The sequence below is a fragment of the Falco cherrug genome, chromosome Z (assembly GCF_023634085.1).
Source record: "Falco cherrug isolate bFalChe1 chromosome Z, bFalChe1.pri, whole genome shotgun sequence".
NCBI lineage: Eukaryota > Metazoa > Chordata > Aves > Falconiformes > Falconidae > Falco > Falco cherrug.
The window spans coordinates 40,582,258-40,726,436 of NC_073720.1; the positions used below are offsets into that span (position 1 = coordinate 40,582,258).

General features: G+C 40.9%; 2 protein-coding genes across 3 annotated transcripts; one reads left to right on the plus strand and one right to left on the minus strand.

The window, feature by feature from the left end:
- The first annotated feature begins 9,559 nt into the window (after nucleotides 1-9,559).
- Nucleotides 9,560-99,665, plus strand: APBA1 (amyloid beta precursor protein binding family A member 1). 2 transcript variants are annotated; one of them, XM_055699129.1, is made up of 13 exons: nucleotides 9,560-9,709; nucleotides 61,867-63,071; nucleotides 73,199-73,300; nucleotides 76,373-76,412; nucleotides 80,743-80,888; nucleotides 86,195-86,227; nucleotides 87,311-87,397; nucleotides 87,949-88,134; nucleotides 91,548-91,727; nucleotides 92,741-92,953; nucleotides 96,726-96,845; nucleotides 97,476-97,616; nucleotides 99,377-99,665. In XM_055699129.1, the coding sequence occupies exons 2-13, from the start codon at nucleotides 61,920-61,922 to the stop codon at nucleotides 99,446-99,448; spliced, it is 2,472 nt and encodes an 823-aa protein (XP_055555104.1). In that variant the 5' UTR covers nucleotides 9,560-9,709; nucleotides 61,867-61,919; the 3' UTR covers nucleotides 99,449-99,665. The 2 variants fall into 2 exon arrangements, with proteins under 2 accessions (XP_055555104.1, XP_055555105.1); XM_055699130.1 differs by lacking the exon at nucleotides 86,195-86,227.
- A 6,264-nt stretch (nucleotides 99,666-105,929) lies between these two features.
- On the minus strand, nucleotides 105,930-128,152 carry ENTREP1 (endosomal transmembrane epsin interactor 1). The gene is given in 11 exon segments (XM_055699364.1): nucleotides 105,930-107,226; nucleotides 107,229-107,373; nucleotides 108,419-108,581; nucleotides 108,583-108,706; nucleotides 114,439-114,511; nucleotides 115,130-115,259; nucleotides 117,751-117,845; nucleotides 117,965-118,072; nucleotides 118,829-118,951; nucleotides 120,862-120,972; nucleotides 128,072-128,152. Coding segments are annotated over 11 exon segments (1,248 nt in total). The 3' UTR covers nucleotides 105,930-107,131.
- Between the last annotated feature and the right edge of the window lie 16,027 nt (nucleotides 128,153-144,179).

The following is a 144,179-nucleotide window of genomic DNA, read 5'->3' on the forward strand; positions in this document are numbered from 1 at the left end:
AGAATGGGTGAAATTTCTTCACCAAGGGAATCAAAGATCCCATTTCTTTAGCAAAAGCCATAAGGCTGCCTTTCACCTTAATTTGGTTCATGTGCACATGCCAGAACATTTCTTAACTAGCCATCCACTGAACCCTTTCACTCACTTGCGCCACCCACAATTTTCACCTCTCCAAATAACAGCCCCCTTCAAACCTGATTCAGCAATCTTATTTTGCAAGAGGAAAAAATGTCAGTGGAAAGGAATTGTGCATGAAATACATCATCTTTCAAATGGACTTCACATCTCATTCGTTGCTGCCTTCTGCCATTAGGTGCCTAGAGTTTATGCACAGTCCTCCATTAAGTGAAGCTTTTCCAAATGGAGGGTATGAAAGGATCTTTCTATACTCAACAGGCGTATCTGAACTTGATTTAAATAAGCAGGCCTCCTCCTGTGCTAATTTAGTTTGACAAGGCAGATGCTCCATTTTCAGCTTACAGAGTAACACACTTAACATTTAGAAGTTGATTTATCTCTGTGCTTCACCATCACCTTAAAAAGCGTGTTATAAGAGAGTTCATATACAATCATAGCTCTTGTAATTCGAATGAATGCAAATGTTAGTGTAAACACAAATCTAGACAGGCCATTGTTTTTCATTTAGTCTGTTCCTTCTGTGTTCTCAGAGAACAATTTCAATTTTCCACAAAACTTTATTATCCAACTCCACTCATCATTAAACCCCACAAATATTCTTGACTACTTCTGTGACAGCTTCTCATGTTTGGTCTGCTAACACTTGTATATTTTAATTGCTTTCCAATTCAGTAAAATCTTTTAACTTTTTTATTCTCATATTTGCCCCTGTGGTCTGAATGCAAGACCCTCCCCACCCCAGACAATTTCCTCAGTGATTTGTAGTAAGTTATGCTAGGTTGGGTTTTGGTTTTGTCTTTATTTTTTTACTGAACTTTGGACAAGACGCTGACTCCTTCAAACGTATATTACAATTCTCCGATGGGCAAGGCCCAGGTATCACAAATTATCATGAGACTGACACTTGAAAAGGGATCACATACAATTAGTGGCCACTTTATAATGAAAAAAAAAATGTTTTCACCAGCACTTCTCTTTCAAACAGTGTTTAAAGGAGCACTTCCAGTCCTGACAGGCAGTGTGGTGAGGCCTAAAATGTAAACAGCTGCGAAGTGCTCAAACAGCAGGTGTGATATGATGTGATGTATTTTTTTGCCTGGGACGGCTACCACTGTGACATTTACGTGCTTCAAAGAAAAAATGGTAAAAGACCACACCTGATACCTGTTACCAGCTTCACCTTGAAAAAATAACACTTGTGGCATGTTCTGAAAGCCACCTATGTGCAAGTGATCTGCTGGATCCAGTAGATCGCTAGCAGGATGGAGTCTGTGCCTCCAGGGATCCTTCACTGGGAGTTACCTCTTGGTAACTCTTGGACTCCTAAAAATGAAACTCTTAACATTAAACTCTAAGCTCTCTCTTGGACTCCTCATTAAGGTTACCAGTAGAAGTGCCTCAGCTGAGGTCCTTCCCACTTGCTGAAATCCAAAGACAAAGCTATTGTGGATACTGTGCCAAGTCATTAATTTAAAGACTGAAACTGAGGCTATGGATTACAAAACTGGAGCTGAGCCTAGCTCTCGCCTGGTTTTGCCAAGCAGTTGGGCTGATGCTGTGACTGGTTTCTATGGCATTGCATGCAACGCTAGAAGTACCTGGCTCCAGGAACCAGCCCACCAGTGAGGGTACCATTTGGCATGCTGCTGTAGTGGCGGAAAATCCCCACTGAGAAAAAAATCCAGTCACCTGATTAATGATAGGGTTGTTCAGGACTTTTCACATTCTGTAGAGCAAGCACTCCTACCATCCATGCTCCTTGCAAGTGTCTTTGGTAAGGGGCATTGTCTGCCTCACCAACAGATAGAGTGGCACTGACGCTGCCAAGTCTTATGCTTCTTTCAATATTGCAAACCACACACCACTTCTGTCTTCTCTGAATTACGTTCTAAACTCACTTGCATATCGCTCTCCCTGAGACACCTCAGAAACTGTGCTGTAATGGAAAGACAAAACAGAGGCAAAGCTGTTGGTAAAATCACTCTGCTAGAAGACACATAGCCCATAATATTTCTTAACTTTTTTTTTCCCTGTATAGATGAATCTGATCCACAGGTTCTGTGACTCTGAAGAGTCACTGCTAGAGAAGGTCATTTGGGTGGACTTACGATATCCTATCTCCATCTGCTGCTAGGTCTTAGATGGGGAAGAATGAAGTAGTGTTCGATTGCCCCATCCACTGTGTAGATCTCACAAGCAGGCAGATTGAGGTATAAAACCAGCAGTGGAGCTATTTGCTTCACTTCTAGAGTGCTGGTGGAGATTGCTGAGGGAAATAATTCAGGTCTGAAACGAAAGGCCTGGAAAATAGGAAGTCAAAGATAAGCAAGTGGCATTGAAACGTCCTTGCTAATAAGCTTAACACAAAAGATATTCAGAGGGAAAATGCTCATGTCACAGGAATTTTTGATAAGGGCAAAAAGAAGTAATTTTCAGCAAGACCTTATTTCTTACCTCTTGCCTGAAAATTGCCTTCATACCACACGGCTACAGGGAGGCAATGGCAATGCCTGTGGTTTTCACCAGGAGTCCCAAACCTCCACCCTTGGTTCCAGCAGTCGCAAATAATCAGGATGCTGCCAAGAGGCCAGCCCCTCAAAATCCTACATATGGAGGTAGCTGAGGAGGAGCACAAGGTAAGGTAAATCAAGTCAGTCTTCTCCAGGGTCCCTGTGGCTCCTTTTTCCCACTGTTTGCATGTGCTGGCTTCTATAACCTACTAAAGATCTATCAGGGTAAAACTACAAAAGCAGATGGCATATTTAATTTAACCTTTTTATTCTTTCTGACAGGTTTCTGATGTGTAACTTTTTTTAGAGATTCCTTTGTGCACCTGTACGAAAAATACGAAAAGTCTCAGTTGGTTGTACTAAGTGCAAGATGCTCTTTCTGATTTCATTGGCTTTGGTAAATACCATGTTCTGTTCAAGGCTGCTCTGAAAAAGAAAACAAAAAAGCCAAAGCAGTAAGAAGCCAGGTATTTTACATAGATGAAGTACCAAAAGTAAGGTACTTTATACTCACTACACAAATACTTCTTTTGGCTGTTATCCCTGGAAAATATCCTTTATCTTCCATCACCATGGACATTAAAAATCCTAGGGTGTTCTTGTCATAGTCTGAACATATATTATAATCCATAATACAAAGGGGGTTTTCTCAAATTGTCTTTAAACTGTTAAAGCTTTGTGGAAAAATATATTTTTGATTTATTCGATAGTTCGATATAAAGAACTACTATCAGCTTTATTGCATATCTATCCTTATGTCTCAAAAAAATGTAAAAACAGTATGAAAAAGTGACTTGACTCATTCAGTAGTGAAGGGGAAGTGTGAAGCAAAATTATCTACAGTGTGTAAAAAGGGGGATAGTAAATTGATAGTGCCCTTCAAGTAGATTATAGTCCTTCAGCATATCTTCAAACTTTCAGAATTGCCTGCTTCAATGTGCTGTTGCTTCCTCAAATACTACCACATATCATGATACTCTCTATATAGCTGATTCCTGGCTGATTATTTGTTCCTTTTATTATATCTCAAGCTTTCAGAATTTTTTTGTATCTTCGGGATTTTATTAATTTTGTGATTAAGTCTATTGCTTAGTATTCTGGAGGGCACAGCAGGTTTACTTTATTATATGCTGAAGAGCTTTCTCTTTGCCAGCTGTGTATTTAAGGCCTCTTCATAGATAAGGCTGCATTCTTTATAATTTAAATTGGTGAAATATTTGGTACGTGGCCCCTCAGACAGAGTAAATACTTAAAAGCATAATTAGTGATATACTGTCCCTTCTGACCATTACAACATTAGGAAAGAGACAACCTGTTTTTACAGGTTACGGGTGGGCAGGCTATTATAATTGCAACCCAACAGAACTGAAGTTTTCTATTGTAATATACGGGATGGCTACTCCAAAGCTTGGTCAATGGGATGTTGGGAATCATTGGACAATAGGATTTGTTGAAATCACATCGAACTTTTTGGGAGCAATGACCAATGCTTGAAACAGTAGTAGGAGACTTCAAAGGCTGTTGAATCACAGTTAATTAGAGGCCATCTTGCTAGTGTGTCATAATATATAACCAAAGGAAAGGGCAAAGAAACATTTACAGAACAAAGCCTTTGAGATCTTCCACTACTACCCTAAAGACTACCCCCATTCAAGTGATAAAGAAAAAGCTAGACATCCTTTTTGTGCACCTGTCTAGTGTGCAGGAGTGCTTGAAGATATGTTAAGGTATCATTTCCAGACATGGAAAATCACTTTATAAAGGAAAATTCCCATGGAACCCAAGTGTTCGTTGTGCTGCTAATGAGTTACAGGCTGGTTGCAGACACACACGGTGAAATTTTGCAGCTATGTCATACGGGAAGTCAGAATAGTTGACAATACTGGTCACTTCTAGGCTTGAAAACCATAGATCAGACTCCATACTCCCGACTTAGCCATTTCAGACCAAGCTAATCAAGACGATAAACTGGTTGAGTCTAGGAGATTTTATTCATATAAACGCCTTCCTTCAATTCATTGGTCCAGTATCAGAATCTGAAAACATATACATTTCTGAAAGCTACCTACTTCAGTACCAGCAAGCACTTCTGAAGCAGCCCACAGTCTTCTAGCAGCAGATAATTCACACACCACCGGTCAGAGACTAATGCTTTTTGACATATGAAAGCTGTAATCCCAAGGTTTCAGACAGTTAAAAAGCACTCATTTCTGTCCCTCATGGGAAAAGATCTGACCTTAAAACTATGTCAAGCTTGCAATGGTCTTTTCAGCCTTCAAGAGCTGTTTTGCCTTTGGCCCAAGACTGGAAAAAACAACATTATTGGAAAAAAAAAAACATACAAGCTGACTGGATTAGTAGACTAATGTTCAGCTCTGGGGCTCCCAACATAAGAAGGACATGGACCTGATGGAGTGAGTCCACAGGAGGGTCACAAAGATGATCAGAGGGATGGAGCACCTCTCCTATGAAGACAGGCTGAGAGAGTTGGTGTTGTTCAGCCTGGAGAAGAGAAGGCTCCAGGGAGACCTTACAGCAGCCCTGCAGTACCTAAAGGGGACCTACCAGAAAGCTGGAGAGGGACTTTTTACAAGGGCATGTAGTGATAGGATAAGGGGTAAGGGCCTTAAACTGGAAGAGAGTAGATTTAGGTTAGATATAAGGAAGAAATTCTTCACTGTGAGGGTGGTGAGGCACTGGAACAGGTTGTCCAGAGAAGCTGTGGATGTCCCATCCCTAGAAATGTTCAAGGCCAGGTTGGATGGGCTTTGAGCAACCTGGTCTAGTGGAAGGTGTCCCTGCCCATGACAGGTGGGTTGGAACTTGGTGATTTTAACCCACCTGAACCCAGGTGATCTGAGTCCCTTCCAACCCAAACCATTCTATGATTCTATGAAAGTGTCTGAGCTGCCTTGGCCAAGGCTTTTATCTAGGCTAATGGGTATATAAATAGAGGTGGAAATGTGTCTAATTATTGGGCTTTAGAGAGTGTAGTTTTTTCCTGAAAAGATAAACCTTCAGCATAACTTCTTCCCCTTTGAAATATCCAGGCCCAGCTAACGAGATGTCCATATGAAACCTGGGCCAGGCCCTTCTCTGTGAGATAGATGCTTTGATGATATTCACAGAGCAGCTTGCAGCAAACAACCCTAAAATATTACAAGAACAAAGGCAGACTGTTGTGGAGCAGATTCAGCCACATACAACTCTGTCCATGAAGCCCAGAGGACCTCCCTGTGTACTCAGGAGCCAAGGGGAACAAGGGCTCTCCAAAATCCATTTCCATCTGCCTTTCTACCTTCACAGCAGTGCTGAGCTGCAGGTGTAATCACAAGACTTATGTGAGGCAGGCAGAGAGGCTGGTTTCAGCTGGTGCAGGAGTTTGGGAAGAAAGGCCTGTTTACACCCATGTTCCCCTAAGGTAAGCATGTCTTGGTCATTGGCAGGGGGCAAGCCTTAAAAGCCATTGACACAAGGGACAATGCAAATGCTTGTCTTTAAATTGAAACACAGGGGGTCAAAAAAACTACATATACAATGAAAAATTGGTTCAGTTTAAATAGCACGATTTATGCAGCAAGAGTGCCTGAATGTGCCAGAAGTTGGTTGATTTGCATTTGTTACGGATTGCCAGAATGACTTGGAACACTGTCACTCTCACAAGGTTGTCCAGCAGATTGTATAAATTCATCCACAGCATTTCTTCATTTTATAAGTGTTAACAGATAAGTCTTGTGCTTTTGATACTAGTTTTTCAGTCAGGTTTTATTTACTATATTTAAAGGGGAACTGGTCAGTTTTAAAAGGGTAGTTTACATTTGTTCAGGAGGTTAATTTCATGTAAGTGTGGCTTTACAGAGCACAAAATTGTTTCTGTGTTTCCAGAGAGAGTGATGCCACTGTACAGCTACCACTGTATATACATTTATGTTGAAGTATTCTGTTAAGGGAAGGTTGGTGGCTTAGCAAAAGGTCTTAACCTTTTGATCTGTCATGTAAGGGACAAAATGTCTGAACTCCTGAATTACCAAACTCTGATTTAGTGTTTAGCTATACGTTACACAAATCTGTGCACAAAGTTTAGGTCAAGCTGACTCTCAGGTTGTCAAAACTGATGAGTGAAAGGACTTCTAATCAAGGGAGTCAACCTGGGGAAACAAAGAACAGATAATGGTAAGAACACCGTTCTCCAAATCATGCAGAGAGATGCCTCCATGTGAGGAAGTTCTGCCCGTGAGAGGAGACAAACTGGTAAGGTGTTGCAACCCCCAGAAAATTAGCTGGAAGTAGGACAAAGGTAATTGCGCTAGTGGGAGATGGTGACCTCCATCTCAAATAGCCTCCCCAAAAGAGGGCAAACCCCTGCTTGGGGAGCACGTGCAGCTGGTAAAAACCTTCAGCCGTGCTGTCTGAGGATGTGTGCTAATTGGCGTTAGAAGCAAGAAACTTGTAACCAACCCTGTGTGTGTGAACGGAAATGAGTATGTAATACACCGTGAATGTGCAAGTGCTCTGCTGTGCATGTGTACCCTCGAGCAACTTGGTAAGCACGCTTGGAGGAAACATTCCCCCGTGCTCCCAGCACTGTAATAAAGAATGCCTGCCTTCTAAAACTTCAAGTCTTAGAGGGTTTTTCTTCATTACCAACTTTGTGGTATCAAAAGATAGAACAAAACTATGTTGCATAAATGAAAGTTTAACCTCAAAAACAGATGGCAATTTCCAGCATTTTAATTGCAAAAATTGAAAGAGGAAAACATTTACTAAATAATGATGATCAGATTGAAAATATGTAAGAGCCTGAAGCTCAACACTAATGCAGCATACTAATACTGTTGCTTTAGCAGTAGCATCTCTTCAGGTCCACAGACAACTTGTGTGCTATAAGACCTGTCATGATGAGCTGTGCAACAAATGGGGTAGAGCAGAGCTCTGGAAAAAAAAATGCATTTAGGATATGGAACTTTTCCCTGATATAATTTAGCAGCCATGAAGACTGTTAGCAGTAGTCTTCTAAATTTTAGGAACGTAACAGTGTAAGGTAGGTCAGGAGGGACCTCTACAGGTCATGTCCTTCCTAAAGCAGGGCAAATTTAGATCACATTCAGGCCTAACTGCTCTGTTATTTTGAGAGAAGAAGGATGACAAGTGTTTTACTTAGTGTAACTATCCAAGAATCAATAGCTGTTGAAGTCTCTCAGATGCATTCTGTACACCCTGAAGAGTGGTGAGCTGGGGCTGTAGCAGGGCCATATATGGATGCCATAGAAAAGAAGAAGGGGGACAGACATCACCTCCAGGTTTTGTTGTTTTCACTACAAAAGTTAGAAGGTTGATAGATGTGTCCAGGATTGGAGAGAAAAACACCAGTGAATGAAATCTATTAGCATAGGAGGGAAAAAAAAATAATAAAGTGTTGCAATGTATTAAATATAGAGGAGAGGAATCTGGTAGCAGTTGTCTGAACCACAAAGCTCACTCATATTTTCTTAACTTCTTCCTTCTTTTTCAACAACATTTTTTTCATACTCTCATTTTCAAAGTCTTCATTTGTGGAGTACTGCAGCATTTTAGATAGGATATAAAAGTATGCCTGTGTGTACAGAGTGGCTGAACCATACCGTAACAGGGGAATAACTGCTACCCTATTACCAAGAACCAGAAAGTCTCTTTTGGGTGTCTTTTTGGAAGGGGAAAACCAGAAGTATATTATATTATATATTTTATATATATATATAAAACATTATATTCCAAACTAACACCATGCTATCATAGTGACTAATTACAAGCCTTTATATGTGCAGATTACTTACGATAGTTTGCAGCGGTGCATGCCTAAACACTTGGCAGGCGTTTATCACATTCTCTGAAGAGACAAACTCACAATACTGTTAGAATGTACCAATTTATGTTACCAGTACTACAGTTCAGCATTAGTTGTTAGGCATCTTAAAGACTCCTACCTTTTTTTTAAAAAAAAAGTAAAACTGAAAAGTCTTTAGCAGGGGTCCTCAAACTTTTTAACCGGGGGGCGGGCGCGCGGATGCAGCGGCAGGCAGCCATCTGCGGCTGCTTGGTTTCCCCCCCCAGCCCCCAGCGGGGGCGTGTGTGTGTGTGTGTGTGTCTGTAAATACCGGGGGCCGGATCGAGGACCCTGGGGCGCCGTATCTGGCCCGCGGGCCGTAGTTTGAGGACCCCTGGTCATTAGGTACTAATCTGGGGGTGTGGGGGTGGGGAAGGTGTATTTCTTCTGCTAGTTCCTTTAGGTTATGAGCGTCGAGCCGTATTGATTTAACGACCATACAATGCAAAGCACTGTCTTGAGGATTTGGGATTTTGTTTGTGTGCGTGGTGGCATCGTGAGGCAGGGGCGCACGGAGAGCGGCAGCGTGCAGAAGCAGTTACAGTGGCTGTTGCAGCCTGGGCTACAGGAGCGGCGTGAGAGCTAGCGCTGTGCGTGCGTGTGCACACATGCGGGCAAGCAGCCCTCTGCCAGGGACGAGGCACCGCTGAGAACTGTACAGCGGGCGCAGCTCCCGCGGGCTGCGGCACGCTGCGGGGAGGCTCCTCCGCCTCACAGGCAGCCCCGGCACACCCACCCGGCACCCGGCAGCTCCGCGGGGGCAGCCCGGCCCTCCCCGCCGGGGCAAGCCGCGTCTGCGGGACCGTGCGACAGGGGAGGTCCGTGTCCTGCGGCGCCTCCCCGCTCTGTGCTACCCGGGCAAGAGCTGCCTCCGCGCCGCCCGAAAAGCGGCGCTACTCGGCGCCGGGCGCCTCCGGGAGGGCTGGGGCCGCCGCCCGGCTACCGCCGCTCCCCGCCCCGGCTCCCCGCGGCCTGCGGGGCGGAGGGAGCGGCGCGGCGGGGCGGGCGGTGCTGACGCGGGGGGCGGTGCGGCGCGGCGCGGCGGGAGGGGCCGGGCCGGGCGGTGCTGGCGGCGGCAGGAGGAAGATGGTGGCCGCGGGAGGAGCGGCTGGCTGCCGGGCTGCTGGCCCCGCGCTGCGCTGCCACCCCCCGCCGGAGCCGCCCTGCGTGCTGAGGAGGCGGCGCGGACCCGCACCAGGTGCGGAGGGGCCGCGGCCGGGAGCGGTCGGCGGGGTCCGTCCCCTCCCGCCTCGCCGTTGGGTGGCGGGGAGGCCGGTGGGCCCGCGGGCGAGGGGGGTGGAGGTGACGGGCGGGGGGGGGGGGGCGGCTAGCGCACTCCCGCCCTCGCTGCGCCTGCCGGTAGCGGGGACTGCGGCCGGGGGCTGCGGCGCGCCGCGGGCGGAGGGAGGCGCCGCACCTGCCCCGGGCTGCGGGGAGCGGCGCCAGCGCCTGCATGGATGCCTCGGCTCCAGCCTCCGGCGGGCAGCTACGTGCTATCGCTCTTTTTATCCATTTAATTATGTCATGTAATGTTGGCGGGGCACGCGTGGAATAATAGTGGCTGGAGCTGTGCGTACCCTGGTGCACTGGGTTTGCTGGTTGTGATGTTTTTAATCCGCCCCCCCCGTCCCCCCCCGCGTCTTTTCAGTGCTGGGAAGGGAGAGGCGCGGTGGGCTGTGTGTGCGTGCGTGTGTTTCGCAGTGGTCGATGGAGCGGTGGCGGTGGCAGCGGGACGGAGCACAGCCCTGCCCCGCAGCAGGCGGTGCCGGGCGCTGCGGCCGCGTCCCGCTTTGCAGAAGGGAACCCAGCGGGGCCTGGGTCTTCTCGTCCCCTCTGCGGGGTGCCCGAGCTGTCCGTTCTGCCCTCCCGCCCAGGCCTCGGGGGGAGGTGACATCTGCTGCCATCACCTACTGGTTTCGGGGAACGGAAGGCATCCTCATGTTTTCTTCCCGGAAAAGCAGTTTGATACCGTGATTGCCTAAATCGCAGTCGTGATCAGTGCAGCCATATGTGCTGCTGCGTTCTGGAAGGATCAGTGTTAATAGGAGCAATTTACCAAGACTCGTTTTGTTTGCCATCATCGACAAATCAGCCTTTTAAGAGAGATGGGAACTTGGGCCTAGGCTGGAAAACTGTAACATCTTTTTGCTTTTCCCTGTTGCAGCTTTTTTGGGCTGTGGGATTGCAGTTTGCTTGAGAGAGAGCACGTTGCAGATCCAGCCGTTTTCATAGCTGCTGAGAAGCTAGGAGGCAGAGATGTTTGCCTGACTCTGTGTGTATTAGGAGTGAGCTAATGTGGGTGTAGGGCAGCAGATGGGGCATGGAGCGTTTCTCTTGTCTTTGACATGCATCATGTTGTGCCCACTGAGAAGAGTATGCTCATGTCGCTGCCATTTTGCACCTGCTCTGCGACTGCAGCCCATGAGGTCCCAACCAAGTTCTCCTGGAAAATATTCCAGTCACAGTACTCCGGGTTCTGCTGCATTGCTGTTAAATCCCAGGCTGGCTGCACCTGCCTTTGCAGCCTGTGGTAGGAACAAGCACATGATGCCTGATTTTCCCAAACAACGACAGGGATGTAGAATAATTTTATTCTCTAGGTGCTATGTTCTAGTGATATGCAGATAACCAAAAGTGAGGTGTGTGTTTACCTTTTGCTGTAATGGTGGTGGGGGAAGGGTACACTGCCTGGAAACACTGTTTGGGAGTAAGGGAGAGCAGTTACAGGTGAATTCTGTGCATCTGTGTGTATTTGTATTGAAAAATTTAGTGTCCAGTAAACAATAATAGAAGACTACAGGAAACTCTGCAAAAGCAGAAAATTTAGCATTCTAAAGCACCTTGGGACAGACATTGTGGATGTCTAATGAGTGAAATACAAACCTGAGTGAAAGACAACTTGCCTTGGTTGGAAAATGTGATCTGAGATTGAGAGATCTATGAGCTTTTAGGCCAAACTGTTTCCACAAAGTAATGGCCGTTCAAGGTTGGCAGTGTAGTATGAATCATATTGCTCTAAGTTTTCTTGGATGTTTCTAGTTATAGCTTGGAGCAATACTTTTATCTTACATTAATGCATTGTCCTCACTTAAAATAGCACATTTTCTGGCTACTGTGTTCTCTTCTAACGGATGCAAGGCCATCCTTTTGGAACGCTATTAAAATAAAGGTATTCACTCATTAGCCCTTTGGGTTATAAAATGTAAGAATGCTGAGAAGGTGACTTGGTACGTCTAGGTAGATAGAAAAAGATAGTTTTGGTGTGTTGGAGGGGAGGCAGAGACACCAAAGCTTTTTAGGATACAAAGCTCTTTTGGTTACTGAATTTTCACAATTTCTTGAGTTAATAATTTAATTCTCAGTCATTTGTTTATGGTAAGTTTGCAATCCTACTGTATTGTTGGGAAGAGTGTAAATGCATTCCCGATTTTTGATTTATTAAAACTGTCTTCATGTGTTTAATCCATAGGAAGTAATGCTTGAGAAAAATTTTCTTTATGCTGGATGGGGTGGTGGATGTCAGAGGTGAAAATCTTGGTGTAGTCCATTGTGCCCTTATTTTTGTGGGGCAAGGAAAGTGAGTGTGGATTTTTAGAGGTAAGCCTGAACATCTTGTTTGGTCCGCATGGATGTGAAGACTCCATAATGCTTTGAAATCAGTGGCTACGAATTTTGAGGCTAAAGTTTGTCTCACCTGTCTTACAAGCAGAACTACCCAGAAGCCTGAGTTCTTTGCATATGACATTTGAGTAGATTTTGATTGGACCAGGAACTGGCTGCTGACTTCTTTGATATCATTTTAAGCCACAGTCACATGCACTGCTTATGTTCTTAAACTTTAAAAGCCTGCAATATGAGGATTATATGCATCTTTGAAAGGTGGTTAACATTCTCTTTTTGTAAGTTGTGCCTACCGGTGCTAGAGCTGACATGAAAGCCATGTGGGTGCGAAGAAATGGAATCTCCTTTCCAGCTGCACACAAATTGCCTGCTATTGATCATAGCTGTTCTGGATTTATATGAGATTATGAATTAGATGTCAGACTTTTCTCTTATATCCCCCCCCCCAAAAAAAAAACAATAACCGCCCCACCCCACCCCCCCAAAAAAAATACAGGTGCTTAGGATAGGTTAATGCACGGTGTCCATAGGCAGTGCAGCTTGGTTAATTGAAGCTTAACTTCAAACAAGAGCCTATTATTGTAGATTTAAGTCAAGCTTTGATGTTCTGGTAATGCATTCGTAAATGTGTTTTTCTGGTTTCACAGAAGGTGAAGATTCCTGCATAATCAGACATCTAGCAAACAACCCTCTGCTCATTTATTTCTAATAGTTTTTCTGTAATACATATTGTATAGGGGTTAGAGGTTTCTGAAAAACAGATTGATTGTTTTTGGTTTAAAGTATTGATTAATCTGGTAAGCCAGCTGCTCAGAGCAGTGTCATAGTATTTGTTTCCATTGCATGAGACTGTGTTCTAAAAAAGTTGTTACGTTTGTTGCTTTACTGAAGGAGCCTGGGGAAACATCTTTATTTGCCACTTTCACATATGCAGGCAAATAATGATTACAATACTTGTCCTAATTCTGAATTAATAAGTACAGGAGCAGCATAATGGATACATGACATAATGTAGATGACAGAGAATTTAGCTGAGGATACTCTAGGACCATAGGATGGTGTTTTTATGCTAGCCCCTTTCTGCTGCAAAAGGTCCATCTGGACGTGGGAGGAGGAGTGGGAATGGGAGTACAAACCTGCTTCCCAGGAGCCAATAGGGAGATGCTGCTGGGAAGGTGAAATCTCACCTGGTCTGTCATGTTGTCCTTACAAGATCATGTCCTGTGCTGTGTTCTGTCTAATTACAAGTATTTACGGGGAGAAATTTCCATCATCCAGTAAGTCTGTATAAGCAACTGTTTATGAATAAGCAGTGAGGTTTTTGTGCATCGTCAAGTAAACGTGAAAGAAGTGGATTACAAGTATTCAAACCAATAAATAGTCTAGGTGAGGTAGACCACACTGGGAGCCTCTGCCTAGTGAAAGGAGGAGGAGGTGTTCTGTGACATTTAGCCAATCATTTCAGAACATTAAGTGTTTAATTTATTTTTTTTAGACAGGTACCCTCCCTCCAGGCTGTCCAACATGTTATTGGATTATCTATATGGTCTGTCAAATCTTGCTTATAAGCCAGCAATTAAGCATTACTTGCTTCTTTCTTTTTAATGAGCACTTCAACAAAAATGACTTTCTGTAAGAAGATGACCACGTTGTCACCTCTCTGAGGAAAATGTGAGAGTAGGGAGTGAGAGACTTCATTAAAAGTCTGTGGGTGAATGTGACAGATGAGAAGTACATCCTGGGAATTTGGGCTGAATCCTTTTAGTAGTAATTTCTTTTTTCAACTAATTAAACTCTTCTGAACCTCTGTGGCACCCTTTTTCTCCATCAAGAGTATCTCTGCTGAATTTGATATTCAAACTTCAAACCGTAAAAGGTGAGCATGGATCAGGAAAACACCATGGCAGCGGGGCTATGGACTCTACCAAACTTGGCCACCTGCTACCAAGATCGATTGAGCAACCAGCCTACATAAACTCACTTTATTTTTTCCGTGCTATGAACATGTATCAGGGGAAGAACTGCCTTTATATGGGTGGCTAAGGTACTGGTTCAATACCGAGGAGATACAGGTTTGGTGCCCTATATTGATCTGGATAAATAATTTTGTTTATCTGCAGTTACTTTCATTTTTGTACGTTAAGTGAAACGGTTTCTGATTGTTGCTCTTCTGGTGGTAATTCAGAATTATTTTTTTTTACAAGAAACACACTTTTCACAAAAATTGGTGGGTATTTGGGTGAGCAAGGGCTTAGGGGCTGGGGTAGAAGAAGGTAATTTTAAACAGGAGGAGGAAAAAATCAGAACATAATGAAAGATTTGAAACATACAAGAATGTGACTTTTTTTTCCGAACATATGCTTAGGTTTTATTTCTGGATTTTAGAATTTTATTTATTCTGATATATAAGTTGCAATTCTCATTGACAGTGTTACTGTTACCAGGTATTTCTATAGCGTCTGTACTGACGGGGCTTTGATCATGTTTGAAATCTTGGTGCTTTGGAAACCTTAAATGTAACTCTTCTTCAGACTAAATAAATTTAAATTAGAAAAAAACATTTTTAAAAGAACAACTGAGAGTAGTATCTGAAAAAGCTTCTGCCAGAGCAAGGGGAGGAAGTGGAGAGTAAAAGCCCTTGCTCTAGGTCTTCCCCAGGCTAATGTAAGCAGAATGCTTTAACTAACGGTCTTGAAATACGAACAGGCAAACCCAGTAGTTTTCTGTATGTTGGCTGTGTCAGGTGAATTTTGAGAGGGTGAGTGCTGCTTCCACTGTTGGAAGAGGCAGTTGGTGTGCTTTGTGTGATGTGTGTGGGGAGCTGAGGTTATTTTTCTTCTTTTCTCTTAACAGCTTTCTTACACCAGCTTTTTTATGATCATAGAGTAACTTGAGTTGGAAATGATCCCTAAATGCCATCTGATCTAAGCTCAGCTCAAACTGGGTGACTAATACAAGGGATGCACATGCCGTGTTTGCAGCTCTTGGCTTAATTAAAGCATGAAGCTCTGAAACCAAAGTGCCGTGCCTCTTGTGGGTTTCAGACACAAGAGTGTGGAGAAGTTTTAGCTTACCACCCCTCAGGATGGGCATGGCTGCTGGAGGCAAGCCTTCCTCCAGCCTGCCTTCCTCCTCTGCTGGCTGAACTGCCGTGCAGAGAGCTGCTCCCTGCCGCCACTGCTGGGGCAATAGGATGTTGGAGTGAAGAGCATCTACAGTTCAAGGGAAATGGCAATTACCTCCAGATGTGTGCTGGCTTTTAAGTCCGTCTTACTGTAATCATTCCACCCAGGAACAGGCTGAAATACAGGTGTATTTGCTGTATTAGCTTATCTAGTAATCTGGTATTTTTTTTTTCCTTTTTCTTTTTTTAAATTTGATTTTTAAAGTGATCAAACTGGAGAAAAGTAATATCCGGAATTTAGAGAACATTTTCTTGCGTTAAATTATGTTGCAACAGTTTCAAAATTAGAACACTATTTTTTTTAAATGAAAGATTTATTAAGCAGCGTTCCTAATAATTACGTGCTGTGCAATCACCTTTTACCTAATGAAGAAAATCTCCTCCAGTGACTTTGTGGAGAGCTGACAGAAACTTGTATTAAATAAAAAAGTCAGTGTAAAACCAGTCTGTAGCTTTATAATTACATTGCATTTTCAGTGGACGTTTTACATACCCTTTCCACAAATTTCTTTTGTATTTATGATATCCACAGCTATTTTACCTTTTGTCCCAGAGTGATAAATAAGTATGAACTCAGGGTTCTGCTCTCACTCAAGAATTACCTTCCCTTGCTAATAAATGATTAATGTAATCCACTTACGAGATTGCCGTGACATCATTCAGATTTTGGCATGCTTAATTTTGTTTCATAACAGTGACAAAATCCCAAAGTCCTTGAAAGTTTCTTTATGCAGGACCATGCTAGGGCTGTGAGGAGCGTGGGAGAGACATTTGAGCTTGGTGCCTTCTTGGCAAGAAATTGGGCATCGGTATGAGGGGACAGTGCCGTACTTAATAATTTTGACTCTGCATGAGCTTCAACATCCAGGTTTTAGACTTTTAACTACAGCCTTATGAGAACTAGCCTGACTGCTTAGCTCTAAAGTCTTGTCCAAGTTGGGCAGTTTTACTGGGTTGTAGTTTGAGTGCAGTATCGTATTTGGAATCAGCAGGTTTAGTTCCAGTGAAAGTTGAGTTAGGGACTTCACACACTCTCACATATCTTTTTATTTTGCTACCTAGGAAAACTATGAAGACTGAATGTCTTTATTTCAGCTTAGGTCAAGCTGTGTTTGAATGCAAATTTAAAGGCAGTTAATGCTACAGAAAACATGTATATTTTAGGAGCTGCACACATTTAATGTTTTGATAGACAATACGTTGAAACATTCTGGATTCAAGTTAACTATTTTATTGAAAAGAACTTGTATCTCTAGTTAGTGACTGACGATTATGTCTGAGTTTGGAGCCAAGATATCCCAGCCTCTTGAACAAAATTTTTGTCTTAAGGAAAGCCAAATGCGTAAGCTGGAAGGAGAGGAGAAGAATAAATTGATCGGAGGTCTATAAGCTGCCTTATTTTATCACTATCACTGCTTATTTTAGATAAAAAGTAGTCTCAGTAATTTATCAGGTAACTCGCTGGGTTACATTACTTATTGCAGGTGACACAGAGCTGAGGTCTTCTGCTGCGCTGGGATCCAATTGTTAGCTGTTGTCGACCAGGAATAACAAAACATTTCCTAGAGGAGATCTGATTCTCTGTCAGACCCCCCTCAGGATAATGACCTTCTGATGGCCACTAGAGGCATTTGGAACTGAGTGGCAGTGCAGAAATACAGTTGTGTGAAAAGTAAATACGAAAACCACAATCCTGTTTTTTATGCTGTTAATATTTCTATAGACAGTCAATTTTCAAAAAAACTGATAGTTCTCTGCTCCTGAAATGGTTGTCCTTTGGTGATTCTCTAGGAGTTAAAAAGTGCGACTTAACAGCACTTTTTGTGCATGGCGCAAAGGCAATTTTTATATGTCACGTTTCTGGTATGTGAATTCAGATCTTTTGGGAAATGCTTTTTCTTCAGCACCTTTATCCATGAAGATAATGACTTCTTAGGTAGAGGTCCAAAGATATATTTGATTTTTTTTCCCTTCCAGTATATAACAGTGTTGAAACGTGAGCAGTTCACAACGCGGTTTTGATCTGCAGTGTTAATCTCTGCGTTTCGGTCTTGTAACCTGTGGCATCCACAGATGCTGTGGTGCAGGTTTGTATACATACACTAGGTACACTCTGGGTAACAGAACAGCAGAAACAGCAGTAAGGTAAGAATTTCTTTTTTATTAAGAAACAGCACTTCATTTATTTGGAAAAGGAAGACTTTCTCAACTGCCTGTCCAAGAGCCATGGGTTTTCAAACGACCGAGTGTGTAGAACAGTGACTTTAGGGCCATTGGACATTGTAAACACTGAGGATATGTACTCTGATTTTGTAGGTGTCTTACGCCTGAAGCCAGAGCATTAAATGCCCAGGAAGGAATTCACAGGGTGGGGTTGAATAATTCTGGGCTTCTTGTGATGCATGGAAGAGGAAGATACTTTTTGAGTCAGTTAAAATATGTTTAAAGTCAATCTGAAAGTTTAGTAACCATATGAACTGCAAGGTCTTAATGACAGTACACAAAAAAGCTGGCTGTTAATCTTCCATTTTTATATTATTCTGTCAGATTTGTTAATGCTTAGTGTGTCAAAAAGTCAGATACACCTCGTTGAAGACTAACGTCTTCCGACTAGGTGCATATCTACTGTCATTTTACTTACTCTGCTGTTGCAGACTTTCCCCCTCTCCAGTATATGACAGGAATCTTCCAGCTTCATGGCCTTTTGCCATATCTCACACAGTTATTATGACATATTAGCATACAAACCTTGGTGGCAACCTTTCTATGTTGGTTTTTCACATGTAGTGAGGTGCTGAATAGTGGGCATACCTGATAACAGGGTAAAACTCACTGCTTTAGTGGCTCTAAAGAATCCAATGAAGTCTCTGGGTGGATTTTGTTGGTTTTCACCTGGCACCTGGGGGGGGTTCATGCTAGGGATAGAAGACGTGTTTGCAAACACAAAGTCATTAAAGCTTTCAGCTATGAAGTGGTGTACTGTGAAGGCACCTATAATTGCTTATTTCGTTTGAACAGCATGGGAGACCTGGCTGAAATGCTGGTGGGTTTTAGGAAGGCAGACTCTGCTTGCAGGTGGGAGTCGCTCAATGTGAGGCAGTGGTCTGTTGCTGCAGCTTGCTGGAAACCCACCATTGGTGCCACTTCCCATGAGGAAGAGGCCTTGCACCACTCTTGTGGTCAGTGTATCCAGTGGCAGCAGTCTAAAGGTGACATGTGCACATAAGGGGGAGAATAAGGGAAAGGGAGAAGCGTAGTTAATGTTTCATGGGGTTTTATTCACTAAGAAGACAAATCGGGATGTTGAAAATGCAAGAAAGTATCAGTCACCTGTTAAGGCATTGTGGGGGGGGCCTGCATGAGGTTGGTGGCCGGAGTGGATTATTCAGGAGAAAATCAAACTTCCTGAGGCTTTCAGTTGTGGATAGTTCTGTGTTCACCCTGGTCAATCCAGACTTTTCTGGAGCCTCACAAGCACTGCAGCAGTACAGTTCTGTACATGGTTTCAACTTCAAGACCAAATTTTACCATTAGTTTTGACTAAGGTAGTGGAGCAGTGATTATAATTTGGTAAGTATAAGTAGATATCAACATGAGACTTCCCATGTTGGTGCCTGTCATTGCTCTTTAAAAGTTACATCCTGTTTGGAGGAGAGGAGTGGGGAACGGAAGAGACTGTGTAATTGGAGCATCCATCTGGTGTGTTTTGATGACACAGCATGCTAGTGGGTTATCTCATACTTGCTGTAAGCAAGCCAAGCCAATACCAAATACGTAACAAGGACATAGCATACAATATAAAAAGCACTCGCTATTGTACCTGAATATTTTTTATTTAGACTGTTATAATTTCTGGTCTGTTTATTCTTTTATTTTTATATGCTTGTTTATTAACTGAATGTTTTGAAGACACACTAAGATCCCTGTCTAAAACAGCTATTTAAGAACAACATTCATGAAATATGACCTTTTTTTACCAGGAGGAAGGAATCCCCCTAAAGACCTCCACCTTGCTTTTATTATCCAAAGTGCGAAGCTTCTGGCTGCAGTGCTGTCTAAAGAAAATTTATGGATCAACATCTTAAGCTTCAAGGGTGGAAATCTGGAAGCCATTTTCTGCTGAGGAGAGACTAAAGCCTTAGAAATTTCGTTTGTTCTGTTGCTCATCAGCTGTGATATGCTTTTCCCACAGGCAGTAGTTTCTGAATTCTCTTTTAGTGGCTCCCAGATCTGTTCTTGCTGATGTTTGTAGCTTCCTAAGCACTGACACAGAGGACTGATGAGATTTTTGACACTTTCACTTGTGAGGAGGCATTTGAGTGTCAGAAGCAAAGATGGAATGAAAATACTCCAATTCCAATTTGCATTTTATGAGATGACAGTGGTATTGTTACCAGTTTTTGTCTGGGAACTCGGGATGATAACACTGCTTGTATTTCTATTTCCAGAATTATCATTATGATTGCAGATTCTTCAGACTCAGCCCCAGGTACCTCACAGGAAATCTTTCTGTGTACTAGTTGTAATTTTATTTTCTCTGTCCCTAAGCACAGCAGTGAAAATTGAATTCCTTCATCTAAGGCATAGCATTGTCAACCTTCAGCTCCATTCACGTGTGCGTGGTACTTGTGACAAGGTCTGAATGGTAATGTCATGTACAGGTTTTATTTTGGATCTGGTGTGTATCTGTTCTAGTTTTACATGGGTGCTTCATATTTTAAATGCCTTTCAATTGTGTGTGGCTGTCCTGGTTTTGGTTGGGGCAGAGTTAATTTTCTTCTCAGTAGCTGGTGCAGTGCTGTGTTTTGGATTTGGTGGGAGAACAATGTTGATGGCACAGGGATGGTTTTGGTTGTTGCTGGGAGATGTTTATAGTAGATCAAGGACTTGTCGGTTTCTTGGGCCCTGCCAGCAAGAGGTCTGGCGGGGCACAGGAAATTGGGAGGGGACACAGTCAGGACCCAAACTGGCCAAAGGGTTCCACACCATGGGTTGGCATGCTGAGTGTATAAACTGGGGGAAGGAGATGGGGGGACATTCGGTGTTATGGCATTTGTCTTCCCAAGTGACTGTTGACATGTGATGGAGCCCAGCTTTCGTGGAGATGGCTGAACACCTGCCTGCCCATGGAAGTGGTGAATGAATTCCTTGTTTTGCTTTGCTTGCAGGCATGGGTTTTGCTTTCCCTATTAAACTGTCTTTATCTCAACCTACAAGTTTTCTCACATTTACTCTTCCGATCCTCTCCCCCATCCCACTGTGGGGGGAGTGAGCGAGCGGCTGCATGGGGCTTAGTTGCTGGCCAGGGTTAAACCATGACAGTGGTGAGAATTTAATCCTCTTCGTTCTTCTCTTCCCTCCCATCTGTATCTGGTTTATAAGTTACGTCATCATGTTTTCCATTTGTTCTTTGTCTTGAGAAGGCTAATTCTGATTCTAAATGTAGCCCCATTCACGAGTTCCCAGTATGTATGGCGTGTTCTCCAACAAAAAGCAATGATGTAATATCAGATTTTTATATGCAAGGATTCAAGGTTAGGAAAAAATGCCTTTGTAAAGGATCTGTTGAACCTGTGGAGGACACATGGAGAGAGAGTTCAGTGAGTTTGTGCCTGGTGTGCAATCTAGAAACATGTTTCAGAAAAAAATATCGCTTGGAAATTGTAGGAAAGTCATGGACTGGGTTAATGGGAAAACCTTAGAGCTTAAAAGTTGGCAGATAGTTCACCATTGTGATAGAAGTAACTTCACAGTCCACAGTTTGGAGCCAGTGACCCACTGCATCTAAATACATCTTTGTCTCTTCATACTAAAGACTTGGCAGTGTGTGGTTAAATCTGGCATTGTGGCAAACGCTTGGTAGTAACTGAAGGCTGATTAACATTATTTCTGTAGAATATTGTTGTCTCTGTAATCCTGAATTCCGTTATGTTCTTTATCATATACGCACATTTGCACATTTTACCCCCGCAGTAATAACCTTCAGCATGCAAAGCAGGCAGTGCTGCCTGTTGAGTAATCACAGCCTGTACTTGCCCAGGACCAAACCACAATTAGGCATCATGCCTGACTCCATTGAGTGGTGAGATTTCAACTGCAAATGGTGTGATTGCAGTTGTGTAGAACTGGTGTTGTGGCTTCAGTACTACTCAGAACTGAGAAAATTACTGTACAGCATGTCATTGAATTAGCTGGTTCCTTGGATGTGTTTTGCTTGCAAGTATTTAATGGTCTAGAAGGTTGTACATACTGTTTTTCCTTCCCTTCCTCAATGTTCTTGCTGAAAAAAGAGGCTAAGTTTTGAGTCAGAGCTGAAAAACTGTGTAGTCTCCAACACTTCTGTAAGAGGTATACAGCAGATACTGATATATTTTATCTCTTTAAGATCTTTTTCCTGCTTTTGACAGCTGTGCAAAATCCATTAATTTGCCAGATGTTTCCAGATGTGTAGCACTGGAGGAGAAGATAGTGTGTGGGCCTGGGTTGGTTGCTCTGGTGAGGTGACCCAAAAGACTGCCACAGTGATGGTTTCTGATGTGGAAGCCTGTTCAGTGGAACAGAGAAGTTACCTGCTGTACTGGTGGTCTGCCTGTTGGTTGTGCTTCGTGACTGCTGTGCTTTTCCCGTGCTGTGTTAGTTTGAGGAGATTGAGGACACACTGTAGCTTTGAAGAGTTTGAAGGCACATCAGGGAGAATATGCCAGGGAACCGTCAACATCTGTTTTTGGTTTTTGTTTCCAAGTTTGGTAATAAGTTCCTGATGTTCTTGTTGCTGCATATGTAACCCAGATCAGAAGTCACTGAGATAGTGGTGGAATGGTAGGACAGCTCAGGTGCAGAGTTTGTGACTTCCAGGAACCTACAAAGGTTTGGGATAACATTAGCGTTTCAATAAATAGAAACATGTAATTAAAATGACAACTGCCTGGTGCCTCAGACTTACTATTAAGGCAGTTCACACTCTTCCATGACTTTTGGCTAAATTCACCGAAGCTTGTGCAAAGGTTTAACTGTGTGTGTATTGTGTGAAAAGTGCTACAAATACCTGAAAATAAAAAATATTTCCAAGTGCCTTTCGACTTGTTTCTTTCTAGATAGAGCAACAACAACAAAACTAGGGTGACATTGCTGCTTCAATGTTGGGAGAGTAAGGGCAGAAATAATGCATTGATAATCCTCTTGACAAGTGGGAGATGACCTTTTTTACCACTTAGTTGATTTTGATAGTAGTTATTGTATGCTTCTGTTTACGTTTTCACTAACTGATTGCTCTAGAATAGTTTCTAGAAATGCCCCATAGTGACGAGCACGCTGGCGTTGTCTGAGCAATGAATAAGCTAGCAGAGCATCACTTTGTGGAAGCCCTGGAGAGCAGCTGAGACTATGCTTTTGAGCCGCGACATCCAAAATCTCTGAGCTGAAAATTAGTGAAAGTGAAGGGTATTATCAACAGCATTGAGTTTAGCTATATCTTCCCTAAGTGGGATTTTGTTCCTGGGGATCTCAGGATTACAAATCCTTGGGAATTTGAAAAAGTACATGATTGAGAAATAGAAACTATCTGAGAGTCTCAAAGATCCTTTGACTTAGCAGGTCTCACTGCTCTGCCTCTAACATAACTAGCCAAGTCTCAAACAATGGTTTTCATCATTCATGGAATGTAGAAGCAACAGTATTCATTAATGAGGAAAAAACAGTCTAGAGGAGTCTGATTTAAATCTCTGTAGCTCTGCTATAATCCTGTCAGTGACACAAAACTGTATCCAATTTAGTGGAGTAACATTTTTTTTAGAATAAACTGGAGGTCTATTCTTAGGATTTAATCCATGTGTATGTTACCGTTAAAGGCGTTCTTGGGAACTGAGCTGAGGTGGCACTGGGGCATTGTGGACATCTCTGAAGGTTATGCCCATATTCTATTTGAAAGCAAATTTGCTGTCTAAGTTTCCACGTTTCCTTTTTTTGTACTGTTCTCAGACAAAATCTGTTTAACTTTTTTTTTCTCATTGTAGTCTCTATACCATACTCTTGGCACACTTACACCCTTTTCAATTCAGAACAGCTCAATTGCTTAATGGCTTTTTCAACTTCTTTGTAAGCTCAAAAGCGAAGAAAACTTAAAATTTTGTACACTTTCTTAAAGCTGGGGAAAAAATACACCCAAAGAAATCTGTAAGAGAACAAGCATGCTGAGTAGGTAGACTGTTTTATAAGTAGTGCTCTTCAAATCTTTCTTCAGGCAAAATGACTTTATACTCTTCTGTCTCTTTACCTCATGTTGGTGGTTATGGTTCTGTTCTTGCTAGAAGAAATTGCTTCTTTGGTTTTGGTTTTCCTTTTTTTTTTTTCTTCTTTTTTTTTTCTTCTTTTCTTGTTAGGCAATCTATTTGGCAATATAGTAACGACAAACAAACAAAACCTACCACCAACAAAGAAAACCACATCCCAAACCCAGAAACTAGTAAATTTGGACTCTGGGCAGCCATTTTAAGGCAATTTGGGAGTTAGTAACATATTTTTCATTATGAGTAACTGAAGGTTGTTCTCCTCTAATAACAAGTTTATGAAGCTTAAGAGAATTAAAAAAAAAAACAACATTGTTTCCTAGCTAGATCATATTTATGGGAATGTATAGGGTGGAAAAAATGTTCTAAATCAATAGTTATATAGCTGTTTCCACATAAAAGACTGAGGTGTTTTAATTTGCCTGCCTTTAACAATGTGGATGCATTTCTTCAGATAATGCACAGAACTTTCCAAACACTTTTAATTACTGTTTCATTTATTTCTAAGTTTCCACACAGTTTAGTCAGTATTGTTGTCATTAAGAAGCATTGTAAGAGTTTCTTGTGGAGCATTCTTCAGTTTGTCTGCAGTGACAGAATGTAAAGATCAATACATTAACACATCAATATTAAAAACAGTAATGAAATCCTGCATATACTTTTGGGATAGAAGAGGCACCATGTAGCTTTGTTTTCTGGCTATGTTTTTAACTTCCCCTTGGAGCTATTAGGTAGATGGGAAGATGCCCTTTCAAGGAACTGCCATCACTGGATTTGCATTTCTGTGTTTAAGAAGTGCTCTTGTGCAGTTACTGCTATGCTTAATCTTTTGCTTTCTGTCATAGTTTTTTTCTTATTGCATGGTCTTGTTAGAACCAGCAAAGTTCGATAGACAGGTTGCAGAATTTAGAAGAAATCAGTGCTGGAGTAAAGCCAAGCAGGAGCATCATTTATAAAAGAAATGATAACTAAGTAGATGGATTCTGTACACTGGGAAGGAACTAAACTTTTGAGTCATATGATGCGTGTGATGTTTGGATGTTTTTATAGAATCTCTTGTATTAAATGTGCAGTTTGTAAGGTTACAACAGACAAACAGAGTATCTTCCCTTGTATGATTTGTAACTGCATTGTGTACCTCCTCCCCTGTCCCAGCCTCAGCACCTGGCAGGTGAAGGATGGGATGCCCTGTGGTCCCTGCTACACTGGTGTACAAGGGCATCAGCTCCAGGTGTTTTAAAATTTAAAGCCTTTTCAGTTTCTTGTATGATTCAAAGCGGCAGGGTGTCTGGTCTACTCACTTTCACAATACAGTTAGTATGTGTTTGGAGATGACTGAAAGTGAATTTAGGAAGCCTGGCACCGAAGTGGCTAGTACAACTTTCCTTACAGAATAGGCACATCCCTTGCCAGAGACGAAATGGCCTTTCTAGGTCCTGTGCATGTCCCGTGCACAACCCATGTGTGGCTCTTGAATGTGGCTTCCTCGTGGCTTTTCCCATGGGATTTTGGGGTGTGTTTTGTAATCTGTAGCCAGTTTATTGTGCAGCATCATGGAGAAACTGAGGAAGGGATAGATGGGTCTTCTGACTGGCATCAGGGCCGCCCTAAAAAGTGACTGGTGAGTGCAAGGTTTTAAGTGTGAACGTGAAAGTGCTGCTATGGGGAAGAGCTTCCATGAGAGAGGATCTGGGAGCTGGGTCTGGTCTGAAGCCAGGACTGGTTAAATGAAGAGAGCCTGGCATTGGGAGTCTGTGTGGTGCACTAAAGACAGCCACAGGACTGTGATCCCCCTGTTACATTGGAGAATAGAACCTGTAAGAAATTACACAAGCACAAGCTCACATGGAACCTGATTTTCATGAGATTCACAAGGATCTCGTAAGTCTGCCTTCCTTTTACTGCTCTGTTCCTGCTTTGTCCCACTCCCTATGTTCTTACTACACATCTCCCAAGAAACCCAGGAAATGGGTCAAGAAGCAGAAGAGGATGAGGACAACATCAGGCTGAAGACCTGCTGAACTGATGGTCTGGTCATGCCTGCAGGTCAGTCTGCCAGCCACTGCCAGACTTCTGCTCACCTTTGCCCTACTGGGAGGGTGAACCCGGATTGCCTGTGAGGCTTGAAGGAAGTCTCAAATATAAAATCAATTTCAAGTGTGCCAGCAGCTAAAACGTTAAGGATAAGAAATAAAAAAAAATGTTAAATCACTTTAAAGTATTGTTTGTGGATTATAAACCTAATAAAAGAGCCTACCTTCCAGGCTGTTTAATTATAGGGGGCTTTTTTCCAGCATAATACTATGCATAGGTTGCAAATCTTATAAGGTTGTGCGGTTCTTTGTTTTCTGTTTGGTAAACGTTAATTGAAAATCAGCAATATAATGTATTAAATCTTTTATGAAGCTTTAATTGTGTCCGTGCATTTCTGTTTGAGTAATATCAACTTGTATAGAAACATTATGTATACCTCGCATATATGATAGCCTTTCCCCAAAACTGTTCACATATAGATAAAATAACATTAATTTGGTTTTAATTTTATAAGAAGTTAATTCTTGGCTGTGGCTTTGATGAACACTTGTGTTTGTTTGGGCTCTGTGTGGGCCTTTATAAAGGGTCGCTATTATATGACTTATAGAATTTGGATTAATTTATCTAAAAAATATTATAAATGTTTTGCTTTTATAGAAAAAAAATTCTTTTGTAATTCACTGTAATACACTGTGTATCAGACCATGACTACTTCTTTTTCCTTTTTTGCTTCCCTTTTTCTTTCTCACAGACACTTGAGTTATAATTAACTGAATAAACAATTACTGAAGGGGATCATTAGAAACCTTGTATGGCTTTTCTTAGTTTCAGGACTTGTCATTTTGCATTTGCAGTGTTTTTCATGAAAACATCATGCAGTTAACAGTAATATTTTTATTTGCACAGTTTTTTACAAATGAATGAGCTCTTCAGGAGAGTATTTTCTGTTACTTTAGAAGAAATGTAGAACTTCATGATAATCAGACTTCTGCTTTTTTGAAGTATTTTCTTTTGACATTTTTTAGTAAACATTTGAAATAATTTTGAATCCCTGCCATCACTGCCACTGCTACTGTACAATGAAAAATAGTGGGTTATGGAGAGAAAAACTCATCAGTTAGAAACAGGTTTGCTAGACAGGAGGCTGATTTCATCTATAACCTTTTCACTGCCGTGAAACAGAATTTAAGCCATCAAAATTAATGTATTGGCATAGATCAGTGGAAAGGAATAGTATTTTGTATATTGTATTTTGTTTTCTATCTTGAGTATTATTATCTGAATTGACAGATGAAAATACAGTGGAACATTTTTATTCTCAAGACTATAATGATAACTGGGTGCGTCTCTCACCAGCATTTTTATCCATCTTAAAACAATAAACTAGCACAATTTCTCCATAGATCCTAATTTCATATAATACTGTGGTGGTTTGCGCTGTATGTCTGATTACTCAGGTAGGCTATGAAAGAACTCTGCCATATCAGAAATTATCTAGTTGCAATGGAGGCTGTTTTAATTTTGGGAGTTTGGTTTGGTTTTGGTTTTGGGCTTTTTTTTTTTTGGTAAGAGTTTAATGCTAACCTTTAAATTGAATACTAAATGCGTTTGGATCTCAGAAGATTTGAATTCCTTTAATTTTCTAGGCAGTGCTTTGACCTTCCACTGAATTACCCATTATTCTTTCCCAGTGAATAAATTTTCATTGAGAAGTTAATATTAATTCCACTTAAGCAGGAGACATAAGAATGCCAAACAATAGTCCCATTCCATCTTTGTAGGAACAGATAATGCTCTGCCTTCAAAAGCGTACTGCCTTCTGTTAGTGTTAGTGTTGCAATTCCTGTTTCATTTGAAGAGTGGCTTGCTGTTTTCTTCAGTGCCTCTCTCGGAGAACGCTGTTCAGTGTCATTCATGGAGATGGTGGTACTTAACGTCTTAGAAGTCAGGGATGCGCTTTGGTGGTATCACAGACTAGCTCTCTAAGTACCGGGATTTTTACTGCTGGAGCCAGTATGTATGCTATAGCATATACAGGGTTTACTGGCTGAACCTGAACTGAGGCATCTTGTCCCGGTTTTCTTAAATCTTTCATGAATGAAAACTTGGTTAGTGGCAGAAGAAGGGATTTTTAGCCCACTGCTGGTTATTATAAATTAGTGTTTGTTCTGTGAAGTGCCTGTGTACTAAAGTAGTGGGAATTCTTGTGTTGTTATGGTAAAAGAGCGATTCAGTCTGTGGGAGTTTTAAACCAGGGTGCATCACATTCTGTCATGTTTATTATTATGCAAAACTATTGGTATGGCACAGTGCTTTCAGAGGTTGGGAACTGTGAATGAGATTAAGTAGTTTAAGGAGACGTATGTGTTTGTCAATGCTGAATTAAGAGATTTACTTCAAAAAGCAGGTTAAAGATGTAAGAATCTAATCATAGTAAGTTACTCTTTTTTCCTTGTCTAAGAATTATAAAGATTGATTTTTATTTTATAAATGTATGATTTTACTAATCTGTTGCTTTCTACATTTTTAATTCTGCTTCCTGAGGGAGAATTGTCTGAAGACTGTGACTGCTTTGTATGATTGATTATTTTGGCAATGTTTTAATTTTGTTTTGTTTTGTTTTGGTAAGTGTGAGGTACAAATGTGTCCTTGTCCTACAAGTTGAGTCAACATTTTTGGGGGTATTGTTTTTTTAAATTTATTCTAAATTTAGTATTTTTATTATCTTTGCAGAAGGTTTCCTGATACAATTCTGGTCTAGATTTATGTATTTGTTTCGGTGGCAGTGGGAAGAGGCTGGGTGAATTCCACTTTGTGCTTCCTGTAAGATTCATCTTCATCTCAGCTGTAAGACCTATTACGCAAACCACAGAGAGGAATCTAGTAACCTATTGTTGAAATGGAAACCTGCATCAAAGTGGACTTTGCAGGATTTTGGCAGTAGTACTCAACATTTTGACTAGAGGTGTGAAAACCAGTGCAGGGAGGTGGCAGCCTGGGGGGACCCACAAGGACGTTGGAGGACAGAGAAACAATCTTGATGAGTGTTCAGAGGGGGAAGGGAGAGAGATGTGCTCTGCAGCAGGAGCCAGAGCAAGATGCATGGTACCCTGGTGAGGGAGCAGCTGGCTAAGTAGCATGTACGCAGATATCTGGTGAAGGGTGTGGGTGTGTCTATGCAGCTAATGACCGTGTAAGATGGGTTGTCAGTGACCTATTGTTAATGAAAGGCGATTACTGTCCTGAGAGAACAGGAATATAGCCTTAGGAGAGGCTCGATGGTTGCTTGGTGGGGGCTCAGAAGGTGTATCCTCTTTGGCACGCTGTGTTGGAGAGAGCTGGAGAAAGTCTGGAGAGTACTGGAAATCTATAGGTAGAGAGGCAAGACCATGAAGAGTGAATCCCCACTATCAAGTGGGGATTGTTGAGGCCAAAGAACAGAGGGTCCGTACAGGGCGCTGAAAATAGCTGCAGTAAAGAGGCAGTGGGGGCTGCCTGTGCTTTGTTTGGCAGGACTGGGTATAACTAACCAGTTCCCACCAAAACAGTGAAGAGTCAGATGAGAACTCGGGAAAACTACCAACAGGAGGAATACTGAAACACTCAAATCTGACCGAGTAACCATGGATGCTTGGAGGCCTTTGAGAATGGGTAAATACACATACCAGAAATGTTACCAGTGTCGCTGATGCTGACTTAAGGGACAGTGACACTGATATGATGTGTCAGACAGAGATTTGACTCTGTGATTGCAGAGGTTTTGTTGTACTGTCACGTAACTGTGTGGTTTGATTGTTTTTGTAGACACGGGTAATACCAATCCACTGGAGGGGTTTCAGACATGCCCCCTCTTTATATCCCCACCCTTCCCACCCCCACCCCCACCCCCACCCCCCACCCCCAGCTTGGTATTATAAAGAAGTAGAGAAATCTGCACAAGTCTCCATTTTCCTTTTTTCTCCCAGCAGTACCCTGGCTAGTTAGTTCCAGCCAAATTTGGAAGAAGAGGAGAGATCACAGAAATAAAATTATTCATTTTTAATGAAAATGGTCACATAATGGGGAAGTGCTTTGACTTTCTCCTCTGAGAATAGAAACTGAAATCATTTATATATAAATTTGGCAGTCACCAGTTGAGAAGGCTGTTGTGTGTATTGGACAGCCATTGCTTGTTTAGCTCTGGACTCATTGTAGATTGTTCTGTTTCTTGTCTGATCAGGATTTCTTCAGGTGTTAGACAAAACTTCCCTATAATAATAATAAAAAAGGTGATTTAGAAGACAAAGAATAGAAAGTCATAGGGATTTGAGCTTCTTCTGAGTTGTCTGAGCCTCAGAATAATTTTATTTTATGAAGCAGTAATCCCAAGTGTGCACAGAAAGAGTACCTCCATTGCAATACTCCTGCCATTTAATGGCTACCTTTATAGCTTTTGATTTCATCCATTATTTTTTTCCTTTGTACTGATTAGATTTCATATTTAGCCTGTAGCAGGCAAGATTAGAACCATATATGTGTTTGAGAGAATACCAGTGGCTTTGTCAGAATTGTAACCAGTGATTTCCAATATATAATTTTGAAGCTGAGCTGAAATCTTACGATGTATACCCAGCAGGCATGTGAAAAAGCAGTCTGTTTGCAGTTCATGGTTTTAAGTGAGGCCTATAAACTCAGGAATGGCTGCTTGCTTACTAGTGTTTTAAACCTGTTAATTTGTATTTTATATTGAATGCTAGCTGTCTCCCATGTTGGTTAGAAATTGTAACACATCTGAGCATCCTCTTTTCACAGCTAATCTGTAGGTGGAGTAGGAGGAATCTGGCGTTCTTGCTTTTCAGGTAGATGTGAAATCCCAGAAACCTCAGATCGGCAGAGTGTCTCTGTCAGACTCTGAAGTCTCTATGCTTGTTGATATGTGTGTGAAGTATTTTCACCTGACACAGATCCTGTGTGGTTGGTAGTCTGACAAGAAGTTTTGATTTATGGTGGAACATGGATTGGGTTAGGACACATTTACTCTGTAAGCCATGATTACGACTTGTTTCCTGCCTGTTTCCTTTGAATGCAAGTTCTGTGATGCAATTTAAAAGGAGAGTAGATGTTGGTAAATTAATAATGTCAAAGCCACAGCTGTAGTCTGGAATAATCAGTTCTGCAGGCTGATGTTGCTGTTGCTCAGTTTTCCTGGGTGTTGTCTTTAAAACCATTTCTGCTCTCTCTTCTTGCTTACTGAGTGATTCTACATTAGGGAAAATGTCCAAGATAACTTCCAGAGAAAATGGAAAAAATTGAGGGAGATTGTTTTGGTGCTAAATGCTGTTATATCTCTAAGTAATTGAGAATAGCAATATGATTTGGTTCATGTCAGAAGTAGAACAGTATGCCTGAGAGAACACGAATGAAAAACGCTTATGCAGGAAGGGAGAGTGAACTTCAATATGTTGGGATCTATTTTGCAAATATAATCCACAAATCTGTTCTGCTCAGATTCTTACGCTATGCCTCTTTGTGTAGTATTACAGGGTCCCTGAGTGTAAATGAATGGGTAATATAATTAGTTTATCTCAGCATTTCTGTATGTTGAATTTCAATCCAAACTGTACCTTGGCACATCTTGCTGTCTGGTGTGGTGTAAAGTTTCTAGAGCTTTCAGAGGCACGATACAGTTAAGTTTATGAAAGTGTTTCAAATTGGAATTAAGTTTCTTTTACAGTACAAAAGCAAAACAATAATATGTCAAATCAAAAAACAAAGTAAATAATTTTTGATTGCTAAAATGAGCAATCAGGAATTATTTTCAATAAAAGTACAACTGTTTTCCATCTTTTTAAATTTTGGATTGTTAGTGACTACACAGAAGTCACACTGTCTGTGTTCCAGAAACCAAGTTTTAATCTGGAAGGATTTGCACGGGTGTTCTGTCATCTGTGAAAGGCCATGCAGATTGGGGAAGGTTCCCCTCAACTTGAAAAAGGCAAACATCGCACCCATCTTCAAAAGAAAAATCAGTCATGGAAGCTATAGTCTGATTAGAATCACTTCTGTCCTTGGAAAAATGTTGGAGTGAGTCCTGCTGGAACACATTTCTGGGCATGTGAGGGAGGAGACAGTTATCAAGAGCAGTGAGCATGGATTGACCAAGGGTAGATCATGGCTGACCCATGTGATTTTTTCTGTAATAAAATGACCAGGTTTGCAGGCAGTGGGAGAGCAGTGGGTGCTGCCTTAACACTTAACAATGTCTTGACCCTGTCTCCTACAATATTCTTGTACCCAACTGGAACATTACAGTGTGAGAGGGATGACAAACAGATGGGTAAAAATCTGTTTGAATGGTTGGGCTCAGGGGTCGTGGTTAATGGGTCATGTGCTATCTAGAGTCAAGAGGGGTGCCGGAGAGGTGTGTCCTGGGACCTGTTGTGTTCAACATCTCTTGCAGTGATCCAGAAGAGAGAACGAAAGGCACTGTGATAAATTTCAGCAAATGACACCATACTGGGGGGACCAGTTGATACATTGGAGGGCAGGGCTGCTGTTCAGAGGAGCTGAACAGTAGGGACCCGATGAAATTTTGAAAGGACAAAGGCTGAGCCCTGCTCCAGAGGTGGCAGAGCCCCTGTGGCAGTGATACAGGGTGGGACAAAAAGGAGGCAGAAGGCAGCTCTGCAGAGACCATAACTACCCTGTGCCAGTGTGGTGGGTTTGACCTTGGCTGGCTGCCAGTTGCCCACCCAGCTGGGCTCGCATTCCTCCTTCTCAACAGGATGGGGAGAAAATAAGACGAAAAAGCCCATGGGCTGAGGGAAAGAATAGAAAAATCAACTTACTAGTTACTGTCATGGGCAAAACAGACTTGACTTTGGGAAAATTAATTTAATTTATTACCATTTTAAAATAGAGTGGGATGGTGACACAAAGCCAAAACTAAACCGCTTTTCCCCTACCCCCTTCTTCCTAGGCTCAACTTCACTCCTTCATTCATGACTCCTCTGCCTTGTCCCCACCCTGTGCAGTGCAGAGGGATGGGGAATGGCGTGGATTCTGGTCAGTCCATGACATCTCCTCTCTGCTGCGCCTTCCTCCTCACATTGTTCCCCCGCTCAGCATGGGGACCCTCCCGTGGGATGCAGTCCTTCATGAATTGTTCTGTTACACAGCATGGGGCAACCCCCGGTCTCTTCTCACAGAAGCCAGCCCCGCAGCCACCCTGCTACCAAAACCTTGCCACGTAAACCCAATATAGCCAGCCACAGCCACTTCCAAGCAGGTCTAAAACTCATTAAAACAACATGTTGTGCACCAAAAGCTCAGCCTGTCAGGGAAGCACATTGCTGCACAGGCATTGCTGCTCAGACTTACTTGAGAGCAGCTGCTGGAAGGGAGCAGAAATGGAGATGTGGCTAGAGGTGCACTATTGGAAGGAGATGATCTACACTGGACCAAACATCACTCCCAAGGGACTGCAGCTCCCAAGCAAGCCAGGCTGGTGCGGGTTGCCCCAAGAGATCACAGGTCTTCGAGGACCCGCACCAGGGCAGGGACACTCCTGGCAGACTGCAGCCCATGGAGGAACTCAAGCTGGAGTGGAGGAAATGAGAAGCAAGCGGCAGTGGAAGAGGACAAGTAGGAAGCAAGGAGCAGCAGAAAGAAACCATACAACACTGGCTCCAACCTCCTGCACTGCCTGTTGCTTGACTATAGGAATTGGGAGGGAGTAAGTGTAACCTGTGGTGAAAACAAGAGAAGTTGAGCCTGGGAAGGGGAAGGAAAAGGTGTTGCACTGAAGCTGAGTCTGGAGAAGGGAGAGTGTTTCCCTAAGTATTCAATTGTTTATGGTTTTTTTCTCAGTACACAGACCAGTAATCAGAAGGTTGTATTAATTGGCAATAGGTGAAATGAAGTAAAATTCCCAGAGTCAAGAATGTTTTGCGTATGGGAATGCTGTAACTGTTGTGTGATGGAACTGCTGAAAAGCTAGCTTGTGATACGCTTCTTACTAGTGGAGAACTAAGTTGCATGTTGTGAAAATGTTGATCAGCTAAATGCCAATCAGTTAAGTGTAAGCTATATACACCTACACTGCATTATTGTAGCATTTTTGCAAAAATCTAACGAAACTACACTTATTTAAAAATACCCACAAGAATAGTTTTGTAGTGTTAGTAAAGTCCGTTATCAAAGTGTCCTGTTTCTAGCTATCAATGCTTAGGAAGAAGTATAAAACCAGAGAGAGTGGGTTGTAATGCTTTCTCAATCTCACAGCATTTCAAGAACTTTATTGTTAATTACAGAGTTACCTTTTTAAAACAAGAGGGAAACTTAGATAGAAATACCATGCTACAGCAATTTGGTGTGTTTTCACCGGTTTCTGATGTCTCCGATAATCCTGTACATAAAATTTTGATATTTTAAGAACACCTAGGGTGGGTTTTTGTTGCTTCTGCTAGAGCTCCCATTTGAAAGCTGCTGCAGAACCAACTGGTTGCTTCCTCTAGATTTTGTTCATGCCTGTTTGTCCTATTACCAACAGCATCCTTCAGTTTAAAAAGATTGGGTATCTTTACTTCAGCTTCTCAGGTTTTTATTCTTTAAGATCAAGTTCAGCTCTTCTGAACTCTTCTTGTAAGGAAATAGAAAGCTTGTCCTAATTATATCCTTGTGCATTGCCTTTGCGCTTGTTGTTTGTGACTGTGAAATTCCAGCTGAGGTCTGAATGAAGTCTTGTGGTTTGGTTGTGCATTTGTTTGGTTTGCTGCTTGAATTCTGATCTTGATTGCTGGGCACTCCAAACAGAAGCAATCCTGGGCTATACAGATGAAGAGAGCTTTCTGTATTGAATACATAGAACTGTTTCCCTTTGACTAATAAGTGAGGGCGTGTATTTACTGCCCTCTTGGCTCATGAAGATGTGTTTACGGCATTTACGACTGAACTGTAGTTCTCCAGCAGTAAACCTTAAGATGCACTAGTCTAGAGGGCATTAGAAGTATTTTAAAATACATAAAAAACCAAGCACTCTGAATGCTGAAATCGATGCAATTAGATATTGTATCTTTACCTTGATTATTCTGGCATTGTAGGTCCCTAGAGATTTTCACGTTTCATTCTTTTTTTAATTTTTTTTTTGTGTGTGTGTGTGTGTGTCAGATTCTGTACTCATTTCTTTGTGCCTAGTAACCTTTATCTGAAATTAAAACCTTGATCCTTTGGGGGCTTTTGATAAACCCTGAACTTGTATGTAAAATATAGAACAGAATGGCAAAACAACACTTGCATTCAGAAAACCAGTCCTCAACGTATTTCTGAAGTTAGAGCCACGGAAGAGAAAGCAAGAAACTTTGACAGCATTTTTCACAATGATGTATTTATTCTACTTCCCAATAGAAGTATTTCAGATGAAACCTCTGGTGTTAAGACCTTTTCAGTCTCCCCAGGACAACTCTGAAAAGTATTTTGTGCAAACATACTTAAAATTAGCTGAAAAAAGTTAGAATTTGTTTTTGCCAGTGTGTTTGTATTTGCCTTGTGTAGAGCTAGATGCTGTGCAGCTAAGGTTTGTACCTTGTTGGACTCTTGAATCAAAGGAACAGATCCTTCTGCGCATACGTGGAGATTTGTTTGTTTGTAGTGTGGGCTGTGGGCAATGACTGATGTCACTGCAGCTGGAGTTTGCAGATTGAAGTTATTTGTCACTCAGCTGCATTTGAGAAATGTGAAATGGATAGACTTTGTGCTTGTTAATTTTTTCCATACAGCATGGTTGTCTATACACTGCACACATTCAGCCTGTTAGTGCACCTGCAACTTTTGATCCTAAATAGTTAAAATGTAAGTTATTTTCCATGTCAACATGTGCATTCAGCTCTGGGGCTGTCTGCTGAGAAAGCCAATGTGTGGATGACAAGCTGTTGTTTGTACCTTGCATAGTCAGTCGTATGCCATCACTGGGGACAGTGCACAGGTTTGCCTTGTGAAATAGCAGTCTGTGTTTCAGGAAGCCAACTGGTGTGCTGCCCATTATGGTTCTGCCAAAGTCCAATCCCTTGGGACTGTGTAGTTAGCTTAGAAGCTGGGACTGATATGTTAGATTACTGCTTGGAAGGAAAGATCTGATCCTTTTTTCCAGGGACATTACTCTCCTATGCTTCTCTCCTCCTTCTGTCGATGGAATTAGAAAATAAAATGCTTAAAGCAGGTGATGTTAATTCCTCATAAAATTTAACAAATCTGAATTGGACCATTATTTTGAGGCCAGTGTCTGTGAGATTATAGGTTTGTAAATCCTGTATGTTGAAAACTGTGTAGTCTTTTTCTAATGGGTTGTAAGGTGGCATTGCTGATATAAGACTTATGTTTGGAAGGTTCTTCAGCCTTCTGTCTTTGTCACCCACCCCCACTCCCCCCCTACTGAGTTGAGTGGGCTTTATAAAATGCCATTATTTAATTCTACCAGAAGAATCAAGGAATCATCATAGAATCATAGAATAGTTTGGTTTGGAAGGGACCTTAAATGTCATCTAGTTCCAACCCCCCTGCCATGGGCAAGGACATCTGCTAGACCAGGTTGCTCAAAGCCCCATCCAACCTGGTCTTGAAAGAAAGATTTGCCATTTTCATGTCACTTTTTCAAGTAATATTTAAGGAAAATGAACTGGAATTTCAAGTATTTTGTAGCAGGTGGCAAAGCATGTGGCCACTCCTAGAGCTCTCATTGAAGCCACTGTCAGTTTTCATTGCAAAGTAGTTGCAAGATTAGATAGGCAGCATATGTGGATTAAGGGGATCAGTCTGTGTCTTGGATCTGTGGGCCTTCTGAAGAGAATAGGGTCTGCCCTGTAGTGGGAGTGAACTGCCATGCTGTGAAACTGCTGAATTGCTCTCTGCCATTAGAAGTGTTTCCTGTAATATGTAGAGACGTTACAAGGAATCTGACCTCTTCCTGATGCCCATCCACTTCAGTGAGGTTACAGCAAATAGGACTGCCTAAGCAGTCCTGAACCATATAAACTGAAATTCTGTACTTTTGCTGAAAAACTTAGCATCAATTTCAAACAAAAAGCTGTACCACTCTGTCTTGCCACCAGCTACTTGATACTTGGAGGACCTTACGATTTTGCGTCACAAAGAGTAGCTGAACTCACTCCACTTGTGACACCTCTTCACTATCTTATAAGCATATCTGATTTCAATAATGCTGTCCAGTTTGGTTTAAAGAAAATTAAATAATCCTATTCCTAACCTCCTACATTTCTGTCAGGGTGCGCAACGAATTTGGTGATACATTTTACATTTAAATTCACAGTTCTTATTTATAGATATTTAAATCTCAGTCAGCTGCAGTACACCTGACGTAACTTACAGTGAAGAATTCACATCACATAAAATTAATGTGCTTGAGATATGTTTGATTTAATTACTGCTGTTGCATGCATTTATGTGCCAAGTACACATTTCTCATAAATTCTCCCAGATGATTATCTTCAGGAGACTTTTTTTTTTTAGGATGACATCATTTCTGTATTTATAAACTGAGTGTTTAAGTAGACTGGCCTTGTTTTAAGCTTTATTTTTGTCCGTGCTACAAAAATAAAATAGGTGAAGGAAATAGGATGTAACTTTTCCCTATGCTTACAGAAATTGTGTCTTGAAAAAATGGTTTCTCTTCCTCTCCCTGACTGTTTCATGTTGCCAGTGCTGTGTCATTTTAGGACTCTGTGCTGATGCAAATAGCCCTTTTCACTTTCAGTGTTCATTACAAATAAGCACTAATTAATTTTCATGCAGTCTAGTAACTTGATAATTATTTGTGGCATGCTATTTGTTTGTTATTGATAGGGAAACTAAAGGACGAATTTTTTGTGACTTGCCCACTGTCAGGAAGGGATTAGATAGAAATCAAGAATTTCTGACTGCTAGCTATATTCTTGGAACATCCCTTTCTGTTTCAGTACAAAAGTAATCAAAATATTACACACTTGAAGCAGTGGCACAAGTTTTATTATTGAAATTGCTTAAGCATTGCAGCTACCTATTTCTTTGCTAGTCTTAATGGAGAAAATTGGACTCTTCAATAACACTTTCCTAGTGGTGATTGGTCGAAACACTCCATTTTTGTTAGTACTGTTTCTATTTAATATTTTTTTTACCCATAATAATGTAAGTCAAACTGATTTTGATTTGCCTTGGTAGGAGTACAGTGTATTGTTTGTATATTGGGTTGGTAGAGCAGGTACAGTTTTATCTGTATTTGGTTTAATACTGCACTGTTAGAGGGCAATAGATGGTGCTGGGCCTGGCAATGCGAGGGAGGTGAGGCTGCTGCTGCTCAGTGGCCCCACTTCCATCCAGCAGCAAGGCTGAGCCTGTGTTCCCAGGGGAGACATGCATGCAGCACACCTGAACACCACACGTACACATACACACACAGCTGTATGGGATGGACACACAGAGCACCGACAGAAACACAGGCAGCACCAGGGTCCTCATCCCGCTCCTCGCTCTCGCAGGGAAGGACTGCGCCCCTAGTGAGACCCATATCTATGTATCTGTATGGGAAGTGTGGATCCCATCAGCAGCTGGGGTCACTCAGTCTGCCCTGTAGCTGTCTCTGGGTCCCAGTGGCTGGCATCTGGGTGTACAACAAGCCCCTGCGACTACAGCCGTGTTCCAATTGGTGGTACTGACCATGTCACTTGCATGCACACATACACAAACACACAGAGAGTTGACCAGAGCTCCCCTGCTCCCATAGCTGACCCTGCTGTGCTCTTGCCCTTGGAAACACAAGATCTCTCCCACCCAGGGCTGGCTGTTAAGAGGCCCCTCTGGCTCGGTTCCCAGAGCCCTTCTCTTGCTCACCAGCTAGTCCAGCTTCACCTTTGCTCACGATCACATGCCCTCTTGCATGTGTGCTTCAGTGCTGGTGCCACAGGCACGTGAGCCCTCCAGCCAGTGGTCTGACTCCAGTTGCTACACCCAGGCCCCCGTACACACATGCACATCAGGTAGACAGTCCCTCACACAGGAATGAGTTAGAAAGGCGTTTAACAAGAAAACAGGACAGACTTTGTGGGTCAGGCACAGGGCATGCCCAGGCAAGCGTACCGACCAGCACACTATTCACATGCAACCAGCCTCTTTTATCCCCTTACACCTCTGTCTTCCCAGTCATTCCTCATCAGTAGATCCATCCCTTCTCCTGCCTTTGGTTCCTCCCCTAAACTTCGTGTAAATGAGTTGTGTGTAATCAATCACATGCTCTTCCCCTGCATCCCATAATGCATCCCACACCCCTGGACAACAGCCCTGCTTAGTCCGAAAGGTAATCCAGAGGGCTGTTCGCAGTGACTCATCTTGGTGACTTTCACATCTGGACGCAGGAGCTGAGGCTCTCCTGAATCGGCTCAGAGTGGAGCGGGCATCCCAGACAGGGTGTTCCTTCCTTAGGAGCCTGCAGTTTGAACTGCAATTGCATGCCTCTGTGCTCCTCTGGGCTTGTGGAGATGGGCCTTTGGTGGGCTGATGGCTCCTGGGGGTGGCTGGGGCAGGGTATTATTTGAGCTTTGCCCCTGTCCTTATCTTTCTGTGTTGCTTCGTGGGTGAGATTTTATCACATAACATCACTCGTACATCCTATAAGAATGTCAGAAATAATTGCTACCTAGATACAGTTCTGTTGCTGTCAGGGTTTGACACTCCCCCCTTTAGGGTGGAGACACAGGACTTAGCTGATATGAACTATTGAGATGTTTATTGGTTAATGAACACTGTAAGAGGAAATAGGTAGAGCAGCAAAATAGTCTATGCAAAATAATCTATATGCAATCAAATATATAAATTTACAGTTTTATGATGATACAGAATGCAGATTCTAAGGAATCACATGTGATTATTACTAAATTACAGTTTTCTAAGTACTGAGGTGTAAATCTATTTCCTGGCTCCACCGCCTGACCCCAGATCTAAAGAACGTAGACCTGGTGGAGAGCCCAGCATGTCATCCAAAGACATTTCCTCCAGCCTCCTCGTGGACTTGAATCTGCGTGTCAGCTTTACTGCCATCTGTAGGTGTCCACACAGCTGCCACTGGAAGACCTACCTTCCTTTTTTCCTCCACTTGATTTGGCTTTTTACTCTCTACATGGTATTTTAGTCTCCATTATCTTCTGAGTTTGGGCCTAGCTTTTCATTAGCCTTGCACCTCCATGTCTGTGCCAAAACTTGCCAGTACACAGCCCACTAGTAACGACTTTTCTGACATTTGGTGCCAGTTTCGCTACATCCACTCCTGTGTTTCCTGTTGTCCTACAGTCACTGTAAGCCTTGTGTAGCATTGCCAACAGGATTGCCTCATGCGAGTGGCTTGGCAGCCCAAAATCCACTGATTGTTACCAGCTTAGAGTGTTTGGATTTGGTTTACATTTTTAAATTAGTAGCCATATTTGGTTTACATTTTTAAATTAGTAGCCATAATTATTCTAGTTTAGCCCTAGATCTCTACCTAGATCCAGTTCACAAGAGATCAGGTCCTTGCCGTATGTGCTGAAGGCCATGCCACACTTCTGCTGTGGGTGCCATGGTTCCCTGCCGGGGCCTTAGCTGTTGCGAGGCCTTGTGCTCCCATCTGACTTCTTGCTCACAGTGTCCTTTACATACAGTCCTTTTTTTACTGAAGTCTTTCTGTTTAATTTACTTGGAAATAAATTAGTACCTTAGTGAAAGACGTAGAGCTGAGTGGCTTGATTTTCTTGCCTTAAAGAAACCTATAAATGTTTTAATAAGCAGGAAAAGCTCACTGCTGTGAAACCTGTCTGTCACTAATGTGGAAGTACAGGGCCAGAAGGCTTTTCCAGATGTGAATCTAATTCATTCCTCTGTATATAGGTATGATGAATCACTTAAATCACCCTTGATTAGATATTTTTCCAATCTCTTTTTGGGTCTCCAGGTAAGGAGACAAGAGATTCCACAGTCTGCAAAAGTAATCAGTTTTAAAGCTTAATTATCCTTTAAGTTAAAATTGTTTGGGGTTTTTTGTTGTTATTTTTTTTTGGTTTGGTTTGGTTTTTTAGTTCCCTGAAATCTGATCTCAGTATTTTTTGTTGCCTTTTAGGCTGATTGCTTTTTTCCCCAGGGGACTAAACAAACTCACTTCCTTCAGTCTTTTCTCAGAGGTCTTATATTCTAAGCATCTTGTAATTATTTGTTCTTCTCTGGTGCCTCTCCCAAGTCCATTGTCCTCATCCTGTCACACTCAGAATCCTGCTGTTCTTACAATGCTAAACTTCATTGTTTTGTGATTGTGACACCATTATCTATCAGATTTTGATTTTCAACACTAATTCCTCCGTATCTAGTCAGAACAAAATTTTCTTTCCTAGTAACCTTCTCAATTTTCTTAAGCAACAGAGATCCTTGCATACTTCTAGTAACCATGTTGCATCGCTTTCTCACCCAGTGCCTGAGTTAATGAATTCTTGTATTTTACTATCATAGGCTGTCTTCTGGGTAGCTGAGATAACTGGGTAAGAAAAAATGTCTGTATTTGCTTCAAAACTGAAGAATCTTGTTTCACCTATAATACTGCCCTTGTTTTCTTCCCTGCCTTTCATTCTAACTTCACTGCACTCTTTTATCTTTTCTTGAATTTTAGGATAAATGTTCCTGAAATATAATATAGAACCTTGTTACTCTTTTCTCCTTTCCATGGTTATTCTTCATGAACAAGCTGTCATCATCTGTGTTGCAATTCCAGTTGGTTTTATTTGTCCCACAAAGTTCAATACTGTTACCGAAAATGGTAACCAGGAAAACTCTCCAAACCAAACGATAGTTTATAAAGCCAACATTGGTTTATTGCAGTGCTGGGAGCACGGGGGAATGTTTCCTCCAAGCGTGCTCACCAAGTTACTCGAGGGTACACATGCACAGCAGAGCACTTGCACATTCACGGTGTATTACATATTCATTTCCGTTCACACACACAGGGTTGGTTACAAGTTTCTTGCTTCTAACGCCAATTAGCACACATCCTCAGACAGCACGGCTGAAGGTTTTTACCAGCTGCACGTGCTCCCCAAGCAGGGGTTTGCCCTCTTTTGGGGAGGCTATTTGAGATGGAGGTCACCATCTCCCACTAGCGCAATTACCTTTGTCCTACTTCCAGCTAATTTTCTGGGGGTTGCAACACCTTACCAGTTTGTCTCCTCTCACGGGCAGAACTTCCTCACGTGGAGGCATCTCTCTGCATGATTTGGAGAACGGTGTTCTTACCATTATCTGTTCTTTGTTTCCCCAGGTTGACTCCCTTGATTAGAAGTCCTTTCACTCATTGGTTTTGCTGACTTGAGAGGGTGGGTCATTTGACTACTTGAGAGGGTGGGTCAGCTTGATCTAAACTTTGTGTACGTACTTGTTTAACATACAGTTAAACACTGAATCAGAGGTCAGTAATTCAGGAGTTTAGGCAGCAGTGGTGCTGGGTAGAACATACTGCAGAACTCAGATGGTTTGGTATTTTTGTCATTTGTGTGGGCATGATTCGTGTTTAGAGAGCTGTCTTTTAATGTTCTGTCTTTGTTTCTTCTATTATCCTATTGGAATTTCCAACTGCTTCCTAGAGTCTAGTTTTAAGAGTTACTGTTTTCTTAATCTGTAAGGGCTTTTCCCATTAGTTCCCTCAAAACTTATTTTAATGCTGGTTTTGGTGTTGCTAAGCTAGTGTTCTGAACAGCTCCTTCATCTCTGCATATTTTGGCCATCCTTCATTTGCCAAACAGGTGCTCTCAGTCAAGAAAATTAAAACCCTTCTGCTGTTGCTGTTTCTACAGCCATGTGTTCATCTCAAGTTATACATCTGCCTTTACTTGGGTCTTTACACCTGACTAGGGAATTGGAGAGGGAGACATCTGTGTCTCTGACGACTTCAGCAATCTCCTAGAAACTAAAAATTTCTGATCTGTCACAGCCATATCTGGCAATGTCATTAGTACCAGGTGAATAGGTAGCATAGGGCAGGAGAGCCTCCAAAGGGGACAGTAGAAATGTAATCAAACTCTTTGAAGTAAATAGTCTTTAAATATTACAGAACAGAATGCTATTTCTTTGTTTGGAAGCCTGTATTCTCTTAAAGTCATGCAGTATTTGAGCTTCCTAAATTGCTTCTGAAAATGAGCCAGTAGTATTCACATGGGTGCTTCTGAGTATGTCTGCGGTCTGTAGCCATATTTCAGAGCACAAGCTCAGAGGAGGTTCTGTTACCTTCATGTTCTAAGTCTGTGCTCTGCAAATTAGTTGGGTGATTGCTGCCATTTCATTTTTTGTCCACCTGCTTGGACTGCAGAGACCTGAGATGTGTTTCTGCAATGAGATATTTGCAGACAGAATATGTAGGGAACTGTCAACTGATCTGGTGCAAGTGTTACTAGCGTGTTACTCTGAGGTGTCCTAGAAACTGTATTTACCAACTGAAATTTCTTGGAAGTGCTTTGTTTGTTTGGTTTTGTTGTTTTTCCTCTTGATGAAATAATGTGTAGTCACATATTACCCATTGTTTAAAGAAGTGCAGAACCATAAACCAGTTTAGGAATGGATTTGGAGAAGCTAATTTCTTCTTGCAAGCTGGGTAACATCTGTTTCTGAAAATTTAGTATACTGACTTTACTTCAGTGCACCAGATACTATGTTCCTTGCAGCAGCTGCCTCACAGCCTCCTCTACCAGTGCCCAGGCACTGCACCCGGTACAGAGCAAGTGCAGTTGTTACCTTAGGGGAGGCAAGTGAGCTGGCTTTTTCTTCTTAAGTTATGACTCAGATTTGCAAATGTTTGTACTGGGAAGCTTAGAATGTTGAAGCAGTTATGGCAGTGCATAGCTGGAGAGTTGTGGGTGGCCTTGGATTCACTTAGGGGATGCAGGGTGGGTAGTTCTAGGGTTTGGCAGGAGAGAGTGGTGCAGCTGCTTGGGACTCCGGGCAGGGGTCTTTATGTGCGGTGGCAGGAGAAATGCAAGCCTTGGGACAAAAAGGTTAGACAGTGTGATTTATACACTTATAAATCATACTAAAAATGTGGTTTATATATATTTATATATATATACAAATATATATAAAATAACCATATAAAATTTATATATATATATATATATATAAAACACCAAGACACACACACACACGGTAGAATATTGGGAAAATCTAATGTACTTGCAGATGGGTCCTTGATACCATCATCAGAGTGCTTAGGTTTGTGGTTGGCAATGCCCCTGTGCCAGCCGGTGCTGCTGGTGTTGGTCCAGACATGGACTTCTGTCCAGCAGAGTTGTCACAGAAGGGACCCATCTTTCCCCATACATGTGCATGTGTAGGAAGTATCATCTGACATATGAAATAGTTTGTTTCCACATTTCTTTAATACTGTTATTCTGAGGAGTTCAGAATCCTTTGGGCAAAACAGGCGTCAAAGGGTTAGAGCCACAGCTGCGTTTTCTAAAATGCAGGAATGGATTTGAGGTGAGGAAAACCTGGGTGGTGATGTTCCAGAGCCTGATACGAGCAAAGCCGACCCCTCTGGGACCTACAGGGAACATGTGGGGATGGGATTTGGCTGTGCTTGCCATGGCTGAGAGCCAAGCTGTTGTTCCCTGCGTGGTCCCAAGCAAGGCTCTCTTGCTTGTTTTCCTTTAGTGATTTCTGGTGCTTTAATTCTTCACAATAGGTATGGATTATCGATTTTGAGCTTGTGATTCTGCGGTTGAATCTGCTTTGTTGTGCCTTGAGTTGGACTGGTGGGTTTGCTGATATTTTTTTTTCCTATTTTTTGTAATATTCATGTTTCCTGGGTGAGCCCTTTAAAATGTTTGTCTGCATGCTGTTATTCCTATAAGCTGAAAAATACATCTGTGTTTTGGCTTTTAAGTGTTACCAGAATTGTGATTGTATTCTCAAACCGGTATTATTCTCAAACCATGCAGAATTAAATATCATAGTACAAAGAATTAATTGGGGTTTATTGAATGTTCAGGAACAAAAGGGATTTTCTGTGTTCTTTTTTATAGTGTAGCAGTTTTTCTGTCACTGGGTTGTTTTTTATTGTTTGGTTTCTTTTTTCTGTTATGTTTTTGCTGTTAGGCTAGGTTTATCTATTTTGTATTTTCTCCCAAATTTGCTAGGGCAGATATTTGCATAAAATTTATCTTGCTTTGCATGTGCAATGCAGTGCTCATGTTTGTTCTGATGTGCCTGAATTGTGTGCAGAGAATCTTGCTTTGCTGCTGTTTTTTAGGTCCATTTCTATACTCGATAAAATAATTGAGGTCGTAGTTTATCTGCCCAGTTTTCTATTGCTGACCTTTTTCTAGTTTTCAGTGTTTACATTTACGGTTACACACTGTCCCCTTGAGCAAATAATCAGCCTAATATGTGCTAATTTGCATTCTTTAAGATGACTTTGCACACCAATATAACTGATGCAGAATGTTTGCTGCTTGCTTCCAGACTGTCCAGTTTAAATAAGTTGGTATTTGGCTTATATACTCTGGCATCCTACCTGGGGGTGTAATACCTACTGTCAGACTCTCCAGTCCAGTTTGAGCTTTGTGAGGAAAAGCTATTTTTATCCCTTGAGGTTTTTGTAACCTGCTTTTAAGAGGAACATTTTAAATGCTTGCCTCTACCTTAGAGCTTGGTGAAGGTGTGTTCACTTCTGTAGTATTTCTCATGTTTGTGGCTGTGAATAGCTTACAGTTAAATATGCTGGGTTTGCAAAGACACAGCCACAGAGCAGCATGGCAGGGCACTGTAAGGTTCTTTTCTGTGTGAACATTAAGAGGTGTTGTGATGCTGGAGTCTGTCCCTCTGTCGCATCTTTGCTCCATGAAATCCCTAGTTGGAAAGTTTGCAGGAAAATCTCAACGGTCTGTTCCACGTCAATGGAATTTCTTTTGGACTTGACATCATATGATCTTTTCCCACTCTCTGATCCATAGTGTCCTGCAGCTTTTCCTGTCTGTGTTGGAATGCCTGTCTCATTGGATTAAAATAACTTTCTGATGTCAAGTGGCTTGATCAGTGCCTTCCAAATGCCTGTTGCGCACTTGTCTTTTGGTTTGTACATTTACCTTTCAGCCTGATCTGAGGTTTGCATGTGTAAGTTTTCATTAATGTAGATTGGACCTGCTGCTTATCTGTACTTTGGGGCTGCTAATTTCTTAACAGTATGTGAAGTGGTTGGTATATAGATATTCGAACCAGATTTCATATTGAGCTTTACAATAGCTGAATGTTAGTAAGTCAAAAAGTAAAAAAATTATTTATGTAGAACATCTTATTTTCTTTGTTCTGGAAATAAATCTGACAACACAGCTTAGAAGGGAACAGGTCACGTAAGTTTTGGAATTTGGTTTTTCTTTTGATAAATATACTAATGCAAGCTAATTACATCAGAAATACCTGTATTTGCAAAGGTCATTCCTACATTTTAGCAGAACTTACAGGCAAATCTTGTGTTGGCTGTTCCTAGTCTGAATACAAATTTATACTTTCCTTCATTTTTTTCTGAAGGAGGTGTACGCATTTAAGAATCCCTCTTGTGATGCAGCTAGCTATAAAAAATATGTTTTCAATAGATGGAAAAGCCAGTCCACAGGCTTGAGAAGAGGGCCTTTGTATGGAGTAGAGAAACAGAAGCTACATCTTCAATATTGAGCTTGGGTTTATCTCATTTTTTTATAGAATCTCAGAATGGTTTGGGTTGGAAGGGACCTTTAAAGATCGTCTAGTCCAACCCCTCATGTTGTCATAAGGATGGATAACCTGGGGACTTGACTTGTGGACGATGTTACCTTGTTTATATTGCCAGATGATACTCCAGTGTGATCATGGTTGACAAAAGATGAGATCTGCATAGCTTAAAGCCGCTATCAGTGTGTGTTTCTTGGCTCAAAACCACACACAGGAGAGAAAAAGGATTTGAACACCGCTTTGGAAAAGTAAATGCTGTTAAAAAAGATGGGCATTTTTGTCAAATCTTAACAGCATTAGCCCTGATCTGCTTCATGGATGAGTCTTTCCTACTTAGACCTTTTCTGTTTGTCTGGGTTTTGTTTTTTGGTTTTGTGGGGGTTTTTTTCTGAAATGTTTGGTCTTTTTTGCAAAACTGATTGGGATAACTTCTGTGGCAAAGTATTTTGCTTTTAAGCATTTACCTAGTGGTGGATGCTTTTCTTTTGGAAAGGTGCAGCCTGGTTTTTGATATCCTGTTAGATTATTTTGGTAGGACCTGCAGTGGAATTTCAGTTTCTGTATTCACACAAGAAGTACCACGGTAAGAATAAAAGATGCAAAAGTTGAAAATGACAGGGAAACATTTTTGAACATGAAATGTTTTTTGAAATCCCTTAAGCCTTATTAAGACTTGTAGATTTTTTTTGAGAATTGCCCCAAGGCTGCTCTGAAGGCCATGTTTTTGTGCTTGTACCAGTGGAAGAGTCATTAGACTGAGCTGCAGCCTTACATTGCCAGTATTGTCATTTTAGTCATTTTAGTGAGAAGTGTGAGTATGCTTAGGATCCTGTAAACAAAACAATATGTGGGCAGAATTGCTCTAGAATTACAGAATAAAAATTTTTTTGGCCTGTAGGATGTAGGGGGTCAGGCAAAATGGGTTACTGGTCCACTTGGTCCTAAGAAAAAATCTCTGTATGTGCATGTAGACTATTGGTTACCTTTCAGGAATGACAGCATAAGACAATTAACTCAGAAAGCTGTTTGTTCTTCAAGTAGTGAAAAGTGCCTTCTTGACCAGTGTTACATTGGTACAACTGGTACACTGTACTCTTGTGCCCTGTGTGTTCACATGGCAAAGATTTGGTAGTGAGGGGCTGCAGGGGTGCCTTCTGTGAGAAGATACCAGAAGCTTCATGTCCAATAGGGCCGGTGCTAGCCAGCCTCAGGATGAACCCACCACTGGCCAAGGCTGAGCCCATCAGTGATGGTGGTAGCACCTCGGTGATAAAATGTTTAAAAAGGGGAAAAAAAATCTGTGCAACAGCAGCCAGAAGAGAGGAGTGAGAATCTCTGAGAGAAGCAACTGTGCAGACACTGAGGTCAGTGCAGATGGAGGGGGAGGGGGGGCTCCAGGTGCCAGAGCAGATCCCCCTGCAGCCCGTGGTGCAGCCCACGGCGAGGCAGGCTGTGCCCCTGCAGCACGTGGAGGTCCATGGTGGAGCAGATCCCCACCTGCAGCCCATGCAGGTCCCCACGCCAGAGCAGGTGGGTGCCCAAAGGAGGCTGTGACCCTGGGGACGGCCCAGGCTGGAGCAGCTCCTGGCAGGGCCTGTGGCCCCATGTGGAGAGGAGCCCGCGCTGGAGCAGGTTTGCTGGCCGGGCTTGTGACCCCACGGGGGACCCACGCTGGAGCAGGCTGGGCCTGATGGACGGCACCCGTGGGAGGGACCCGCGCTGGGGCGGTTCGTGAAGAACTGTAGCCCATGGGAAGGGCTCATGTTGGAGAAGTTCCTGGAGGACTGTGTCCCATGGGAGGGACCCCACGCTGGAGCAGGGGAGGAGTGTGAGGAGCCCTCCCTGTGAGGAGGAAAAAGCAGCAGAGGCAATGTGTGATGAACTGATCACAGTGCCCGTTCCCCGTCCCCCTGTGCCACTGGGTGGGGAGGAGGTAGAGAGATGGGGAGTAAAGTTGAGCGTGGGAAGAAGGGAGCGGTGGTGGGAAGGTGTTTTAAGATTTGCTTTTATTTCTTATCAGCCTACTCTCTTTTGATTGACAGTAAATTAATTCATTTCCCCAAGCTGAGTCTGTTTTGCCCATGGCAGTAATTACTGAGTGATCTCCCTGTCCTCATCTCAACCCATGAGCCTTTCGTTATATTTTCTCTTCCCTGTCCAGCTGAGGAGGGGAGTGATGGAGTGGTTTTGGTGGGCACGTGGTGTCCAGGCAGGGTCAACCCACCACATCCTGCTACGTAGAAGAATCTGTTAATAGCACCTTCATATGTGGTTACCTGAAAGTTACACTCTTTTGGTTAGGAAACAATGCATGCCTGCAAAGATACTGGAGCTTAGTTTCACTTAACAATTCCAGTCAAAAGTAGCAGTCATTCAGAAGTCTTTTTTAAACTGAATTATATTAATCTGATTCTTCAAAAATTTTCAGTGCCACTAGATAGATCTTAGCCGATGTCTAATGATCTGATACAATGAAATTCATAATATAATCAGGAGTAAAAAACAGAATTTCTAAATACCTTTTAAAGACGTTAGATGCAAGTTTTCCCCCTTTTTACCCCCAAGACTTCTCTTCTTTATAGCTTATGTATTTTTATTATGATTCTTAATGCATTTAAAAAATAGTTTTGAAGGTTAATATATACCTTGTGTGTTATATTCCCCTTCTTTTCTGCTGCCCCTCCACCCACCCTTTTTGCCTTATGTTCTTTGCTCCTCTGAATGTGTTTTCCCAAGTGCATATTTACTCTTATAAATGGGCACATTACATAAACAAATGAGGAATTTGTTGGAAGGTCAGTTCTGATGTTTCAGCTGCACCAAGTTATCACAGTAATGCATACTGAGATTGAATATAATGGAAAAATTCTTAAGGCTAGTAAGGTAAGGTAAGTGCAAAACCAGACTGGGTGCCCAGAGGGATGGTGGAATAACCTATCTGCAGGGGGGGTTGAGGTGTGGCCACTCAAAGCTGTGACCAGCGCCATCTGGTATTTGCATTAGTTCTACTTTAGGGAGCTGGTTGGTCTGGATGATCTCCAGTGGTCACTTCCAATTAGCATTTTTCTGACTCTATGACTTTGTAAGAACCGTCTGAGTATGCAAGGAGGTACCAGAATACACTGGTTTGTCAAATATTTCACCTGTGTCTATAATGTTATTGTCTTTCCCATCCCACTAGTGAAAATACATCTGAGAGAAAATATTCCCATATGATTAAAAGAATTAGCTTAAGTTAGAAATTATGATAATATTACCAAACAAATATTTCTGTTGAACTGCCCTGAGCTTTCCCTGACTTGGCTGCAGTCTGGCTGGATCTGTAGGACAAAATCTTTGGTACCAAAGACCTAACATACAACCTTACTCACATTTGAGGAGTCTTGTATCACATGAGCTCTGGTTGGTGTCATGGATGGATTGATGCACTTCACTCCTAGGAATGAAGTAGCAATATGTTTGTTGATATAAAACATCAGTTTAACAAAGTTTGATAGTAAATGCAGCAGTGGTTTAACAAGGTTTGGTGGCAAGGTACACTTGATCATTTACTGCATAGAGGACAGGATCTGACAAAACTGTCAGGGAGACCATCCCATTGAGTCATGAGGTTCAGAAGGGACCCCTTTAGTTTCTAAACTCTTTCTCAGGAGTCTAGGTGTGGCTGGATCCATACTTAGTCTCAGACTCGGTCAGTGGTTTATATCAAAAGGATATGTGCACAATCAATCCTTTATACCACTTAGCTAAGATTTCGAAGTTTAGCGTGCTATTAATCACTTACCATGAATCTGTTGCAGCAAGGAATCTCTCAACCTAGAGGAGTAACCTTGAGAGGTGCCCCTGCTCAAGAGGAGGTCCTGGCATGCAGCCCGCTGCCATGCAGAAGACCTCAGCAGGCCCTGTGCTGTACACTGTTTATGGAGTAATGTGATTGCCATAGTCGTTTGCGTACCAGCTGTATTTTGGTTGGTGCATGCTCAACTAGCCCTCAGCTGTTGAGCTAGATTTATGGCCCTTAGCTATTGTGCTGTTACCTGGCTCCCCAAAGTTCAGCTTAAGGCAGATGCAGCCATCACAGCACCACTGGTGGCTATTGTTTAAGCAGAAAAGGGCCAGGTCAGGAGAGTGTTGTCAAAGCACACCGCCACAACTGGTCCTGTGCCTGAATGCTTACCAGCAGATTGAGCAAATTAGGGGCACTCCTGAATCTTCTGCCAATTGATTGTTGTTTGGAAGAAATCAGGTACGTGATCTCCGAGTGTGTTCTGCAGCGTGCACTGAAGTGCAGTGTGTGTGGGCCATCAGAAGCTGCCCTTTGAAAGTGTACTTCGGCTGCAAACTAAAACACAAATGTAGATCCATCTGAGAAACTGCCTCTGACAAGTGTATACAACCTGTTCACTCTGCTAAGTTCCAGAATTTTTTGTGCTACTTCCTTCCTGCCCTTCCCCTCTCCTTCCTCTCCCTTTTTTTTGAGACTTTTTTCAATTAGAATTGATGAGAGTCAGAATTTCAGAGACTTTCAGAAAAGCCAAAACCCCAGCCACAGGTCTGAAAGAGCAAACAATGTTTTCCCAGGATTGACTGTGATTTTTTCAGTTGTGTGCCTGCTTTAATCAAATAATTAATTTAATCAAAATTAGTTAATTAATGTAATCAAAACATCACTTCAGCTTGTGACTCACTTTTTGTTCCAGAGCCTGGATGTTGTGTATTTGAGCTCGGGATCTGCATGAGTAACTGTTTGCAGAAACTGGCCTGTTTGGAAGTCTTGAAACTTGGCCATGCTAAATTCCTACTGTTGATTGTCTGCTTTTGTACATAAAAATTGTTCTGGTCAGGTCACTGATGTTTAGAAGGGTGTAGCAGAGAAGCCCTTTGGACCCTTAGTTTTCAATAGCTATTACAACAATGCCAGAGTCCCAGAAGACTGTAAGGAAGTTTATGTTGTGCTAATGTTTTAAAAGGTAAGTGAATGCCTTGATAATTGTAGTGTGGCAGCGTAACATCTGTCCAGTGTAGGATAATGGAATGAATGTTGTGGGTTGACAAACTTTGAAAATTACAGGTCTTTCTAAATGGTTTATGCTGCAGTTCAAGCAAGCAAGAGCTTAGGGGAGTGGGTGGGTCATAATGCTTTGTGGTTTTTAAGAAGTTGGATTTACTACTGATCCATGGGTTTTTACAACTTTTATACAGCTAAAAGCTTTACTTGTCCAGAGAAGTCCATGTAACATGTTCCCCAGACATAACTAAACCCTAACGAAGGCTGACATTTCTCCACATGCGCAGCTTGGAACAGAACTTGAAGAGTATTAGTAATCACACTGTACACAGCTCAGGGTCTTCAGATGTGTCTCTCAAACAGCAGCTTGCTCAAAGATTACAGTCTGAGCAAGGGAGGTGGGAGTGATGCCTAGCTGCAGCCATGGGGGTCCTATCAGGTGAAAAAAAAAAATAAATCTGTTGATGCTAATTTGGTTAACCACTTCACACTACCACCAGATCATGAAAATCAAAACTAGATGCACTTTATCAAAACCACAAAGCTTTCCATACACTTGCCAGTCTCTACCCACAAAGAAAACTTACCAGAACACAATTACACAGGAGAGAATTCAGAAGAAAAACAAAGAAAACTGAGGCAAGTCACCCAAACACACTTTTCCCTCCCTATGCAATATTTACAGCTAGAGGCTCTGCACAAATCTGTCCAAGTCAAGTAACACATACAGACAATGGGAAAAAAGGATATAGTGTAACGGCATTTGAAGATGCATTCATAAGCAAAACAGAACATAAATAAAAGATTTTGTAAACACATGCAGGGTGGCAGTTGCCTTTTTTAAAATTGTTCATTCCTTCCATCCCTGCAGTGCTTTTGTCTCTCTTCCAAACAGAACTGACTTAAAAAAACCCCTTCAGCTGGCTCACATTTCTGTAAAAGTAGGTTACTTTGTCTTTTTTTATATAGCAGTACTTAGAATTTAGTAGAAGAGTATATTTCATGTAAAATATTTTTAATATGCTTACTTAACCATATCAAATCTTTTTATATTATAAACACATCCAAGTAGTGGAATTACAGCAGAGAAAAACAGCAAGTGAAAAGGGCAGTTTTAACAAAATTTCATGTGTAGTGGCCTTGGAACAGCTAGTTCCGCTAACAGAAATGTGGTGGTTCTGAAAAGTACGTTTCAGTCAAGACCTTCCTCAGTGCAGAGGAAAGAGTGATGCTGATATCCTCTCTGTGTGAATAACTAACTCTCTCTCATCAGCTTTGGGGAGGCTCACAGGGTGTATCTTGCTTCCTAAGTCACTGAGGGTGCAGAAATTGTTAGGTTTTCAGGCTAGAAAAATTTTGCTGTTTGGGACCCTGGAACAGAACTGGCAGAGGCAGGTATGGTAAGGCCAGTCAAATGCGCATGGGTGCTGGTTGATCCTGTACTTTTGGGTTTGAGTTTGGGATGAAAGGAAACAGATTTTTAAATCAAGATATGTTGCTCAGTTGTCTTGCTAACTGTTAGATTTATTAGAGATGCATTTAAGAAGTAAAGAAGTTATTGCTTATATGTCCTAGAGGCTTTTTCCTTTTCTCTCCACATGTGTACTATTCTGCTACTTCAGCCTTTTTTTCTTTGAAACTCTCTTCTGCAAACAGTATTGTGCAATTTGCTTCTCTCAGCTGAATGAAACTAATCAGGCAAACTAGCTGGACTTCACTGTCTGTTGTTCAGCTTGGTTTTACTGAAAGCTACATATTTGCTCAAGAGCCTTCTCTCACATTCTACAAGACCCTTCTTTTCTTGAAGTGGTCTCAATACCATACAAATGTATGTGTGTCTGTCATAACCTGTGGCTTGATTGCATTAAAGAATTAAAAAAATCTAGAGGTTTTTTTTGAAAACTTTGCTTTTTATAACAAAATTGATAAACTTTATTTCCCCCTCACAGTATCACTTCAGGTTACTAAATCAGGAGGACTAAGTGACAAAAATTTCAACAGATGAAGAGTGTTCTCAATCTTGATTCTTGACTGATCCATCTCCTGTCTTGCTTATACCAAAGATACGTTGCTTCAGACTGTGCAACACTGACCAAGAATAGAACTGAGTAAGATTCATCCAGAAAGGTTGGATGAAGTCTGTATGTGCAGGCAGAGGAGGAATATCCAAGGGCTTTTTGGACATACTAGTTTTTACTCTCTATGTGAGTGAAGCTTGAGGCATCCTTACGCACCCTAAAGACAGCCATGCCCTGCAGCTTCCTGGATCATATTTTTTAGCTCTGTCTGCCTCTGTTCTGTATTATGCTATTAATGGCATCTCAAAGGAGATAGAGAGGGTATTGGGCTTGCTGGGTCGATTTGGGGTTTTTTTGTAGCATTGGTCAAATCCCTCTTTGTTTAAATAGAGGGAAATATATAGTTTTCATCACTATAAAAATGTCACCAGTTTAAAGATAACATCATTTGCATTCAGAATTCATCACTGAAGAGTCAGCGTTTTCCACTGTGCACTCTGAGACAGTTCTGCCCTTTTACACAGAGGAGGTAAAAATAGTAAATTACAAACAACCATATGTTCTGATTTAGTAAAATTCATTTTTAGTAATTGTAGTTATAGCAGAGATTGAAGCTAGTGTTGCATTGTAATACTGATCTTAAATGTTGTTGTACTTTGACATTGCTTATATACTATTTCAGTTTCTCTTTCTTCTTTGGAAATGGGTTTTATTAGTAACCATGATGTAAATACCAGAGTAACAATTCCAGTGGTCAAAAATTTAGATTATTCAGCTGCTAATTAAAGGTGCAATCCATAATATACCCAGGAATAAAACCATCAGTAACCTGTCAAAGAATCACAGCAGAAAGAGAACCCCCAATTTCCTTTAGCTTAGATGTTACAGGACTTATGATGCTTAATCATTCTGGTTGGGGAGAGCAGTCAGATTTGTTCCCTTAACCAATTACAATCTGGATTTGTGATTAATTGGTTTTTTGAAGTGTCTTTGATCTGGTGTGTCTAATTGTACTTTACAACAGAGGTTGCTTGTGGATCCTTGTCAAGATTTGTCTCTACTGCTTTTGGTTCATCTCGTCTGTTTGGGCCATAATACCAGCTAACCTTCCTCGGTCAGCAGATGGATGACTTCACATACTCTTAGAGTCCATTGCCTTTGTTTCTTGTGTAGGCAGGACTTCAGTGTTAAAAGGTGGTGGGAAGGTCTGTTGCTCTTCTGATCAGAGTACTCTTTCTCTTCAGTGCTCTAGAAGATTACGAGATCTGGCCTGTCTGCATTTAAGATTACTGAATGGTGTTTCTTGCACAAGTTTAAATTTTAATTTTGAATAAGGTGGGAATTGGAAGGAGAGAAAAAGTGAGTTTTGAGAGCTCATTAATTGTGGTAATTCTAGATCTGTTTACTATGAACAAAACTTCGGGGTTCTTTTCTATCATGTGCAGGTTTCTCTCAGCTCCCCTTTCTTTTCTTGGGGGCAGGCATGGGCCTGGAGGAAGAAGACCCGTGGGTAGGAGATGAAGGAGCTGGTGGTTTGGGTTTTTTTCATCCTGTGCCTATTATATTGGCTTTGTCATTGACTGCGTACTCGTCATCAGCTTTTCAGTGTGCTCAGGTTCAATGGAACAGGAAACTGTTTTTTTCTTTCTTCATAGATATTCAGTTTAATAATTGGATGCCTAAAGCTCATTATTACTTTTCAAAAAAAAATTTTCTTACTGATTGAAGACTTGGAAAATGATGCTTCTTATTTGTTTTAATTCCGTATTAAAAACAGGTACAGGTGATTCGTATAGGCAGTAAGTAATTTCTGTTTTCAATAAGCAGTTGTTGTAAATATCATAATTCATCTAAAGTACTTTTGAAAGCTTATATAAACTTGTAAAGACATTTTTCAGATAAACGGTCAGTTTTTTCAACTGGTCTTCTGTAGTTTCACCAGATTGTGTGCTGCAGTAGGTGAAATAGGAGCATGCTTTTTGAAGACTTGCAGCAAGGGTGAAGTTGTGTTATCAGAACAAAAAGTTCAAAAATAGGTACACAGAATTAAAAAATGGAGGGTTAACAATGAAGTTGAGCGAAATATGGCATGGTCTTAGTACTCTGTTGTCTGGGGAGTGATGACATTTCCAGACTCCAGAGGGGCGTTGTGTGACCTGATCAGGTTTCTTGAGTTATGATGTCAATTTAATTTGAAGAGCTATTTAAGAGCTGATGTAAGCAGAAATTCAGATTAGTTCCCTGTAATCACAGAGTTAGTCTGAGATTATGTGGTTTAGGATGTCTGCTGCTGACACATCTTTACCCTTTCCACCACAGAATTTTATACCCTGGTGAGAGCCAAAATATTTTTAGAAACAGTGGGAAACTGAAATCTCTTGCCTGCTTGATCTGCTTTTGAGTTACTCTGGTGCACAATGCAGCTCAATCCAATTCACTTCCATTCCATCGTGGCTTGTGTACTCCTTTCGTTATTGTTCCATATACATCTCTGGTGTTAATAACATCATGTTTGTGTTGTTTATGGGGAAGCTTATAACTACTCATCTAAACAATAGATGTAATTATTGATGTATAACAGATAAAAATAGATGTATAAAAAAATTCCCAAGAACTTGTAGGTTTTGTTTATTTTTCTGCTGCAGGCTTAAATCCTGTGATGGTCCTGTTCTAGTAGTGCGGTGGTTCTTCAGTCATAAATTCATGGGTTTGCATTTTTTTCCTCTGTTATGCCCAAAATTGGACTTCTTGTGTGCTTTCAGTTGTGGGACACCTGAATAGTAAGCCACTGAGTCTTGTGCCAGGGTGCTTGATCTTTGGCTAGTTGCAATTCTCTTGTTAGGCACAGGACTTTGAGGTGCCATGGCCAAGGTGACATTGTAAGCATAGGCCAATGTACAGCTCTCTTTTATTTTAACAGCAGTATTTTCTTACTTTTTATTAGGAATCTGTGTACTCTTTTAGGCTAGTTGTGGTCAAAAAAGAATGATGCAGGTGGAAGCTACCCCCTTTTGAAATTTACATACCTTAGTAGAAAGTAAAAGGCCTTTTATTGAACAGCAAGTAGAGTGTGTTTTGAACTTTGCTCCTGCCGAGTTCAGAAGCAGCCCTAGGACTCAGAAATGGAAGCTTGCAGGATTATTATGAAGAAAACTGAAGTAAAAGACTTTTCAGAAAATATTAAAGGCAAATTATAGTGTTGAAACTAATGTGTTTAACTTGTTTAAAATATTACAGTGATACAAGGATTCCACAAACATTTGTATAAAATTTTTGTGTGCGGAGTAACACTGCATGCAGCTTTTTGGCTTTACACTTACAACATTTTGAGTGTTAGTTGTTCAGCCTCATCAGTGTGAACGAATGCATGAGTGTGTGTGCATGTGGTATTAATGTCACTTTCCAAGTGCTGCTTTTGCTGACTGGCAAGAAGCATACTTTCACAGCTTTTTTTGTTTTTTAAAGCTCTTTTGGATGAGCTTACTTAGCACATGGCAGCAGAAGCGATTGGGTTTACGGTTCAGGAAAGAGAATCATCTAACACAGGAGAGGTGGGGAATTCTCTCTGAGAGGGCATCACATATGTTGTTAAATTCTCAGCCATTTTATACCATAGGGGCTCTTTATAAAAAAAAAAAAATATTTTGAAGGTGTGTCTCAAAAACATAGATTTGCTAACATTGACTATGTTGTTTTTTTGAAAGTTAGCTTTTGTTTGTATGTTTTGTCAACAACTGTATCTCTACAAGCGATACAGCGGTGTATTGCTGGAGTCTGGAAAAACACAGGTGCTTTGTGAAATTCCACAGAGAATGTGCCTTCTCAGATTCAGAGGTCTCTTTGCTTCTCGTGTGAGTTAGAGTTATGGTTAAATGTGTTCAAAGAATAACTATTTTTTGTGAAAGACATGGGTAAATACATCCAAAGGTTTTAGGGAAGACAAAACTATTTTTGCTTACATGCTCAACTGGCGTAATAACTTCTTCTCTTGCAAAAGTTCTGCAAAATAAGAGGAAACAGTTATGCTTCTTATAAATGAAAAGACTATTTAAAAGATGTATACGTGTAATACCCCTCACAGCAATACAGTCTGGGGTTGGTGGGGCCAAGGGGCAGCTCTGGGTCATGGCCTGAGCAGCAAAAAAACGGACAACAGTGCCTGGGTCAGTGTGAGCAGGACATGGCCTTAAAAGCCAGGGGAGGGCAGGGACTGTCCCCTCTGCTCAGCACCTTTCAGACCTCACCTGGGCACTGCCTTCACTTTGGGTCCCCAGTATGGGAACGACACTGAAAAACTGGTGAGAGATGTGGAGAGGCCACAGAGATGGTGGGGCTGGAGCCCTTGTCCTGCAAGGGGAGGCTGTGGGACCAGGGCTGGCCCAGCTGGGAGGAGGGACAGTTTTGGGGGCACCCAAAGAGGCCAGGGGATGGAGGAGATGCAGCTGGGCTCTTCACGGTAGTGTGGGGCAGGAGGGTGGGTCAGAGACAGGCAAATTCTGAAATAGGGAAATTCAAACTGGCTGAAAGGAAGAAAAGTTCTCCCAGCAAGGACAGCCCAGAAGTGGAGCGGGGGCCCAGACAGGCTGTGCCATCCCCAGCCTTGGAGGTTATCAGGCCCCAGGTGGGTAAGGCCCTGGTCAGCCTGGCCTGAGCTCAGGGCAGGCTGTGCTTTGGGCAGGGCTTGGGCTGGAGACCTCCTGTGGTCCCCTCCTAACTGTTACCCTGTTATCCTCTGTGTGACAAAAGCCACTGGCTACGTGTATGTCTAGGGGTTCTCTTGCTTCCACCTGGCACACAGCTTTGTTTTGAGACAGTAATAATAGTACAAGACCTACTGCACCTGCGATCTTTTATTCCAAAAAGTGGGGACTGGACTGTGGAAATAGGATGCATAGTGCTCTTACAAAGTCAACTCTAAAAGGTGTATTTGGAATAATTTAAGAAAAAAAAAAAAAGCTTCATTTCTGCCTGCATGCACAAGAAACAATCATAAACAAACATATAAAACATATTTAAAAACATATAAAAAATAAAGCAATCAATTATACATCTGGACTTGAGAAGCAAATAACAAACTAAGTTAGAATCTGAACACTCACATTTTCACCTTTTCTTATTGCGTGACTTTTCCTGAGTAGCACTGGGAATGGATGTTGTGGTCTTGCTCCAAGATGATCGTATGCCCTTTGGTGGTGTTTTAAACACTTCTTTTTTGTAATATAAAGTAGCAGAGAAAAATCCTTAAACTTCCAGGTTTTCCTTATATTGCTTGAGAAATATGTGGAGATTTTTTTCTTCTTTACAGGCAGGAAGGTAGTTTAACCTTCAGCAAAGAGCTAGTTGCAGTAGTAATCAGCCTTTGATTTCTCTATTTTGGAGAGATTTATCCATCAAGTCCTGAGTGCAAAGCTAAGAGTGCTTACAGAGCACTTTCCTGTGTATGTTTGATTACTGGAGCATAGCTGTTGTGCAGGGTAATTAATGTGAGAGGATAATATCTTTCAGATGGGTGTTGTGTCTTTATTTCCAAGGTCAGATGACCTCTCTTGCTTATATTCTCTTCCATCTATGGCATTTTATATAGTTATTGATTTTTGTTTGCTTGCTGGAAATAAAATGCTTTTTTGAAGGCCTGGTGAGAAAAATCAGGTAGACCTTGTATTTGCTTTAGGGAAATGCTACTAAGAATGAAAAAAATTGGGTTTTAGCAGTTTTCCACCTACCATGTATGAAAATGGATTTAGTGCTTCTAACCCCCAACCTTAATAGGTAGTTCTTTAAATTATTGTCCTAAAGACTGATTGTTAAACAGTTAAATAAATGTACGTGACTTAGAAGCTTACTTTTCATTGAAGGTTATTGGGGCTTAGGTGACCTAAGGGCATTTATTCAGATCTACAGTTTTTGAAGTAAACTTATCTTCTGTTCTAACAATTAAAATTTCTTTTTTGAAAGTTTCAAAATACATCTGAAAACAATGTGTTATTACTTCTAGAATTAAAGAGTAACATTAAATTGAAATTACTGGAGGAAGGGCAACACAAGAGAATCTTTTCCAGTAAAAAGCTTTAAGTAAAGCTTAACAGTTTCATCCTCATCCCCTCAAAAGACACAACCTTGAAAATTTCAGGATATCAATATTTGATGCTAACCTGAGATCATTCTTCAAATGAGAGCAATTTTACAAGTGGAAATTTGGAGACTTCCAGTTTACAAAAGGAGAATATTGGGGCTCTCAGGTAGTTTTCAGCAGTATTTTCTATTTGCAGTTTCTGCAGTTTGTTTCTCACAGCTAGACATGTTAGTAATGCTGCTGTCTGTAGTATGCATTATGTTGCATATGTAGACTTCTAAACCAGAATCATGTATTTTCAGATATTATCAGAACTTTCATTGTTATAAATATTGTGGCATTTGATACCTTGTTTGACTTGAGGTATGGGTAGTCTTCATGTAGTTGAATTTTGCCTTTCTAACTGAAAAATGTTAAAAATGTGGCAGGATAACATGTGGTAAAGATTTCAGAAAGTTGGTCATCATCCTGTGTTTATGTGTAACTTCATTTCTTTCAATTAGTACTGCCCCTTTCCTGTGGCTGACCAGTGACACTTAGGTGCAAGTCAGGGGCTGCTTGAGTGCAACCCATTTAAGGTAGAATTTTTAAACAGTCCTTTATTTAAGCCTAGTGCTGTCTATGTCCAAAGCAATGGAAGTTTTATAACTGACTTCAGTGGAAGCAGGCAGTCCTGCTTGGTATGGACTTTTCAAAGGGCTATTACTTTAGAACTGCATTTTGAATAGGGTTATTATTTTAGAACTGCATTTTTTATATACTATATGATATACTATACATTTTTCTGCCTTGTGATGAGGGTGAGAAATGCATGTATTAGAGATTAAACACAGCATGCTAGATTTGCAAATACTATGTATATGCTGTTTCTGAAAATGTAAAGATCTGTCTGGAACAAGGGCCAAGATGTATTTTGTTTCCTTTATTTTAAAAGGACTATTAAGTTTTAAAGGCTAAAACATTAGGTGTGACAAAGACAAGGAGTGTTTGCTGAGCTGGAAGCTGCTCCCACTAGATTTCCCATGGAAATATAGCACAAGTAACTCCCACTGAGGCTTGCGTACCTGTCAACTTAACTAATAGAGGGCAACTGAAATTACTGTTGCTTTCTCGTCACAGGAAGTTATTCTCACTGCTTTTGTTGCACAGAGCTCATTTAGTCAGCAAAGTGTCACCTGAGACTCCTTGCCTCAGTTCAGTAGATTTAAGTACTATTTTACATTCATGTTAATTTTTTTTAATTGGTAGTTGGCGCATGCTTTTATAGATCCTCCAAGTTAGAAGTTTTCCAACAGGTACCTTTTCTTTTAGGACTTGTAAGTCATGGTCTAGAGCTGCATTTTACTTAAGGATATGTGGTTTGACCTAGGGACCTAAAAAGACATAAAATGTCCTTTTTATGACACATTTTAAAAACATAGGGCAAGGTTCAAAACAGCTGAAGCCCTTACCTAAAAATGAAGCCTTCTGAGATAGATAGACCTGTTTGCTCTATGAAACTTGCAGAAGCTAATCTGTATTCTTATGGCGCTTTCCTGTTTCTGTGGCTTATATATTTACTATTATTGACAGACCTCTTCAGTAATTCTGTCATCTTTTGAGATTTTTGCTCAAAGTCATCAAGGGTAAGATCACTCATTAGTCTCAATGTGGTCATGGTTATGACTTCTCCATGGTTTAGGAAAGATACTTGGTGCAGAAGCCATCTTAAAGTGATTACAGAGACATTCTACAAAGGTAACGATGTTGTATCTAGGTGTCATGGGCTTCTCTAGGGATAAGATGTTTCAGATACCCTGAGAGTGCGTTTTTATTTCTGATTGTTTTTTCAAAAGTGCATAGGGTGAGTAGCTTAGCTGAAGATACCATACTGAAGAAGTGTAGTATGCATAGCTGTCATGTACCTGAGCAACTGCAGACTCCCATGATGTTACTGAATCTGTGGTTCTACATTACAGAATCCTTCCTTCACACTGTGTTATTGAGCTGTAGGGAGAGCAGTAGAGCAAAGGTGGAATATTCTTGTCATAGCTCTACCATGGTTGAGTCCCTGGCAAAAGTTAGCTTTTCTAACATTTGCTTGCCAACTTCATTGAATTGCCACAGCACTCCATAGAAGCATCTCCAAGGAATTGCTTGGAAATGATCCTTCCGCAAAGCATGTCTGTAGAAATAAGAAGTTCAGTCCCCAAGGGGATTTTTGTTGGTTGCTGCTGTTGGAGATCGTTTGCATGGGAGGTCATACTGTTTTGCTGGCTGTCGTCTGACTTCAGAGCTGATGAAGTCAAATGTTCGTCTGCTGGGGAAGGAAGGGTAGGGTGCCTTTTGTTGCTTCCGTTTATTGACTCTACTTTTTTTTAAGAGTAATGTCAAGAGTGTTTTTTTTTATTTCTTTCCAGCTGTGATAGACAAAATGTCAATACATTAAGGGACCTACCCACCAGAACTTGCCATGAACCATTTGGTTGGACCACCTGAGGGGGAAGTACATGAAAAGCCAGCAAGCGGAGCAGTGAACGAGTCAGTGGAGGCCGACCTGGAGCACTCAGAGGTGGAAGAGGAGCAGCGGTATGCAACTCACTACCCAAGGCATACAGACAGCAGCCAAAGGGGCCTGTCCGGCCAGGAGGAGGAAGGGATGTTAGCTCGGTCAGCCAGCACTGAGAGTGGTTTCCACAATCACACAGATACTGCAGAAGGGGATGTGATAGCCACAGTGGAGGACAGTTATGACACAGAGAGAGTTCAGGAAAATGAGGATGAGAGCATGTATGCAGTGCAGTACAGGCCTGAGTCTGAGGAGTACACGGAGAATGCCGAGGCTGAGCATGGCGAGGCCATTCATAATCGAACATTGCCCAATCACTTACATTTCCATTCCATTGAACACGAGGAAGCCATGAATGCAGCCTACTCAGGTTATGTCTATACGCATCGGCTCTTCCACCGAGGAGAAGATGAACAGTATGCTGAGCCTTACGCCGACTATGGACTGCAGGAGCATGTGTATGAGGAGATAGGAGATACACCAGACCTCGATGTCAGGGACGGGATCCAACAGTATGAGCGGGAGAGGGAGGAAGCCGACAACTACCGCAAGGAGGCACTTGGTGCTCGCCTTCACCATTATGATGAACGGTCTGATGGAGAGTCTGACAGCCCTGAGAAGGAGGCAGAGTTTGCACCCTACCCGAGAATGGATAGTTACGAACAAGAGGAGGACATTGATCAGATTGTAGCAGAGGTGAAGCAGAGCATGAGCTCTCAGAGCTTAGACAAGGCAGCTGAAGACATGCCAGAGGCGGAGCAGAGTTTGGAGCATGGTCATGCTGTTGCTGGTGGTGGGCATGAAAGTAACGGCCAGCTCCCAGCTGTGTCTCGAGTTGCACCCAGCTCGGGAGAATCTGTACAGAGGTACAGCAAGGAAAAGAAAGATGCAATTTCACTGGCCATCAAGGATATTAAAGAGGCTATTGAGGAGGTGAAGACAAGGACCATCCGTTCTCCTTATACCCCTGATGAACCTAAGGAGCCTATCTGGGTGATGAGGCAGGACGTCAGTCCAACCAGGGACTCTGACGACCAGAGGCCACTAGATGGAGATGTGAGTATACAAAGCTTTCAGCTCTCAGGTTATGTATGTCTCGTTCCTTTAAATGTGGCAAACATGGCAGTGAAGGAAGATGCATTTTGTTCTTGTTCTGTGACTTATCCTTCAGTAGAGTATGTACTGCTTTTTTGAGTTTGTACTTTAAAGAGCATGTGCATTATCAGTGGGCCAAATTTTTCTTTATGCATCACTGCTGACCCCCAGCCATACTGTACAAGAATTTGTCACATGAAGCTCTTTACTTGTTTTTTCTGAAACAAATGCTGTTACATTTTTTACTGCCATTGGATATTTTAGACTAGCTACCAAACACTTTGTCCTCTATTACCTGTCCTTGTGTGTTTCTGTTAATTGCAGGTTTCTAAGTTTCATTTTCTGTCACATAACAATACTAACAATTCCACTAGAAATCTGTTAATATTCTTCATGATGTTACCATGGCTCAGAGTCATATTCCAGAAAAGTTGCAGGTTTTTGTCTACTAGCAGGCTCTAGAAATGTGTTACAAACCTCAGTATATTACATTTTCGCTGTAAAGCATATTTACTGTACAGCAACCTAAGTGTCAAAGGCCATTGTTCAGATTTACAGCATCAACATTTCTGAAATTCTGTACTTTTGGCATGAAGTTGAATTTGGATCAGAATCAGTTCTCAGTTTGTGGTTGCAGCTGCCTGTATGACAGTCTTTACTTGAAGTTTTATGGTTTTCTGCATTTCTAGTAAAATAAACTCATAAACAACTGTTAACTACATTACGTTTTTGCCTGATATGAAAAGAGCTGGTAAGCTAAATTTGCTGGCCAAAAATAGTATATCATATGGACCCATGCTATTACTTCAAGGATAAGGGCACTGCAAACATCTGCTCCATCCTCTAAACTGCTGTGGAATTTTTTTTGTGACCTTTGGTTTTTTGGAAGAACACTGAAAATAGAACATTTTATGTGTTGTTTGGTGTTTGAAACTGAATTATTGTTACATTCTATAAATTCATCAGAACTATCCAAAACACCTCAGCCTCTGCAAAGGGAATTCAGATGGTGAAAAAAGATCATATGCCGTGTAGATCTATGACAGGCTTCTGATTTCTTTGTCTGCCTTCAAGGCAATGAAGGCTAGTATTCTACAGATAGGAAGAGATTTTTGGAACATGGTATTTGAGTTTCTCAAAAACCATGCAAGCTGACTGATACATGCAGCTTCCAGATTTTATTTTTCCTGGAAAACTGTTGGAAACACACAGTGATGAGTGTGTTTGGGTTGGGATTTTTTACTTCATAGTTTAATTGATTTTTTTCTTTTTTAATTATTTCTGTTACAGAGTTGATTAGCAGTCACATAAAGGGCTAAAGCAATCTTCCAGATTGTTCTATATGGGAGAACAATTATTTTTAACTTAACTTCTTTACAAATTTCCAGAAGCTGTAATTATTTCTCTCCCATTTTTCAGGTAGATTTTGCTGTACATTTTGTTTACCATATTGTCTGTGTTTGTAAGTGCTGTCTTTGTCTGGGAAGATCAAAGAACTTCCTGTTGCTTCCTGATTGTCTGATTGTAAATGGTCTCAGTGACATTAGGTTGGGGATCCTGAGAGTACTGAGTCCTTCCTGAAGGTGCTCCAGCTGCTCTCCAAACTCTTGCTGCACCTTCCTGAATTCAATTGCCTAAGGTATGCTGGTAGGATTCAGCCTGGTATGTTCATATAGTAAAAAGAACAGGTGTTTCTGTTGGTTGGTATCTACATTAAGTGTTGAAATACACAGAGGTTTCTGTTTTGCACCAAAAGTTGATTTCTCATTCCATATTTCTCATAGCCTGTCAGATAAGAACCTGACTGAGATTTTCAGCCCTGGCTGTAATCAAAACAGTGACGTATAATGACAGTTAATATAGCTCACTGCAAAGATAAACAATGGTTGCAGATGGGCAGACAGTCTGTGTTCGTGGAAGGAAGGAAGTCAAGTGTATAGTTTAGAAGATCTCTAGCAGACTGAGGGGAATACATGCTGTAGAAGAAGGGACCTGGGACTGGGTAGGAATTCTGTTTTTCACTAAAGGTGAGGTATGTATTTGCTTTACTGGATTCTTTAATTCAGATACCAACTCATGAACAGTCTAAGCAGTCTGCTTTCTTTAACAAAGCATTTGTAGAACCGCTTAGCAGTAAACTGGGTAAATTAGGTTGTGTTGACCGAGTGACCATAAGTGATAAATTGTAATAAATATATAGTTGAAGTTCATTCATCTAAATGTAGATATTTCTTCTATGCATCCCTTGAGAAAGGAACAGGATCTCCCTTGAGAAAGGAACAGGATCTCAGACAGGAGCTTCTCAGAGTAAATGCCAGAGATGTTATTAAGTCTGATGTGTAACATTGGACTTGAAATAAAAAAGAATTACATAAGGCAGACACCCTTTTCTTCCCCCAAAAGTATCAAGAGGCTACAGATAAGTGATGCAAATGGGGTGCTTTTATTACCTTCAGTTATTCTGCAGGTCTACGTTGAAAATGGTCCCCACATTGTTTTTTAACAAAACAATTTTGCTTTTAGAGATAGGACTTAACTTGAAAATATTTGTAATCATTTTGTGTTGTTAACCATATAATACTGAAAGTGCTAAGACATTTTTAGATACAAATAGCAGTCACTTTTTATTTAGCTAGGAGTTCTCCACAAGAGAACAATGAAGCCAGGGAATCAGAAGAATGATTTGCAGTTCACACATTAATACAACAACCTCTTTTGCCTATTTTCACAAGAAAGCAGCTGTTACTTCTCAGTGCTGGGCATTTGGATGATACATTCCCAGCAGAATGTTTGGTAGAGTACCAGTTGGAAGTGTCCAGAGACTATTTTGTGTAGCTAACAATCCAAAAGTGTTCAGCTGGCCTGCAGCTGGGTATGGTTTGGGACTGTTAGAAAAGACATGCAACGACTGTGATGGTAAGAAAGCTACAGGTCACTGTATCTGTTTGTTTTCAGGTTTATTCACACTTTATCTACAAGGAATTTCAGTCATTCCTATGTATTTCTTCTCAAAAGAAATATTTGATAGGTATATGAAAAAAAAAATTGGTCATAGCCCATGAACAATTTTACTCTAACAAACTCTAGTAGTCTTGTGATGTGGGAGGCAGGTCGCAGAGTTCTGTGAATAAATAAATAGTGTACCAAAGTACCTGCTTAATATTTAACAATGGAGAGTATTTGCTGTCATGTGCCTTGTGCACCCTGATTTAGTGATGCATGCTTTCACGTGAATAAGAGAAGGTCTGGACATTTAGTTTGTGGAGAAGGTGTTGTATTTATGTTTTTGGTAAAAGCTGAAAAATTCTCCCAGTGTCCTTTGAATAAATGCAGTAAGATTTTATGAGGTTTGCCACACATACAAGAGAAGAACAATTGACATAAATTTCTGAAATATGCTGGTGTGTTAGCTGTATGGAAGGTCTAAAAAAACATTTTTAAAATGTCATAAAACTTTGAGAGTAGTGGCTTGCTTAGTTGTGGAAGTACAGAGACCTGTTGAGAAGAGTCCTGAAAGTCACAAAAGCTAAAGTAGTTTTTTTTTTTTTGGTTGAGCTTTAAAGAACAATTCTGTCCTTTTGTTTCCAGAAAAGAGAAGCTGGCTGCCTGCTTCACTTCTGCCATAATCAGGAGAAAATTTGGAAGGAGAAATTCTCCATTTCAGAACTAAGCACCATGATCTTTTTCTGAGGTCCGTTCAATTATCCATGGGGTTATAGATCTGAAGCCATGTTTTGGGGGCCTGCAAGGCACGGTGTGTTGCTGCGTGCCCAGACTTTGGTTTTGCAAACCCCCCTCATCAGTGTTTACAGTCTCAGTTCCTCTGCGGACACTTGAGATGGTGTGGTTAGAATAAACTCAATATATAAAGTAAAAACCATATGCATGGGTGGTTTAGATTTGTGAAGGAGAAATTCAGAGCTGAAGACAACCCTCTCGGGCAGAACAGAGCTGAGCTGCATTGTTTTGCTTCTCTGTTCTTTCTGGTTACGTAAGTTTTATTTCAACCTTTGAGTTCTCAGTTGCAAGATTTTCTCAATTCTGGTAACTCTAGAAGTGAAGTGTTTTCATGGACATGAATTTGCTTCACTTTTTCCACAGCAGAAGTAATGTATTATTAACAAGGCAGTAGAGAAGTCTGTTTTAAATAATTGAGCAGGTTTCAGTAATAGGTGAACTAAGGGGGAAGAAAGACAAAGAAAATACATGAAATAAAGATGAGTTTATATTGATGAGATATTGTTTTCTTTTTCTGGGCAGACCTTTTAAAACTGTTGGCAGAGCACACAGAATACAGGTCAACTTTCCATCATTGATGCAAGATCACAGTGTTAAAATTATACAGAAAAAAATTCCCCCCAAAAAACAAACCAAAAATCATATTTAAAAAAACCAACCAAACAAAAACCCCAACCAACCAGAAAAAAACCCCACTCATTTTAATATCCAGGGCAGAAAGCTTGATGCTGATACATCAATCACACAGAAGAAAGCTTAAATTTATCAATTTGTCTTGCTTGAAAACAAACACTTCCCAGATGAGTTATGGGTTTCTAAATTGCAGTGAGCACTGTATACATAACCCCTTGAATATTTTTTTGATTTATTATCATTTTTAATTATTGAAAGATGAAAGCAATTCCAAGTGGTTTTTGTGATGTTGAAGTCTAGTTTTTTACAGTTAAAGTCTTTTGAAGACACAGGAAGCATCCACACTGACTTTTTTAGACTGACACCTGAAGTTGCATTCAAACTACAAGTTCAAGTGAAAGTGCAGTTTTCCAGGAAGGAGAGAGAGAAACAGCCAGCACTGAATGGGCTTCCCAGAGCCCTGCTGTGCTGACAGCCCTCTATCCAGTGCATGTGCTGCTGGACAGACCCTACCCCCATAGCATCTGTGTGTGATCTAATGGGCAGTCAGAGCCCATACAGCCTAAGATTTTATTCAAAGAGAAGTTACCAGCTAAACCAAGTGTGACTGTGGTACCACATGGTTACTGCTACTGACTCATGTGGCCAAGAGACTCTGAAATGGGCAAAAAGAAAGGGTCATCTTGCCCTAAGAGGCTCAGTTATGTTTATTGTTTGCTCACTTGGACTTGTTGGTGTCAGGTCTAAATCTCTGTGTATTGTTAGGTATGTTTTTATTTTGTATTTCAGACTTAGTAATATAAGAGTAACAGACGGGGCTCTTGCTTCAAAGACTTTGGCAGAGGTGCACAGTTATTGCTTAGGTCAAAATTCGTATTTTTGTGACTTCAGCGAATTTTACTGAAGAATTAGCAACTTTGTGGTATGCAGACACTCAGGGACAGTGTGCTTGTTTTAAAAAAAGCTAGTTTATTCAGAGCTTTTGAGTTGTGTAGCATGTGTGGACAGTCAGGTCTCTCAAGGGGGATTGCCAGTCATTGCCCAGATGATGGCAAGTGGCAGGAGGCTCCGTCCATGCTTGCAGGGCATCGTCAGCTGGATCAGGGGAGATTCCCCAAACTATGACTGCCCAAACTGCATTTGTTCTCAAGTCTTACAGTTGGTCTGTGATCCTACATGTCCACTCTAGCATGTGTGATCCATTGCTATAGTGTACCTTAAGCTACATATAAAAAACTTTCTAAGTTAACTGTGTACACAAGACTGTCACACATGACCTTATTTACCTGCATCTGTAGGAATAGTTTCTGTCTGGTCATTTTTGCAGCAGAAACTGCATGGGGGAGCTGTTGAGTCAGGCATAGTCCTTACTCAGGATGGTAGTTTGTGCCCTGAAGCAATGAATTGTGCCTCTCACTTGGCATGTGCACAGGAGGAGCCTGCAGGGGAGTCTCTGAGGCTGCCTGAAATTCCTGTACGGAGAGGTCTTATAGCAATTAGTGAAATAACGTTTTTCTGAAGTGAGCAGTTTAGTCATTTACCTTGTTTCAGGTCAACTCATATCATCTGTGCACAAACTGGCAGGGAGCAGGTGCTGGACCACTCAGCAAACTGAAGGGTAAGTGCACTGGTTGTGTGCAGTGACAGTTACACCACAATTACAATAACACCACAGCTACATTACAAACTTAAGTTTTCATCTTGATGTCACAGTTATAAATCAAATTGCATAGACTGTGCCACAGTATGCATGTACATGTACAATAGTTGTAAGTCAGTTTTATTCTTTCAAACCCTCAGTTTTTAACATTATAGATAAAACAAATTTAAATGAAGATGGCCAATAATGATGATTAGTTACACTGTAAGGAAATTTAGCTTTCAGTTCCATTCTTTATGGGTACTTTATGCTGTCTGAAAGCTGTGAACATATGTTGATGGTCTCAGTCTAGATTTTAGCGAATAGAATTTGAACTGTTCAAATAACAGTAGATATTCTGCCACAACATAGCTGTGCTAAAACCTGAGATTTATTGCCGTATTTGTGCTGTATTGCATGGTGTTTGTGAAATTAGGCATCTGACTATATTTGCATGTTGGGCAAAAGTTCATAGTGCTTTGACCTTTACCTAATGTGTATGGGTACCACTCAGAAGACTGTTTATCACTAAAACCAAATAAACCTAAAAGCCTTGCTTTATCCAGTTGTCTCCTCTGAACTAATGTACAAGACCATACTTGCCATTCCTCTGCCAAGAGTCTGTAGATGGACATTAATATCGTATCAGTAATGGCCTTTTTTTTTAAGTGAACCTTGCATTGCTGAAGTATTTATTGATTTCATCCCAGCTTTGTCCCAGCTTTGTATGTGATAATGTGACCCACTAGGTTACTCTTTTCAGGTAAGTTGCTGCTGAAAGCAGATAACAAAAGCTTTTATGAAGCAAGACCAGGTGGTTGCATTTGAAGGTGTTTCAGTGTAGGTTGTGTTTGTCCTCATGAGCTATTCAGTAGCCAGGTAGACTCACCTGGACAGGTTAGATGCAAAACTATCCTCTCCTGTTACAAGTTCTGTTACTAAATCCCTCTGCAGAATAGCAAGGAAGGTTTCTTAGGTGGCGTGGGTTGCATGTTAGTTAGAGTCAAACAACGCCAAAATTGAGATGGAGAATTTTTGGATGTACCAGGTTGAGTATCGTAAAAAAAATGTAAGTAGACATTCAAGAGGAGAAATGAGGTAACTAGTACTTTTTTATTGCTGCACTTCCGCTGATGGACCTCTCTACATAATAACAGTATGCTTCACACAAACCTACTATGTTTGCTCTGACAGCATTTTTCTTAGGCTTGTAAAACTTGTTTTATTAGCAGATAACGAAACAGTCACTAAGCATTTATTTCAGACTTCAGTTGTAGTGTTTTGAGCAGCTATGCAAATTGTCTATCCACTATGATGTACCAAAATATTTCTTGTTATCGCTGTGACTGCATTCTTTCCTTGTGCATTGTATATGGTACCTCTAAAAATGCATTTTGATGCAGAAGAGAACTGAGTGTTTTTTCTTCAAAGGCTGAACTTTTTTATACAAATGTTTTTGGGGACAGCTGTCATGTCCTGTCATGTAGCAAACTTTGTAGGATGTTTGATGCTTGGGTTTGGTAGTTTTGGTTTTGGGTTTTTTTCCCCAGAAAAATCTGAGCAGACATTCAAACAGAGCACATGGAAAGCTGTGTGATCATTTTGATGGTTGCTTAATTCTGATACTTCATAGATGAAAACAGCTGAGTACAGGTATTCGCAGTGCTGCTGGAGTAACTGTTAATAAATTTAAATGGTGCAAAATTTCTTAATGCCAGCAACCAACTGGTTTAAGTGAAATCATTTATTGTTATCACTTTAGTGTGTGAATGTCAGAGCTTTCAGGCATTTTAAAGAACTTTTTTTTGTGTGGAAATGTTGGTGCTAAAATATGATATGTTTTACTTTGTTTCTTTGTCTATTATTTAAAGCTTAATCCTACAATATCCTGATGTCTTTATTAGGTTGATAGTATTGTGTACCTTTTATATTTAATCCTAACACAAAAATACTATGTAACTATTGGAAATGCGAGTACTATGAGGACACTTCCTAAGTAACTAGGAGTTATCATTTGTGCGTTTGAGTCACTGTGGTGCTGTAATTTTGGTAATTACACAGCAGGTCAGGGGGAGCGTGTATCTCTCCTACAGCTCCTGTGTGAATGACTGTGCAAGCACATGCCAGCATTCTAGGGACCGTTTCACAGCTGCATCTCCTTTTTGCCCTGCAGTTGTAATTCAAAACATAGGGAGATACAAGGGCTGCTCTTCTACCCAGGAGACACCTGTATAAGGAATTACCTCTTAACTCTTTGGAAGTAATTATAATATTTAGTAATTATCCAATACAGACCTTTTAAAGGAATGAAGGTAAAGAGAAATAGGAGAAGGAATTTTATTTTCTTGTTTTGTTCTATATCTGTGAAGCTAAGCTTGTAAAATTTAGATTTTATTTTCCACACTATTTCATAGAACTCAAATGTTTCAGCTGGAGCAGAGGGAACTCCTAGACTGGAGCTGCTGCCAGCTGAGAGCACTGGAAGTGTAGCCATTTTCTGGTATGGCTCACTGGTTTAGAGAAAAGCCATGCCATGTGATTGTTTATGAAACCAGAAGAATAGTATTAGATTTTTCTGCCATCAGTGATGAACCGCTGAGCTGGCAAAGCTAGGACCAAACTCCTTATGTCAAAGGAGAGTGCAGAATGCCAGGGCTGCTGGGCGAAACGCCCAGCTTGCATAGCTAAATGCTAAACCTTTCTTTGAGGATTCACATTTTGGCATATGCACTGACATGTTTTGCAGGTACCTCCTTAAGATCTGCCTTTAAAAATACCTGCTGGGTTGAAGTTTGTACTTTCTTTCATTTTGGTCGCCTTCATTAATTTCACACTCTGTGTTCTGTCATACCCCTGTACCACTCCTCCCTGCTCTGGACTTCAGATACCTTGCTACAGCTTTTTGGTGTTGCCAGCATTCATTAGGAATTGTCTATGATTAGAATATCCTTTCCCAAAGCATTCTTTTTCTTTATCGAGATACTTGCTGACTTACCACGTAGATCTAGTGCATGATACTGTTTTTCTATGCTGTTCCCTTTGTTCCTCTGCTATGACATTCTTGATGATCATGAATGACTAGTACATGATTGGAAAGACAGTTTCTCCACTGAATTATTTATGGTGAAAGGAGAAGAATGAGGAAATCTGATCTAGAGAGCACAAGTATAGTGCTGAGATCATAGCATGGACTGTGAAATACTTTCCAAGTTTGCGCTGTATCTAGGTCGAGGAGCCATAGTCCTTGATTACACTGGTATTGAATATCCCTTGGATACATCACTATTACTCTGTATGATTTGTAAGTGTTGTTTTTTAGGATGATGGAATAACATTTATGGACAACCACTGCAGCTTACCTCTGCTGAGGTTAGATTAGTTTAGCACTTCAGGTTAATTATATCCAAGAGCATATGTGTTTATGGGGAAATTGCAGTCTTTTCTTCACTCTCCTCGACGACTAAATAATTTTTAGCTGAATTGGTTGTGTTCTGGTCATGGTCAATTCACCTGTCTCCCCTCACAGCTTACTTACTAGTGACTTTATATTTTCTTTCCTAGAACGAGTTTAGGATGAAGTCAGCCTTCAGTAAGCATGCAGTCATTTCCCTGCATGCAATAGGCAAGCAGTTGTGCCACTTAAAGTCCTGTAACTGCAGCTTAGTTGAATGGTGACAGTAAGTGTAAGTAGTTGGCCCAGTACCAATATCAGACAATCCTCAGTTCACCTTGCAAAAATACAGTTTTATGACACACTTTTGGCTGAGTGTTTCTTGTCGCTGAGTACAGCTTTTTATTTTTCCAACTCCTTAACTTTATGTATTATTGACAAATACAGGTGTTTTTTAGAAGATTCAGCGGTTCTGAGAAAGTCCAATGGGAAACTGAAGTGTGATCATTATGATAAAAAGCAAGGGTTACAACATTAAAAGTGTTTGTTGTGTTGGTTTTATTTGTTTGTTTGGTTTTTTCTTCCCCTCTCATCTCTTATTTCCACTGCCAAGTTAGAGGAAAATATGAAAGAAGAATTTCTACATTGGTCACTCAGATTATTATTTAATTTTCTTGCCATGTCTAGTCTCCATCTCCAGATTCCTCTTCACCTCGGGGTGCTGAGTCGGCAAGTAGGCAACATCACCAGGATGTCTGCAGTACAGCAGAGGCCTCCACTAATAAAGAGGTAGAGTGAAATTTTTAAAAAGCCCACAGTTTTGTTCATGTAAATTTTGCCTTTTTATTTTCCTTTCCCCCTTGTACCTGTGCAATCCCTTCTCTTTTTGCAAAGTTGCAACAAACTTGGAAAGCTGATTTGTAGCTCCTTTCCCTTATGCTTGCCTGGCTGGCTGACTGAATTTCTAACATTTAAGACTGTTTATCATGGCCCTTCTGACTCTGTGTTCAGATGCCACTATATTTAACAGGCTGGGAAGCATAGATTTAGCAAACAGCCAATATCACCTCTGTATTAGAGGCAAAAGAAAGAAGCCCTTTGCTTTTTTCCATGCAGAATGTCTTCCTGCAAAGAAAAGGATGTTTCTCAGCCAGATGAAAAATCTTGCTTAAATGAACTCAGGTGGTATTATATGCTGCTTAATATTTTGTCATTGTAGAAACTGACCTGCCAGTGATTCACAGTCAGAATTCAGGTCCTGACTCCAGGCTCCTCAAAATACAGTTAAATACTTGTCCCCTACCCCTCATCTGGCAGGTTTTTACACTGCAGTATTTCCACCAACAGGAAATGAGAAGTGTGAGTAGAACTTCTTGCAGTGTGAAAAGAAAATAATTTGTCATAAAAAGTATTTGGATTAGTATAGAATGACTGGCTCTGTAAACAGAAAAATCAGCAAATATTTAGTTTATTTTCTTTTTTAAACTTCAAAAAAATCTAGAAACTCTAGTCTGACAAGATACCATATTGTTACTGATAGCAATGCATGAGTTACTGTCCACAATGAAAAAAACTGATCTGCTCTAACTGGCAATAGTGATTAAGTAGAAATACTAATTATTAATCCATTCTTCCCCCCCCCCCCCATGTTATTGTTAAAGAATAAAAAAGCTTGTAACATGCATGTATTTGTGCTGGTCCGTATTTGCATTTAGAAAATAATGAAAGGTTTCAAAAGACTTAAAACACTCATAATTTCTCATGTACTTAAAGCCTTCAACAAGAGATTGTGCCATTAAATATTCATCTGCTATATTTGTTAGCTTGTAAAAGCCTTTAGCTTTCTTCAGTACAGATTTGTCACTTCATATATATCCTAACTTTTAGCAGTTTTTAGATATCAATAAACTTACCCAAAGGAAGAAAAGAAACAAGATGCTACTCATTTCAGTTTTTAGAATGTGCTCACACATGGTGTCAGAGGTGGTAAATCAGGTTTCACTGTGGGATGTGTCAGGCAGGCTGTTTGTTTCCCTCAGGTGAGCAGTAATTCCTGCTCTAGCACTTCTAATGGAAGAACAACAGTGATAAAGTGGCCTCATAATTTTTAGGAATGACTTCTAGGTCTTTGTAAAACCTTTTTTAAAAATACAGATTTTACAATACTAGGTGGCAATGGGATTAACAAGAGTAATGAAACATTAATGAACTTAATATTTCATTATTCATGATATGTAAATTAAAAGGTGTAAGTTTCCTCCTGTTGGTAACTTTACCTGTTACTTTACTATTTCTCTGGTCTTCAGACCAGTGGCAATTACAAACAATTGTTGAAGACTGTGTGGGCGGTGGTCCAGTAAAAACATTTCACCCGAAGAGATCAAAAAGCCACAGTTCTGAAAAGGCATGTCAGTGTCCTCACACCAGCTTAAATGCCTTAATATCAGGAGATTTTGGTTTATTAACATCTTTATTTATGCTAGTACAATCTCTAATGGAGAGCTTTTTCAATTTTGCAGTACACTATAGTCATTTACACAAGGAACAGCAGGCGGTCACAGGCTGTGCAGGATCTGTGTGTCATGCATCTTTTGTTTTTGTTTCACAAGTTTTGTTTTATAGCAAGATGAGCATCATTGGTTGAAAAATACTACTTTTAAAATCCATTTTCTATTTGTTACAATGGAAAAGACTCCTTGGCGTTAGTCAACTGAACTGTCACATAACTGTGAACTGCCTAGTTCACAATGGAAAACAATGCAGCATATATTTCAGTGTATGTTGTCTGGAAATATGCTGGAAATTGTCTTAAGATATTATGCATTATTCTGATCATACAGAGATTTTTCTTTTAATAAAACTGTATTAAACAGTCATTGGAGGAGTTACTGCTAATACAATCAGTTGTAGATTCATTAAAGTTTTGTAATCCTTGGGATACCCAGAATTCTTATCTGCAGCACATGTGATATCAGCAAGTATTTCAATATACCTATTGCCATCTGTATATTGCCACACAGAATTTTCTTTGATAAATTTTCCTATGTTGTTTGCATTATTGATTATAACAAAATGATGAGTCTTACTCACTGGAAGTCGTAGCTTTCACATGTTTGAAGTGTTAGTCTTTCACATAAAATTGAAGTCAGAAGTAAGGTCTTACTTTAGACTGTGTATTTACATAGGCAAGTCAGGATTTTTTTTGTTTGTTCACTTTTTACATAAGTGAAGCTACCAGATGTGGTTTTGTGCTTGATATTGTGTAACCATACTTGGTGGTGAGATGTTAAGTGAATTCAGTTACTCCACAGAACACAGGTTGCTACCTAACCTGTTAAAATTTAGAAAGCTTTTTGTAAGGCTGTATTAATGTGAGGGATACCTCTAAAACCTGTCCTAATGAATAACAGAATTTGGTTAATGAATAACAATTTTGTTAGTGAATAACTGACCAGGCTGATGCTTTCAGTCATGAATAATAACACTATAGCCTTATTTTATATATTCCTGCAGGTATTTATTTGAGATATGATGTATTCTCTGGCATACCTCTTGATTAGTAAAATTAGAGCACCTATTGGTAGACAGTTAATATACTATTGAACACCAACAAGTAACTGAACACTGGGCCTAGCATGTTGCCTGGTAGGTAAAGACACAAATGGAATACATTGAATTTAAATCTAGTAGGTGCTTAGATTTTGAAAATACTAAATGTAATAATAAATCTTAATAAGTGGTGATCTTCCTTTGATAATAAATATGACTGATTTACTTTTTCTTTTTTTGTCATGGAGAAATTTTGAATGCATATTTGTACATGCTCTGTTCTGTTTGAAATCCTTTTTGTCTTAATTACAGTCCAGAAAAAGCTTGGCTTCATTTCCAACCTATGTTGAAGGTAAGATAATTCTACAGTTTCTAAATGTTTTTTCATATCCTCAAACCTCCAATATTTAAAACATCTAAAATTTTATTTTTATTTGCTGAATAGAAAAACTGCAAGGGTTGGGTGTACTCATTTAGAGTAAATTGTATCCAGTCTGGAACCTGAGCTAATTGTACTGTGCTCTTTTTGTAGTTCAGGAACTTGGAACTTTTATTTTTTTAGTGTTTCATTCGTAGTTTCTATGTCAGTTCTGCTGATTTTTTTATCAGTATCACTTAAAACACTACTAAATTTTTGTGGTATTTACACAACACATATGAATGTGTGTGGACAAGGAAAACAGTCTAAGCGAGAAGATTCTAGTGCTCTGTTCTGCACTGATTTCAATTGGCAGATTCAGTCCAATCTCAGTTGGATTAATTAGCAAAATTGAATTAATTTGATTAATTGGGAGCCCTGCCAAAGGAAGTCTGCATTGCTTTACAGCTGCTTGTCTTCTAATTAAGTAGTGCTTCCTGTCTTAGAGTGAAGGTTGTGTTTGTACTAGTGCTGAATTTATTCAAAACAATGTGAAAAAGCAAGTTACCTGCTACATGAACTTCTGTTACCTTTCGTATGAGTCTGCATCCTGTGTATACAGGAAGACTGCATGCTGTAAACCACAGTTATTTCATTATGTGAGCAGCAGCATATTTCATTGTGACAGAAGCAGAAAATTTGAAGTTTCATTTAGTTTTTTGTCCCCTAACAGTGCTTGTTGCATATGCTTGATGGAATGCCAGAAATACAGTTGAGATGATACATCATTTGGACTGTCTTGGAACTCCTTGGATTACTTTACAGTGTGCTGTGTTTAAGCTATTATGTGATAATTCTCTTTAGACTGCAATTGGATCATTTTTTAGTCTTCAGTGTATGAGCTGCATATTTTGGAATCTGTCACTAGAATGTCAATAGCGTAAACTTCATACATTGTTTTGAAACTAGATGAGCTCTGGAATTTTGCAGCAATGAAGGATCACTCTAGAACTGAAATTCATCTCCTAGTGGTAGCCCTGTCTACCAAGGACTATCTTAAATAGTCCTTCTCTCCTCAAAAGATAATAATTATAAATTAAAATTTTCTTAGATCTCAATCCAGTGCAAAATTCCTTAAAACCCCAAGTTTTTCCATTTTTATGCACTAGCAGTCCAAGAAAATCTTGCTAGTACTTTCATTCAGGTAATAATTTAATTGTCAGAAGTAGTAAATGGAGGGGATCTTAAAAAAGCAGCGCTGTCTGTGTGTTCACCACTGAAGAAAGTAAAGCACATGCCTTTTTTGGTTTTAATATGCTTCCTTCTGGGAGTCTTATCTACACTTTTGTCAATTTATATTTATGATTTTTGTGTTTTGATCAGAAATTGTACTATAAAGGGGTTTGTGCCCTTTATAGTGAAGTGATGAAAGTGGTGAAAAGGCCTTGGTATGTAGAATAACGAATAGCAACACTTGAAATGCCGTATGGTTTCAGGACTGGAAGAGTGTGCAAATATACAGTACTTCCAGATGCATACATTTCCTTCAGGAAAAAATTCCCGTTTTGGGGGGCTTGAAAGTGACTCATTCATTTTGAGAGTTTTCCAGATACATAGTATCTGAACAAATTCTGCACTTTGGAGATGAGCATCTTAAAATTACTAGTCATAAATTTTCATATTTAAAGAAACCATAAAGGAGACGAGCTTGCTGATAAGATTTATGTATCTACTTCTGTCTGTGTGTATAGTTTCAGTGTCTCCAGCTCTTTCTTTTACCATTTTAATCTAAATAGTGACTTGCATTTCTTTGGGGCCAAAGTTACCCATGCTCATTCTCAGGGGCTGTTAATCTCTTCAGTTAGAACAGAATTGGCATTCTGAGTAATGTTAAACTTTAAGCCCCATCACCTTATAGCTCAAGATACCCCTTGAGCTAATAAAAGCTCCCTTCCGATATTGTAGGGTTTTTGCTTTGCTCTTACAGGAAAAAAAGGCAAACTGAAAAAGTTTATTTTTTTGGTGATAGAATATAGACACTTTTACTCTTAGCATTCTCTAATACGATTTGCATTTTTATTTGTCTTGAACATAATTAGGTTAACCAGCCTCCCTTTTGGATCATGACAATTTTAACATGTAGCAAGGTGTTACAATAGAACATGTTTGCATATACAATTTTTAGATACAAATGCCAAATACCAAAAACTTAGGAGATCATAAATGCTGCTGTGTAAGGATTTGCATATTCAGGTACTGAACACTTCAATACCATCTAACTTCTCACAGAAGTTGTTGGGAATCAGGTCATTCAGAATCTGCAGGGCAAAGAGTTGTTCTGCCGTTAGGAGAGCCCAAGTTCTGTGTATTTAACAACATTTTTATTTAACTTTGTCCTTTACCTCAATATCGTTGTTGAGACTAACAGTGATGGCATAAAAGTACTTTTCTTAATTGGGCAATCAGTCCTCTTGGTAAGGGGAGACATTTTGTACCTGTAAAGCATTCCTGTGGAGGCTCTACTGCAGGGGTCCTCAAACTACGGCCCGCGGGCCAGATACGGCCCCCCAGGGTCCTCAGTCCGGCCCCCGGTATTTACAGACCCCCCCGCGCCCCCCCCCGCTGGGCGCTGGGGGGGGAAACCAAGCAGCCGCAGATGGCTGCCTGCCGCTGCATCCGCGCGCCCACCCCCCGGTTAAAAAGTTTGAGGACCCCTGTTCTAATGCCTGTTGCACTAACTGCAGCTAAGGCACAGGTGAGCAAGTGGCTGATGGCTGTTACTAAATTGCACCCTTCCTCTTTCTGTTGTGACTGTCAGTCTTACCATTGCAAGGCTGGTTTTGGTGGGTGAGGAAAAGCTCAGTGACTGTGTCTGTCCCTTTATAACAGTGAAAAGTTACAGAAATTATTTTGCTCAGGGATGATCCCTGCTCACAAAAGAACAAGCTATTATGAGAGATGGGCTAGATTAACAGTTAAGGCTTTTACTGGAGAGACATTGTATTGAGTTTGTGTGGCAAAGATTTGGTAGTGGGTGGGCTACAAGGGTCCCTTCTGTGAGAAGCTGCTAGAACACTCCCCCATGTCTGATGGAGCCAGTGCCAGCCAGCTGCAAGACTGGACCCACTGTTTGCCAAAGCTGAGCCCATCAGCAACACTGGTAGCAACTCTGTGATAACGTGTTCAAGAAGGGGGAAAAGTTGCTGTGCAACAGTAATTGCAGCTGGAGTGAGGAGCCAGGCTATGGGAGAGAAGCAACTGCAGACACCGAGGTCAGTGCAGACGGAGGGGCAGGAGGGGCTCCAGGTGCCAGAGCAGATCCCCCTGCAGCCCGTGGTGCAGCCCACGGCGAGGCAGGCTGTGCCCCTGCAGCACGTGGAGGTCCATGGTGGAGCAGATCCCCACCTGCAGCCCATGCAGGTCCCCACGCCAGAGCAGGTGGGTGCCCAAAGGAGGCTGTGACCCTGGGGACGGCCCAGGCTGGAGCAGCTCCTGGCAGGGCCTGTGGCCCCATGTGGAGAGGAGCCCGCGCTGGAGCAGGTTTGCTGGCCGGGCTTGTGACCCCACGGGGGACCCACGCTGGAGCAGGCTGGGCCTGATGGACGGCACCTGTGGGAGGGACCCGCGCTGGGGCGGTTCGTGAAGAACTGTAGCCCATGGGAAGGGCTCATGTTGGAGAAGTTCCTGGAGGACTGTGTCCCATGGGAGGGACCCCACGCTGGAGCAGGGGAGGAGTGTGAGGAGCCCTCCCTGTGAGGAGGAAAAAGCAGCAGAGGCAATGTGTGATGAACTGATCACAGTGCCCGTTCCCCGTCCCCCTGTGCCACTGGGTGGGGAGGAGGTAGAGAGATGGGGAGTAAAGTTGAGCGTGGGAAGAAGGGAGCGGTGGTGGCAAGGTGTTTTAAGATTTGCTTTTATTTCTTATCAGCCTGCTCTCTTTTGATTGACAGTAAATTAATTCATTTCCCCAAGCTGAGTCTGTTTTGCCCATGGCGGTAATTACTGAGTGATCTCCCTGTCCTCATCTCAACCCATGAGCCTTTCGTTATATTTTCTCTTCCCTGTCCAGCTGAGGAGAGGAGTGATGGAGCGGTTTTGGTGGGCACCTGGTGTCCAGGCAGGGTCAACCCACTGCAGATGTTGAGTGCATTTACTTGGCATTTTGTACCTTTGAAAGTACTGGTTGCCATATGATCATGCTAAACTATGAAGTATTTCAGAGGAGTATTTGCAGCCATCAGGTTCAGGCTCAACTTGTCAGATTGCTGCTGTTTTGCTGTGGTTCAGCATCATTTTCCGCAGCGACTGCTTTCCTGTGTTACAGTTCCTGGCCCTTGTGATCCTGAAGACTTAATCGATGGCATCATTTTTGCTGCCAATTACCTTGGCTCCACTCAACTCCTTTCTGATAAAACCCCCTCCAAGAATGTGAGAATGATGCAGGCTCAGGAAGCTGTCAGCAGAATCAAGGTGAGGAATGGTTCCTGCTCCTTATTATATGCGTGCCTTAAGGTATGAACTTGTTTTTCCATGTGGGGTTATCTGTGGTTTCAGAAAGCTTAAGTTCCTCATCTTTCTTTCTGCAAAATAAATCACGTATTTAGTGATGCTTTTGGAACAACACTGATCAGGAAAATTTACCAGATAATTTTAATTCCCGTTTAGTAATACTTCTGCCATGTACTCTAAGCCAGATCTGAAGCCAGATTCAGTGGTCTAAGTTATATATTACCTGGGTATTGGGGGGAAAACAGGTTTAGGGTGTAACCAGTAAGTACTGCAGGTGTTTCTTTCCTTACACTTGATGGAATGGGTACTGTGGTAATGTTTGCAGTTATTTTTGACCCTGTTGTGGGTACTAGTTTCTCCACCACATAATAGCTATGAACTGATTTAAAAAGAAAAAGAAAAGCCTGTGATTGTACCGAGATGTATGGAAAAAAATAATTTGTCCTGGAATCTGGTATGTTTGCTTTGTTTGTTTGGAAAACAGAAGTGCCTACCAATTCTGTACAGGCCGCAACAAGCAATGGGCATGCTGCTGTATTGTAAGTAACAATAATGACATTGTCAACTGAAGTTAAGTACTGCATGGTTGTAGAGTATGCTGCAATATTCCCACTACCCATATGTGACTGGGTGGTATGCACACCGCTTCATCTTCTGCTAATTCAGCTAACCAACACAATCTTATCTGAAAGTCTTCTTCAGTTTAATACTTGTGTGTTCCTCTTTTGTGTAGTTTATTTTGGATTCCAGCTCAAACTTTGTGTGCAATCGTATAAAAGGGAGAGGAGGAGAGACAGTATGTTATCAGCAAAGCCGATAGCACTGTCTATTAAAGGTTGGCTGATTCTTCCTACTGTTACTATTCCTTCCAATGTTTTCCATGCCAGGTGTTCAGTTCGGTCTGTGAATGAGACTTTCACAGTGAAGCTCTTAGTAGAACCATTGAGATACTTCCAGAAAGTGTAATTTTGCTGATGTTCAAATACATAATTTCTTGTAACCTTGTCTCTGAAAATCACTAACACTCTAGCATTTTCGAGGCAGGGGTGTAGCCTTCCTGTTACAGATAAGTCGTCTTCTGCCACCTCTGTAGAAGTTTCCACAAACTTAAACAACTGCTGAACCTTTTGAAAAAGAATGATTTATCTGTGTTTATTGGAAACTTTGGATTCAGTGACATTTTTTAAAAGGATTTTTTCACTCAGCTTTCTCAACTCTGGCAGGTCTTGGTGGGTTCTTCCCAAAGCTACAGTGGAGATTTTCCCCTAGAGTCTGCTTCTTTCCTGCTCTGGGTGTGAGTAAGGCTGTGCCTCGCTGTTTAATAGTCCCCATGTGTTCTTTCCTGATGCTGGGCCACATGGTAGAAAAGTTGTCTGATTTGAATGCACAGGAGACTAAAGGTAAGATAGAGAAGGGAGTGAAATACGGGCTTCAGTGAGGCTGGATCTAGGAGGGCCACATCACTGGAGATTGAAAGGAAAGATTAGCAACAGCTGCTGCAGGAAACTGTACCAGGAACTGAACGTGAACCTGGGGGTGGGCTGGAAGTTTGCACCTGGAAGGTAAAACTTGCATGGGAGTACACTATTAGACAGAGATTGAAAGAATGTGTTACAGAAAACAGAACAGAATTGGTTCAAAGTGGGCCTGTGAGATGGTGTAGAATCTTTCCCTGATACTAAATGTATTTTTTAGAAATTGTTTAACAAAATAAAGTTCTTTCTGAGGATTCTGTTATGCCTCATCAGTGCTGTGCCGCAAAACGTAAGAAATCTGTTCAGCTCATTTCACTCACAAACCCCATAGTTTATACATCCATACAAATTGTCAGACACATATATTCTTGGTTGTAGTAAATTCACCTCAGGATGGAGGCCCAAGTAATTACATTGTTGACCTGGTAAAACCGTAGCTGGTGTGCAGAATTTTCTGAAACTGTATTTCAGAAAATTATTGGCTTACTGCATGGCACACAATACCATTGTACACTTCCTTGACAGTTACTGCTTTTCTGCTTCTAGGTGAAGCTCAGGCAACGTAAATGTACCTCCCTGCACCTTGGGGTTTTTGGTTTATTTGGGTTGGTTTTGACTGGTTTTCTGATTGCCATTAAAGCTAAACCTTTTAAGTGAGACATCCATTATGATAGAGTTCCTGCTGCTAAATTCATCACTGCGTAATATAGGTGTTAGCCCAAATGTATAAAATATTGTTCACACAATGACTAAGATACTTGGGTGCTAGTCGTGTTTGTTTACAGTGTGTTAGGTGTTGCATGTGAAACATTTCTCTGTAGTTAAAGAAAACAAAGGTTATGATTTAAGAATGAGTTTTAAAAATTTTTCAGACTTGAAGTTAAGAACATTAAAAAGGGGGAAGAGCTTTGTTTAAAGCCCACTGTGTACACATAGCTTCTCTATGAGTGTGTTCCTTTTGAATTTATTAATCCCTATAATGTTTCCTTTTAGCAGAGCCTTCAGACCACATAGTCATTTAGAATATGAACAGATTTTGAAAACAATTCTCTTCGCTGCTGCTTTAAAGTATCTCTTCAGTTTAGAAGTATGAGGGTTGGGTTGGTTGTTTTTTTCCTTGGACTTCATCTCTGTGAAATCAAACTAATTTAAAACAGATGCACTGCTTTGAAGATGTTTGTAAAACAGTTATTTCACATTTCCACTAGCAGGTACTTTCAGTAATAGAAAGGGTATATCACCATCTTCAGACTGTAGTGTCGTTTCTTTAGATACCACAGAAAAAAATGCCTTTTCACATTTTGCTTGGAGTGGAGCTATAGTACTTGTAACAATAAAAAAGTTGATGTTCATGGTTACAATTCACAGCTGATCTGTGTTGGTTACATTTCACATCTGAACTAACAATTAACTTTCATTTTTATTTTTCATCAGCAGATTTGAGCTGTGTGGCAGGTTTGAACATCTTTAGATAACAACTGATGTAATTACTGAATGTAATTTAAGGTAGAACCCGTGTGTGGGAATAATACGCACATTTTGTTCACTCAATATCATCTCGGTGTTCACTGGGTTGCAGTACATTTTTTGTAGAGGTTAAATGGGTTGAGTATCTTTAAGACATCCTGTAGGAAAAGTGGAAGCTTGCTGTTTTTTAACAATTTGTAATTTTGGAAGTTGCTACTAGATACATAGTTAAATTTAATTTACCTGAAATGAAAAGTCTGGACTCTATATTTTTAGAAAAACTGTATTTTATTTAGATTAAGTAGTTTCTGTTTTTTTCTAAAAATTAGAATCTTTTGCTCTGAATTAGCAAAATAACATGGTGATAAAGAGGATTGGATTGATAAAGTGTCTTGCATAGAATTATCCTTTTTTTTTTTTTCCCATGGACCATGACTACTTTTCATGGCATTTCAGTGTAGTGTTAAATCACTTACTAGAATTGGTTATTCCATATCATCACCTTAGTTTTATGAAATATTTGAAAGTAATTCTTCAAAAAACTAAAATACTACTAAGACCAGATGCTTCCAGTGCAAGAGCAGAATTTTCATTAAATTGAATGATAGTGTGTTTTGATGAATCTGTGATTCTGCATTGTAAACCTCTAGCTCAAGGATTTTTCCCCCCCCCCTTTTTATTCTTTTTGGCTGGTGCTTTTCTTCTTTTGTGAGGTCCATCACTCTGTAAAGTTTGGGGAGTGGGGCAAGCTGTCAGAAGAGAAGCTTGGTTTTGGAAACAATTTAAATGCTCTGTCTCCTGAGTTTATCCCCCCCGCCCCCTTGTCCAGTGTATAGCAAGCAGCTGTTATCAAGATGATTATGTCATTTCTGACTACCAATTTAAATTAATATTAATCTAATGAAGCGCCTGCAGCATGAGGCAGTTATTTTTTTTTATTTTTTTATTATTGCTTTTTATTAATTGCTTTTGCAGTAGTTTGCAGTCACCGGGCTATCAAATATTTCTTAAGTTTCCAAAAGGTGACTAAAAGCTAGTGAGAGAATGTTATTTGTAAATAAGCAGCAAGGTCTGAAGTTTCAGTAGCCACTTTCAGATTTGTTTAGACAAAACCTGAGAGGTGGAAGTTGTGAGCATCAGTATAAAACATTTGATGTGTCTTGTGATTCAGGCTTTCTGTTTGTTCTTCATGGAAGTAGTTAGCCATGCATCTTTATGAAGCCTGTGATACTAAGCTTCCTTCCCACTACAAGTACACCTGTTAATTTAATTAGCTAAGAGGCAACAGTCTAAGCTAAGCAGCTTAGACTGTTGGAAGTAAAAGGATATCTGCCAGCCTGGTGAGTATTGTGTTTCTGCAGTAAGCAGGTCTGTAAGTTCAGTTCACCTGGGTTTGAATTAATGATTGCAAGCCTGTAAGAATAATGCTTATTTGTGTTGTTATTGTTGTTATAGTAGTAGCACATGAGGAATCAATTTGTTGCAATGGGTTGATACGTGTCTGGATGTAAATCAGTTAAACTACTTGGTGACAAGAAACCTGGATTCAGGTGTTTGTGGAACTGAAGTACATGCTCCACTGCCTTCTTGAAAAAATGTGGTAGTGTTAACGTATCTTTGTGCAGGTGTCACAGTAAAACCTGTTGTCCAGATATGCAATGTTAACATTGGTGTGGATGTATTTGCACAGAAGGAGGAGAACTTTGCACAGAATGGAGGTGAAAGTTAACTTGTGTCATTTTGTTTTTCCAGGAAAACAGCGTAGTTTTAGAGAGGTTATTTTCTGAAGACTGTTTAATTATGAGAGCATTAAGAAACGTCAGTCTAAATTCTTTAGATCTGAAAATGTTGGGGTAATAATGGCTAAGATTCTTCTTTCACCTTTTACATTGGTGTTGATTCAAAAGAAGTGGTATCATGGTTAACACTGCTGTAAATGACGGGAAGTGCCATTTTTTGTCCTTAAAAAGAATCCCAAGAAAAAAACTCACAAAACCACCCCCTTGTTTGTTTTGAGTAACATTTTAAATGGACGAAAAAACCCAAACACTAAAAAGCGACAACAAGAAAAAACCCAAACCTTTCATGTTCTTCCTGACTTTTTTGGTACAGTTTATTTTTTAAAGTCATTGTGCTAAACATGAAAATTTTAGGCTTTTTTTAAGCCAAAAAGAAAAGGAGGAAATTAATCTAAGCAGGGACTAATTTAGAACAGCTAGTAGTCTGTGAGCCCTGGCATTAGCATGCAGATTCCTGCTTGACTTGGAGTCTCTGTAAGTCCTTCTCTAACTATTGTCCTGTCTCTGTTTGTTCCATGCTAAGCAGATGGCCCAGAAATTAGCCAAAAGCAGGAAGAAGGTGCAGTACAAACTCCCATCAGCTTGATGTTATGCGTGTTGTTTTCTGGGAGGGATTTTTGCCTTTCTTTTTATTTTATGTTTTTATTTTCTGCATCCAGCAAGGTTTTCTTTAGATTTGTTTCTGAGCCACCATACGAGTTGACATTTCTCAGAAATCAGTTGCCTGATCAGCCATTTTTTGTTGCTTATCATTAGCCATTTCACATTAGAAATAAGAGTAAAGATTGGATGGTTACAGGCAGTACCCAAAATGCATACTAAAGAAACAGGACTGACATGGCAAAGGTTTTAATTCTGTAGAACGATAGATTAAAATTAAGTCTTTTATTTATTTATTTATTTTGTTATCTTTCTATAAGAGTGCTTTGTTTGATTTACGGATGTGTCAAATTGCTGGATGCAAAAAAAAACATTTATGTATATACACATAGTAATATGCTGAGATTGACTCATTTTAGTAGTAAGTTTCATTTATGGAGTTTCTAAGTATCTTTGAGCAAATATTATTTTTAAAAAAATTAAATTTTTTTGCTTTCTGTTAACAAAATACGACTTCTAAAGTGTGTTAGTGCTTGAATAATATATTGTCTGACTGTGAAGGTCTTACCAGAACTGCATTATGAATTGCCTAAACTGTACCTACCTGTGGTGCAGGTTTTTCCATTGGTCTTGGCAGTCACTGTTAGCCCATACACAAATTTCTCAGGCAAGAGATGCAGTTACGCCTTTCTATGGCTTGTGTGAAAAACCTTCTTTAAAGTGGGATTCATAGTGTGGGAAAAATGGGAGAATAATTTTGATTGTCATGAAATCTTTATATAGTTCATGTTGCAGTCAGGTATATTTTTACTGAATTGGTGAAGCTTTTATGGTGTTAACATTTTTTTCAAATAATATCCAGTTCACTTTCACATATATGTATATAGTTTCCATATCTTTGTGTTTGGCTTCTGCAGTCTAATACTCTATCTTGCATTGCTGTTCTGTTGACTGTGTCTTGGTGCGCCCCTGTTCATAAGCTAACATAATTAGTAACTATGTACCTAATGTGTTAGTTTGACACTAATCCATTTATTTTCAGGCTCCAGAAGGTGAATCTCAACCCATGACTGAAGTAGACCTCTTCATTTCTACACAGAGAATAAAAGTACTGAATGCAGACACACAGGTATACACAAAGACACCTTTGTCAGTATTGTGGTAGTAGGCTTCTGAAACAGACTTCCACCTACCTGCCAAAATTTGTCCTTTAAAAAGTCCAGGCACCATGCTCAAGAATTGTGTCATACATGAAATTACTGTGGTGTGTCTGACTGTAGAAATTATTAGAATTTGCAGGTAAGCTAATTGCAGTCAGCTCACTTCTTATGAGCTATAATGTGTCAAGTATTGATTGTGTCCAGAGTAACCCAAAATGTTTGCTTGTGGCAATTTGAAGTCTATAGTCCCTTGCACATACATGCCCAGCATACTCACATGCCGATATTGAGGCCTGTATGTGCTTTTCCACAGAAAACACAGCTTTAATTTGTAAAACTTGCTCTTTGCTTTACTTTTGGAAAGTGAAGCTCTTGTTTTCTTTTGGCATCTGCCTTCATGCATGACAGGTATTACAGATTTCACTTGGCAAAGGTCTTATATTGTTTGTTTTCATAATGCTAGGTGTGCAATAAGAACTTCATTGAAACAGGTACTTATGTTATTTTTTGTATTCCCCAGGAAACCATGATGGATCATCCCCTGCGGACCATTTCTTATATTGCAGATATAGGAAATATAGTTGTTTTGATGGCTCGTAGGCGAATGCCACGGTCTAACTCCCAGGATAATGTGGAAGCATCTCATCCTTCTCAAGACGGAAAGAGGCAGTACAAAATGATTTGCCATGTCTTTGAGTCTGAGGATGTAAGGAATTACTCTGTCTTGTAGTTTTCTAGGGGTGGAAGTGTAAGCATATTTTAGTAGGCTTGAAGTCCATTGCAAACAGTCCCATTTGTTCTTTAACTGCAACAAAATACTTCATCTAAGTAGAGGAACATGCCTTCTGTTTGCATGTTTGCACCTGACATTTTATTCACAAAATTGGTGTTTATAGTAATGCTTCCCATCTGCCAGCTTCTTCAGTGCCTTTCAGTAACAATGAGAGGAGGGTCCAGTTGCCACAAATACTAGCTCAGATTCCGTGTGTGAGAGTGAAAGCCTATCAGATATGCCTATTTTCCTAGAGAAATTCTAATCCTAAATCTTGCATCAAGTATCAGTCACTGATACGTACTAGAAGGTGAGGGATTTTTTTTGTTTGTTTGTTTGAGACTTGTACTGGGGAGCAGTTGCTGACATCATATCAAAAAGCCAGCAAAGGAAGTTGGTAATTTCAGCAGTCCCAAAGTATGCTGAATAGAGACACAGCTGTGTAAATTTTAGTCTATGGTGCAGGTTACTAAGTTACATGATATGGGACTTGATAGTGTGTTTTCACAATCAATGTGCATAACTTGCTGATTTTATACACTTTTTAAAGCTCAGTAACTGAAAGGTAAAATCCATCATATCAGATTGAAGTGGATTGATATGTAGTTGTCAGGATCATAATCAGGTTAGCCCTAATAATTTGGGAAAATAAAAGATCTCAGTTCTCAGCCCTCCAAATAGCAGAGTATTACTTAAGAGAACTAAGGTGAAAATCAGTTTCTTATCAAATACTCCTGTGTCTTCCACTCTGTAATGTATCAGCAAGGACTTGGGAAGGTTTTCTTGAATAAGCAACTGATTTTATGTAATGATGAATCTTTACTAAACCCATGTCTGTATAAAGTATATGGGTGCAGATTAATGTACCTATATGACTTACTGCTGAAGTTAAAAAGTAAGGACAAGAGCACTGACAGAATTGATCCTCAAACAAATTTTTGACAGAGAGCATAGGAAGTTGTGATTTTTTTTTTCCCCAAAAAATAAGATGTAGGCCACTTTTGCAAAGCCTTTCAAGAAACTGGTGTGAAAATAAAACAGCTTTGATGCTGCTTTTCCTGTCTTTCTAGTCACAAGTTTGGACACCGCTTGCTGTCTTACTGGCCAGTTGAAAAGGCAAAAAACAGTCAGATACCAGAGGCTGGAGCTTATTTTCCTTCAGCTTTTGGTGGTCTGACTATGATCCAGACTTCCTGTATCCGTTTCCCAGGCTGCTATTAATACTCTGGCTAGCTGGATTCTGTTTCCTTCTGGGGATAACTGACATTACTTTCTGTGGTTTGTTTGGGTCAGCCCATATTTGTGTCGGATGTGATCCCCTCTCTGCCACGGGATGTTGGCCTGGAAAGTATATGCCTGTAGATGAAAGAAAAACATTGCTCAGTGATGTGAAAACACGCTGAGATGTTACAGGAGATTATACCTCTCCTTAGTCACGGTATAGTTCACAAATAGATTGCAAATTCATCTCAGATACCCAAATGACTGAGAAAGAGTTAGAATGGAAACCTTGCAGCACCTGTTAACAGCAAGGAGATGGCAGCTTCAAAGATACTGTAGAGCCAGTGGAGTTGTACAGCCTGTTCATACTATAAAACTCATATATGTATCATTGTCACCTTTTCTTCTTCTGGGGCAGCTGGGTATTTTAGAAGAATTTACCCAGTAACTGACACAGAAGCTGTAAGTACTCAAGTGGCTGTTGGCCAGAATATGTCTCTACTTGGAAGAGTTCTTATCTAAGGAGGACAGCACTGGATTTTCAACTGTATTTAGAGCTGTATCTTTAAATGAGCTGAATCCTAGTGATGTGTCCACATGCTGGGTGTCCAACTGGGACTTGGTCTCTTCCTGGAGAGAAGATACATGTGTATGAATGTAAAGTCTGCGTTTATCTCCGCACATTACGGAGCTATGGAGGTGTAGTTTTCCCATTTTCTTGCTGTCTTGTTCTTGCTGTCAAAACTGTGTTGATCTGAGCATTGGTGAATACTGCCAGGCTAAATATTGGCCTTCTCAGCAATCATCCTGTTGTCATGAGCAGGTTTGAGTTGCTTTAAGATACAATCATGTTTTTATTTCAGGGTTGGGAACTCTTCCTTTATTAGGGACCAAAATGGACTTTAAGTAGAGCTGGTAGGCTGTATGAAAATACACCTCAGCAGTATCCATTCATCGCTAGCACTCCCCCAGCCTGTCAGCTGTGGAGCTGTCCTCTTCCCTCCCTTCATCACAGCCAGCAGCACTGTGCTCCAGGGGTCTGTTTTGGTACACACAGTGTCCAACTCCTGTTCGCTACACAGTACTTACTGCATATATTGTGCCAGTTATACACAGCAGTACTCTGCACCATGCTGTGCTGCTTTCCTCTTCTTCCCATTACCTGTCTCATACTAAACATGATCACTAACTCCAAGGGAGGCATCCCTCTGGTCTGCTGTTTCCAGCTGCATCTCCTACCTTGCACGACACAGAGCTTTCCACGTGTCTGCCTTGTGCCCAGTTTCTCTCCCACTGCTGCAGATAGGGAACAATTTGTGGTGGCAGCAGTGCAGTGTAGCGAGTGGCACATTTGGTGGCTTTAGGTGCAGAGAAGGCGATGGGAAGCTGCAGGTGCAAGAGGGTGCACACAAAGGGCAGGCAGAGAAGGACAGGGACAGGTAACTGGCAGACTCATGGGAGTTGGAGAGAGGGAAACAAGAAATGTGGGGAGAAAGGCTGAAGGAGGTAGCAGGGTGGGGAAGGAGATGTGTGTGACCGTTTCCAGTTACTTCAAGGCCTGGATCCAGTCACTGATTGCTGCCCTTTTCCTTTTATTCATCTGTGACTGAGGTAGGAGCAGTCAATATATATGTGATGGTTTTAAAGCAGGGTAAGAAAAGGAGGAAATGCCCTCTTAAATGTGGGTTTGTGTTTTCCACTAGACATTTTCATTTTCACTGCTGGCTTGTCAGAGAATGGCATTGCCTCTGCTAGGATGGAGAACCATCTGGGAGCTGCATGTGTGGGAAGAATTGTAGGTGTGGGCTACAGCCACTATAGTGGGTATTTCCTTACATTTATATTAGCAGTTCTTAACTGTGAAAGGATGGCTTTATTTATATTTCATATTTATAATCGCTTACCCAGCTGGATTCATGGCACAGGTGAATGTGTTGACATTTTGTGGGTCTTTAAAATTAATCTTTAATGCATAAGTATTTTTTAAACTGTATTGCCGTAACTTGTAGGTTCATCAGCTTGATGGTTGACATTTTACAGTGTGATTTTAACAGTGAAAGTATCAGTGGACAAGACCATCAGAATGTTTCACTTTTTTCTTTTCTCTTCTCTGGGAACTGCTACAGGCACAGTTGATTGCACAGTCCATAGGTCAAGCATTTAGTGTGGCCTACCAGGAGTTTCTGAGGGCAAATGGAATCAACCCAGAAGACCTTAGCCAGAAGGAATATAGTGACTTGCTCAATACCCAGGACATGTACAACGATGACCTGATTCACTTCTCCAAATCTGAAAACTGCAAAGATGTATGTCTCATTTTTTCTTGCATAACAGCATTAAGATGCTCTGTATCAGTTGCAGGCCCACGCTGGCAGAAATCAGAAAACCATTAATACTTCCTATAAATGACCTCAGTGACTCTAGAACAGGAGTCCTCAAACTACAGCCCACGGGCCAGATACGGCCCCCCAGGGTCCTCAATCCGGCCCCCGGTATTTACAGACCCCCCCACCCCCCCTCCCCCGCTGGGCGTTGGGGGGGAAACCAAGCAGCCACAGATGGCTGCCTGCCACTGCATCCGCGCGCCGGCCCCCTGGTTAAAAAGTTTGAGGACCCCTGATCTAGAATATCCCCCCAAGTAGAACACCCTGTCATCAGTTCTGCGTCAGAGGCAAACAACGAACACAAAAGCTGTCAGCAGTGAAAAGATATACCATCTGTTTGTGTTCTTTTTACCAAACAATTATCAGATGTGTTTGAAAATTAATTTAAAACAAATTAACAGATTAATACAATATAACAGATTACAGTAAACAATATAAAATTAGAGAGTCATGGGTGTTGGTGAAAGTGGCTGATTCCAGATTTTAAAGAATTGTATTTGCTGAAAGGATTTGCAGCTTGGTTAATAAAGATGAGCCAGTGCACCACTGGAGCACACAGGCAATGGTTTTCCAATCCACAGTCATAAACTGTTTCAAGTCTCTTCCTCTTTAGCTTTGTCTGCCAAAGGCCATGGCACCAGGGCTTCTTCCACTCCAATCTCCTCTGCTCATATGGAGAAATAAGTTGTGAGGGGTGTGTTCTGCATTAAGCAAAATCTATATTATGTAGTGCTGATACTTGATTTCATGTTTGAATACAAATGAAATGTAGTAAGATGTGTACACTACTTTGTTTTGCCATTGAATTATGAATGTTGCAAATAGGGAGAGTGTATGTTTGTTGGTTATACAAATGTTTGGAGAGGGATGGTGCTAGTCAGTTCCATAGGTGTGAAGAAGCTTTTTTTTTGAAACACTTTTTTCTTATGATACAGGTTTACATTGAAAAGCAAAAGGGAGAGATCCTAGGTGTAGTGATTGTGGAGTCTGGCTGGGGATCCATTTTGCCTACAGTTATCATAGCCAACATGATGCATGGAGGACCAGCAGAGAAGTCTGGGAAGCTGAACATAGGGGACCAGATCATGTCAATCAATGGGACCAGTTTGGTTGGCTTACCACTCTCAACGTGTCAGAGTATTATAAAGGTATGGAGAGTGTTTCTGGAAGTTGCACATTTTAAAAGGATTACATAATAATCTCCTTTTTAAAAAGGAGAGCAGGAAGTATAGAACTCTTAAGTAATTTCTTACCAAATGTTTGTATAGCTCTTTCCATTTTATGATCTTTACAGTGAGAATTATGCTACCCCAATTTTCTGACTCCCAGAAAGTGAGCTGTGCCATTTACTTGTACAGGCAAGGACTCTGTGCAGAACTTCACTTTGCAAAAGAATATTTTGTTCAGAAGGAAGATATTACCAGATACACACTTTAAATTTTGTGTGACAAATGGTGGCACAGGTGCCTAATACTGTCCTAGGCCATATTAGCTGTTTAAATGTCTCCTAGAATCTGGCTGAAATAAAGCTGATGCTTTTGTTTGTTTGTTTGTTTGTTTATAACTATTTTTAAAACTTTTGAAGTAAAGACATACTTATCCTCTGTAGAAACTTTGCCCTACTTATTTGAAAGTATGATGCTTCTTTTCACTTAGCTAAATGGGATATTTTAATTATAAGAGCTTTCTTGTAATTGTCAGAAAAATATGTGACTGCAAAAAGCATACAGGTCAACTGGAACTGGAGAGTGTCTGGGGTAGCTGTAGCATACAAGGAAATAAGTGTTTAAACATGAGGTTTTCAAGAGCTGGAAAGTTGCATCACTAGAGAATGTTTGAGATGTAGGTATATGGACTTTGTTATTTACCAAAATAGCCCCACAGAGCTCCTGCAGATCATAACATGTAGACACGTAATGTAATGCTGGTGGTGTGCTATACAGATGTCCTTCTCTAATTTCTAGGAATATGCGTGTTATATTACTAATTTAGGCAACTTCCTGTAACAAGTTGTGTTATTTAATACTTTTTTTTGCATTTTATACTTTTTTAAATTGCAAAGGAAATTTTGCATTTACAAAGTACATTTTTTTTTTTTGTCCATGAATTAGTTTCCTAATACTTGAACCAAGATATTTGCTATAAAGACTTCCCATTTTGGTTTCCAAAAATGTTGATGCTGAGTTCTGATGAGTAATAGTTCTGTAAGTCACTGAACCAGCCATTTTAGATTCAGTGAATAGAAATGATAGCCTGGAAGTTTAACATACTAAAAGCATGGCAAAAACTGTCTTATATTTGTGAAGGAAAAAAGAATTCATATTAAGTATCTTTGTGCCAGCTTCACTGGAACAAAAGTCCCTGCAAATTTAGACTTTTCATGTTAGCCGTACTTGTTTCCTATCCCACATCACTCTTATTTCTACACCTGTGATGAGTTACACTTCTCTGATTCAGAGCTTTTCCAGGTGGAGCTTTGTTGGGCTCATCAGTACTTTCTCAAAACAGCCAGCTTTGGTGTTCCCAGTTTCTGCAGACCTTTCTGTTCCTCGCTGATACTTACTGCTGTTGCCATAGGAACTGCTAGCCATTAATTTGTCTTTCTAAAGAGAAGATTGTGTGTTTGCAGGTCTTCGTAACCATACATCTGGAGCTGTTCATATGGCACTTCTGGTAACAAGTATATATACCACTGAATGTTCTAAGCACACATATGAATGTGGCAGAAATGTTTCTGGATTTCAGATTTCTTTAGCATGCTGTAAGGACTTCTATGAAAATACGAGAATATTATGTAGCTAAGAATATCTCACAAGCACTTCAGATGAAATAATTTCAGTGTTATGGCTGTAATCTCTGTAACAGATTGACTGTAAAACAACTGCAAACTGACAGCTTGGAAGAAGCTTTCCATATGTGGTGGTTGTTTCCTAATTGTATTACATTACTTGTATCTTTTTCAGAAGCATCTGGTGCTGCCTACAAACAGAAGCAGACTCAGGGACTAGATAATCAAATAAGTTGGTCAAATGATGCAATTGTTTTGTTTCTGAGCAGTATATGTTACCAGTCTGCATAATACTGGAAATCAGCCACTTTTGAAATATATGTGCTTTCTGTAAAATTAGAAAATTATTTGTGGGGACCACATTTCTTTTTTTCCAAGGAATACATGTAAGTAAGTTGCACATTCTTCAGGGAAGTGAGAGCACAATGATATCAACTCTGTTGAGGGCATGTAACCTGAGTGAATTCACATGACTGAGGTTAGACACCTAAATTCCTAATAGAAATGGGTATCTCCAGTATTCTGCATGACTCCTGCTCTCCTGGATTAAGAAGGATGAAGCAAAAATGCCTCAGAGTTTTGCGTAAACGTCAAACTCACAGCTTAGTGCAGGTTGAGTAGTCCCTATCTTCTATAATGTGCGCTGTTGTGAAGACCTGCATATAGAAGATGAATGGCCCTTGAGCATGTGTGGTGTGCTGCTAAGTCCTCACCAGAATGGAGGAGTCCGTAGTCATGGAAGAGACAGCATTCAAACCCTTCTGCTGGGAGTGGAGTAGAAGCAGTTCCCACTGCCATGTGTTTTGTCATGCGGTGTTCACATGCCCCTTCTCTTGGAGCCACTTTCAATAAGAGCCGAGCTGAGCTCAGCACGGTGTGGAAGTGACTGCAACTGTTTCCCATGTGATGATTACATCCAGTTTAAGGACTGACAGGAAAACAGACTCTAAGGCAGTTCACCCTGGCAGGATGCCAGTCTAGTTACACAAGTCACTGCTGAATCTGGAGTGTAGCTCAACAGAATCAGCAGCAGTAAACTGGTTGTACATACTTCAGTGTATTACCTTAGCTATAGTAGGAATTATTCTTCAGAATTAACCTTTTCAAGTCCGTGCCAGACACCTCTTAGTTGCGGTGGGACCCAGATTTCAATTGTACATATAAAACGAATTCAGAAGCAGGTACTGAAATTGGTAGGTGTTGTATTAAGTAGGGTGAATGTTGCTGTATTCTTTATAAAGCATTTTTTCTCCATGTGGATTTTATTAATGCATTTATTTATGGCTAATCCTTTGTGTGAATGAAGCATTTCAGAAAAATGTCTTGACAATCTCCAAGAGCTCTGACTACTTAAAGTTGTAGAAGGGCTTAGATCAGTTATCTGCATTTTTACATTTGAGTTTTTATGGAGCCATACAATCACAGAGTCTCTCAGGCTGGCAGTCACCACTGAAGCTGGTCTAGATCAATACTTTGGTTCAAAGTAGACCAGGTTGCTCAGGACTGTGCCCACTAGGGTTTAAATAACCCCAAGGCTGGATACTCCACAGCCTCACTGGGTAATCTGTTCCAGTGTTTTACCGCCCAGTAAAAATAAATTTTCCTTCTTCAATTTTCTTTTTGTAGCAAGGAGTTCATGATGAATGTGATGTTTAGAAGGGGAAGAGAAACAGAAATTATGAGCACTGCTTATATAAGCATGATACGAGCAGGACCTGCCATTTGCTTGACAAAATTCAGTATATCCTATTAGGGAAGCCACTTATTTGTAACTATCTTCGCTACTTATTTAACTTTTTATTCCCATCCATGGTCATTGCTTTTTTGGTGAGCTGCATAGGCCCATTTGATATTCTTTTTATATGTGATTGTGTTATCAAATGGAGAAATTGCTGACAGGAAACTAGTTTTCTTAAAAAAAACTGTCAGCTTCTCAGCAAGAAAAATTTGGTATCTTTTCACTCATTTCACTGAACATTCTGATGCTGCTGTCTGGCATTCAGTGATGAGATTCTGCTACAATGCATACAAAGAGGTATTTATTCAGGACTGTCAATATTTTAACACTTTTTATATCACCTACTACCTCCACTGAGTTTGCTAGCATTTTTCATGGTGATTTCTTTTTTCAGGGTTTGAAAAACCAGGCCCGGGTTAAACTGAACATAGTTAGGTGTCCTCCAGTAACCACAGTCTTGATCAGGAGACCGGACCTCAGATATCAGCTGGGCTTCAGTGTGCAGAATGGGATTGTAAGTAGCTTCCACACTCTCTGGTTAAGTTTTAATATGTAAGAAACTTCTTATCTATTTGTGGGTAAGTTTCAGTGTGGGAAGGCAGAGGCAGCTGTTTTCTCCCTTACAGTAAGCAGGACTTTGCACATGTGTTAAGTCTCCTATATAGAAGCTCAGTTAATCACAGTTATTTTTTGTCTTTGACTCTGTTTACTTCACAACTTTAGAGTCAGCCAGAGGAACCGAAAAGCTGTTTTAGGTAGAGAAACAAAAATGTGTGGTAGAGGTTGCTTTCAATCTGCATCATTTGTGTCTAACCAAGCAAAAGACAGTCCTCGATCCCCTTTTGTTGTAAGGCATCTGCCTTCTGAACATTGCTAAACTGTGGTCCTTCATATACTCTTAAATTTCCAAATCACAACATATGTGCCGTACAACACAAACAGCCTTTTCTGACAGTTTGTTCTGCTCTTGGAAGAGAATATCCAGTAGTTACTTGTCACTAACAAATTTTAATTTGAATCAGTGATCGATTACATTTTAGAATTTGTTGAAAACATCTGTGTTTAAATGCTGATTTACAGTTTACAAGCAAAAATGAGTAATCTAAAGCCTCTGACCGTGAAAAATTTGTCCTTTCCCTTACAGATCTGTAGCCTTATGAGAGGAGGTATAGCAGAGCGAGGAGGTGTACGTGTCGGCCATCGGATCATTGAAATCAATGGGCAGAGTGTTGTAGCAACACCCCATGAGAAAATTGTTCACATTCTCTCAAATGCTGTTGGTGAGGTAAGAGCAGGCAGTGTGTCTAGGCAATATAACAGCCAATCACTGTTACCAGTGGAAACCAGTAACAAATGGTGTCCCTCAAGGGACCATACTGGGACCAATACTTTTTAATGTCTTCGTCGATAATGTAGACAGTAGGATTGAGTGCACCTTCAGCAAGTTTGCAGGTGACACCAAGCTCTGTGGTGCAGATGAGGAAAGGAATGCTATCAGAGGGACCGTGACAGGCTTGAAGAGTGGGCCCATGCAAACCCCATGAAGTTCAACAAGGCCAAGTGCAAGATCCAGTACCCGGGTCGGGGCAGTCCCTGACACCAGTGCAGACTGGGAGATGAAGGGATTGACAGCAGTCCTGCAGAGAAGGGCTTGGGGGTAATGGTGGATGAAAAATTAGTCAAGACCCAGCAATGTCCACTTGCAGCCCAGAAAGTCAACTGTACCCTGAGCTGCATAAAAGGAAGCGTGGCAGCAGGTTGAAGGAGGGGATTCTGCCCCTTTGCTCTCATCAAGACCCCACCTGGAGTACTGCTGCCAGCTCTGGGCTCCCCAGTACAAGGCAGGCATGGACCTGTTGGAGCAGGTCCTGAGGAGGGCCACAAAAGTGGTCAGTGGGCTGGAACACCTCTCCTATTAAGAAAAGCTGAGAGAGTTGGAGATGCTCAGCCTGGAGGAGAGAAGGCTCTGGAGCGACCTGTTGTGGCCTGTCAATAATTACAACTGGCTTATCAGAAAGACAGAGAAAGACTTTTTAGCTGGGCTGGTAGTGAAAGGACAAGCTGCAGTGATTTTAAACTGAAAGTGGGTAGATTTAGCTTGGACATAAGAGAGTAATTTTTTGTGGTGAGTGTGGTGAGACACTGGAACAGTGTGCCCAGAGAAGCTGTGGATGCCACATCCCTGGAAGGTTTGAATGTCAGGTTCAATGGCACTTTGAGCAACCTGACTCAATGAAAATGTCCCTGCCCATGGCAGGAAGGTTTGGACTAGATGATCTTTAAAGGTCCCTTCCAACCCATACCGCTCTATGGTTCTATGATACTGTGATTTTTGGCTCTGAGGCAAAAGCTAACAAACACCTATAAATTCTGTATTACAGAAGTATTATAGCAGCCTTCCAGTACCTAAAGGGGGCCTACCAGAAAGCTGGAGAGGGAGTTTTTACAAGGGCGCGTAGTGATAGGACAAGGATTAATGGTTTTAAACTGAAAGAGGGTAGATTTGGATTGGACATAAGGAAGAAATTTTTTATGATGAGGGTGATGGAACACTGGAACAGGTTGCCTAGAGAAGATGTGGATGTCCCCTCCCTGGACGTGTTCAAAGGTTGGATGGGGCTTTAAGGAACCTGATCTAGTGAAAGATGTCTGTGCAGCAGGGCAGTTTGGACTGGGTGATCTTCAGAGGTCCCTTCCAACTCAAACTGTTCCATAATTCTGTGATTCTACCTCTGTTAGCCTGTTGCTACTCAACTTTAAAAAGTGGAACCGAGAGCAAGCCAGCACACCATTTGTTTTATTACTTAGCCATAGTTCTTTAGAAGTATCCTAATCTGAAAATGTGAAGTGTCCACAACTTCAAATGGTTCATTGATATTAAACATACGATTTTGTAAAATCACTAGCTGCAATACTTTAATAAGGGTATGAGAACTCAGTTTTACCTTCCCCTTCTGTTCTGTATGACTTTAGCTAGTTCCTTCACCAACCTCTGTTGTAGTATGCATGTTAGGAACATAGATTAACTTGCCATATTTCCTCTAGATTCATATGAAGACTATGCCAGCTGCCATGTACAGACTGTTGACTGCACAAGAGCAACCAGTTTACATCTAAAGCTGACACCTCACCGTCACAACGTGCATGGAGGATGTTTTTCCTCATTAGTGCTTGTCTCTCTAGCACTGCATTTCTGTGTCTGCAAAGACATTCTCACCCCCCCACACCCGATACAAACACAACACTGTCTCTCTGTCCTCCCTCCCTTTTTTCATCTTCTTCCCACCATTTTCCTGTATTTTGGGAGGGAGCAAAATATATCTATGGGACTATTTCGGTTGCGTCTTTTTACAAGTGAAACTTCATGCAGTTCCACATGCAAAACAGGAAGATAACTGCAGCATTGTTCACAGCACGATTCACAAAGAAGATTGACTCCGCTTCATGCTACATAATAACTTTTATTATTGAAGCTATAATTGGACAAACTAAGTAAACTAAATGTTGCTGAACAAAATATGTCTTTACCAAACAGATAAAAGTATAGGGCACAAAGACTTCTCTTGGATATCCTGCATGTGACACTGCTTTTCTGGCACTATTTTCCCACAGGCACTGAGCTCAGTGTTAAAGGTTTATGTCTGTAGGGAAAGTAGAATACCAAAAGGATAGTTTTGCCTTCAGGAAGAATTACCTGCTTGTGAAAACTCAGTAAACCCTACTGTTGTAAAATGGACCGTCAAAATACACACCTTTTAATTCCCCTCTGTCATCAGTTCTTCATGACAGTAGGACCCCAAAAGGTACTCTATGAGTTGCTGAAACATGTTACACTTGCATTACTTACACTAAGTAATTTGGGAGGCATTTTTTACAGCTGCCTCCCCCTCTCTGCCCCCAGGTTTCTAACTCTTTCGTTTTCTTCTACTTTGTTTTTAAATGCAACATGTCTTTTATAGTCCCTTGCCTATTTTAGAAGTTAAAGGAGAGGGGGAGAATCTTTAAATATCTACAGGAGAAATAATGAGGGGATTTCCTGAATAGCTGCTCTTTTTCTAGGCAGTTAATTCAGAATTTGGTGCACACAGCCATGTGCGCCAGTGTATATAGACATTTTTTTAAATTGTGCTTGCTATTTATGGAAGTTTGAATATAAGAGATCTGCAGACTATTCTAAGTGATTTTGTTCTCTGAACCAGTTTTAACATATATTTTTGTCCAAAGACCTGTCTAATTTTATTGACTTTTCCTTTAGTTCATGATATAGATAAGAGTGGAAGGGATGAGGTGGGAATAAACCTATTTATTTTGTTATATAATTTAACTTGTGATTTTTTTTCCATCCATGGCACTTAAAGGAAATATGTGTGTACTATATGCACTTGTATGAAGATGATAAACTCTAGGAATGTATGAAATCTAGGATTTGATTGGCCTCTAACTTGCATGCTAGAGACAAAAGGGGAAAAGGGGGATTGGGTTGGGTTTTTTTTGGGGGGGTGGGTGGGTGTGGGGAAAAGCAATGACTTCTCTTGCTAGTGAGAGAAAAATTCTCAATTCTTTGTAGTTACTTTTTACCAGGACAGTGTACTGGTGCATGTGCTGAAATTGAACCATGCATTTAGTCCAGGCTAGTATGTTGATTTCTTTCAAATAAGCAGTTTGTGCTTAATTTTACTGTGATAGAAAGGCTCAGTGAGATGAAAACCAGAGCAGGTCACACAGCCACAAACCACTTCTGCTTTGCAAATGTGCTGTTGGTCTTAAGTCATTTATTTCTCAGTTGTGGGGTCGACTGTGCAATGTAAATGTTGTTTGCAGTCCAGTAATGATACCTAGACATTACTACAGAGATTCATGGAAGTGGATGTGTGTGTGTGTGTGTGTGTGTATATGCATATGCATACTTAGTGCAAATGCTGCTAAGAGCCATTGAGCACTCTTGCTGGAGGTTCATTTTTGGTTTTCAGAAACCATGGATATTTGTGGGCTGATCAGAGGTGGAGAATAAACTTTGTATTTCAATCAGAGGTAGAAAATAAACTTTGTATTTCAGTGAGCAGTAAATATTTAAAGGGGATAATAAAGTGGTGCATAAACTATTGTAGTAAGTGAATACATTTTAGTGTTGAAATTAGTGTATGATGACTTGATTTAACTGCAGTTCTTGTTGTTATATAATTTAATCCAAATCTCCAGAATAGCAGATTGCACAAGAGAGCAGTGTTAGTATTCCAGGTTAGTACTTACCTCTACTACCTGACTGATGCAACTAGATAGTGAATGACTTGTGAGTATATTGTTTAACTGTAGGCATCTGGTTTATGATCATACAAACTTTTTTCCAGAGTTTCCATATATATAGTAATATATGTAAATATGATATATAACCATGTACAATTTAGATTATATACAGTGCAGCCTTTCCATAAGTTGCCTGAGAAAATCAGTTATCATGCTTCTGGTTCATGCTATGTTTACACCCTCTGCTTCACTTGTTTGTGTGGTTCTGTCCAGCTCATGTGGTAGGGTCTTTAACTCACTTCATGGGGAAATGATGAAGACCTGAAGATGCAGATGTATTTAGAGATGTATCAACTGTTTCTTTGAAAATCTTGCAGCCAAGATTCTGTGAAGTTGCTGGCAGCTGGGTGCTTGAACAGTTCATGGTAAACAGGTGCTTAACATTAAGCAAGTGAGTGCTTGCATGATCAGAGTCTAGCAAAAAGTCACAGTTTTCCCAATTACATTGTGTGCAGACTGAGAGGTCCATAGTGTGTGCACACTTCTGATAACAGTAAGCAATCCCTTTTTACTTTGTAAAGGAAAGGTTTCAAGAAAAAGGAGCTTGAAAGGGAAAGCTGGCAGTTCTCTGTAGACTGTTGCAGCAGTTTGTTGGATTACATACACGAATTTTTAACAGACTCAAAGGAACAAACTGCTGGTTTACATTCCTTCTTTAGCGACAGACCTGAATTATTTCTCATCCTTGCTGCTTCATACAGTCTGATTAATTCTTCCATGTTTACATTAAGGATGAAACATCCCTTATATTTTTTTATTGGCAAGTTTCACACATATGTTTTGAGTCTTGTTTGAATTTGACTCAGTTGGGATTTCCAGGTTTGCTTGCTTTCCTTTTTTTCTAAACAAAATGTATTTCTGAAGACAGCAATGTGGTTGAGATCTCTTGTACATATTTAGCACAGTACCTAGACTATGAAGTTGTACTATTGTTCTGTAAAAAGGGTGAATAGAAATTATTGTAAAGCGTTGGGAAAAGTATAGTTATTGTATTTGTAACAATATTGTTCTTTGTAAACATATAATGATCTCTCTATATAAATACAAATATATATAAAAATATGTGAGCCTGGAATGTTGATATTGCACATCTACTGAATGTAATTCCTCTGATGTTTTTGCCACAGGTCTCTGACCTCTGTAATGAAGCTGCAGTGTTTTGATTTGGGGGGAGGGTAAGGTGGAGAGGAGTGGGGTTTTTGTTTCAGATGGGGCAGAGTGGGGGGTTTCTGGCCAGCTATTTTGTTGTGGTGTATTTACTGTGCTACATTCCTTTATTTAACAGAGTGCTAATGTCTGTAAGATTTGCAACAATAAAATACAAAATTACCTCAGACTAGGCTGAGAGTTTGCTCATACTGGCCTAGGGGGTTGGCTTGCCAATACCAAGTGGGTGAATGCTTGGAAGGTGTCTGAACTTTGCTTTTGCCACTTAGTCTGGAGTAATATGATATGTGTTTCTGCAGGTGCAAATGAATGCTGTTGACTTTATTTTTAAAACAGCATTATTTTCAGGTAAGAAATTACACTAGTGCTCCTAAAGGAAGCTGATTCCTGTCTAAGGTTGCATCCCTGCTTTTACTATGTGAAATGTCACCATGTTTGCCAAAAATATGTTATTTCAAGATACCTTTTATATGACAGAAATATTATTTCATTGTCTGAATTACTTTAAATATGCCTTTTTCATAAATGAGGCCTTGCTAAAATTCTGTACACTTACTATCATTTCTGATTTCCTCACTGGATGATTTTACCAATGACCAAATTAAGATTTGATTAATTTGATTCAATTAATAGGATTAAGATTCACAAAAATCTCTTTCTGAATCCTAAGCAACTGGCTAAAAGGCTTGTGCTCTCTCCCTCCACCACTGTTATTTCTGCTAGTCCATGTGCACCTGTGTATAGGGGTAGGGGGAACAGGGAAGACATAAGAATGACTTTCAGAGAAGTAAACTAAAAGCAGGTACAATTATTTTTTTTCACTTTAAGCCCATGTTTCATGCTTATCCTTATCATAAGCATCCACTTACCCATTGATGCTTCTTCCTGCTGTCTTTACCCTGTTGCAGCCTGCATGTACTCTGCCTTTCCTCCCTGTTTCATCCCATAAAGTATCTTCCATGGCTTCTGTGAGTTTCACCACTGGTGAGGAGGTGTGTATGCTGCTCCTTCTCCAGAAGGGCATCTTCAGGCAAGGCCACAGAAGTTCAGGAGATGTACCCTGGCAGCAGTGGAAGAGAGACGGTGTGGCAGGTTGCCCTGAGTTGTGTGCCCCCTGTTTTAGAATGAGAAGGTCTGGGACTGAGGGCAGTATCTCACCCACTGATAAATTCCCTTTGCTCTAACTGGTGGCTTTTCCATTGGGTGGGAGTTGCTGGAGCAGTGGTGATGGCAGCTGTGTTTGAGAGGGTTGATGAAAGGAGATTTTTCATTAATTCTGCAGTCTGCCCAAATGGGAAATGAGACTGCATTTGCAAATGGGAAAGGGCATGAGAAGTTTATCTTTTTAATGACAATGGCTCATAAAGCTGGTAGTTTTAAAGAGAAAGGGGGGGGGGGGGGGAGCAGCCGCTGGTCGGAGACTGGTTCTGATGAAAGATATTTGTGTAAACTTTTTCTTGATGGATTAAAAAACACTTTAGGAAATGAGAATGATTCTTCTCTTGCTAAGGGATGCACTGTCACTGGAGCTGTGGTGATTTAAGTTAGCCACAGGATACCTTGTAGCTCTTGGAATCTTTGCATGTTTAATACTTGATGAAATAGTATTAAGTGTGGTAAGTATCCTTTACATGACCTCTTGCTGAGATTCTAATTATGGCTAAGAAAAAGCAACTGGGTTTAGTACTGTGTCTCTCAGTGCCTGAAGATAATTAAATTAAAACTTGCCATGTTGTTTGGGTATAGGGGTAACTTTTTAAAAAAACTTGCAATGTTATTGTTCTCATACTGGTAGAGAAACTTCTATTTTGGATAACTACTCAGTTTGCAAGAGCACTGTTTTGAGGTAGATTTGCTGCCTCTGTAGAAAGTACTGAATCTTTTCTGGATCAGTGTGCCATAGTCAGAGAGATATGTGAGGCTGGCTGTAAATTCGTGGCAGTCAAGATGCAGTATTAAGTGTAGTGGCTGAAGAGGGTAGGTGTCTAGTGGACAAAACAGAGTCCTGAATGATATATAATCCTTGCAGTTAGCAAGGACCTGCCTGTCCAGTCCGTAGCCATTAAGGTTGTCAGGTGCAGAATAGAGCACAGTCTGGCAACAGAAACTAGCCTGCTTGGTGTTCAGGACAGTCTCCAAGAAATACAGGTATTCTAGTATTTTTTACACACTGATTCAGCTACAGAATTTGCAAGTATAACTTAAGATGAGGTACATGGAGAACAGGTAGGCTCCTACCCTCACATAAAGTCCCTCAGCTTGTGCATTGAGACTGGTTACCCGTAGTGCACAGACCTGGCTATCAGCTCTCGGAAGCACGCCAACGGGACAGGGAAGAGGTCTTCCAAGAAGCCTGTGACAACAGGCCAGTATTACCCTGGGAAGTTGATGACTCTGAATATATATGTTTTTTGTATTTTTCCTCAGGTGGAACAGCTGCTTGTGCCACATTGTTTCTCTTAGGTTTTTAGCAGGTCGTGTTTTGTGCAGCTCGCTAAGGGAACAGTGTACCAGGGTAATAACTTGATTGATAGGTTTTATAAATAATTGTGGCCTTCTTCCTGGCATAATTACCTGGTCAATTAGAAATTAAGAGCTGTAGTAAGCAGACAATTCATTGAAATCAGATTTTTTTCTCTCTTCTGTTATCAGAAACATTTACCTGTGTTTTGAAGCCCTGTTCAGTGGTCCAATGGCTGGTAATTTTAGCTCAGGTTAGTCCTGTTCCACTGCAGTAATGAGCAATGAACTGAATTGTGATCAAGTCTTCTGAAGGGTAAGCTTATGTTGCATCCTGACTTGGAGCCCTGGGACCTTTGTGCTTTTCTCCCAGTAGGGCTGTGAGGGGTTTATATATAGAGTGTGACAGCAAGGTAAGAGCTGCCAAGAGCTACTGGAAGTACGGCTCGCAATGATGGCATGTGCAAAATTTTCCTCTTCCACAGCCTAGTGTTGGAAGGGTAGGGATTAACTGGGAAAAGGAAGCTAACGCAGAAGGTAGGAAAGAACTCCTGCTTAAGATGATGCACGTAACAAGAAGAGTTGGAGTTTTAAATGTGATGAAATTGCAAAATATGTAGCAGAGCTGAGGTAAAAGCTAGCGTAACAAAGCAATGTGTTCTCATGGTGTTTTCTTTCTTCTCTGAAACAAAACCCTTCATTTTTCACTTGCTGTGCTCTTACTTCTGAGGGCAAAATGTACCGACATGCCAGTACTCCATCAAACTCAATACCCCTAACATATTTCCCTTACTAGACAGGAAAAATAAACCACCAGTTCCAGTACAGAGAGAAGCATTTTATTTTATTCATGTTACTACCTTTAGTGAGTCAACCCGTACTGCACAGTTTCAGCTTCTGAACAAGGTCAATTGAAACTCCCCTTAAAGCTCTCTGGTTTTCAGTCTGGAGGCTGTTCAGTAAGTTTAAATGAAGCTATACTTTATTGTTAAAACAGTAGCAAGAATATTTAGCCATCCTGCTGAGGCACAGAAGATTACAGCTAGTCTTGCAAATAAAAATCTGTGTGCTAGATCCCAGCTCTGAAAATCTTTTCTGTATTCTGCGTTAGCAGCAAATACACAGAACAAAGCTTAACAAACTCTCTGCAGTCAACAGCTTGAGCCAACAGGCATATACATTTGTTTATTAGCCAGAAGGTGTCAGCTCACTGTGACCTAGTGGTAGGTGGTAAAGATTGCCCAAACAACGTTAGGCAGTCACCTGCACATCTGCAGAGGATTTGAGATGGCTGCATACATGCTTCCAGCATGGATAGCAGCTGGTATGTGACAAGCGCCTACACTAGGAAGTAAATTGCTATAGGCAAAAAAAAAAAAAAAATACAACAACAACCAAACCAAAAAAACAGTGGAACTACAGTAACACATACCAGATGAACATAGGTATTGACACTGACCCTGCTCTCCAGCAAGATACAAAGTGCACACATGCATTAACTGTCCTTGCCTCACCACAGTAAATGAAGGCATAGGGCTGTTCTGCCATCTCTTGTCAGTTGAGTGAAAAAAGCAAATCTGTCCAAAGTGGTGACAGACTAGAGAGATGCAACAGGACAGTACCGTATGGGAAACAGACTAGTTGCACCTGAGAGCCATGAAGGCCAGCATGCAATCTCCTTAATAGGCTTTGTAGAACAAGCGTCCCCTTAGCAGCCTTGAGTGTGAGGGTATAAAAAAAAATGGATTATTGACACACTTTTTCATCTACTTGCCAAAGACAATTTTCCTGTGCAGGATTTATATCTAACAGAAGTGCTTTACTGAGGAATAAACAGAAAACAGCTCAAAAACAAAGACAGAAAGTGACTCAAATTATGGTTTCCCTGACAATGCCAATAAGACTATGATGCCATTGATACTGTGCTGTCTGGGTCTTCCTCTCCCCTAACTGGTCCTCATCCATGTGAAAGTAGTCATGTCACCGCACCCCTTCAGCTGCAGGAATCCAGGATACTGTCTGAAAGGTAACACGTGGGCACTTGATGACATGGCTTGCTGGACAGGTGCCATCACTAAAAGAAAAGAAAGTGTATCAGATTTGGTTTCAGGCTTTTGTTCCATTAAAATAGTTTCTTACCAACTAGGAAGAAGCTAGTTGTACTGTTGTCTGTTATTTTTTAAAGAATAATACAAAATGCTGAGACTAAAACTTCTGTTTGTCAAGAAGGTGTGGGAAAAGCAAACCCAATTGGGAAAAGGACTAAGAGTTGTCTTTTCTGATTCTTTTTTTTTTTCTTTTTTTTTTTTTAATTGCACAAGAATTAACTCACACCAAACCATGGCATGTCAGGTGTTGCTTAATGGGAATCTAAATGGCTTTTGCCACTGGACTGTAATAACTTTCAGGTCAGTGCAATAAGTTTTAGTCTCATAAGGAATTTTTTTCCAGCTGTTCATGTCAAATTTGTTGAGGTTTTTGTTGCCTGTAGGCTCCAGTGGGAAATCTCACTTTATCTGCAGAGCCTAAATTACAGTCTTTGATGTGTTTTGTTTCAGAACTCAAACCAAAACCAGTTGTCACAGCAAATCACTTGTACCATGTGTGGATCAGCTCACCTATCCAAATTGCAAGCTACCAAAATTGCTTGTTTGATGAAGTCTATAATATCTGAAACTTCTGAATATTCATTCCATCAATGTAAGCATACGTTTTTCTGATTTTTTTCCTTTAGTACTAGGTCTAGTTGCTTACTCGAAGCAACTAAAAAAGTTGCTTCTAGTGGGTTTACATATAAATTTCCTTGTCAGCTTCCATTTATAATAGTAACTCCTTTGTAACATCTCTTCCATCTCGCCTGCCATGCACTATCATGTTATTTACAGTTCATGATTCTACCACAGAAAACCATCTCTTTCAGCTTTTAAATACACATATTCAGTGTTGCGAAAACCTTCCTGGCTGTGTGGTTGATAAAGCAAGAGACATCTCACCTGCGCAGCCTCTCACACACTCCCTAAATAAATCTACAGTAGCAAAGCTAGTTAGGTTCAAAAACTTTTACACACAAAGCAGAGTGACAAATGTAAACATGTACTCCCAAACCAAGGCCAGTGGGTTTCCACATCACCTAAGAAATACAAGTAACAAAACTACCTGCTCAAGGAAGGGGGCACTGGTGATAGCTTCTGCCCCATGTTTCTCATCTGATTTGAAAACAGACTTGATATTTTCCACACATTCATATAGGTCAGGGCTCATGCTACAGGAGAACTGCTCTAGGATCCTCGCCAGAAGCTGTTTCATTTCAATGCAGCACATACTCTACCAAAGATTGGAGTCTTCCCCTCAGAGCTCTTCCTCTCAGACTTTTCAGCAAAGTGACAGAGCAGCATTGTGGTTCTCCTTCAGTCTCTGTTTCAGCTTCATAGCTGAGCACTCCCCCTGAAGATAAAGATCAAACAAAGCAGACAATCCACTTGGTTCACAGTGCTGTTGTTCAACAAGTATCCCTTGGCATTTTGTTCCTGACTCAGTGATGATGCGGTGCACAGTTTAATGACGTAAAACGTAACAGTCTGGCATGATCAGGGCAGCATGCAAGGCTCACTTGTATTGGATTTACACTAGAGAAAATGCCTGTAAAATAGTCATACATAGCTATGGTTAAGCACATATCACGTGTCAAAGGGTCTGGAGGGACATTTCTGCGAAAACTATTTGCCATTTTGTGTACAACTGTTCCTTTCTCTTTTGCTTCTGTTCTGAACAGACCTGAAATGAGCATCGAGTGCCAGTGTTAACATACAGGTATACAAAGCAGGTTAAGCAAAGTTTGAAGGCTTTCATGATCTCTACTAAACTCTGTAACTTTCAGTTACTACCAGTGAAGAGGGCTAGTTACAAACTACCTGAAAATAATTACCAAGCTGGAAGCTAGTAATACTACAAAGTGGAAATGTAATAAAAAAAATTAAACAAAACAAACCCCAAACATTCAAAATTACCTTTTCAGGACTAAACAAGGGGCAAAGAGGAATCAATTCCACTGTCTTTGGTCTGAATAAAAATCCCCTGCCTTTGATCTAAATAAAAATCACCAGTTTTTGGTCTTGTTAAAAAATAAGAGCACCTACAGGTTGTTCAAGAAGCGCTTTAATGTTGGCTTTATGCCAAACACAACAGTACCCAAAGCAGATGCAAAACTTTCCAGCAAGAGCAGCACAAACTAACTTGGAGCAGCTTCCACTGTTCTGCTGCAGCTGCATCCCCTTTCTGCAGCACTCATGGATTCAGCTTTCAGGTCCAGTGCTGAACAGACCTAACCTCAGTTACACCAGGCCTAAAGAGCCCAGGTGCTTCTGACTGATGGAGTCTCTGTACAGCAGAAACGCTTTGCTTTCACAGCTATGAATAGGCTGTGTCATGTAACTACTGCTTCAGCAGCAAATTCTCCAGGGTGCTGTGGTGGAACTCGATAGGAGGAGTAGAGAAAACACATGATGTAGCAGACATAAAAACATTCCACAAAATAGTAAGTGTAATCCTGATAGGCATGCTGTCAGTATTCAGAATAAATGGTTGTTACTGACACGCTCCCTTCCTGCTTACATATTGTGAGTGTTTCTATGAATCAGCAGTTAATATGGGGGATTCCAACATCCTTTAATAAAAACTGCAAGACTCTTAACTAGTGGATTTTTAAGACTGTCAACAGAATCAAGAACTCTGTAGTCACATTAGCAGTTTTTCCACAGCAACTGAAATGGATTACTGACACTAGTGTAGATGCAACAGACTTCATTGGCTCTACACTGTAGGTTTTTTGTATTGCGTTTTCATTTTTGTGATGCTATGGAACAAGAAGAGACATGCAAGTGAAATAACCAAGATAATTTTGCTTTACATTGCTCACATTGACAACTCCCCTAGCAAGTTTTTAAATGAGAAGTCCTGTGTGCTCCCGCCTCATCTTTCACCATCCCTCCCTCCTCCCCAGAATAACAATGCCTGCTACAGACCAAGCAAGACTAAGGTGTTGGGGGGAGGAGATTTGGCAAAGCACAAACTGCTGATGTAGGTACTCTGTTGGGAGACAGTAGGTGATTTCTGCAGATGCTAGGTTCAGGGTACTAACCTACACAAATAATTTTTTAAGGACTCATAACATCAGCACTGACAGAGAAAACGAAGTCACCTTGCAGCAACCAGTAGCGCAGAACAGGTCACTCGTACATCGGTTCTGCAGGGGACTGAAGGCGCACCGCCGTCCTGCAGGCGCCCAGCTCCGTGAAAGGCTCACCCTGCTGGCAGGCTCGGGAGTGCTTTCAGCTGAGTAGTCGGGAACATCAAAGGTGGAGGAAAAGTAGTCAGAATAAGGTAGATCTTGTAGCAGCCGTTATTAGAGATTATTACTGATTTTTTTTTTTTTGTCGTTCCCCCTCCCCCTCAAATCTGTAATGATTGGACACAAAAGCCTAGAGGTGCAAGTATGTGTGCGTATACCCACACTCACCAGTAACACTGGTCTAAAGCCTGCTTAAACGTTTGCAGAAACCTGTTCAGCCTTATGCAACTGGAATAGCAAAAAAATACAGTTCTGCCTGGTGTAAACCTTATCTCTAACTACCTGATCAGAGAGAAGGGAGCTACAGCTTTCTTGGAGTGGAAACTAAATCTCACAAAGCCTGAAATCCTCCTGCATATAAGCAGACGTGAGAGGATACGTTCACAGGGGCCAGTCACTGTTTGCAATTCAGTAGCTCATGAATCAGCCATCAGTCGCTATAAGGCAATTTAAAAACTTGTTTCATGAGGTTCTTTATTAGAAGAAGTATTTTCCTGAATTCTTGTGATAGGTTTCATCTTTCCAATTAGTCAACATTCCTCCTTTTCCTTAGGGTGGGATTATATACTGCGAGTCCCACAACTGCCTTTTAGAGAACAGGACAGGATGAAGCTATATATTTCTCACCAAGCCTGGTTCTATACCTCCCTCTGATGCCACCTGGCATATTACAGAAAACAATGCTCTTTCTCATGCAAGAGTAAAATACCAAATCAATTTAAACAGTCTTTTGTTCAGAACATGGCAAATGTTTGTGCTGCTAGTCTAATAGGAGTGTACCAGTGACCGGGGCATTTGCAAAAATTAAGGCTTTGATGATATGTAGTTGTTGAGCATGCCACCTTATCTCCTAAACAAATGCAACCTAGAATCTCTAAAGCAAAGAAACAGCGACACAACCTACATCAAGCAGACACCAGCCTTGAAAGTCAGTAGGTAGGACCATCAACAAAGCATGGTGGGCCAAGAATCAGGCAGGATTAAAGAATCCATCACCACTATAAACTTGTTAGCACCAATGGAGTTGTGCTAGCAGTCAGTTCTTGAGGCACAGTGCTGTTGGTACTGGAGAAGTCTTTTTATTAATTACTAATGAATTAAATTAATTACTAATTACTAAACAGATGATTGCCTATGATAATTATGATAAACCAATCTTACGATAATTCTTCATAATATTAATATTCTAAATGTCAGAGATGTAACTGGCTTAAGCCGGTGTGTACTGGAAATGCATATACCTAGTATTTGATAATGAAGACCAGCTTCCAAACATCCCCAGCCATCAGCAGAAGGTTGCATGTCTTCCTACTACAGTTGGCAGGGAAAGTCCCACTTTGCTTGACAGGAGTACTTTTCAAGTCAGTAAAACAACTTCAGCTGGCACAGAGAAGCTTACAGCTCCTTGTGCAGCCGGCAGTCAGGACTCCCCCAGTTCTGCTGACAGGGAGTAGTGTGTAGCTTTAACTTCCATCGGGAGCTACAGATCAGTTCTGGTGATGCCAAGAAAATCACAGCACCATACACAAATGCCCTGACACTACAGGCTACCAGCATAAACTGAAAGTTCAGCTTTTATTTATAGGCTGTAACTCTACACATCAGCTGAGAGAGACGATGGAGTTCCTCTGCCACAATTCCAGGATATCCCCTCATTTTGTGTTTCCCTCTTGCTGCGGTTTAACCCCAGCAGGCAGCTCAGCCCCACACAGCTGCTCAGTCACAGCCCCCATAGCGAGGTGGGGACAAGAGCTGGAATGGCAAAAGTGACAGAATTCATGGGTTGAGATAAAGACAGTTTGAGGCAACAGGGATGGGATGACCAACAAAACAAACTGAAGAAAAATGAGTGATGCAAAAGCAATTGCTCACCACCAGGTGACTGACATCCAGCCAGTCCTAACTGTTGAACATGATGTTATACAGCATGGGTCGTCCCTTTGGTCAGTTGAGGTCAGCTGTCCCAGCTGTGTCCTCTCCCATCCTCTTGCTCACCCACAGCCTGCTTGCTGCCAGGGGGTAGGGTGAGGGGTGGGATGTGGCAGGGGGAGGGGAGGGGATTTGGAGGCAGAGTAAGAGATGGAGCAAGCCTCAGTGCTGTGCAAGCATTGCTTAGCAAGAGCTAGAACATTGGTGTGTTATGAACACTATTTTGGTCACAAATCCCAAACAGCACCATCTGGGCTGCTATGAATAAAATTAACTCCATCCCAGCCAGACCCAGTACATCTCCCTAAATATAACGAGAGGAAGAGATACTGCTCAGCATATTTCCTTTTCTTAAATTAATTACCCCTAGAAAGCCTTGGCATCAAAGAAGCAACGTTAATATTCTTTACTGAGATGCTCACTTTTTTCTTTATCTGAATTTAACAACTAGGCTGAGATTTAAACGTCTCTCTACAGATCTTTTTAGGGGGGTGGGGGGTGGGGGGAGATGGAGAAGCCAGTTAAAAGTTTAGGGAGGAGGGTACAACTTAGGACCTTTGCTTAGATCTGCTTGCTTCCAAAGGAAGTTTTTAAATGCAAACAATACCTCAAACAATGCCTCATCATAGCTTTCATTTTTTAAAACAAAAACCCAAGGTTTTCTGACTCTCCTTCACAAGTTGCATTTTCTATAGTATTCTTTTCCTGTTTGCCATTCTCATAACTTTAAATAGTCACCATGCAGCCTTATTTTTGACATCCTATTTTCATTTGTGCTCAAAGAGCCCCAAGAAAGCAAGAGCCATTTTATCAATAAGAATTCCTTGAGAATTAAGATTTTTGCTACAGCTCTTCTAAATTTTTCTGGTTATCACAACTGATGATATAACAGAAGCAGGCAAGTACTTGTCTTCAGAGGTCTCAGGCAGACTCCCGAAGTGTAAGGGAACTTCAAAAGACTTGGTTTTTGGTTAAAGTATGCTTTTATGTAAACATATTTTTTTTTCCTGCCACCACTTAGTAGGGACAATTTCAACTGATAAACTTCACACTAAAGTTTTCCTACAGCTTGAGAAGTACGTTGGCTGAAGAGAAACCGCAGTCAAATAGTAGATTTGGGACTTCCCCTGCCACCCCTCCCCACCAAGTGTCTTTACTGTCTATATTCTTGCGGCGTGCATGTTGTGCAGGTAGGCACATAGCCATCTGTTGCACAACAGATATCTGCTGCATAATGGCAAGTTCAAATGAAAAATAGAACAGATTTCCACTAGGGCTGTACTGGAAAAACTGCCTGTGACTTACCTGGGAGCCGGTAATATTTAATTGCAAACGTGAACGATGACAGATTAGGCTAAAAACCAACTTGGAACCACTTCCATGGTTTTCTAAAACAATACTGAGCAAAGTTTGATGAGGCCTCTGTAAGTAGTGTAGCTACGTCCTGTACCTGTATGTAGAAACTATTTAGTAATTCTTCCAGTGCAGGCTGAAGAACAGAGTAATTCTCACATTTAGCTCAACACGCTATGGTATTATTTTATCCTTTTCCTATTTTTGTCAGTAACAAAATGTCAACAGGCACCATCGTGAATATAAAACAAATGGAAGCACTGGAGCTGGACGTAATTTCTTACAATGTATGAATGTAAAGTGCACAACTACTTTGTAGATTACTAAGAAGGACATATATCTTTATTTTCATATCTTAAGAGCAAACAACTTTTCAAGTATTTTAAACATTACTCCCTGTTCCTACCGCCTAAAACAATCGCGGTTCTGTATCTTCAGCTTGCAATATGGTGGCTGCCTTTCAAAGAAATAATAATGTTGCTGCTACATTGAGTCATCTGGGTTGGGTAGGACTGTTACAGACCAAATTTTAAAATGTGTTTTTTACCTTGAGCGGCCTGCCTATCACTCACTTCCCTTGATTCAACAGCAACTTCCATGACCCTTTTTAGTGCACCTTCCTAGAATAAAATAGAAAAGTTGAAAAATCACAAGCCACTATCTTTTTTCTGGTACTTCCTAAGAACTGCAACATCCATCTTACAAAGTGAATACTTTTGCTTAACTGCACAGGGGCTATGTGATACGGGTTTAATTCCACTGCAAAACCAAGACCAGTGAATGTATAAATTTAACGTTCATGATCCAGGTCAGCACGTGTTATCCTGGCGAGTATTTCTGGGGGGAAAGCACTGAAAACACTAGTGAAAAAAGATCAGTGAGCATGGCAAAATCATGACCTAGTCCCACATGGGAGGAGTACAGGTGCAGAAGGGAATTAAAGCAAGGAGGCAGCACAGGGGTCCTCTAGAATAACCAGCAAGAGGTGTGCTCCACAGTACATTTTGCTCCTTCTGCCATGCCCCAACAGAGTTTTCCAGCTGGGGAAAACTTTTCAGTTCTAAAGGTAAGTGATAATTAAAATATTCAGTGATATTTACAGAAACTCATATTTGCAACCAAATATATTCTCCTGCTACTCTGGAATGAAAAGATACCTGACTTATGTTTAACATGCCTCAGTGCAAACTTACCTTTATAGTGGTCATGTTACGCTTTTAAAATCCTGTGAGCCATACCTGCTCAGAGTTGCTCTGGCTCCATGGAATTTCATAAATAGGATGTTGCTTCAGAGAACAAGACACTTCAATGTTTTTGATTAGCGCTCCATAACCACAGGGCAATAGATTCACATCAGAGCCAAGAATCCTGCAACAAATAGCACCAAGAGACTCCATGAGTATGGATTTCCAGCTGAAAAAAAAATCACCTGCTACCAAACTCCATCGGGTTCCCTGTGCCAGCTCAGATTTTGAGATCGCAGCCACAGCTAATGAACTCGTCAAGAGCTGCAAGAGATTTTCCCAGAAGATGGCAGGAAATGGCTCCTAAGGAGGTGCCTCTCCAGTGCTTCACCAGAGCTTCAAATGCCTTTGGGCAGTACTGCACCTGGGAACCCATTTCAGTTTTAATTCAGAGATTCAGTTTTGTTTCAAGAGATTCAAATACAGGTGTTCACTCAAAATGCAACAGCCTAGCTCTGATTTTTGAGAACTACTGAATTCTTAATTGTAATGGAAATTCGAGATACTTCTGATCTCATGTTTTATGTTCAGATACAGCTGCACAGAAAAAGGTAAATTCAAACTAAAGGCTATCTTTGTGAAGATGCTTGATTAAGGATATTATAGTTGGATCAATTCATGAAGGCTTGTATGAAGAAAATGTATATCTTGGTTAACTTTACTTCTGAATTTTCAAATCGCTCTCCAAACCCCTAAATACAGCAGAAATCCCAAAGATCTTTTGCTGTATCATCTTCCTAGGATGTAGCTCTGAGAGGGAAGAAATCAGAACAATGCCTGGAGAAAAATGACAAATGCTGATTGTGATAACATAAGTTTACATTACACCATTAACCATTAACACTGGAAGAGAGCAGGGCTGCTGAGGGGACCCTCTCCACACAATCTTCAGAGAAGTTTGTGAACCAAAGTGTCTCAATTTTTCTCCTCTTTTAATACATTTTTTAATTGCTGATTTGGTACTGAGCAGGAACCTCAAGCAACACACAGAAGTCCATGTGTTTTGCTCTCTGGACCCGTGTCAGGTTTACAGCTATCACTAGCAGATGTGATCTCTCTACAAAGAAATGTTACACAAGAGCAAGTCCTTCCTTCCAGAGTTTAGGGCTTCTCTGGACACTGGTTGGAGGGAACAAAGATGACTGTGAAAATTATTTCTTGCAAGCACAGAGGAAAGAGCAGAGGTAATGGAAGAGCTGCCGGTGGAAGGCTACTTACAGGGGAAAAGGAACTGGGGACCAAAAGGCTCTTGTCAAGGTATTGGAGGGACTACATGGAGAAATTTGAGGAAAAGAAAGAAAAAAATTTGATAACCGGTCATTGCTTTTTTAGTCTTAAAAATGGTGGAAATAAAACATGTTAAAATCATTTTTCATTTCAGCCTATTTCATTTGCCCCTAAAAGCTTCAAAACAAGATTGGAGAACAGGGGAGGTTGGTGCCTCCTTGACATTAATTCGTCACATTTTTCACATTTTTCCAGTACGTTCATGCTGAGCTTACATTCAGTGTAGGCCACAAAATTATATACTTCTTGAACTTTAGTTTTATTTTTAAACATGCTTGATCTGGCCTACCCAGATTAGTCACACTTTGAAAATTAAAATTGCATCCAAAAAGTATACCATGTTAAAACTTATTGCAGAATGTGCAACTAGAAAAGCATTCCCTTAAGTCCCCTAATATAAAAGTAATTTCCAGGATGTGCATGTTTGTCAATTTATTCTTTATTTCTTTATTTCCACTCTTTATGCAAGCAAAGCAAATTTTTGTGTTAGTCAAAAAGTTGGCATCTTTTTGAAGTAATGGTACAGTAAAGGTAGAGAATAGGAGTCAAAGCTTTTTCAGCGAACCCCACTGCCGAGACAGTGCGTCAGACCGTAGGGAGGCTCTGTACCACTGCTGGCAAGCAAGACGTGAAGGGGCAATGCACATCCTTTGCCACTTCTTTCCCACCTTCTGCACTCATACCTCAGCTGAACAACACCGTCAGGGCTTTGTCCTCCTGGAAATGTTAGTGTTTCAATAGCAGAAATACATTCGGTGGTTAAAAAAGAACTGTCAGCAGCACAGGGTTTCAGTTTGAGGCACACACTGAATTTGAGAATACACAACTTGGACAAGCAGATTTGCATTTTGGCAAATGCCTCTAGTCCCCAAATGATATTTTAAACTGGACTGGGGTAGATTTCTAGACTCCAGATGACTGACTTGCTGCCCCACATGGATTGCCTCTTCCCTTAAATTCACATGCCTTAAAACACTTTGTATTCTATTTTCCAGGTTGTGCCTGGCTTTCCGTCACTACCCTCACCTGCTCCTGACAGCATCATAAAAGTTTTCAGCCATGTCAAACTGCAGTACTTCTCTCACCCAGAAACAGAAATCTACAGATTCTAAATTGAAAACCACAAAACTATACCACTCACCCACACCATATATACACTGCCTCCTAACTCAACGGGGTTTTAATTCTTTTTTCCCCTTTTTTTTTTCTAAAGTTACCAAACTTTCTTGGTTAGTAACAGAGAAAATGGTCTTGAAAAATGAAGATTATGCAAATCTTCATTTGTTTCCAAAGACACTAAAGGAAGGTAAGAGAGTGTAGAGGTTTACCTGTGACTTGCTTCTGGAGAAGAATCACAAGCTCCAGGTGCAACAAAATCATCAGGAACAAAAACATGATTTTGGTCTCCAATCTGAGACTCATCCTAATCAAATGAAACTTCTGTTAAAAACCTTCCAAGATACACAAAACTGCTGGGCTGTTTAATCTAGCAATAGTGTTAGTACTGCTGTTTATAGCAGGCAAAGTTTTGCTTTCACTTACTATGATGGTTCTTCTTGTTGCAGAAATCTTTAAGTAACACAGGGCAGCTGCTATCAAGCAGATCATGGTGCTTACAGCATTCAGAGCACAAAGAGCAATGCAGACTTTCTGAAGAACATGAAGATAATGGAAATTAAAGATTAAATCAAAGTATTTGTAAATGTCAAAATAATAACAAAAAACTAAAACAAACGCAAATACAGAAAACACAAGGTTGATGATGACAATTACTTCTTAGAAACATATGTGATGAAGTCTTCAGGACAAATAATCTCCAAGACTGGAGTAATTTGCAAAAGCTTGTTTTGCCCTATTGTACTTCCTGACAGAGAGATCCAGACAGGTTTAATACTGCTCAGATGTTACTTATAGTCCATCTATTCATCCAAGAATTATAAGCTTCCTCTTAACTTTTCTGTGGAAAATCCAGATGTGAGATAATCACCATTAAAAAGAAAATGTTAGCGCACTTTTATATTTGAAGGTGATGCTGTTTGGAAGTTGTATTTTAGCAGTTTGTAAGGAATTAAGGCTGAGAAGATAAAAGACCAGCAAAGACATCAAATCATAGCTAAAACTTACACTGTATTTAACCATGCAATCATGTCTGAATTAAGCTGTAGTTCTGGTTGCATAAAACACAGACAGGACAAGAACTACATACCAGATCAGCAATGCACTGGTCAAAACCCAGCGATGAGAGAAAAAAACCTGTTACAGAACCATAAAGAGCTTCTGACCAGTGTGGAAGACCAGAAAAATAACAATTTTTCACAGTAAACACAGCAGTTGCCTCAGCACTGTACTCTTGCACAAGTGTGGACATTATCAAAGCAGTCATATTGAGCAGTGTGTGCAGGGTGCATTGAGAACAAGGTGAGCAATACTGCACGGCTTCACGTGGTATAGCTTCAGCACTATCTCTTCTGTACATTCAGTGCAATGTTCTTCACAGCAGAAACAAACCTTGTTTTCACCCATACCCACCTTTAAAAACACAAAACTCCACTTTTCAATTTATTGGCTGTTTTATGTGACATATTTATCGGCATAATATAGAGCCTATGTGTTAAACTCTACCTCTGGCTGCAAAGCAGACTGGAAATACAGGCTTGTAAAATGAAATTTGTACCATTTGGTAAGCCAATGATTCATGCATTATAAAGCCATATTCTGCAATCTTCCTATTTGAAAGGAAGATTTACTGATAAGCTCAAGAAATTTAAATACAACTTAGTTGAAATCAAAGCTGCACTGATTACTAAGCAATTTTAGTATCCATGCTCCTTCAGATTCATAGCAGCCTGAAAATTCTTTCTGTGACTGATGTGTAAGCCATTGTATATGGAGTGCACACCTTTTCTTTGGTTCATGAGTATGTTTTGCATCTCTATGGATGGAATGAAACCCAGAGGTAAAATTTCAACGCAGTCAAATCAATAATAGTTATGTTGGTACACCACTGTTGTTCGTAACTTTAAAAACTAAGATAACATTAATTTGAAGTAGAAATTCAATGTTTATCTATCTAGAGATAATAAGGGTTTAGCTGTCATACTCTCTAGAGTCATAGTGTCAAAGGTCTTCCACATACATAAACCTCATATATAAAAAAAATATTATTTCAATAATGCCTTTTGGCTGTACACAATGCTTGAAATCACAGAGTGCTCCAAAACTCCTGAAATGTTTAACCATCTCATTTGGAATAACATTAGCAGTTCTCTGTGCTGCTTTGGTACCTTGATATTGGGTGAATCTAGATTGCCAAGTGCTTGTAATCTTGGACTCTCACTGCAATATACCTACTGGCATGTTAAGGAACAAACAATAGCTTTCTTGAAGCAATAAATGAATGAAAATAAATATTAAAAAATCTTTCCATTAACCTTTTAAGTCCTTCAAGCCTTTACACACAATTATCTTTATCCCCAAGTGACCCTGTATCCTTCAATTTCAATTATTCCACAGTTTCTGGTTCATAAATAGACATTCTTCCACTTCTTATGACACTGATTTCAGAAAAGTCATTTGCATCCTGTCCTTTCTTGTGCAGATTGCCTCTTCCTCAAGTAGAAATGTTCTGAAAAACTATTATGTTTTGCTCTGTTTGCTCTACTTTTATTTTTTCATCACAGTTCTTGATGTATGGTATCAACACAAGTTTTCCTCACCAGGTGAAGCAAACCTGGAAAAATAATCCCACGCACAGATTATACTGACCAAGCTTTCTGTAGGTAGCTCACCAGTACCCACCCAGCCTTTTTTCAACAGTTTATCTTTGTTACATTACTATAAAAATCCTTTATGCTAGTTCTTAAACTACTATGATATTAAAAATCAGTGTATAATGCCGCAAAAAAAGATTTTCTAAGGTTATATTTGGGATTCCCTCCTACATGGCCCCATAAAATTGTCTAGAAAGCCTTGTACCAAATCAGCTGCATCTTCAGACCCTGAAGACAGAAGCCAGCTATTAATGAAGTCAAACAAAACTATTTCTGGGCTAAGTATGCTAAGAATAAAACCTTTCAAAACATCTTTTTGGGGTCTTCAGCTTTGAAACATAACATCTTTTATTTATATTTATATATATTTTTATATATATTTTTATACATATTTATAACACCTTAAGAAGACTGCAACGTAAAAAAAATCAAGTGTTTAGGAACACAGACAAAAAAGTTCTCTTGTGGATTTCAGTGGGTCTGTTCACAATTTGAACTGAATCAAGGCCTGAAAACAGACAGGTGGGGGTTTTTCCCCCACCATGCTGATCTGTATTACTTGCATCTCTATATTAGTACACTTCGTGATCCCAGGACAGCAAGCTTACATGGAAGAAACACATGTATAATTTCTGTGATGAAATACATATAAATCAATACGTCGCTCACCAAATTGCATCTGGGTATACTGAGCAGAAAATTAATGCCTTGACACCCTAATATAAATACAGCCAGGTTCAGCAGAACACAGATGACAGAAAGCAGAACAAATAGTTTAGCCTGGAACAGCAAAAAAAAGTTAGCAGTGGTGCAGGGGCGGTCTGGAAACTAGGACCATGCGTGGCAATCAGTTAGCTGAGGGGAATTTGCTCGAGCTTGTCTAGACAACAATTAACATGATGGGGCATGTTTGCAGAGCACAGGGGAGTGGGAGACGGATGGCGCCATCCTTGGCGCCAAGGAAAGGTAACACCTTGCTGTTAATTGATGGTAGTTAACCACCAATCAGGGATTGCCTAGTATGCAATGCTTAGCTTCAAGAACCAATTAGTTTAAAACGCGCAGCTTCTGAAAGCGTATAAAAACGCGTGCTTCTGTACAATAAATTGACATTTGCTTGCATCAAGCTGCGTCCCATCTCTTCATTCGCCGCACAGTGGGAACCCAACTTAAGGAACCTATTGGTTCCACCTTGAAGTAGAAATCCCACTCTCAAACTGAAGCTGGGAATGACACTCCCCTTCTCAAAACTCCCCAGGACTTCAGTGCCCCAGGTCATTTTATTTTAAACCAGTAAATGGTTACTCTGTCTTCTCTCTCTCCTTATTCTGCACAAGCTCTGCAGTAGTAAAATACATGCAACTACAGAAAAGTGCAGCCAGCTAAAGGTTTTTCTGGAGTGCAAATATTTGCAAGCCATCCGACTTCCACTGTATCTCAGTCTTCTGCTGAGCTTACCTCTCAACACATTTACATTAGTAAGAAACCTGAGAAGGAAACAACTTAAGACACCAGTTATTCTGCAAGAATTTCCAAAAGTATTTTGCAGCACAAATAAATGAAAAATATTTGTCCCAGTACAATGAGGACAGAGACACTTAAGGGTCTTTGGTTATATAATTTTATTTCCTCCTGGCCACTAAAAATCAGAACACCTCCATTCATAACTCGGACAATAACTTCAGTTTTATAAACCATCTAAAAGACCAGCAATGACAGGAGTAACAGAGTACTTGAACAAGGACAGGCAGAAGCAGTGTATAAAATGAAGTCTTACCTTCACGTATGCCATTATAATCTGCAATCTGTGCTTATGTGAGATGTGGGATATGGATTTGAAACACATATAAGAACTTTTCCTGTCCCATTTCATACACGCAAAATTTTTCTGCACTTCAGGAGAGAGTATTATGTGTACAACTGCTTCTTTAGAGGCAAATAAAAATAACAGATTCGTCTCTTGACATATTTAAATTTTAAGCACTCAATCCTGCAAAGCAAGTGTCAGGTTTTTAATGTCCAAAAGAATCCTTGTTAATAACAGTCTGCTCAGTCAAATTCCTTTGTATCAAAATGGTCTAAATTAAAAATGCAAGAAATGACATAAAGTTAAGACAGATTTAAGAAAAAAAAAATCACACAATTTTTTTTGAAGAAACATGTTAAAATCTAAGAAGAAAAGGAAAATTATATTATAAATATGCAAAATAAGGATGATAATTTCTACCTTTATGTTCTAATAAATTCTACCATACAAAAATGTAGTTTAAACCTATTTTTTATTATATGTATAGTCCATTTTTGACTGCATAATCTAATATGCCCGCTGAAGAGGCAGAAGATAAAAATAATTCTACACACAATCTAAAACACCACCAAGATCTGAACCATAACTACAACATTCACTACTACATATCCAATAGTGGACAAAATAATCTATTGTACTTTAGAGTTGAGAGAAAAAAACCCTTTTCTTTCTGCTCCATAACTGGTCAGCATCTTCACAGAATCACTGAGGTTGGGAGGGACATCTTGAGACCATCTAGTCCAATCTCCTGCTCAGACAGGATCATCTACAGCAGGCTGATGAAGACCAGTTGGTTTTGAGTATCTCTACAGATGGATACTTCACAAACCCTCCAGGTAACCTACCCCAGTTTTTGACCATCATAGTAAAAAAGTTGTCTTTTGTGTTCAGATGGAACTTCCTATTTTTTTCAGTTGTGCCCATAGCCTCATCCTGTCAGCAGGCACTACTGAGAAAGGTCTGGCTGTCTCTTCTTCATTCCCTCCCATCAGCTATTTACAGAGATGGAGAATATCCCCCTTGAGCCTTCTCTGCTCCAGGCTGAACAACCCCAGCTCTCTCAGCCTCTCCTCAGAGGAGGGATGCTCCAGTCCTTTCATCATCTTTGTGGCCCTTCACTGGACCTGCTCCAGTATACACATCTCACTTGTACTGGGGAGCCCAGAACTGGACACAGCACTCCAGGTATGGCCTCACCAGTGCACGAAAAGAAGAAGGATCACCTCCCTCAGCCTACTGGCAAGTCTGCCTAATGCAGGCCAGGACACCATTAGTCTTCTTTGCCAGAAGAGCACTTTGCTGTGTCATGGTAAGCTTGTTGTCCACCAGGATCTCCAGGTTCTTCCCTGCAGAGCTGCTTTCCAGCAAGTTGTTCTCCAGTGCATACTGGGGTCATTTCCCCGCACAGGCAGGGTTTTTCATTTCCCCTTGCTGAACTTCATGAGACCTCTCAGCCCATTTCTCCAGGTCCCTCTGAATGGCAACATTTGGGTTTTCAGCCATTTCTCCCAGTTCTGTATCAACTGTGAACTCACCAAGAGTTTTCAATGCATGTCACTGTCTATTTATCTAACATGCACCCTTGCCAATTTATTTTACAGACTATATTATCCTGCGGATACAAATTCAAACATCTCCATCACTACTCACCTACAAACATAAATCAGGTGTTCCACTTCATCCCAGTGAAAGATCCCACCCACACGTAAACCAGGAGAGTACTCCTCAACTTAGAATAAACAGGCAAATATGCTATTTCAAAAGACAAACCAGAAGTAACTAGTCTTAACTGAAGTGATAAAAATGGAAACAACTCGAATTATGGATTTAGTATGGCTCACAGCCTACATCTTCTGAGCATTAGATACACATGGACTGTGAACAGCTACAGAAAATCTCGAGGAACATTTATATGAATTAAACTATAGGGAAACAAAGTGTATTCTAATATTAGATGCAGTATTTGCTAATGCCTTGCATGGATACTGTCGTCCAGGTGAGAGGTCATCATGTATTTGAGGACTCTGCAGCAGCATAAACTTGCAAGATAAGGTTCTCACCCTATCACCCATTCTGTATAGGTAGATTGCTTGCTGTCCTGCTGCTACCACTATTGAAGCTAATATCTAATGCCAGAGAAGAACTGCTTTCACCTTAATAGGCACCACATACAGGACTGAAGCCCAAGCAGGCACTTAAAAATTAAATGAAAAGAAAAACATTTGGTCCGCAATTATTAACTCTTATATCTTATATATTCTATATATATACTTTATAAACATCCTTCCAGGAGAAGGAAAGCCAATATATTATTTTTCCATATGCAAAGCAGCAAGAGCAATAATTAAGCATTAATTACGGGACCTTACTAATCTTCTATCAACTGTGAGAGCTATTTATTATACCATATGGAGACATGTAACACAACTGTCAACAAAAAGAGCCACACAGAAGTAAAAGACAGACTAATTAATTTAACTAAAAGTCACGTACTTCTAATGCAACATTAAAACACCCCATATAAATGAGAATGTTTTTCAGCATAAAAATAAATTATTAAAAAAAATAATCAGAGGAAATCTGACTTTGACCTGATTATAAAAGCTAAAAGCATATTTCTTTTTTTTGCTTATACTGACTTTAAAACCTTTGTATGAATACCATTTATTGACTTAATGGTGGAGACCTGCATGTGAACCAAAATATTAGCATTGAGATATTTTACTTCTAAAACCCAGATTAAAAGGCACTACTACAGTAGTTCTCACCAAAGCCAAATGTCTTTCTTTATTATGAAGTACATGGATAGGAAGAAATTTTCTTTGTAGGGTTAGGGTTATGATATGCAGGTGCTGTTCACAGTGTTTTATATTGTTACTAGAAGGGCTAAAATTTAAGAACACCACTTCGCTAGCACCAGAACTAAGTATTGTGGTCTAAATACTAAATCTTAGTTCCATCTGTGTAAATTATTCAAGGTACAGATATCAAGAAGGCAGTAGCTAGCCCTAAAAATCTTTATTTTACGGCTGCTGGGAAATATTTTTCTTCTGACAAAATTTTCCAATTAAATTAAATGTTTGCTACAATTTTATGCTTCAAAAATTTTCAAGGTTTCAAATAAATACTTGAATTCCATAAAGTTTTCTGTTTTCCAATGAAGATCTGTAAATTTTTGTCACAGACCTAAAAATATTAACATTTTTTAATTTAAAAGAAGTTTCTAATAAAAATTTCAAATCCTTATGTTAGCACACTGTAAAACATGAGAATAACCAGACTGAATGATTCATACTGAACGTGCAACTTGGACTTTTCTGAGTCAAACCCCACAAACCTTTACATGAAAACTGATGACATGTATGAACACAAAAGCTGGCACACTAGCTAACAGCAGAGACGTAAAGTACTTGACACAGCTGAAAGCCTGAATTGCATTCACCCAGCCTGCATCCACATTGTTAACTACTTGACTCCATGCATTTGCAGGCATCAAACTGCTCCCCAGCACCTGCAGCTGCCACACTTTAACTATACCCAGCACAACTGCCCTGTGTTTTCCTGCAGGCTTGCACTCCTGTCACTTTTAGAATCACAGAATCATTTAGGTTGGAAAGGACCCTTAATATCATCAAATCCAACTGTTAACCCAGGACTGCCAAGTACATCACTAAGAACATCTATGCATTTTTTAAACACCTCCAGGGGTGGTGATTCCACCACCTCCCTGGGCAGCCTGTTCCAATGCTTCACAACTCTTTTGGTGAATAAGTTTTCCTAATATCCAATCTAAACCTCCCTGGTATAACTTGAGGCAGTTTCCCTTGTCCTGTCACTTGTCACCTGGGGAAAAAAGACCCACACTCATCTGCCTACAACCTCCTTTCAAGTAGTTGCAGAGAGCGATAAGGTCCCCCGAATCTCCTTCTCTTGCTAAACCACCCCCGTTCCCTCAGCCGCTCCCCGTCAGACTTGTGCTCCAGACCCTGCACCAGCCTCGCTGCCCGCTCTGGCCACGCTGCAGCACCTCAGCGTCCCTCTTGCAGCGAGGGGCCCAAACCTGAACACAGCGTTCGAGGTGCGGCCTCACCAGTGCCCAGGACAGGGGGACCATCGCTGCCCTGGTCCTGCTGGCCACACTGTGTCTGGTACCAGCCAGGGTGCTGCTGGCCGCCTTGGCCACCTGGGCACACTGCTGGCTCACGCTCAGCCGGCTGTGGACCAGCACCCCCAGGCCCTTTCCCACCAGGCCCTTTCCAGCCGCTCTGCCCCAGCCTGTAGCGCCGTGTGGGGCTGCTGTGACCCAAGGGCAGGACCCGGCACTGAGCCCTGTTGAACCTCACAGGAATGGCCTCGGCCCGTCGCTCCAGCCTGCCCAGGTCCCTCTGCACAGCCTGACTGCCCTCCAGCAGGTCAACGCTCCGCGTCCCTACTCGGTGTCATCTGCAAACTTACTGAGGGTGCACCCAAAGCCCTCGTCCAGATCATCGGTAAAGACGTTAAACAGGACTGGCCACAACACTGAGCCCTGGGGAACCCACTTGTGACGAGTCTCCAGCTGGGAATATTATTTTAAGTATCATTTAAACAGTAGTATCAGTACTATTAGTATTACTAAGAGTATTTTATATTATTATTATAATTTATTTACTAATTAGATAATAAATACTGATTTGCCTAAGCAGAATTTTGTTGTCATGTATATGCTAGATGAGAGGATTATAAAGAACCATGACATTAAATTAGTGTATTCAGTAGGATCCCTCTGACCAACCACCATAGCTCACCAGTAAGCGTTTAGTGCGGCTGATGAGATTAAATAATACTAATGAGTACTAAGACCAGTATTACTGGGACCATTGCCGTGAAAACTGTGGAGTATGTGGTAAGTGGAAAGATTTAGGGCAAAAGTTTCTAAAGGAGAGACAGAAAACTGAATTTACTCTATAACAATATTGGTCAGGTTTAAAAGGTGGAAAATCAGAACAGACTGAAGAAAGGAAAGGACAAACCAGGATTACATTTGTACTTGATAGAGAGGTTATCAGACAAACAAAGCGAAATATCTTTTCTAGGAGGTAAGAAAGTCTTACCCAAAAACACTGTAACGTATAAAACCAGAAACAGCCAACTGGAAGCACAAATGAAATACTAAAACTTAGAAAGTAAATTACAACCCCAAATAATTACTGGAGCTCAACACTGACTATGGTGTCAAAAGACACTCATGAAGAGAAACAAGGTCATGGGGGCTCTGATCATTGCTTTCCATACAACGGATACCCAGTCTGGGGCCACTCCTGAGAGCCTGGAGATGGTCATATCTGAGTGGCTCATTCTTCCGCTGGGTACACAGGGACCATTAGCCACATGTGACTCATGAAGCCCCATACCCTTGTTCCATTCCCATGGCAGGCTTTGGGGAGCTGGGGCCAGAATGGCTCTGGGTTCAGAGGATGCTGACACGTTCTCTAGGGCTACAATCTGCCTCTACAGGCCACCACATACTCCATGTCATGGAAATGTGTCATGCCTGGCCAAGATGGAATACCTTGTAATAAGTTTCACTGTATTTTTGGCCATTTCTTCTGGTTTCTCATGTGGAACAAGTAATCATCTTCTTCCACTGCTGCTGTCCCTATTATGAATAACAATTACTGTTCCTGTTCTGAGAAGCAGGATGAGGCTGTTGGCACTGTTAGCGTTCATTTGAGTGCTCTGTGTATTTGTCTGTGTTATCTGTGTGGCTGGCCATGTGTAAATATGCATCTATGTGTTGTGTACACACGCTCTGTGTGCATGTGTCTGCTAGGAACACGCACTCAGCCTCACTAGCAGCTGGACTTGGGGACATAGAGCTGCTGCAGCCTCACCTCACGTGGGCTGCCGGATCTGTTCTAATTCCACTAACTGATGGTTTCTCACGAATCTGATGGGTTTTGTAGTCTTTCCTCAGTCAGCTTCTGCATGTCAAAATCAATAAACATAAGCATAGACCATAAATGCAAATAAAAGTATTTTCCTTAGAAGGGATAGCTACAATTTCTGTGAACAAATTGAACGTTATCTTACCTCATCTGTTTTATCATCAAAACAGTTGTTAATAAATACCTGTAGTTCATAAGGAATTACCATCAAGATCACAATGTCCATCTCACACCCATCTTAACCTTGCTACCGTTCTTTCCAAACTGTGTATTTCGACTAATTTTGGTTTCAGCAGTATATCTTTGGGCAATATGCCACGTTTACTGAAATCTGCTGATCTGCTAATCAGGGCTCATGGCTTCTCAGCTGTGGAGATATCCTACTTTGGCGGCATAATATATGTGATGCAGCAAGTCAATAGGGCCATTTCTGTATCAGTTGCCAAAATATCCCCATCAAATACACATGCACCACACACACTCCAATGCTTCCTGTTTCTGCTGCATTTATAAAATAGAATGCAAGAATTCATCAGTAGCTGTGCCTGGGTGAGATTCATCAACAGGTAACAAACCAGACCAAACGGAAGTAGATAAGCTTATCCACAATTCTGGGGGTTTGAAGGGTCACTAGCATTATTTCTGAGCTCCAATGGCTTTGCAGAAGTGTCACCCAGAAAAAATCTGTAGCAACTTTATCCAAATGCTCAGCTCCTGTCACAATGAAGCAACAGTGCCACAATGATACTGCATCCTTTTTTATACTGCTCTCTTTAAGCAAGGTAAAGAAAGAAGGAAAAGGGATGCAAACAGTAAAGGCATAATATCCATCTGCAACTTCAGCACTGTTAAGGAAGCTGATTTGATCAGCTCCCTCAGAGATTTCATGCAACCTGCTTAGCTTCATCATGTCTCTTCAGTTCTCAGCTCATAGTTCATCAGGGCAGCAGATTTCCCTTTCCAGAACTGGACATAGTGTTTCCAAAAGAAAAAGTCTCCACTAAGTAACCAGTATCCTCTTGTGTTCATGGCGAGCAGAGGCCACAGTGCTGGTACGCTGGAAGGACGTATTTCAGCCAGGCTGCCCAGCTGCTTCTTCCAGACCTGGAGAACAACTTATTGCTCTACCCCAGCTGGGCACACAGAATTCTGAATAGACATTGAATACACATATTTAGAAGAACATAAGACACAACCATCATGCTGAATGCAGTCATTAAGAGCTACATATAGGACTAACTCATCACAATGGAAAAGACTTTGATAGAATTTCTGGTCTGGCACCATCTCCTGTTTGCTATCGAAATAATGAAAGCATCTGAAAACAGCATTGCAGGGGTTTATTAAGCTGTGCCAGTGATGGACTCCATGCTAGCAGAGTAAGAGCCACCTCTGCTGGTTGCAGGAGAAAAATGGGACTGGACAGATTTGCTGCTCAAAGAAAGAATAAACAATACGTCCCTGTGCCTCCACCCAGATGAGCTAAAGCCTCCATTGGACTGTGTACAGGAGGGTGAGACTGTGGAGCAGCCGACTATGTCACAGAACCCAGAGAAAAGCCACAACAAAGATTGGTTTTGACCAGATTGGTCAAGTTTCAATAATTCTGCATGAAACTGAATGGCCATTGTTGGGGAACAACAGAAAGCAGAAAGGGGCAAGGGCCTTTCAGGTTTTTTTGGTAGCACAATCCTTCTTTTTATCCCTTATTCTGCTAGACAGGGTAGAAAATCTTGAACCGATCATGTAATATTTTTTTTCATATAATAGGAAAAGAAGAGTAGAGAAGGTAGAATTTCCTTGTTGGAACAAAAGAATAGATGCATCTCAGATGAGGAAACTTGTGCTGCTCACTATGAATTGCTTTCATTAAGTCTTTTTACATTCAGCTGGAGAGAGTTTTTTGGCATTAAAGCTTTTGTGTTCCTGCTGTATGTTCTTAGATGTGGTTCCATTTGAACTTCAGTACTATGACCTAACTCCGAAATGGTTACATACTGCCTACATGAGCATACAGCTAACAGTTCAGCTGTCCAATAAGCTAAAACAAGAGATAGTCACCATCATCAGCTCTTCCCTGTGATTTCCCAGCACCCAGGATCCTTCTGCCATTCAGTTCATGGGCAGTTCTCAGTGGGTAATTGTACAGTTCTTTTTTTTTACTTTTCTCCTGCTATCCAGTATGTGGCTCTGCCTTTTATTCCAGTCAGAAGTAGTAGACAAATATGCATTTATTTACTTTTCATAATTTCCAGAAGAATCTTCAGTGCACTCTAGTGTCTGTAATTATCTCTGGAAATCTGGAGAGAAGTATCTGTTGAAATACACTGTTCCCTGGTCAAGCTGCTATGCCTTACTTGCTTGCTTCTGACTGTCTCTACAAACATCAGGCAATAGACTTCCAGATAGATTTGTAGTGTGTGTGATGTACTAGACTGTGTTGTGCATGAAGTTCACCTGTTTGCTTTCTTTGATGTAGGAGTGAGAGAAAATCATTTGGGATTTCTTTTTCTTTTGTTTTCTTCCCCTACAGAGAAGTGGTTCATGGGGTTGGTTATGAGTTTGGAATCCATCCCATATTAAACTCTTGTACTGTGGCTTTATTTTCCTCTGAGAAGTTTTAAGGGAGAGGTGTTGGTTCCCTCACCTCAGAAGACTTTGTCACACAGAAAAAGTACTACTCCTTTACAGTCTAACAGTGGAGTCCAAAGGGAGAAAAGTTCAGCTTGCACTCTTCTTGAAGTATCAGGGTGACTGAACTCTGGAATAATGTTTTGGTATTCTGCAGGGTGTGGAGAATTTATACAATGATGCTCATGTATCCTCCTTTGACTACCTTTGGGTCCCCATGGAAATTTCTGCTAGCACACAGTAGACTTTGGTCTTGGAATGACCCCTACAGGTTGCTTTCCTTATGCCCCATAAAATGTTGAAGACAAAAAAGGATCTTTTTATTGTCCTATTTTATGGTGTTTTGTATTAGCTAACAATTATCATTTGTGATTTATCTTTAATGGGGTCAAACTCTTCTCCCTATGAGCCTAGGGCAGCAGTTCTCCTATCCTATTTTCCTTGTGCTGTCTGATGTGCGTATGTTCACTGTTGCCATATAATAACAATGACATTTCATGTAGTTAAGTTTCATTACTTTCCAAAGATGCATGTAGGCTGAAATTTTACCAGGGGATTTCAGCCCTGTTTAATTCCAGGGAATGGAGTGCAGTGCAGAAACTTTCTAGTAAGATCCTATTGGTCCATCAACCCAGTTGTGCTCAGCAAGGGAAAAGCAGTAACACCTTTACAAGTGTTGCAGTAAATATTATTATGGGAATCAGAATAAAAGACTCTTGCAAGAACTATTTAGTTTCTGTTCATACTTACTATCCTTTCCCGTAGTCAAAGTCTAAATTAGAAATTCTAAACCCTTTCAGAATATATATACTTATTTCTCATTTTCATAGACAATCTCACCAGTTGCTCTAAAGTACCAGAAGTTTAACAACACTAAAGGGATGAGAAAGGTCAGGCAATGAACTGGAACATAGTAAATTCTTCAAAATATGAAATCTGTGACTTCAGAAAACTTGACTTTGTTTTGCCATACTGCTTCACTCTATCTCCACCTTGCTACTAGTCAGGTTATTGCATTGCTGGATCATTAACTTTCTTAAATGTTCCTCTTTTCTATGTGACTTAACATTTGTGTATTTGTGCACTCTGCCATTGCTTACCTGCAGCTACTACCTATAGAAATTTGTGTTGCCTCCTGAGATAATTCTTATGAAGAAGACTCAGAAGCAGAAATACAAACTGTGTGGATGCAGGGATTTTTCCTCAATCAAGTCAGGGGTTTTTGGTGTAAGTCCGTAATGAGACATCTTTATTTTAGGTGTGTTTCAGCACCATTTTAGACACTTCAGTGTGTAAAGTATTCCCTCATTCCACAAAAACATTCAATAGAAAAAAAATCTAAAAGGCTTGTTCAGTGGGAGCTAAATCCTGCCCTGTATGGTTGTTACTTCTGGTAAGAGATTGGTTTATTTCCTAATAGACAAACCTATGGCACTTTATCCCATCCAAGAGTTTTGCAGCAGTTTCAGCTGTGTATTCTAATGAATTATAGTTGGTGTAAAAAGTAATTCCATAATGTCTAGGCTCCATCCAAAGACCTAAAAAACATGATTTTACTTTCTTTTAGTAAGTATATGTTGCAGTAACTGAGGAAAATAAGATACAGCTTATATTAGATTATATAGGTGCTGGTCTAGAAATGTCTGGAAATCACTGTGGTTGCTTATAAAACTTCAAGGTAAAGTTAAATATATTGCAGTAAAATAACTTCTCTGCAAAGATAATTAAAAGATGATGATCTGTTCTTTTTAAACTGATGATTTCGAAAGAAAATTCTAAAAAGCGATTAACTGACTTGGTTGCAAATTTAATTTAGAGTATTGTGGAAGGCAATATATTGCATTTGGTTTCTTGATTCATGTTAACATCAGCTGAAAAATGAAGGTCCTTTCTGACGTCTACAATAGCTAGTAATAGCCATTCTGACAGGCACAGAATCTAGAGTGTAACAGCTGATCTGGGAGACCTGGTGCTACTTAAAGCTTTTCAGGGATGTTACTTTGAGCTATCCCTAGTCTGGGGTCCTGTGGCAGCAGCTACATACATCCAGCAACAACAGTATCCTATATATACTTCCCACAATGTTGGGGTGTAAATGACAGGAATCTAGAAAGTTGTCTCAATTATGTTGTCATTTATCTCAGTGATCCAGGACAAATGTCCTTTAATTAGCCAATGAGCCAAATTCTGAAGAGACAAAAAGCAGTTTCTCAAGACTAAGGGTACCAGTAGACACTCATAAAAAGGGTATACTGATTCATCTTGGGGTACAGAGTGTGTGCAGATATCCCCACAATAGGGATAAGTAATATTGGATAAAACAATGTTGGTAAATAGGGGTTAACATTCAGAACACCATTCAGAATATGAATTTGGTGGAACTGCAGAGCTTTCAGTTTTAAGCATTAATACTGATCAATCATACTGCAAAACAGCAAAAAATTATATTACAGTACATGCGATGATAGTCAGTGCTGTTTGTTATACAGCTGCTCCAATGTTTTGAGTTTGTTGCAAGGCTGAAGGGTTACTCGGAGAGTTTTAACATGATTTTCATGTTAAACAACTTTACTGGTCACTTGTCTTTATACGGCTTGCTAATTTATATGGCTGCTAAATTATCATAGCCCAGTTAACTTATGCCAGACAACTTCAAGATCTGCAGCATTCAGGGCTGCTCCAGCTGTTCATACTGATCCCCAAAGAGTTCCAACAGTTCCCTGACCTGCCCTCAAGGTAGCAATGAGACTGAATTTTCTTAAGCCAGTAAAATTGAATTTGTACTATGGGTGTATTTTTGTTATGTTTGTTTCCAATACAGTGATTACACATCACTCTAAATTGAGAGAAAGAGTACAAAAGATTTGGGGGATGATTTTCCCGTTCCTGAAGGAGGGGTTTTACTAGCTGCGGGATTTGCAGAAATTCAGAATTATGAGCATCCTCAATTTCTGTACCAGAATCTCTGGCCTTGACTTAACATCAGAATGAGGATTTTATCAAGATCCTTAGAGAAACCACTCAAAAGATTCCAGACAGGTATGAGCTGGTGGCCTGTTCCACAAGTGGGGTTCCAGTTGCAGCATGTAAAAACAGATCAAAAGCTATTTGTAGTTCCCCCATTATATAACAAATATATGTCCCAGATGAAAATAATTTGGATTTATCTGTTAAAAATTCTGTAACATTTCTCACCTTTTAAAATTAGACACTAACTGGTTCCAAGTCAGGCAGAGATTTGATAGTAGAAGACAATGTTTCCTGATGTATCTGGTAGGTGGATACTGTGGTATTATTTTCCCCATGGAGAGGGTCCAGGCCAATCACTTGTATTAATGCAGATGCACCAGAACACACCATCGGGATGTCTGATATCATCTTTATTTTTCTATCAAATGCATTTAGGCTATGAGATTAGAAGTCTCTTCTTGATAGTACTTTAGGATATATTCAGGGCATGGGGTCAGGGTGCAATTGTCTGTTGGTCTTGGGTCTCAGTAATAGGTGAAACATCAGTTGAAGGTTTAGATGTGACTTTCCCTGTTAACAAAGGAAGAAGTCCCAGAAAATTTGAAACAAATACAGGAGGAGGAAGGGATGGTGGGTATGCTGTGAGAGTGTCTGCTAGTATGTCATATCGGCATTCCCCTTCCTATTTTGACCTTTTTTCTGTCTGCCATGCTATATTGATTCCTGAAATGATAGAAAACAAATCTTAGTCTTGAAGGTTATCCAAGCCTCAGCTCTTATTAATTCTTCCCCTTTACATTTCTTCAAAGCTTTCCACACTCTCTTTCCCTGGTTACACAACCAGGTAATCCAGTGGGTTCCTAGCACAGGGTGGACATCTACCATTTAATCTCTTGACCTCCAGGTATAATGCAGTTGGTGTTGTGGGGTTGGATAGGTTATTGACAACTCAAATGCATGACTAAGGACTCTTTCTCTGAGTGTTTGGTGATCATTCAGGTGGCATGAAATTGTCCACAAGAATTTTCCCCACTTGGGAGATTTTTATTATAATTTTTTTATTTCATTAACGGACCATTCTGTCTTTCTACAAACCTTTACTCTGTGATTGACACGGTAGATGGAGAGTCTATCATACACATCTTCTATTCATGCATTTATGAATACATCTATTCATGTATTTCTTGATTTTTAAAATGTAATTCATTACTAGATTGTATTTCTTGAGACAATGGGAGTGTAGCAAACTGCTAATTTAATCCTATTACAGAGGGTGGTGCTGTGGCATCTCGAGATGGATGCACATGTTCAATCCCTTGTTAGTTCTCCACAAATGCCTGTGTAATCTATTTGCCAGATTTGTGCAACACCTATCCTTTCCTCAGGTTAGGATATTGTTGGCTGTAGATCATGCATCAAGTCACAGTTTAGCAAAACTGGCATGAGTATGCTTACTATTTATTTAGCTTGAGTACATGCTACAGACCATGCCCATTTGCCTGCATGTTAGAACAGATTTGAACTCCCCTTAAGTCCTAACCATTGTGCAGACACCTTCCTAACTGCTCCTCAGAGGCATTTTGGACTGTATTAATTTTAGTTAAATGATTGGTGTCACAGGGAACAAAAAAGTTTTAAGTCAGTGAATTTTACTTAATTTATTTTATGGTCAGTTAAGAAACTTTAAATTACAGATTCTGGTGTTGAGAAAAAAACCCACAACAATTAAACAAACACTTACAGAAACACAGTGCAGCTTTGCTCTGAACACCCCAGTAGAAAGGGGTGAGAAGGGTGTGAGAAGGGTCCTACAGACTGATCATCTTTTTGCATGTGTAGGGCTTTCCTGATGTTTTAGAAGCCATTGCCAATGGGTATTTTGCTTTAAAATAACATGTAAGGATCTGGGTAATATACTAAATCCCGGAATATGAGAGCACCAAAAATGCAGAGTACCTACTGCTCTACCTTGTAGAGAAATGGAGGCAGTGGGTTGATTAGCATTGATAACATGCAGCTGTGGCCTTGCCTCGAAGCCAGTGGGTTGATTGACGTGGACGATGTGCAGCTGTATCTTGTTCCTGCTAAGTGGTTAAATAGCCCTGAGGAGGGTGGGACAGGTGGTTGGGCAGAGGAGGAGTAGTGTGGTCTGGCCTCTGGAGGAAGGAGAGAAACAGCATGGACAGTACAGTAAAAGCCTTATTGCAGCCTACTAGTTTGTGCTGCAACACCAGAAACCTGGAGTACCTACTGCTGATTCTGTTTTATTGTTAGGTGGAGCCAGGTGCTGAATCTCATTCAAAACCTGTTGAGGAATTATGTTTTTCTTCCTCCTACATACCCAGTTCTTACTACTTCTTGACTAGGACCTTGACTTTTCCTGCCTGAGGCTTCTATCCCTGAAGTTGAGAGGTGTTTTGTAATTACATCCTTGCCCTTTTATACTAATTGTTAATGGTTAACATCTTGCTTAGTAATCAGTAAGTAATTGCCAAGTACCATGAGGTTTCCTGACTGGCCTCACCAGACTATCATTTGGTGAACATCCCTTTTCTGTTATTTTCCCCATCATTCTAGTTGCTGGATCAGTTCAGACACAAGACAGATACTACTGGTAACCTGCGTTGTGGGATATGTATTGGTTTGCTTTCAGACAGAAATGGAGATGGAGCAAATACGTGAGCTTCCTTTTGGTTCATATTAAGATGCTCGGGTGGTGACCCAGTTTCACATTTTCCCTAGCTGTCTGTCCACATCTGACCTCAAAGGATGTCCATCCCCAGGATAATCATGATATCTAACAGGACCTGAGGTTTCACCATTCTGATATTTGGCATTATAAATAAAAGTAATTTAGTTTTAACCACAGGATATGTGACTGTTTTGCCATTTGCTCCCATTACTGAGTCTTTGCTTCATTTAAGGGAGATTCTTCCTTCATATCTGTCCTTATGAATGGTAGAGCTTTGTGTTCCAGCATGTACTAAGAAGGCAGTGGAGAACTTGTTGCTGACCAACATTTCTAGTCTTGGCTGGCGGTGGGCTGCTCGGATGGCTGCCAGCCCTGTGATGGGGCCTGGCCAGCCCTGCTCGTTGAGGTGCAGACGTGGAGGAGCAGGGCTGAGGGCTGAGGCAGCTGCTAGTTGGAGCTCCTGGATTTTTGCACTGGCACATCTTCTCCTGCTAATTGTTTGAGAGTAGTTATGGAAAGACCTTGCAGCTGCAACATCTTTAAACCTTTATCTCAGCCTTTCTGGCTTCCTGCCTCCTTGGCAGTGGTCAGAAGTTGTTTGCTTTTTTTGGCTTGCCCATGGCTTTCCTGTGGTGTGGCAGAGACGGGCTGGGGTGGGTGGCATCAAGCTTCTCTGGGTTCGTGCTACTTGGACTTCAGGTGGCACTTTCAGATCGTCATGTAAAGACAATCTGGCCACGGGGTGTCAGCACCCACAGCTTCCATGGTCAGCAGTGCTGGAGGTTTAGATTTTGGGGCAGCCTCTTCTACTATAGGATGGAGTCCACCTGCAGTGGTGTCTTGCTATCATGGGTTATTCAGAGCAGTTTGTCCACCACTTAGCAAGACTAAGATGGCCCATTTTAATATTACCTTTTCTAATTAGCTAGCATTCTCCCAAAGCCATCCATCTTTACCTCCTCTGTCACTAGCAGGTGAGGAACAAGCCCATCCTGCTGCACAATTCAATAACCCATTCACACCAGGTTTCTCCAGATTTTGAGTCTGTAAATCCAATAATTCTTGAGAAGTGAAGCCACAGGCAGGGGGCAACAGCTGTCCTGGCAGTGCATCAGGCTCTTCTGTGGGGTTTATTTGGTGCTACTCCCTGAACCTTGTCATCCTCTGAATCAAGTAGCGTATCATGGGGTGCTCAGGGGATGGGGTCTTGGGTATCACAGGGTGTTCAGGGGGTGGGAATTTGGAGTGCAGATCACACCATGTATTTGTCTCAAACAATTTAATGCATAGCAGTCATAAACTTGACTGGGCCTGTTTTGTCGGTTTGGAACAGTTGTTGCTATTGCAGCAAGGCTTTGGCACTGATATGAGACTGTTGTTTACCTTCTAAGTACTTATTTTTTACTTCCAGTTGACTAGTTCTGGTATTACAGGTTACATTGCTTTGGGTAAATTTTCTTCCTCACCAATAGATTTTGCTTTGTCTGTCTCTTAACCTGCCTGCTCCTGCCTGCAGGCAACTTCTGAGTGACTGATATAACCTTGACTTGCATTTTCCACTCCTCTCGCTGTGGCCAGATTGCCATAGCGTCAGTATAGGTTTCCTTTAGCCATTTGATATCCCCATATGGATTATTATGTTTCTCCTTTATAAAATTTTGCCCTGTGGGGTTGTGGAGACCTGAAGACCAGCCCTGCTGTGATGCTGCAGAGCAGACTGATGGCCCTGGGTGGCAGAAATGGAGTCCTGGAGCAGGGGCAAGGGGGAGACCTTGGTGGATTGGGCAAGGACAGTGAAGCTTATCAGTGCTTTTATGTCCCTGATGCTTTCTCAATAATTTTCTGTTCCAGCTGTATGAGACATACAGAAACCAGCCAACAGGTAAAAGCAACACCAAAAAAGCCACCCAACCTTTCCCAGATGCCCTAGAGCATATACCATGTCCTCACGGGAGGGATGAGGACACACCAGTGAATGTCATGTCATGTTTGACACCATTTCCATAGGTGATGGTCACACTGAGGAGAACAGTGCTTACAGAAGTTCAGAGAAGGCCTCCGGATCTTCTCTGAGCACTCTTGGCATTTCCAGTCATGAGGAACTGCTCAGCATGTGTGTTCACTTTCCTGTGAGCACTGAGGCTGACCAGGGAAGATCCCGAGTCTTGCCACTGAATTCATCACAAGTGTGAGACTGCTGGAGAGGACAGTCACCCATAGTCAAGGTCTGCAGGTGTTATCTCATTCAGCTTTGCAAGGCCGAGGTGACATCAGCTGGCAATGGGCAGCTGAGCTGCGTAACACACATCACAGACTATTTGTAGATGAGGATTTTTGTCTCTGCCCAAATGTCTTCAAAAAAAGGGGTCTTGGAGGCTGTCACAGTCACACAAAGATGAGAATCCCCCTCCCATAGTTTTAAAATCCAAGTATATAATATGGTGGGAAATTTGTGTGGTTGTTCTGAAATGCAGAGCTACTAAGAAAGCTCTTCTCCACAGAGCTTAGCCATGGCCAGTTGGGCTTAGCAGGGGTCCTCAAACTTTTTAACCAGGGGGCGGGCGCGTGGATGCAGCGGCAGGCAGCCATCTGCGGCTGCTTGGTTTCCCCCCCAACACCCAGCAGGGGGGGGAGGGGGGTCTGTAAATACTGGGGGCCAGATTGAGGACCCTGGGGGGCCGTATCCAGCCCATGGGCCGTAGTTTAAGGACCCCTGCCTTAGGGCAAACTGGCCAAACACTTTAGGGCACCCAATAGGTACTACAAGCTGTGCTTTATCTTTTGAAATATGGTTATTGAGGGTGCTACCCTCTTGTCTGCTGCTAGACTTCAGGCTCTGTGTGACTTGATTACTGTTTACTGCACTTTGGGCAACTCTTCACAGGTGTCTGAGCTCTTTCTTTTCTCCTTATTTCATTTTTCAAAGGAAAGGCTGAAAAGAAACAGCTGAGCAACAGAGCGTTATCCTGCTGTCTACATACATACCACCTCCTCCCTTCTGCAAGTCTAGGGAGCACAGGCTGGTGTAAGAGTCGGTCTAAAGAGAACAATATTGTCTCAACATTGCCAACAGAGACCTGGAGATGGAATGTGGTCCTCATGGACACCAAGACACAAAGACCCTGGGAAAGAGAACTGCACAGTACGAGGAGTACGATGCCGCTCCCTGCAACCTGGGACTGAACACCCTGGGAAGGAGAACTGCACGGTACGAGGAGTACTATGCCATTCCCTGCCACCTGGGATTGAATAAGGCCACATAACAGCTGTCCAGAAGATGGATCACAACTGTGGTCATAACAACGAACCAGAAAACACTACAAGAACACGCCTCCTGGTCTGAAGCTACCCGCCTCTGGGGCAAGATAACCTGGCTCGAGAAGGCGGAGACTGGCGGAAGTCCATGGACCAGAGGAGGAGCAAGGTGTGTTGCTTGGCATAAAAAGATGCCTTCTTAGCAACTGAACTTTGGAGATCTTCCCCACCAAGGATCACGACGATCGGAAGGACCGGCGGGACACTGCCTGGACGTGGGAACATAGGAACGCCTTGGACCAGTGGTGGTAGCTATAATCCTCTTTCCTTTTCTTTTTACTTTACCTTTTATTCACTTTCTGTCTTTCTACCTATCGCACGCCACTTTACGGGCAAACAATAAAATTGTGCTGTTTGATTGAAGCATAACCCCTTGGCGCAGTCGCCTTGATTTTTGCGCTTTGAGATCATAGTTAACGAACCATCACGAGTCCACTGAGGGGACTGTGGCAGCTGGTGATGGCATATTGACATGCTCCTGAGAGCTGAAGTGACGTCCATCTCAATGACAGCAGGGTGATCTGAAGAGGAAGGCAAAAAAAAAAAAAATACCAGTCCCTTTCATTGCATCTGACTGCTGAGCAGGAAGCAGGACCTCACGGCTGGGGTCATTTGTGTTGTGGTGGCTGTAAGTGACCAATGCAGGGGACATGGAGCAAGGAGACATTGTGGCTGCAACTCAGCTGCAGAGCCATGAACTCTGGAGGGGTGAGGCACAGCAGTGAAACACCCCTCTTTTGTGGTACGGAGAGAGAAACTGTGTCAGCCCCAGGAAGTCCTGGGTGACTCTGCAGCGGTCCCAGACAGAGGGACCGCCTCCAGGGGCTACAGATGGCTCGCTTGGACCTCCAAGCCTGCAAGGCAAAGGACACTTGCCAAATTCTCCAGGGCACACCAAGAAGTCCGTAACATTGTGCAGTGACATTCCGTCTAAGCTGGGAGAAGGCCGTGCTCTCCCAGTAACTCCACGTGGGACCCACAGACACCTAGCTGTCTCCAGCTGCCTTGGCTGGCCTCAACAGCATCAAGCATAACCAGACACCTGTTTCATTAGAGAAATAGCTGAAAACAAGAGAAGAGGGTGGCAGATGAGGGAGAGGGGCAGTCAGTGCTGTATCCATGGAGCAGCTGGGACCTGCTGGCTAGAACTGAGGCAGCTGAGCTCAGGCAGCCTGTGGCCGTGCTGCTGTGTCCACCACAGGCCAGAGATCCCACCTCTGCACCTTCCTCTGTCCCACTTGTTGCCAGCTAAAAATCCATGGTGACAAGGCCCAACACTGGGCTGGCCAGACTGTTGTCCTTTAACACAGGGGTCCCCACTGGCAAGACAGGTAGTAACCAAGCCAAGAATCATGCAGAAATGGAGATTTTTCTGTGCTGCTGGCAAGATCCTGAGAAGCTGGGCTGTGGGCACCTGAGACAGTCACCCCAGGGGGAGTGAGGTGCCATGGGTTTGGGTTGACCCTTACTCAGTCCCTGGGAATAGCTTCACCTTGGGATCAGCAAACCTGGGCTATGTGGTTGCCTCTTGGTGAGGATCCTCCATGGGTTTATTGAGGCCCTTCTGAGCTCCTGTCAGTAGGATGCTCTCTGTATGTGAGTGCTGGGGAGATGCCTGAGTGGTAACTGCTCCAAAGCGACACAAAGTGTTTTCCTTTGGTCTGAGTTTGGTGGACATCCTCTTCTCCCAAGGACTCCAGCCCTGAGCAGCATGTGAATTTTCTTACATATTTTCCTGAGCTAGATCACAGCGGGCATGCATTTTTCAGACTCTGTATGTCTTGTCTGACAAGTTACCAAGAGTCAGTGCTTTCAGAGTAAATCTTTAATAGGTTGCAGTCTTCAAGGAAAAAGACAACCCCCCCCCCCCCCTGAAATTCTATGTGCCGCATTTGAAAGCAGTTATAATATATACATATACAGGCATCTGTTTTCTTGTGTGCTAAATTTGGTTTTGTCAGATAGGACTTCTAGTTAGAGCAACCTGGAGTCATTCTACCGCATTCACAGTGCCAGTGACTCTTGCAGGGATATAGGGCCAAAGGATTTATTTCCATGTTGTTTTGCTTTGCTTTGTCCTGTTTAGCCTACCCATAAGAAAAACAGTGACATTTGTCAGTGTTTACATGACTAGAAAAGTCTGTTGCACACAAAAAAAGAAATCCTTGCTTTGGTACCCTAGTAGGTTGCATTTTGCTCCTGTGCGTGGGGGCGAAGTGTGCAGACCTCAGATTAGTCCACTTACAAACAGAGCCCTTAGGAAGAAATTTTGGGGCTACCGACATTCTTCTGCTTTTAATTCCCACTCCACAGTTCAGTTTCACTCACTTGTTTTGGTATAAGCACTTGAAAATAAATGGAGATTGAGGGAAAGACTTTCATGAGAGACTCATAGGAGTTGGTACTTCTATTTGCTGGTCGTGGGAAATGAGTGTAAAACCGCCCCTGTGCTTGCTGAAAATTTCATCCTTGAGACACATTTTGAAAGAGATCTACTATATACAAACAAAAATACTGCTGTTTATGTATGAACACTGTTTATGTATGAATACAGATCAAAATGTATTTATTAGAGAGCTGAATACTCTGAATAAATATTGGAAATTATTTATCACTAAGGCAAAATTAACACTTATTCCTGATACTTGATTGAATAGTCAGAAAGTGACAGTATTGCATTGGAAGTGACAAATCTATTACTACTTTCTGACCTCTAAAAATGAATTACAAGAGTTCTGCTATGAAATGTATTTTGGACTGCCATAACATCACTTTTGAATTATTAATTTATAATTTAGTAAACTACAAGGTACATTACACTTCAGGCAGCTAAATGAACTCACAAAGCAGTAAGGAAGTTCTTACTGAGCTGCTAAAAAATGAATTCTGAATTTTAAGACTGAGTTGTTTACTTAAAAATATTTGAATAAGGTATTTGAAGCCATAAAGTTATATCTTTGTGAGCTTCGAAGAACAGTGGATTTGTAAAAATGCTTAAGAATGTCTGCATGTGTAGGTTATTGGACATCATTAAAACTATTTGAATGACCCTCACAAAATGTTTCTGCTACATGAAAAGGCACATATAAAAAACATTAGCTAAAATGCTAACTGCAGTGCTTAAAAGCTATGTGTCTAAAATAAGAAGGCTAGCATTACAGGACATGTGCATGTAGCTGACCATTCTAGAAGAATATTGTTTCAGCTCTTCTTGGTCCACTTGCTTTCAAGTCTCCTTTGTCCCATTAATATTTCTTCCTCCAGATGTGGAGATGTCCTTCACAGAGTGGAAAACTTTTTCTTCCTTTTTTTGATTGGAACATAAGCTATGTGCAAATCACTTCTGGAAGGTAAATGTTCCTCTCTCAAAGGAATTAGTATTATTTTCACTATGATTTGGAGAGCAGGCAAAGCACACTACAAATTTTAATGTGTGCACACAGAGGTGCCCAGTGATCCTGCCATATCTCACGTATCATAGGCTTAATTCTATTACAACATATTGTTCACACAGTCTAAACAAGAGTGGATGTTTCTTGCTGGTAGGGGGAACAACATTAATTCTTGAAACTGGTGGGTAAAACCCACAAAGCAGCCATACACATTTCAAGCTCCTTTATGAGTGAATGAATAACCTTTTGATTCTAGCAGAAAAGGTAGAAAACTCTCATTAAATTTGTAAAGGATCGAAAGGACTTTACACCACAAAAATTATAAGCTCAGTATTTGGTATCTGTAGGCGTTCTTCTTACAGAACACAGCTGTTCCATGGATGTTTTAACAATTATCTTGTACCTTCTGGCAAAGTGGACTTTCATCTTGCAGCTGGTAACAGCTACATGTTATCTGAATCCCCGACAACAATAACTAGGTTCCTTTACTTTTTGCAAGTATGTTTTGCTGTATTTATGTTGCATTTAGGTTTTTCAAGTGCTTGCACACTTCTTAGTACAAACATATTTATTTTTTACAAGTGACTTTTGAAAGAGGATGTATAATGTAATGGAAAGGGAAGAACATTAGTCTTAACTCTCTGTGAAAGAGTAGCACCTGCTTCCCTTTAAATCTGCAGTCTATATTAAGGTTTTGGAAAACCATAGGAAACTGGGTGTGGCCTTCTGTGTTTCTGTAAAATGAGATTAGTGGAGTCAAAATTTAGAAGTTCCTACAATAACAAAACATATTTGAAAACTCAAGATTACAGCTTTCTGATATTACGGGTCACAGTCTCTAAAAAATGCTATGCTGACATTTTTACTTCTCACAAACCCAGTTTATGTCAAAAGTTATGTTTATGTGCTTCCCAGTCAATTAACAATGGTAGCATGGAAAAGGGGAGACAAGTCTATTCTGCATGAGGAAAGAAGGAGAAACTGAAAGAAAAAATATTAAAAGAACCAAAATTTCATGTTTTCTTTGGTTGTAGTAGTGAGATGAGACAATTGCTAACAACATTTTGAAAGAATACCATCTGTGTGAGGGTGGCAAATAAACAGAGCCCTGCAGGACATACATTTCACGTTCACTAGTTCAAGACTTGCTGCATTGTCTTGGCAAAGCTATCAATGGGCAGGGCCCTGAGTGGGACTTGAGAAACCTGGATTCCAGTTCTGATCCAGTTACTGGCCCATTAACTAAACTTGTG

Bases quoted from the DNA above. Each gene is read 5' to 3' on its own strand.
- APBA1 (XM_055699129.1), top strand. From the start codon at position 61,920: ATGAACCATTTGGTTGGACCACCTGAGGGGGAAGTACATGAAAAGCCA. The intron at 63,072-73,198 runs GTGAGTATACAA...TGCCATGTCTAG, and splicing joins AGAGGCCACTAGATGGAGAT to TCTCCATCTCCAGATTCCTC. The intron at 88,135-91,547 runs GTAAGGAATTAC...GAACTGCTACAG, and splicing joins ATGTCTTTGAGTCTGAGGAT to GCACAGTTGATTGCACAGTC.